General features: G+C 37.1%; 7 protein-coding genes across 12 annotated transcripts; 3 read left to right on the forward strand and 4 right to left on the reverse strand.

Annotated features, from left to right (window-relative positions):
• Positions 1–2,527: 2,527 nt before the first annotated feature.
• Positions 2,528–40,092, reverse strand: LOC128855496 (protein RUFY3). Of its 3 annotated transcripts, none has more exons than XM_054090448.1 (8): positions 39,597–40,087; positions 23,002–23,180; positions 22,675–22,929; positions 22,371–22,612; positions 22,035–22,180; positions 21,668–21,951; positions 11,436–11,533; positions 2,528–3,550 (listed from the first exon to the last, which is right to left on the reverse strand). In XM_054090448.1, the coding sequence occupies exons 1-8, from the start codon at positions 39,871–39,873 to the stop codon at positions 2,926–2,928; spliced, it is 2,106 nt and encodes a 701-aa protein (XP_053946423.1). In that variant the 5' UTR covers positions 39,874–40,087; the 3' UTR covers positions 2,528–2,925. The 3 variants fall into 3 exon arrangements, with proteins under 3 accessions (XP_053946423.1, XP_053946425.1, XP_053946424.1); XM_054090450.1 differs by lacking the exon at positions 39,597–40,087 and adding an exon at positions 32,145–32,981; XM_054090449.1 differs by lacking the exons at positions 2,528–3,550; positions 11,436–11,533 and adding an exon at positions 15,313–17,440 and having other exon boundaries at positions 39,597–40,092.
• On the forward strand, positions 23,419–26,077 carry LOC128855494 (uncharacterized). Of its 2 annotated transcripts, none has more exons than XM_054090444.1 (4): positions 23,419–24,001; positions 24,064–25,414; positions 25,478–25,866; positions 25,926–26,077. In XM_054090444.1, the coding sequence occupies exons 1-4, from the start codon at positions 23,597–23,599 to the stop codon at positions 26,007–26,009; spliced, it is 2,229 nt and encodes a 742-aa protein (XP_053946419.1). In that variant the 5' UTR covers positions 23,419–23,596; the 3' UTR covers positions 26,010–26,077. The 2 variants fall into 2 exon arrangements, with proteins under 2 accessions (XP_053946419.1, XP_053946420.1); XM_054090445.1 differs by having other exon boundaries at positions 25,478–25,861; positions 25,926–26,016.
• A 1,153-nt stretch (positions 40,093–41,245) lies between the features above and the next one.
• Positions 41,246–42,052, forward strand: LOC128855500 (28S ribosomal protein S24, mitochondrial). Its single transcript, XM_054090454.1, has 3 exons — positions 41,246–41,334; positions 41,389–41,596; positions 41,665–42,052. The coding sequence occupies exons 1-3, from the start codon at positions 41,317–41,319 to the stop codon at positions 41,952–41,954; spliced, it is 516 nt and encodes a 171-aa protein (XP_053946429.1). The 5' UTR covers positions 41,246–41,316; the 3' UTR covers positions 41,955–42,052.
• Positions 41,583–43,250, reverse strand: LOC128855499 (TBC1 domain family member 7). 2 transcript variants are annotated; one of them, XR_008453734.1, is made up of 4 exons: positions 42,504–43,250; positions 42,187–42,415; positions 41,973–42,125; positions 41,583–41,882 (listed from the first exon to the last, which is right to left on the reverse strand). XR_008453734.1 is itself a non-coding variant. In XM_054090453.1 (3 exons), exons 1-3 carry the CDS (start codon positions 43,055–43,057, stop codon positions 42,039–42,041), a joined length of 870 nt encoding a protein of 289 aa, XP_053946428.1. In that variant the 5' UTR covers positions 43,058–43,250; the 3' UTR covers positions 41,583–42,038. The 2 variants fall into 2 exon arrangements, 1 of the variants encoding a protein (XP_053946428.1); XM_054090453.1 differs by having other exon boundaries at positions 41,583–42,125.
• Positions 43,251–45,917: 2,667 nt separating this feature from the next.
• On the forward strand, positions 45,918–47,687 carry LOC128855498 (vesicular integral-membrane protein VIP36). Its single transcript, XM_054090452.1, has 5 exons — positions 45,918–46,146; positions 46,253–46,368; positions 46,443–46,640; positions 46,713–47,042; positions 47,118–47,687. Exons 1-5 carry the CDS (start codon positions 46,011–46,013, stop codon positions 47,322–47,324), a joined length of 987 nt encoding a protein of 328 aa, XP_053946427.1. The 5' UTR covers positions 45,918–46,010; the 3' UTR covers positions 47,325–47,687.
• A 242-nt stretch (positions 47,688–47,929) lies between these two features.
• LOC128855493 (adenomatous polyposis coli protein) lies at positions 47,930–93,113 on the reverse strand. 2 transcript variants are annotated; one of them, XM_054090442.1, is made up of 6 exons: positions 92,814–93,113; positions 59,527–63,636; positions 58,765–59,458; positions 58,483–58,639; positions 55,516–58,400; positions 47,930–53,448 (listed from the first exon to the last, which is right to left on the reverse strand). In XM_054090442.1, the coding sequence occupies exons 2-6, from the start codon at positions 63,521–63,523 to the stop codon at positions 51,846–51,848; spliced, it is 9,336 nt and encodes a 3,111-aa protein (XP_053946417.1). In that variant the 5' UTR covers positions 63,524–63,636; positions 92,814–93,113; the 3' UTR covers positions 47,930–51,845. The 2 variants fall into 2 exon arrangements, with proteins under 2 accessions (XP_053946417.1, XP_053946418.1); XM_054090443.1 differs by lacking the exon at positions 92,814–93,113 and adding an exon at positions 92,491–92,796.
• A 1,174-nt stretch (positions 93,114–94,287) lies between these two features.
• LOC128859871 (protein FAM50 homolog) lies at positions 94,288–95,544 on the reverse strand. Its single transcript, XM_054096998.1, has one exon. The coding sequence runs from the start codon at positions 95,418–95,420 to the stop codon at positions 94,338–94,340; it is 1,083 nt and encodes a 360-aa protein (XP_053952973.1). The 5' UTR covers positions 95,421–95,544; the 3' UTR covers positions 94,288–94,337.
• Positions 95,545–144,179: the final 48,635 nt, after the last annotated feature.

The following is a 144,179-nucleotide window of genomic DNA, read 5'->3' on the forward strand; positions in this document are numbered from 1 at the left end:
CTTTCTCTCAAACACTCCAAGCTCGCTTCATCGGATGTTGTCATCGCCCACGCTTCTGCGCCATACGTTAGGACGGACATGATGAGAGCCTTGTAGAGTGTTAGTTTTGTTCGTCGAGAGACGTTGGATTTACAGGCTGACATTGTTATCGGTGTTAATGCTTAAATATCTTAAACCAATTTTCTTAAATGGAATTGTGATAAAAATACCAAGGGGAGTAACATTTGACCAGCAGGTATAGTGGATGGCACCCATACAAGAGTTAGAGTGCTCATGACATGTAAATCGATTGCAGCGAAAAGTTGAGGATGCACAGCAAAACTACTGTGCTATAGTCAGACCTATGATTTCCTAGGAAGCAGTTGGCTGGGAGAGTCGCACGACGAAGCAAATAGTAATAAGCACACTGACAAGGTTACAACGACTTGCGCATAACAGGAGCCATACGTACATGCCCCACGGTAGCAATGGAGGTTCTTTTAAAACTCATACTCCTTCCACTACAATCCCAAGAGAGAGAAGGGCCATCCTAAGAGTAACCGAACCTACTATTGGCTCATGCGAAAATTTGATATTACTGCTGAACTAACTCCTGGGATCTCAATGATAACATAATGCTGCCGATGTTCAGTTTTATGAAACGTGTCAAGACTTATCTGGGCAACAGAAAGACTTGGGAAGCGTTATCTAACACCAACAAGATAAACCAGAACATGATAACGTGGTATATGGAAGGATCTCTAGCCGAGGAAGGTGAAGAGGCTGGTGTCTGTGGACCAGGGAAAATATACCCGAAAGCATTTCTTTTGATATTTGCGATACAAGTTTGAATGTTAGAAATCAACGACGAAAAATGAATTGACTTAGTGGAAAATTATTCGTGTTTTTATGACAAAATGCAAATGCTGTTATTAATTATACTTCAATATCAGCAATTTATGGTTAAGGCATACCTACTCAACAAATGCTACGGTTATGGTTACGGCTATGGCTTTATGACTACGACACCCCAAATTGCAGCTTTATCCAGTCCCAGCGCCTTTTGTGAATATCCGCCAACTCTTTATTACTGGCAACAAGTGTAGAATAAATTGTAATATTACACTTTTTTATTTCGCTTCTATTTCTTTAACAACAAACAGTTAAAACGTAAAATAGTTTAAACGTAAAAATAATAAAAATATCTCACTACCTTCAAGGCATACATTCTGTCAACGAAGTACTGGGAATTGTTCAGTAAAACGCAAAATAATTGCGCCTGCAAAATAAGCTCCATTCGAAGCAATACTCAAATATCAACGATTAGTGCAGTCATCAAAGCATCTTTTAAACGCGTTTGAAGAGATCTTCTTCAGCTACTTTAGCGAACTCTCCTTAATGGCATCTGTCGACTCACAGCGACGACCGCGGAGTTGCAATTTAAATTTTGGGAAAGGGAAAAAGTCACAGGGGGCTAAATCCGGTGATTACGGTGATTTGTCGAGTTTTTAGTCAAAAAAGTTTTCACAATATGAGCCATGTGAAACGGTGCGTTATCATGGTGCAAGATCCATGAGTTTCCTTTCCACAAACTGGACCGTTTCCTACAAACATTCTCTCTCAAACGCCGCATTACTACCAAATAATATTCTGTATTTATCGTAGAACCATTCGGAACGAATTCTGAGTGCACAACACCATGAATCAAAGAAAACGAGTAACATGACTTTCACTTTTGACCGACTTTGACGTGTTTTTTGGGTCTCGGCTCATGTGGATAGCGCCATTCAGCCGCCTGTTGACTGGTTTGCATGTCAAACTCATACCCTGTTATGATCACCTGTTATGATGCGATGGATAAACATTGGACCCGAATTCACTTGCTCAAGAATGTCTTCAGCCACCTTCTTCCGATGAATTTTTTTAAAGAAATTCAACTCTCTTGGAACGAGTCGAGTTTGCGAATTGATTCGTGAGACACGCTAAGGTCACAAGCTACCTCCCTCAAACTTAAATGATGGTTTCCCAGCACCCTTTCCTTGCATTTGTCGACGTTTTTATCCGTTGAAGACGTTGATGGGCGACCAGATCGGGGCATATCCTCCAAGACTTCTCAGCACTTTGCAAAAGCCTTATACCACTCGTAGACCCATGTTTTTGATAAAGCACACTCGCCATAGGCTTTCTGCAACATTTTCAACGATTCGGAACACGAAATTCCGTTCAAACCACAAAATTTACGACAAATTTTTCGTTCAATATTTTTATCCATAGAGAAAATTGCAGAGCACACCTACGATTGACTGATATAATTAAATGCCAAAAACAAGCTAATTGACAGATCACGCTCACACTCTGCGACACAATAGAGGACAGTTGTTCCATCATTCCGCAAAAAAAAAAATTAGACATATGAGTAACGCACGCTTTTTAATTTTTATGACAAATTGAATATGGATATTGGATGCACTCACAATAAATTAAAAATACAACACATTTTTTGTAATTTGTTTGTATAATTGTATGAAAAGTAATAAATATTTGAATACATACATAGGCATATCTGCTAGATATATTTTTTAAAATTTTAAAACATGAGCACTGCCGATTTTTCTATATAAAGAATCAAGGCGTTTAATACATATTTTGGCGACAGATATTCTAAATTGGACACATTTAAAAATATTTCATTTCTTTTTTTTTTGTTTAAATATCGTCCTGTTCACGGCAACCATTAATGCTCGGATTAATATTAGGATAGATAAGCATTAAGGCATTTTACATAAATACAAATTCAGTATGTACACTATACTATACATATACATATGTACATACATACAATACACATTTACATATTTAACACAATATTGTATGTACGTATACTTGTTCGGTCTCAGAGCTGCAGTACTAATGAAAATTTGAGAAAGCGCCATTTGATAGGCGTCGTCATTTCCTTGTCTCATAGCAGTGATCACAAACACGCACCGGTTTACCTAATTGTCCCTGATCCACGGGTAGCGCCAATGTGTGCTCAGAGCACGAATTGCAAAAAATCTCCCCACAACTGCGGCAGTGATGTTTCCGACGCGTCAAACTGAATTCCTTTTTGCATGCAGTACAATGCGTAGCTATAGAATCTGGTGCCCAGATACCAGCACTGGCCACCTCAGCGGGTAACTGTAACGATAGGTCTGATGAACGTAGTTTTTGCTGTCTTCTTTCGCGCTCCTCCAATTCGGACACCTTCAATTTGCTCACGCTTAGCTGTATGCCCAGTTCTTCGAGTGTTATTTGTGCCTCCGACCATTGCGTGCGCATTTTGTCAAGTTCTGTACGCAGTTTAGAATTCTGCTGCAAGTCATCGGTGAGCTCTTTAACACAAGTTTGCAAGTTACTAATTTTCTCCTTCAACTTTACTTCTTTCTCTTGTAATGAATTTCGCCATTCGCGTTCTATACGGGATTCAGCTTCGGCTCGAGCAGCTCGCTCTTCAGAGGCAGTCACCTGAATGGAGAGTGTTTGTGAAGTATTCCTGAGAGCTTCACCCAAATTAGTTTTATCATTATCCCATCTGGTTGTCAAGTGAGGTGAGTTTCATTTAATTAAAAAAAAAAGAAAGAGAAAATTTTTATTATTTTGTCGAGATTTTATAGCGAATTAGTACTTCGATTTCTGCTGGAATTATTGTTAAGATATATATTGATATTTATAAAGAAGTGTGAAATTATGAGGCTTGAGCGTAAATATATTTACATTAATTCAAATATATTTTAATTCAAAAATATCTTTTTAACAAACACATGCAAGTAGTTATGCTAGTGCTATTGGACATTTGAAATTTAAAGCATCAGCATTGAACTCAAAGTCGCGCGGACAAACCAAGACCAAGACCTCATATTGAATTGGAATAACAAATGACGGAATCAAAAAAAGATATACCCTGTTCATCTAGCCTACCTACAGATATGTATAACTAAGGGAATCGTGCTGGTTGATAATCGTTGAATTGCTACTAAAACCTTGGCACCTTTGGGCAAATGACTACTAGCCTGCATATAAGAAAAAAGGAAATTAAAGAGATTTTCACAAAGCCATTGACACATTGCCACACGAAATCTTTGGCGCAATCGATCCTCTCGATCTTCTGTAAGAGACAACCACTGGAAACATTGATGAGCTGTATAAATTTTTGAAAGAGACTGATTATAAACCTACTTTTAATTTAGAGACAGCCGAAGGCCTTTGTTGCTAGCTCTGCTAAGCAATTATTTGTTAAATAATTTATTATTCCACAAAAAATATAAAATAAAAAAAAACCAACTGTTGTTAAGATGACATACAAATGTAGGGTTCTTTATTTCTAGAAAAACATGAAGCTGTACATTCAATGGACGCTGGGCACTAACAACTGTCGAGCATGGAATCGCTCTACTGACTCAAACATATGATGACAGAGAAAATGAGAACAAAATTGTCTAATCAGAAGCTCTAGTTCGAAAACGGGTAACCAGCTAAAGAACAGAATACGAGAATGATTAATGCAGTACCTGGCCATTGAATTACGACTGATGGCATTTTTTCTGAAAACTTCAAATATCAGGAAAAATTTTCAATCTAATTTGGGCTTTTCCAAACAAAAAATAGTATTAAGGGGTTTTTAACCTATTCTTAGATGTTTTTAAGAATTTCCGGTCAATTGGCCTGCTACGATTAGAAAACGATCAGTTTTTTCTGCTTAAGGAAAAGTTAAGTGTGCGAGTACCAGTGCGAATTAATTCGATCTTGTAAGAAGAGCAAAAAAAACTAATTGAGATCATCTGAAAAGTGAAAGAATTGAATAGTGAATATTCATATACAGGGTGGCTGATGAAAGCCGCTACCAAAAAAAAATTGAATAACTTTTTTTTTTTAAGTTATCTGTTCCATTTTTGTTTTAATTTGCAGATTGATCTTTAAAATTTATTAAAATGGATAACTGGGACACGCAAACAAGAATTTGGATAGTCCGCCGCTATCACGCACTGGAGTCCGTAGTTTTGGTACAGAGAGAGTACAGGCGGATGTTTGGCGGCGATCCCCCGAGCAGATGGACCATAATGAGACTGGTGAATAATTTTGCTGAGCAAGGAACAGTCGCAAGAAGGCCTTATCATCGAAACCCACCAGTTCGGACGGAGGAAACGATCGCTGCTGTAGCTGCAGCTATACAAAGCAATCCAAGGGTTTCAACAAGAAGCTTATCTGCTCAACTTGGTGTCAGCCGACAGTCTTTGCAAACAATAATGCACAAAGATTTAGACTTATTTCCCTACAAAATTCAAATGGTTAACAAACTGAATGCAGCAGACTTGCCGATTCGCTTGGAATTTTGCCAGAAGATCCTGCAAATGGTGGAAGAAGACCAAAACATGTTAAACTGCCTTTTCATGTCTGACGAGGCCCATTTCGATTTAAACGGCAATGTGAACAAACAAAATTGTCGAATATGGAGTACTTCTAACCCACAGATACTCCACGAGACGGAATTGCATCCTCTTCGCGTGACAGTGTGGTGTGCGGTTTCTTCACGCTGTATTGTCGGGCCTTATTTTTTTGAAGAAAATGGTCACACCGTTACGGTTACTGGAGACCGTTATTTGAAAATGCTGAAAGAATTTTTCTATCCAGAACTACGCCGAAAGAGAATTCCTTTCACCTCTGTGTGGTTTCAACAAGATGGGGCAACGTCTCACATAGCCCAGACTGTTATGACAGAGTTGCGACGAAAATTTCCCAATAAACTGATTTCAAGAAACTGCGAATTTCGTTGGCCCCCCCAGGTCGCCTGACCTTACTGCACCTGACTTTTTCTTGTGGGGTTTATGTAAACAAGAAGTTTATAAAACAAAGCCAACAAATTTGGATGAACTAAAACAATCCATTCGGGCAACAATTGCGGCTATTCCTGTCGCAACTGTCAAAGCAGCAATGAATAACTTTTTACTAAGATGCCGCACTTGTGTCAACGAGCATGGGGGGCATTTAAATTCAATTATTTTTAAAACTAGTTAAGCTACATTTAATAAAATTTAATGACCTTCAACTTGAAAAAAAAAAATAAATGAATACCATACACTAAAAAAAAAGTTATTTGAGTTTCTTAATGTAGCAAAATTCATCAGCCACCCTGTATCTAAAATATAACAACAGTAAATACAAAACATACATATCTTTTGAATTTGTCACGTGGATTATCCTTTTTTTTTAATTTAACCAGTTTTTTTTAGAAAATGGGCCGAAAGACGTATTTGACATCGGGACAAAAGCATCAAATTGCAGTTCTTTTGAAAGCCAAGAACCTGAACTATGCAGACATAGCAAGAACCGTTGGAATATTCAAGGCGCCTGTGGTAAATGTTGTGGAAAAATACCAACAACGTTTTAGCGGTAACTTCAAACAATCGCCAAAATTTTCGCAGAGAACACATCACCTCAATCAGACAGGATCGCAAAATCGTCCAAACAGTTCTCGGGAACAGAAATGCTTCAAGTCGGATGATTTTAAGAGAGGTTCAGGAATCTGGAGTAAATATTTCGGAAAGAGCGTTACGACGACGCTTATACGAAAATGGACTTTTTTGCAGATGACCAGCAAAAAAAGCCAAAACTGATACTGTGTATGCGAAATCGGCGGAAACTTTGGGCATAACTTCACAGAGACTTCGAGGCGAAATTTTGGAAAAAAGTAAGTTTAAAAAAAAAAAATGTTTTTCCTTTGACAAATAGCAGTAAGAAGATGTGAATATTCACACTTTTTTGTGGTTTTGTTTTTTCTTACAGATCATCTTCAGCGATGAATGCCGATTGGAAGCGGTCACAAAAACAGCAAATCTTGTTCGCAGAAGAGCCGGAGAACGATGTTCTGAAGATTGTGTGCTTCCAAGGTTCAAACACCCCCAGGGTTATGGTTTCTGGCTGTATAACCTTAGAGGGGCCGCTACATTTTGTTGAGGGAACAATGCGCTCTGTCCAGTACGTGGACGTGCTGGAAAACTTTTTGCTGCCATCTTTAGAAACCCTGAAGTGTCCGAGAGACGAATACACCTTTGTGCAAGATGGAGCTTCATGTCACACATCCAGGATGAGCATGAATTGTCTGAGCTCAATGGAAATAATGGTTTTGCCATGGCCTGGCAATTCACCGGACTTTTACCCCATCGAAAATTGTTGGGCATACCTCAAATCGGCAGTATACCAGCGGAATAATACCACAATACAACAGCTTAAGGAAAACATCGAAGATGTGTGGTATAATGACCAAAATCTTAAGGCGAAGATAACACAGTGCGTAGCCAGCAAGGAGAGGGAGGAGCTACGAAATATTAGTTTAAAGAAAAATGTCAAGAAGCTTTTAATAAAAACAAACATGTAAACTTTTTTAAATGCTTTAAAACCATTTGCTTTTTATTCGCTCTCAAAGCCATAAATATGTAATATTTATCATCGGTCATAATTCAATGGCCAGGTACTGTAGAATTATTTAAAAGAGGTGCTCCTAGGAAAAACCTACGGGCAGTCGCTAAGGTAAATAGTAATCTTCTGCCACCAATAAAACTTGAGCTAAGTAATCGAACTAAGTAATCAAATCGCCTAAGGAAATACTTAAATTTATAGTAACAGACCAGTATTTAAGGTCAAAAGTGAAAAATTTCATTAAACTCGCAAAAATGGAGTTCGTCAAAAGTGACTTTATCCCCAAAACTCCCTACCTACTCAATATATGGTAAAATGGATCTTTCAAACATTCACATTGTTCACATGTACCGAAAGTTCGACCTATCAGTTTGACTGGGGTCTCCTTTTACTGGGTATGAACTTAAAATATAATATATCTTTCAACTTTCAACCAGGTTGGCCAATATTTTTGTCGTATAAAACTTGTTGGTAACTTCTAGATGAGCTAAATGACAAATCTCTTTGGGTATGGATGTTTAAAAACAATCAAATCGTTATCACTCGATGATAAACAGTTTTTTTCTAAGGTACCGGCAAATTTAAAGCACTTGAAATTAGTAACTTGAATGTGTTGTCGTAACCACTAAAACACAAAAGACCATGATGTCGAAGTGCAAACCTCGAATAAATCTAAATCTAACCAATAAAAGGCACTAAAGGAGAAAAACCTTTTTCTGAAATTACAAGTATAACCAACTTAAAAGTAGTTATAATATTTTGGAAGGAAGCTGGAACGTGAATAAGATCAGGGACTACTTCAAAAAATTCGGTCCAGACCAAACTGGAAAAATGATATTTCAAGGTGGGGTATACATCTCGGTCTCAAAGTCATGGTCTTCTTCTTCTTCTTAATTGGCGCGATAACCGCTTACGTGATTTTGGCTGAGTTTAACAAATCGCGCCACTTGTTTCTTTCTCGTGCTAACCGGGGCCAGTCAGACTCATCAGGTGAAGCCAATTCCTTCTCCACCTGATCTTTCCAGTGCAGAGGCCTTACTCTTCCTCTGCTACCACAAGCTGGTACCGCATCGAATACTTTCAGAGCCGGAGCGTTTGTATCCATTCGGACGACATGACCCAGCCAACGTAGCCGCTGGATCTTTATTCGATGCGCTATGTCTATGTCGTCGTCTAGCTCTTACAGCTCATCGTTCCATCGCCTGCGATATTCGTCGTGCGTAAATATACATTCTGTGAAAAAAATACTGGGAATTGTTCAATAAAACGCAAAATAATTGTTTAAACATAAACATTTATTTTGACGCCTTCAAAATAGGCTCCATTCGAAGCAATACGCATATGCCAACGATGAGTCCAATCATCAAAGCACCTTTTAAACGCGAATTCTCCTTAATGGCCTCTATCAACTCAAAGCGGCGTCCGCGGAGTGGCGATTTAAATTTTGGGAAAAGAAAAAAGTCAGAGGGGGCTAAGTCCGGTGGTTGTTCAAAGATATTTGTCGAGTTGCTGGTCAAAACAGTGTTCCCAATATGAGCCTGTGAGACGGTGCGTTATCATGGCGCAAGATCCATGAGTTTTCTTTCCACAAATTGGGTCGTTTCCTAGGCATACTCTCTCTCAAACGTCACACAACTTCCAAATAATATTCTTTATTTACCGTAGAATCATTTAGAATGAATTCCGAGAGCACAAAACCATTATAATCGAAAAAAACGAGTAGCATGACTTTCCCTTTTGACCTACTTTGACGTAGTTTTTTGGGTTTCGGCTCATGTGAATAGCCCCATTCAGCCGCTTGTTGACTGCTTTGCATGTCAAACTCATGCCCACGTCTCATCACCTGTTATGGTGCGATGGATAAACGTTGGACCCGAGTTCACTTGCTCAAGAATGTCTTCAGCCACCTTCTTCCGATGAATTTTTTGAAAGCAATTCAACTCTCTTGGAACGAGTCGAGCAGCAACGCGTCTCATGCCCAATTGATGGAGTAAAATGTTGCGAATTAATTCGTAAGACACGCTAAGGTCACGAGCAACCTCCCTCAAACTTAAATGATGGTTTTCCATCACCATTTCCTTGACTTTGTCGACGTTCTCATCCGTTGAAGACGTTGTTGGGCGACCAGATCGCTCAAACTCTGCAACACTATAGAGAACAGTTGTACCAACATTCCAGCAAAAAAAATTTAGACATATGTAACGCGCGCTTTTTAAATGAACAATTCGCGATATTTTTTTGACAGAATGTATTTAACATTGCTAAACAAAGGGCCTAGTTAGACGTGCAATCAGTTGGTAATCAGTTTATGAGTATAAACTCATTATTCTTCAATACAAATTCATTTTCCTAATCTCTAAATAAAAAATTGACACGTACACCTCTGTTAGGGGTTAGACCGAGCTTCTCCTCCTATTAGTGGCGTACGTCTTGATGTTGTTCCACAAATGGAGGGATTTACAGTTTTTAGCCGACTGCGAACGGCACATGGCTTTTTATAAGGCTTTTGGCAGAAATGCACTCGGGGATTTGCCATTGCGAGGGGCGACCGCTATTAGAAATTTGTGAACGAATGTTGAAAGTGTAGAAGGTATTTTCGCCATTAATTAGTATAGTAGGAAGATGAGTAGCTGAATTCCAACGCGGTCGTTCAAGCCTTGAAGACGATCAAAAACAGCAACAACACCAAAAATCGTAGAAGAAATACAGGATATCGTACTGGAAAATCATGTAGTCACTGATAGAGATTTAGCAGAAGCCCTAGGCATATCATTGGGCAAAGTAAACAATATTTCCACTGAAGTACTGGGTCTCAGAAAGCTGTGCGTACAAGGGGTCCTGCATTCGCTAATAATGGAACAAAAACACATTCGAATGCGACTTTCTCAACAACAATTAGAGCGTTTTCGAATGGATAAAGTGGATTTTATGCGTCAATTCATACTATGGATGAGACTTGAGTCTATCACACAAAATCAAAAGAAGAGGCTAACGAGTGGTGTGAACCTCGTTCTTCGGAAAAAATACCCAGTTTGCAAGGAAAAAAATTCTTTTTTATCAGGACAAAGCACCGTGTCACAAGAGCATTTTGACGTTCCCCCGACAGTCGGTTCTACGTTACCGGAACGGCCCGGATTTACTATATATTCGGCCAAGGACTGTCACTCCAGCAGCACTCCCCATACATGTATAGGGAATGTTTTTGCTGGTACAACAACAACAAAGCATTGTCAAAGACTAAAAGTCATGAATTAAATTCAAATTGTTGGACCCCTAGCGACTTCCATCTGTTTCCAGACCTAAAAAAATTCAAGCATGAAAAGCTTTTTAATCATATGATGGGGTCATAACAGCTGGGGAAGCGCATTTTCAGGTAGACTATACTGAATAATAAAGTGCATTTCAAACCAAAAAATTGTGTTTCTCTTATCGAACCGTAAAACTTATGGAACAACCTGGTACTCTACACTGTAAGTATTCTAAACACTGACCGGGAGGAGAATATGGTATTTTATATTCAGGCTCTTCATACTAATATTTGGTTCCAAAAATGATAAAAAGCAAAATTCCGTGGTAATGATGAAGTGGAGTCGGCTATTTGTGCCTACTAATTTTGAATAAAAAAGCTTTTTGAAAGACACACTTTTTGAGGGGGCTTAAAGAAAATATATCGAAACGGAGAAGTAATTTCATATTTAATTTCACACATCTCCTTTGCATACTGCGTACTTTTCCGGTACTCCTCCGGTACAGAACATAGGTGCTTCAAAGAAAAAAAAACGAAAATTCTGTTTAAACTAGCCACCTACTCTAATTATATTTCAACTGGTCTTGCGTTAATTCAATAAAATTTCATGATTGGTCCTTGCATGGCATGTTTTCTTTTTAATTCTGTCAACTTAAGTTAAAAAGTTATTAGATACGCTCGTAAGAAACCTCTTATTTTTGACGCTCACAATTTCACACTTACTACCAGTTATTTTTTTATCGATGAGAAAGCTTACTTTTTCTCCAGCTCTGCAATTGTGTTGACCATATCTTCCTTTTGATCCTCTAACTTTGTAAGTAATTCTGTTTTATGCTTGAGTGAAGCATCGCATTCCTAATCCATAAAAATGGTGGAAAGAAAAGAATGTGCATGGACTGTAGTTTCAGTTTGAAATAAATACGTTTTCTTTTTTATTTTTTAGATTATACATAAATATTACTTAAAATTATTTCATATATTTAGTTAATATTTATTTTGTATAATACAATAAAAGGTGTATTTTATGTACTTAATATAGAAAAACTCAGTTTTGCAAAATGAACAGCGCGAAATTCGTACAATTTTAGTAGCTTTAACAAAAAGTCATACGTATATTTATTCTAAAATACTGAGCCTGTAGACGATTTAGCTACACAAAATATTTCTTGTTCATATTTTTTATTTTTTATTTATTTATTTAATTTATTTTTATTTTATTACATACATTAATACGCAAACTAAATTTTTAATGAAATGTTTTAACAATCATCTCAAACAAAAAAAGAAAGAAATTCTGATTCAGAAGAACAAACACAGTAATAATCATAAAGTCATCACCAGTTCAAAAGTAGTCCAAATGTGGCTCTGGCAACCTATAGTATGTTCCTCACGCCACTCATTCCGACGTTCATCGGTTGAGTCAATGTTATCTACGTAAATGGCCCAGATTACTATCTGGCGAAGAACTTCAGTAGTATTTCCAAAAAATTTATGAGAAATCTTTCATGCTAAGTACAACAACAACTCATACCAGGACTTCCCACGACAGTCGATTAGACGTTACCGGAACAACCCGGATTTGTATCCGACCTAGGACTGTCACTCCAGCACCACTCTGGTACATGCTTATGCTGCTGTAATAACAACAACAACTATTACTTCCCGCAGAGTGTCAGTGCGCATGGAGCTTAGTGCCGCCATCCCGGTTTAGCCAAATTTCTTTTTTAACTTTAATAGCAAATTCCATAAAAGGTTTGCTGTACTATCAATTGTATGTCATCCCTAAGCCGTATGATATTTCTAAGGATATTTAGAGAGAGGAAATAGAGCTAGAAAATTAGGCAAATATGTATTAAAATTTATTGAGGAAGTTAGGCTCGGAGAAATACTCTGAATCCATGAAGTAGGCAAAATAGTATTTTCACAGTGTTAACTTCAGTCCTAATAACAGCAATAATAATAATAATAATACGGCAAAATTGTCTCTTCTTATCCACTCTAGAGCCCTCTATATTGTATGTACATTAGGGTGGCCATAATTTGTATGGAAAAAAAAATCATTTCTCATTTGGTGTACTACAACACTAGAAATGTAAAGTTATTAAAACAAAATACTAAATATGAAATTTTTAGCCTATAGCAGATGATATCCTGCCGCAAACTTGAAAAATGTATTTTAAGACAAATTTTTGAAAAAAATATTTTCGTAATTTTTAAGAAGCACTGGCCTTTTTCTCATTTTTTTATAATAGCTTAGACTAAACTCTGATAACCAAGCTGCGATTAAATCTCTTACTGTGATTGTCACTAATTCTTAACGAGATGGCGAAATATTTTCGTATCCATTCGATATGGGTGCCGAGGCATAGTGGCATGCAAGGGAATTATTGTAATGCAGACAAATTAGCGAGAACGGGCACTACGATTCGCCTCCCTCTTGGTATGAAGAATGTAGGTATACCCCACTCAACTTACAAACAGCTTTCAACGTACAAACTACAACCCCAACACAAGATGGGTTGATAGTCGGCCATGAAACGTTACAATAAGAATTTCGCCAAAATCGGACGTCAAACGCTTAAAACCGTTATTTAATCGGTCAAGGAAAAAGTCTCTATATTAGTTGCTTTGATCACAGGCCACTGTCTCCTAGGTCAACGTACAACATTTCGACTATTGCAGAAGCTGCAAGCATGAGGGGGAAGAAGAGTCTGTGAGACATCTTCTCTAGCACTGTCTTGCGTGGCATGCCACGGGGTTAAGATGCTTTGGCTCTTCGTTCTTGAATGATACTGATGACCATAAGGATATAAGTGTCAGCCAGATCAATGGGATTTGCATTTAAAACAAAATGGTTTAACGAGGAGTAGCAGATAAACTGCTGCTTCGATATCACAATGGATTCGACAAAGTTGATTTAAAGACAGACTAACTTACCTACCTAGACTAAGCTCAGTAATTTCAATCAGTATTTTCAGTACATTTCACTGATTCGCTTCGTCTTTTAATATACTTTAAAATCATCATTTACCTCACGATTCTGAGCATGAATAGGGATTTGAAAACGTGAAACTTGCAGTGTTGTTTGGAAAATAAAGAAAAGTCGTGAGAAATATTTTTATACTATAATATTTTACTTAAAAAAATACTAATTTGCAGAACTTCTGTTTACGATATATTTTTAAGAATTAAGCTCGGGGAAGTACCATCGATGGCATTCTGGTAATGACATTTTTTGAATTTAATCAGCTGAGTGAATTTAGCGGAAGTACCGTCTAATGGCAAAGCGAAAATTTACGCTGCTTACAATAAAAGAAAAAGCTGACATTCTGAACAAACTAAATGCGAGGATTTCCATTAATGCACCAGCTAAAAACTTCCACGTGCATAGATCACAACATCTCATACTAAAAAAAAAGAACACTCCTTAAAGAAGTTTGTTATGCGACCTGAATCCGGTCCAGATAAAAGGAAAACTCATAAGGTTTCAGAATTTCTGATTTTCCAAAAGAAAATGCGTTCTTCAATTTGTTTGCGAATCAAAGGGACACAAATTTACCAATAACAAGTGATATGCTAAAAGAGAAAGCCAAGTTATTGCATGCTAAAATTCAGGATAAGTCTGGAGGGCTCCACGCTAACCATGGTTGGATTGCAAATTTTCGAAAGAGGCACGAAATACGATGGCTAAACATTTTCGGAGAAAAACTATGAAATAAGAATGACTCGATAAACCAATTTTTGTGTAAATTTAACAAAACAATTATGGATTTAAGTTTGATAAAAGAACAAATATACAATGCCGATGAGTCTGACTTATTTTGGAAGCTCTCCCTCGATAAAACTCTTATGTGCTCAAATGAAGCTTTGACTCGGGGCATAGGATCAGTAAGGAGAGAATAAGTTTTGGTGCTTGTACAAATGCTGCTAGAAATCATAAAGGAAAAATAATGGTTATTAAGAAATGTAAATTGAAGTAACCCTAATTCCAAGTCAATGGCCGCTTTTTATGAAACTACTGCACGGTGCATGTTTCATACCATTTGTTTATGATAAAATATTATATTATTAAAATAAAAAAATTGGAAAAATCTCTTCGGATGTGTTTAGCTAAAGCTATGAAGATACCTTTTGAATACTTTTTAATATTCTGTTGGCGTTATATAGTAGGAATAAGCGTCGACCCATCGACATGGGATTAAGGTGACAAATGGAACGACATGAGATTAGGTTAAAAAATCGAATCCGCTATTGTCTACAAAGAAAATTAAAGTGCTTGGAAGACATTAGCTTTATTTGAAGAATGCTTTTACAGAATATTTAAGGTTTCTGTCAAAAATTGCTTAAATAAACGGTTAAAAGAGTTGCTTCGTACGCAAAATCTTCCGTAAAAGCACTTCTTGCTTCATTCCAAAGAAGGCGAGTTAAAAAGCTACGGCGGCCAAATATCGAAAATGTGTTTTCCTCCAAAATGTATGGCTGAAAAATGGATTCTTATTGCAACATCAATTCAGTCATTGTTTCAAAAACTGTTTGAAAAAGCATCCAATAATGCTTCGATTGGGCAGAGCAAAACAATGCTTGCTTTAACGATGTTGTGACGCTGCAGAGGCTCAGAAACAGGGTGGTACAAGCGAGTGTGTGCAAAACAAACCGAAATCGAAAATTTCTTTAATTTCAAATGAAGCTTATCGCTTTAAAGGGTATTTAATTAATACAATAAAATCAAATCAACATGGATTGCTATCAGTAAAAAAATCACTATTTAAATTTATATGGAAAAAAACCTCAGCACTTGCAAGAATCAAGTTTCTACTGTATTTCATATTCAGTATGTTTTTTGGGTAACTTAATATTTCTAGAGGTTGTACCGAATAATATCAACAATTTCGGAAATAGCGGTCACCCTAATGTACCTATTTTCATACTGTTAAGAGTTGAAAAAAGCGCACGTTCGAAAGTATTTTATCTGGAAAAAAAATGTCAAAGTTCAACGCGAGTTTTGAGCGGCTTCAAACTTCCACTTCGATGCACTAATTTGCATATCCAAAAGTTTGCTAAAGATTACATTGATTACAAATTTTAAAATTTTTATGACAATTTTTTGAAATTCGTTAAACTTTTGTGAATTTTGTACAAAGTTTGGAGCTTTATGAACTTTGAAGTTCACTGTTGTACAATGAACTATAAAAAATGTTCATTAAAAATTAGCACGATTTTTTTTTCCTTGTTCACTCCACTCGGGAGCATAGGTCCTCGACAAGACTCGGTCTTGCGTTGGTTTCGTTAATCTATTTTGTTTAATGGCAGGGTAGGTGATTAGCCTGCCGCTACCATTAGCACGAAATAGATTTTGAATATTGTAAAAAAACACACTGACTTAAATATGTGAGCACAAGTGTACATGCTTTTGCTCGTAAACTTTCAAGCAAAATTTAACTAAAACCGATTGGATTTGAAAAAAAGCTTAAATTCACTGGCTACAGCTTTCTCTAAATGCTAATATTATATGTATGTATGTATGTATGCAACTATGTATGTTTGTATGTATAAGTAAAGTATATGATTCCAACTTTCTTCTGATTGATTTTGTCTATAAGTAACTTTTCGGTTTGTCTATGCGCAGGTATTTTATTTATGTACTTTTTATTGTACTTTTGACTAGACCGCAAATATTCAAATGAGTCGCCGCCTTCAGATTCATTTGCATTACTTCAACATCCATATTTTCAACAATAATATATGTATGAATGTTTGTTTGTATGTACTTACACCCCTATTATATATATATATATTCTATACATTCTACATATATATATGTATATTTATATGTATATATTATTATTGTTGTAGGTTTTTAATTTCGCTTTTTAACACCTCCTAGATAGTAAAAAGGCCTTTAGTACTTTTATATATGAATATTAGTAATTACTGTTCACAGCTACATATACATACATATATAAATTGGAAAAGAGAATTTCTGCATATAGCACGTACATACATTAGTGTTGTTGTTTCTGTTTATTATCCAAGTGAAATATGTTAAAAATTTAGCTTTTCATTTCCATTAGCAAAGCTTTGTTTTAGACAGAATTTGTTCTGGGGCTTCAAGGCTTTGCGGCAGCTATGTGTATGTATGTATGTATGCATTACTGACATTCAAATCGATAAGAAAGCATTGAACTATGTATGTAGGTATGTTTTGAATTTCGAATTCGAAATGCATACGAAAACTAAAATAAATGCTTAAATTCAAATTGTAATTAATGCAATTAATTGAATGCAATCGTTTTAATTTTGCATTTGCTCTTGTGAGAGCATGTAATCACTTTTGCAGGTGTCCATCGGTTTATCCGGATACGATTTGCCCACTTCGGTGAATGATTTCGCTGAAGTTGGTGTTTTAAGTTCACCATCAGTCTCTAATTTTTCGGGTGCCACGGATGCCGATGGTGATTTGCGATAATTGTTAGGATTGAAAGGCGGTATGGCGTCGACTTTTAAATGTAAACGCTTTACTGGTGGTCCGATGTCCTGGCGGTGTTTTTTGGTGAGTGCTTCAAATTTTTGTAAATTTTGTTGACGTCGTGTACTGGGCGATTTGTCTCCTCCTCCACCTGTATGGCCAGCTAGCTGTTGTTGTTGCTCTAACTTATTTTCATATTTTTTCTCTAATGACTGCAAAATATTGCCAATTTGCGAAGCTTTGGTTTGTAGTCGTGACACCATTTCACCCTTTTGGGTTAGTTCGTCTTCACATTCCTGATTTGGTACAAATTTTTTGCAAGATTTAAAGAATTTATATATGTACATACATAAGGTAAAAGACGCTCGCAGCAATAGCTGTAGGTATTTTTCAGCATAACTTATAATTACATTAAAAATAAATATATTCAAAAAAAAGCAATAAATTATTAGGTATTAAGTTTCAATATATGGTGAACAGATAAAAGTTGCCACTCGAGTAGTTTCAACTAAAATGACAATATTACTTAAAATTAAATGAAATGAAAGGTCATAACAAAAAAAGTAGTCCCCCCTATAACACGTTGGATTAGTTTCGGATTTTAGCAGTATTCTCGTATAACTGATCCAAAATATCAATTTTTCTTGTGGAGAAAAACAATTTCTTTTTAACTTAGGTCTTGTTACCTTTTCACCTGTCATGGGTGAGAATTAAATATTTTATTTAAAATAAATACTTATAAAAATAAGATATCTTTACCATACATATGTATGTATAATTCATTTCATTTCATTTATTGTATAATCAATACGCTTACACTTCAAAAACTAGGAACGCAATGTAAATTTATTTGTGAACTCTACAAATAATTCACAGAACAGAAATATGTGGCAAATACAGCGTTATATGAGAAGATTACCGCATTGTAAAAGTACGGCGTTATAGGGGGGATATACCTATGCTGAGGGCCGGTAAAAACACTTTTTGATAGTGTGAATATACAGAGAGCGGAGTACCACATTAAAATTACAAAATCAATTATTTAATACAGGATTTCGGAAAAAAAAACATTTTTAGTAGTTCATTTGATAGAGTAAAATCTTATTAAACATGATTTAATTTTATTTTTTATTTCACCAAATTTAATGTATGTACAGTTGTACTCTCGATTAACGAACGCCACGCTTAACGAATATTTCCCATAACGAACAAAATTATATTAGAAAAAAAAATGTTTCGCTTAATTAACGAAGTTTCCTATAACAACTAACAAAAAAGAGGAAGTACTGAGAGCGATAACAATGATGAGATTATATCAAAGCTCAGCGAGGAGCTGGCTACCGAAGAGCTTATGGTTTTGCAATGTGATTTACAGCAAAAAGATGTGAAGACTTTATAGTACGAGGAAGCAACAGAAAGACAAAAACCGTCGAGTGTAATTAGAGAAATGCTGGAAGCATAGGAGTCAGTGGTATCTTGCATTAACCCTCGACGGAATAATGCGCGAACAAAAACTCTCTCTATCCCTACGAACGGAATAATCCATAATAATTTGTTTTTTTTTGTTAAAGTTTGGGGAAAATAAATAATTCTGGCAATGCTGTAACATTATTTTTCATTAGAACAAATAGTAAAAGTCTTTCCGAAGATATTTTGAGTGCATCGCGGATTTAAGAGGTGATACAAAAGGGATAAAAAACAGAGTGGCTAGTGGCTAAACGCGCAAAAAGATTTGTTCATCGCAAATTGAATGTGAATATCTGCAATATGAATGTCTTTCCAATTTCTATAGAGGTAATTTATCAACTAAAAATAATTAACCCAAAATTTCTCTAAATTCATTATATAGCGCCAGGAAGCAACTAAATTTTTCAAATTTAATACTACAAATTTTAGACAGAGGCAACAACATAAACTCTTCACGGAAAAAAAGTCAAAAATATATTTTTTTAATAAAATGTAGGTGTGGTGTTTTTTTATTTTTATTTCCATATACATACATACAATGGCGAGCATAATTGAGTGCACGATGATCTACGTTCCTGATTCAATAACTAAAGGTGACGTAAGATGCCTCTTGGAAAAGCTGATTTTAATTTCAGCGCAAATTCTAAAGAAAAATTACTCAAAGGCCAAAAATGGATGTTGAGTTTGTACATGTCCAAAAAGATAAAATGCGAAGAAAAGAATGGGTAAATTCGTGCACCACTTCATTAAAAACAGGCGAAAAAGTTTGTGAGTAACGAATTTTGAGATCAAGCCAGATCGGAAGAGGGCGAAGTTTACTAGTGATGCTCTTCCGATGCCCATCGAAATTTTGCATTGCAGGAATGAGCCCGAGACGAAACATCCTTCGGTTTACGCTTCTACGCAAACAGATCAAATCCTTTTTATTTAAAAAGTGTAGTATTATTTAAGCGAATTTTGATTTTAAAATCATGCACTGTTTGTTGTGTGTTTCACTTGGAAAAGGAATTGGCCTATCTTAAGTAACGACTTGTGAAACTGGATACATTTAAATCCAACGTCAGTCAAATACTTTCTGAGGGGCAGATTAAAAAGTTGGAGACTCTACCAAAATAATTCATTGGGCTTGGGACGAAAGGCACAGGTAATAACCAAAATTCGTACATGGATTAACATAGGTCTTCTGAGAATGGGAAGAAATATATTTTTTGTGGGAAACTTGTAGTTTTTAAGATCAAAGCTTTTGCGAAACGTACCGAAAGTTGTAGAAATTGTTAAAATAGGTGACAATTAATTGCATTGTCAATATGTATGGACACATGCACCGGAATGGTTAAGTTAAAAATATAAATAATTAAGTACCATTCATAAGATAGGTAGATGAAATGATTTAAGTGCCACTGTGGCACTCCCCAAGTAGCACTAAAGCGCCGTTGTTGTACCATTATGAGACCTCCAACAGCAATATCTACAGCTAGCTAGACCTGTTGATTGATTCATAAAATAACATAAAACTCTTCTATGATTTAAATCGACTTTTTTCAATTTTTGACTACCTTTCCAGAAAGAAGATAAACGTATGCCCCTTTTTACCCTTACTTCGAAATTGCATCAATGGATTGAGTAGCATCCAAAATCAGTTGTCAAACAAAAACTTGTATTGCCGAATCCAAGGCGCATCCATTAAAATTGGTGGCACCAACAATGTTTTGTACGTTTGATTGTCACGGCAAAGTACTGGAAAAGTAAGAAATACAAAATGAATTCATCTTGTTTCATCCTGTACAAACGTCCATGTGGCGTCTACCACCTTTGATTGAATCTGGATTTTCGTTTTTAATTTTATTTTTACAAAAATTTGTTTTTTTTTTTTAATATTGTTCATTCATTATACATCAAAATTTAGAAAAATAGCTTGCATGGGCTAAAAATTCAACAAATTTTCAGCATATATATTCCTTTTGCTATAGTAAAGTGCAAATTTTAAGCGATTAAAAAGTTAGGTTCATTAAAAAAAACTATTTGGTAAATTTTTTTATAAATACACGAATTTTTTTTTTATATAGAAAATGCGCAACGCAGACAAGGAAAAAAATGTATAGTATCAAAGGGATGTTTAGCCATTTTAAGCTTGTACTTTTTATACTAAAATTGTATGTTAAAGTTATAACAACTGCATACCAAAAAATGTTTCAAAAATTTTAACTAAAAACCGTGGAATTGGCATGACACATTTATGGAAGTTTTCTAATTTTTGTATGAAATTTAAAAATTGGATTTATATGGGTTTTGTTAGACAATAGAAACCACATTTTTATACAAAAAATATTCAACAAAATACTCAAAAATAAATAAAAAAGTAGTCAAAACTGTCAGTGAGATTAAAATTGAAATATTTTGGTGGCCCGGGACGCACTATTTTATTTTACACTTATTTATATGGGAATTATGGTTTTGCCTCGCGAACGTTTCGCATAACGTAGAAGATTCTAGAACGAACTGTGTTCGTTAACCGAGGGTATACTGTACTTACAAAATTTTCCATTTATTTAAATTATTTTGTTTGAATTCATTTTGAGTTAATTTAATTTTTAAATATATATGTATTAAAAACAATTAAATTAACTTAATACAATTTTATTTTATTTTATGAATAGTTTATATATTTAAAAATTAAAATTTAGTTTATATATTTAAAAAATTTATTTTAATTTTTCATTTTATTTCGTTTTATTATATTTTATCACACTTCATTTTTTATTATTTTATTTGACATAATTTTATTTTACTTCATTTCACTTAATGTATTTTTTTATTTATTTTATATATATTATATATTTTATTATTATTGTATTTTTAGTTTCTATTACATTTTTATTATTATTTTATTTTTAGTTTCTATTACATTTTTATTATTATTTATTACTACGTTGTTTTTAGTTTTTATTGTATTGTATTTTTAGTAATTGAGTGGGCAACTGTTGTCTGGTCACCTCAAAACACTTCGCAAAACCGTGCTATCTTTGTCGGTTTTCACCTGTCTCGTTCATACCCACCTGTAATTTACGATACATTTCCAAATTAATTTGTTTGATATCGTCCAATTGTCGACGCAGCGATACGATCGTATCCTGCTTTTCGTGTATATCCTTCTCAAGCAATTTCATTGCCATATCAGATTCAGCTTTGAGTGATATTTGTAGTTTCAATTCCTTGTCTAGCTCTAAATTTTTCTTTTTCTCTTCACTCAATTCGGCTGTTAGCGACTCAATCGTGGCTTTATTCGCTCTATCCGTCGATTTGTTTGGACTGGCCTCGACATTGGATATAGGAACATCTTCTGTATAAAATAAATATTTAGATTTATCAAGTTTCCAAGTGCAGCAAGGGAACGTATGGCAAGTAACATAGTTCTATACATACTAGAACTGGTCGCACTTTGACGAAGCGCCTGGTTCTCGGCTTGCAGGGCCAATAGGCTGTTACGCGCGATCGCAAGATCCTCCTTCATTAACGCATTTGTAGTGGTCAGAGTTTCGACTTTAGCTTGCAGATTACCTACAGTGGCACTAAAGACAAATATCGATTTAAAATTTCGTTTAAAAATCACACGATACACAATTCTGCAACATCTGGCTAATTGTTTGCAAGACATTTCGAATGCCCCAATTTTCACCGACTTTGCTTTAGATATTTAACAAGCTTTGGTGAAAAGCGCCAGCCAATATGTTGCTCATGACTTGATTGCAATTTACGTACTTTAGATGCCGATTGAGCTCTTCAATGTAGTTTTTCTGGTCCAAAACCGCAATCATATTGCCTTGACCGTTCGCCTCCAGTGACTGATTGATCTCCTCATCATTATCGGTACTACGCGAACTCGAACGCAGGTAAAGCGAAAAATCAATAACACCCTGCTGTGAGTCCAAATCTTCCTCCTTCACGCACAAATTACAATCAATCACATTTAGACCCACTAAGATTCCCATAATGACCACAATCTACGATAAGAGACGCAAAATAACATCAACTACGCATTTTTAAGACACTGCTTTTATCCCACCTCATCGCTCATCATCAGCGCATGTGACTCATAGTATTCGTAGAGCGAATCATCTCGATGCTCGATAAGCGCTTGCAGATAATCAGCTAATTTCTTTTGCATCAAAGCTATGCGCAACCAAGCTCGTGCGCGTCCTATATGTGTACGCACCGTGGGAAGATCTCGCACACTCGCTGTTATGTCCTGTGATTCAGGACAATAGTTTTCTACACTTTGAAGCAGGTCCCATAATTCTTTGCGTGGCCCCAGAAGACCCTAGAAAAATTGGTTAGAAATATGTAGTACGAATAGGAACACTCATTCCAACGGCGAATCATCTTTACACACCTTCTTTGGACGCAAACCATGACCTAACACGTGCTCTATTACAATGAAGAAGTGCTGCAGCGGTAGATGGTCAGAGTCCAACATACGTCCGAAACGCAACGATTGCTCCAATAACTCCTTCACCACGAGCTTACAAATATTTACCAAATTACTGCGTTCAATTTCGGCTGGATCGCGAGCTAAAAGTACACACCGACAAACATGCAATATTATTCACTGCAAAGCCAAGGCCGATTCAGAAGATTTGGATGCTAAATGTACTTATGTAATCAGCGTCGTCGAGAGCTGCATTCAAAACTGTACATACTTATATAATATATTCATCTATGCTGCATACATATGCAACTACAACCACATCCACACTTACTAGTATATTAAAGGTCATATAGCGGATTACCACGCGCATACATATAAAGTTTGCTTGCAACTCAAACCATTCAAATTCGAAAAGCATAATTAACTGAAAACTTTAAGAAGCATTAAGAAGAAATTTATAGTAAAAGCAATTTGATTGATCGCATGAGCTTTGACTTTGTAGCCAGCGTCAATCAGCAAGAAAGTATAATTTAGAAAAAAGATTATTTCACATGAAACAATGAAAATATGTGTATCTCTAGTGCTGTTGACGTTGCTTTGCCCAGGCGGTTGCCCGGTTTACGACTTCGACTTGAGTACTATCGAGCAACCCAGTCAGTTTGCGAATGGTCTAAAGCTGGCTGCCGATCTTAACTCCGAATTCAATCAGGGCATCATGAATTTTCACGTGCTTAACGATCAAAACCCGTTAAACGACGACAATACCTACACACTAACTTCACTTGCGTCCGACCTTGGCGCAAATCCAACGAGAAAGTTCAAAAGTTCACGTAAAATCGAAGATGAGAAACAAGCGGAAACGGAGTTGGATGATTTTGTCGGTTCGAATCTTTTTTCCAGTGTACGTAAAAAATGTTTTTCACCGGAAGATTTGAATTTGTTGTCCGCACGCAAGGATTTCGAGGCAAGTTTGTTCATTAAAAGTAAATGTTTGAAGGCAGCATTCAAATTTCTTTATCATTTTAGTATCTTGTGCCAAAAGATCTGCCGAAGTGCCTGCTTAATGATGAAATGATAAATATGTTACTGAATTACTTTTATAACGGCAATGAGCTGATACAAAAACTGCCCGAATCTACGAGAAGGGTGCTTGACAGGGCGTATTACGATATGCTCGGCGGTTACTTGCGTTCATATTTGCTACCAGTAGCCAAGTACTCTTTTTACGGTGGCAAAGCAAGTCTGAAGGTGGTCAGCAGTGTTGTAGATTTGTATCAACAATGCAAGTCCTTTCTGAACACGAACGGTAATGGCTGGAAAATGCCCATTTTACTTGAAGAATTGGAGAACATTCATGTGGATCCTCTACGGGGCTCGGACTGCGGTGGCGACGGCAATGCGGGTGGTAGTGGTGCAACTAGTTGCGCACGTCTTGAAATGTTGCCAAGCAATGACGGCGACGAAAATGTTATGCTGGTGGCGTTGCCAAAATTAGAAGCAGATTGTATTGAAAATGGTTTAAGTAATATATGGCTGCCATTTAGAAAACGACGCAACTATGATCTCAGATCAATGAAATCTTCTTACGTAATCATACGATTTTACGAAACGGTCGCACGTTGCTACCAATCACAGTCAATGCCTCAGGATACTTTCAATTCGAAGCTCATAGCTTGGATCAATGAGAATATAAAACCACATTTGTCCGACGAAGAATTCTACCCTGGTCTTGGCGGAGTACTTAGGATTGCTGAGAAATTAAGAAGAGGCAGAAAAGCAACGGATATTGAAAGTGACGACCACATGGAAGAACTTGTACGTGAGGAAAGTAGAAACGACGATGGGTTTTCCGACATAGAACTTGCACGAAAGGCATTGGAATATAAGATGCAAGAAAAAGCCAGGCAAACGTTGATTAATGGAAAACGTTGGTTTGAGAGAAATACCAACGACAATAGCAATAATCCCAATAGACAGCTGCAAAGTAGAAAAATATGCGAAAAACCAAAAACTCAAAAAAACCAGCAAGACCAGCAAGCGAAACCAAAAAAACCAAAGTGTAAAACGAAGGGTGGAAAACATGAACATGGTGAAGCTGGGTCGCTAATGAAATTATCTTCAGAACAACAGAAACATTATCTGAAATACCTGTGTTGTATTATTGGACTGATATTGCTCGTATTGTTGATCATTTTGCTTATCGCTATGCTAATGAGATATCGTAAGCGAAAAACGAAGAAAGAGCCCAAACAAAAACCACCAAAGAAAAAACGCAAATGTCCTGCATGGTGTAATTATTTGATTTGCAGAAAGAAACCACACGATGAGGAGATTGTTATCAAACCTGATACCAAATCGGTCATTGCGACACAACCACGTAGTTCCCACAAACGTAAAAAGTAAAATAAAACAGCTCTAATTAATCATTTCAACTTTCCAGACCGTCGCACGTCCACTTCAACGTCGTCACTGGCCTGCCAACCCGCTGCTAAATGCATTCCTTGCTCTAAGCGTGCCACTAAGGAATCGGAAAGTGCGCCCATTATCGAAACGACATCACTCGATTACTACTCCTCGTCCGAGCCCGAAAGTAAAGTACGCCAGAAGGCGAAAAAAGGCAAACAGAAAGTGGTTACGATAGATGAGAAAAAGAAGAAAAAAGCAGCATCACCGTCCCCAACGAAATCTAAGTCAGCTCCTGCCAAATCCAAATCGCCTCTGAAAAGCAGAATGGGCGGTGGAGCAGAGCATAAAACTTCGTCCGGTTCGGATAGCACCAGGCGTTTGGGTATTCAACGAACTGTCCCAACTGATAATAAGAAGAGTAGTGTATAGGAAGGTATCTTTTTCGAATAAGCCCATATTAAATATATATTTTTTGGTTACAGAATGAAATAGTGCGCTGCAAACGTACGGTTTCGAGGGATCACTCGAAAGGCTCACGTAGTTGGGAAACCATGTACGATACATAAAATTCAACATGACTTTACACCAAATGAGCTTTTATTTTTCTAAAGATTTATTGCATGACTTTCGCAAATTTAAGTAACTGTATCTATTTTTGCTTTTATTTATTAAATTATTTTTTACGAAATAAAATGGGGTTATTGCGTGTAGCCAAGATATGCGAAGGATAGAATGGTAAATATGAAGTGGCAAAGTTGAACGGGGAATCGATAAATTAAATTAAGTAGAACATGCAGAGCTTTCGGCAGGGGATATCTGAGTTAATGCGCGTTTTTGAAAATGCCTGCCTTATTTATTACGAGAGTTGCTTTTTATATTTCCGCCTTTGAAACACTACGTGTGATGAGCTGCAATTCGGTATTTTTATAGAAAAGTTTGGTATTTTGTACCATAAACTTACATAGAACGTTTTCACTTACGAGCCTTCCTTGTTCTTTTTTCAGTGAGTTCAAAAATTCATCTCGAACAAAAGATGGACTTAACTCGTGAACATTTTCGTGCGATGATATATTACGATTTTCAACGTGGATTATCGAGACAGAAGTGCATTCGACTGCGATGAAATTCGTCCGGGCCGTGAAGGCCGTCCAAAAACGGTTATAGTGCCAAAGGCAATCGATACTACAATTGCAAATATCACAAGATAGAGGCATCCTTGGGCATTAATGGCACCAGCATACTTTCAATATTGCGTGAACATTTGTGCGTTAAGAAGATTTGTTCTCGTTGGTTACCGCATAATTTTGCAACTGTCTAAAAAAGGACTCGCGTTGACTTGTGTGAAAAAATGTTGAAGAAATTCAGTCGCAGTGGTTCAAAGCACGTTCATGATATCATAACAGGTTACGAATCTTGGATTTATGCATATGTGCCGGAAACAAATCATCAATCGACAATATGAGTGTTACAAGACGAGCTTAATCAAACAAAATGTGTTAGCGGAAGAAGCACCTCAAAGCCTGTTTTTGGTAAAATCTGTCGCAACTGTACCACTAGTGAATTTTAGTATTTCATTCTTAGTGGTACGCAATCATTTGTTTGCCGCAGAATTAAGGAAAACCAACCGCTGAAGACGAATTATCCTTCATTAAAACAATGCGAGCTCTCACGTATCGGCTCACACAAGCGCGTTTTTGAGCACTCAAAAGTTCGGATTAATGGTCCACCCACCTTACAGCCCTAAAAATGACTGATTTTTGTTATCGAACATCAAAAATAAAATCCGAGGTTTATGTTTTTCCATTCCTGAAGAAGCTGTTGAATCCTTTGAACAGCTAGTTTTCCAGGTGTCCAATTCTTAGAGGCGAAAGTGCTTTGAAAATTGGTTCAAGTGAATGTAGAAGTGTATTGACTTCCAAGGAAAATATGTTTAAAAACAATAAAGCCAATTTCGTTACTATTTTACTATATTTTCATTATTGAGCACAAAATATAAAAGTCAATCCTTGTACGTGAGCCTACTGTACATCCCGAAAAAGTGTACAATACAGATTATTGAGCCAATGTTACCGATATTGGTGCGAGCATCAGGTGAATGAATCGCAACTTTTTCGGTTCACACATTAATACCCAGCGTCAATGTGCTAAATGGTTTCACTAAAAAGGTGCAACATGCCGTACAGTGAGTGAAATGATCATATTATTAAGATACACTTTTGACGTCCTCCTCTAAGGTCATGCGTCAACACAGATAAATCAGTTATGATTGAAGACTTAAAAGACAACATTGCTTTTAACAATAATATCCAATTGGATTGTCTAAACATTGACGTTTGTGATGTCCTTGCCACAGTACAAACTTGAGTTTTTATTGGCCACTTCATCGCAAGTACTTTTTCAACACTCAACAATAGATAATCACATTTCAATGAATGCTTTCAAGAGAGCACTTTTGCTACTTTGGAACATTGAATGCACTCTAGAAACGAGATAAGTTATGTTAAATGGATGCATAAACAAATCAACTATTAACTTATACACCTGTCGCTCTGCTAAATAATCTACAAACGGCAAGCTTACGTAGAATGACATCAGCCTCACGCAATTGAAACATCAAGGTACATATAGACATCATATGGTTCATACCCACACATATGTACAGACATTAATAAACACACCTACAAAGAAAATCTGAACAACGAGTTGAACAAATTTTTAGTTTAAAAATGGTGTTATTTCTGAAAAAATGGGCCAGTCTACAAATGTTTTGATTTTCGCGTGAAGTGAATGAATATGATTTTTAATGAACTATTAAGAAGCTGTGAAAAAAATACATACAAAGTGGGTCACAAACAAAATATGCGAAACAAAAGTAAATACATTCTGTTAAAAAAGTAACGGAAATTGATTTAAATGGACTAAAAAAATTCTAGGAAAAGTCACCAGACCTAATGAAAAATATTATTTACTGCTGATTTTTTAAAAACTTAAATTACACTTTCAGGTCTCAGTTTTCAGGCGATAGAAGATATGAAAGAGAATTCGTGCGGGAACTGAAGTCAGTTCCAGCAAGCAGATTTGAAAAATATTTTGATGATCGGATTATTCGTGTATATAAGTGACCTACTTTGAAGGTGATACAATATTATTAATGAATAAAAAATATTTGGTGCTTTATTAACCTATTCCTGGTACTTTTTTGACAGAGTTGCGCGGAAAAAGCAGTTAATAAGAAGTTGAATTCGAAAGTGATTAAATTCGAGAAATATGAAATATAATTAATTGATTGTATGCCAAAATTTGCACTTCTTTAGGCTTTTCCGTGAAAATCGGTGTCAAATATGATGAAGCTACGACGCCATTTGCAAAAATTACAAATCTTCCGATAGGAATGACTAATTTTGAGATTTATCTTTACCTATTCCTACGACGGCCGCCGTAGCCGTATTAATTGGTGCGTTAGGCATAGGGGTGGTCAATGCATAGGTTTGAGTTGCCGTACATAAAACACCAACAAGTTTTTTCTAATAGCGGCCGCCCCTCGACAGGCAATGGCAACCCTCCAAGTGTATTTATGCTATGAAATAATCTTCATAAAAAATATCTGCCGTTCGGTGTTGGCCTAAAACTGTAGGACCCTCCATTTGTAGAACAACATCGAGACACACGCCACAAATAGGAGGAGGAGCTCGGCCAAACACCCAAAAAAGATGTATTTCAATAAGTTAGGCTCAAAACCAATTATTTTCAATAAGTTAGGCTCAAAGCCGAAATTTAAATAGAGCACACCATTTTATATTGAATCCTAAAAGCTTTTTTGTAAAAATAAAAAAAGTGAATTTCGTGAGCTCATTAAACTCTGTGCGAAACAAGCGTTATGAACGTCAAAAAAAAATCTTGTTTAGCTTTATGGAGGAGGATCTATGTTCCAATGGAAGATAAAGGAAACGATGCTGATTATGGAGGACCTTCACCATCAATGAGAACCATCCATCCACTAATGTACTCACTTTCGGTGAGATTATCCCAGCAGAAGCTCCGCCGAACATTTTGGCTACCTTACTGAGGTCATGACAACAAAAATAATCGTTAAATTCACGCTTTTATATTAAATGAGCGGCAAGTGAAGGTGCGCAAACTTGAAAGGACTTATCGTATGGATCAGTGATATCAGTTTCCTATATAGTTTTAGATATGAGAAGGCTATCCACAAGATAAGTGCCTACATAAATGACAAGAAACATCATCGTCTAACAACTTCAAAGCAGTATCTGGCGTTGTTCAAATCACTAGCCGAACGAGTTTCTGGACATTTTCGTAACTGTGAAGGATTTCGTAACCATGATCGATTCATTACCACACAGCAGAGACGAATAAAAAATCTTCATTCGGTGGTAAGAAGAGATTAGCGATGAACCCAACGTTAATTTTAATACAGAATCAAGAAATTGCATCAGTTGAAGAGTATAAAAAAATTGGAGAAAGTGCAACGAGCTCATATGACACAACAATTTAAGTGTTCCTTATTTCAAATTGCAAAAATTATTGATCATATCGAAATCCCTTTTTAATATTTAACCAAAAAAACTTATTATAGACCTACGTTTTTTGATCTCTTCGTCAACTTGAATAAGATTTGTAAGGCGAAAAGGTTAAAGTAAGAAGTGTTTTCAAAAATAAAGACCTACAATTCCGCCCTCCTCAGGAGCTGGTATACTAAACAATTATAATTAAGTAATTCGGGGTGCACAATAGTTAAATCTGGTCGCAGTGCATAAAGGCCTTAGCCTAAGCCGAACAACCATTACCATTGTCAATATTTGCTGCTGCGAAGTAGTTAATGCAAACCCTGGTTAGTAATCTTAGCATCGCTCAGAAGCTAAAGATTCGCACAAAAATTTGTACGCAAAAATAATGGATTTCTTTTTCCCCAACTAATATTAAAAGTTTACTAGGTAAGAAAAATATTTTGCCCGACTCTGATAAATTTACAAATTTCCAGTGATCACTCTTACAATGGCTTTTAGAAAGGGTATATGTATAGATTTTTCGTGGCACTTCCCTGGCCTACGACTACATGAGCTCGATACGACAACACTTCGCAAAATCCTCATACAACAAAAACAATCTTCCATAACAGGTGTCACAACAAACTGCTCGAAAAATATTGGGTTGGCAACTAACTAATTGCGGATTTCAGTCATAGATGGCTTCAGTTGAATTTTTAGGTTTGCAGACGTAGTACAAATGTAAAACGCATTTTGTTATTTGATAGTTGGCAATTCAGCTGTCAATCAGTAAAAAAAAAAGTTTTTTGATCGGTAGCGTAGTTTTCGTTTGGCGTTCATTGAAAAATGGAAAATCAAAAGGAAAATTTTCATTATATGTTGCTTTTTTATTTCCCCAAAGGGAAAACCGCATCGTAGGCTCACAAAAGGTTATGTGCTCTTTATGGTGGCGAAGCCTTAAAAAACGGGAGAACCAATTTTGACAGGTTTGTCAAATTTCGTTCTGGTGATTTTTCACTCAAAGATGAAAAACGCTCTGGACGTCCAGTTGAGGTTGATGACGCCCTAATCAAAGCACTAATCAATTCTGATCGTCACAGTACAACATTGAAAATCACTTAAAACAACTTGGCTATGTTCAAAAACTCGATACATGGGCTCCTCAGAAACGCTGAAAGAAACGCATTTTACGCAACGCATTAACAGCTGCGATTTGGTAAAGAAACGTAATGAAAATTATCCATTTTTAAATCGACTGATAACTGGCGATGAAAAATTGGTTGATTACAACAATATCAAGCGGAAAAGATCGTGGAGTAGGCCAGGTGAACCAACTCAAACAACATCAAACGCTGATATTCATCAAAAGAAGGTTTTGTTATCAGTTTGGTGGGATTACAAAGGAATTGTCTACATTCAACTCTTACCACCCAACCAAACGATCAATTGTGATGTCTACATTGAACAACTAACGAAATTAAACAATTCAGTTGAAGAAAAGCGGCCCGAATTGACAAATCGAAAAGGTATAGTATTCCATCATGGCAATGCAAAGCCCCACACACATTTTTGGCTACTCGGCAAAAATTATTGGAGCTTGGTTGGGATGTTTTGCCACATCCTCCATATAGTTCTGCCCTTGCACCATCTGATAGCTTTTTGTTTCGATCTTTACAAACCTCCTTGAATGGTAAAAATTTCAATAATGAAGATGATGTCAAATCGTAGCTGATTCAGTTTTTTGCTAATAACAACCAGAAGTTTTATGAACGTGAGATTATGATGCTGCCTGAGAGATGGCAAAAGGTCATTGATCAAAATGGGCAATACATTACAGGTTAAAGTTACTTAGTTCCATGAAAAAATTGTCTGTGATTTTCTAAAAAAATCCGTAATTACTTAGTTACCAACCCAATAGAAGGAATGCGAATTTTAAATTGTTCTGGTAGTGTGTTTTTCTACAGGGTTGCTATCCTTCACACACATACATGTATTTGTAGATGAGTCCTTGAACTTATTAAAGCAAAATTTAAAATAAACTATAAATATGTATCTAAATAAAAAAAACAATACCGATTTCAAATGAGATTCAAAGAAGAAAAAAATCAAAATATGAGTCTATTATTTACATATGTATATGTGTGTGTAAGTGCGAAAATATAGCAATGGAAATTATTTGAAAAAGCAACCTACGGTGATTGGACCATTCACCAGTACCACCAACACCAAACACACCAATCAAGCCATTATCTGCATGTGCATGTCGTGCGGTAAGCAAGTGCGACGACAAACTGTTGTACACATGTTCGGGCGCATCGTTAAAACGACGGCCCAGCAAGTTACGGACTGTCAATATACCATTATCATCCAGCCCATTCGACATTCCCGAATAGCGTTTGTTTTTTTGGCCCAGCTGTGTGCCACGCTGTGCACCATAGCCCGTGGAGTTGGCCGTGCCGCCATTATGTTGCTGACCAATGTCAAGATCTTGCAGCTCCTTCAGGCACAGCCAATCGCCGTCGACGGATACGCGAAAGTTACAAAGATAAATGGTGTCCTGCACGCCGCCGGCTATTTCTTCGCTTGTGTTTGCATGTGACGCCTTTGGCAAAGTAATTGTCGTAGAGTTATTGTTTTGTTGTTGTTGTTGATGCTGATGCTGATGCTGCTTTTGGAGGGCACCTGATGTGGCGCTGTTCGTAACGTTGACTTGCTGTTGCATTTTGTAGGCCTTATTGGAGTTTTTCGACTGTGTCACTACCTTTGTGGTGGTAGTAGTAGTAGTCTGAGTGGTTTGTTGTTCAACGGTGTTATTGTTGTTCAACGTTAATTTCCTGGTTTCGTCGGCCAGGGAGCGCATGTTACGTGTATTGGATGCACATAAACTAATTGCTGTACGAAAGGCCACACGTTTGTAAGTCTGTCTGCTTGGATAGAAACAGTTAGCCCAAAGTTCAATTTGCTGATAAACGAATCAATAGCTTTGTTCCACTGATGCTCTTAGTCACGTAGTTGGAGTTTTGCAATGCGCCCGAGTCACTTTAAATGTAAAAAAAATAAAACGCATTATTATAGCACAGTAAGCGAAAATTATCTACTCTGGTGAAAAATCGAAGCACTACTCTCCACCCACCCTTCCACACATATTTACCTTCAACGCATGCACCGTCAAGTGCTTCAACTAAATTTATTTTTCAAATAATGCCTGCACGCACTTCTATTTTTTACCAACTTTTCTTATTATATCAGCTTGCAATTTTCACTTCACCACTCAAGTAGTAATTAGACGATTTGTAAAGTTATTATTTTTCCATGCAAATTTTGTGTCGTGCTTTGTCAAAAGGTTCACCGTAAAATATAGTATCTATTTTGCGACTGACTGGCTACTTCTCCGATGACTGTCTGCATTGAGCGTTCACTTCTCACAACTCAAAAGCATAGTAAATGTGTGAGTTGAGTCCTTTATGTCTCTCTGGTTGAAGTCGCACGTATCCGGTGGTGAGTTTGTTCGCTCGCAACTTGTATGTTTTCAAGTTTGCGTTATTGATTTTCCACCAATTGCTGTCACTTTGGCGCATGTAGAGACAGTTCTTAGCATTTTTTCTCCAAAATGTTGTTGGTGGCTAAAACACTTCATACCTCCATATTCATTCGGTTGTGTGGTGAATCAGTTGTTAAAAATCTGTTATTGCTCATTTTATATGCCGACACTCAATATTTTGATTTGTTTAGTGCTTTGCGATCCTGCTTAGCAATAATCGTTAATTTCTATTGCAAACGAAATTTCAGACTGGGGTTTAAGGTTCTTGGCATTTTTCGAATGCACTTAAGACTTCAGAATTATAAACAAACTGAAATTCTTATTTTTTATTCTCCGGTTACAAGGACGTTTTAGGATTTTAGGCAACTCATTGAAGAAAATGGCCGAGCTACTATTTCTTATTTGTCTTCTTATGTGGCTCTCCAAATCGACTGTTGGTTTGAATTAAGACCTTTGCCTAATTTCGTCTGTTAGTCGTATTTTTTTCCTTGTTCACTCCTCTCAGGAGCATAGGAGCATAGGGTATCGACAAGACATTTCTCTTGCGTTTGTTACGTTAATCTATTTAATTTCTGACACGGTAGGTGATTATTCGTATTAACCCTTAACAATTCAGAAGTATCTCGCAGACAACTTGAGTTTATTTACGTATACGACCCAAGGTATTTATTTCTACGAAAAACCATTTTATCCAACGTATTCCAAGGTTTTACACATTTAAACGTGAAAAAAAAATTTTTTTTAAATGAATAATTCAACCCGCTAACATTTTGTAATGAAAATAGAGCCGTCTATGACAGGTATGGTCATGTTCAGAGGAAGTCTGAATCCTATATGACAAAGTTCTAAACATCGTTACAGCGCCGCGAAAACCAAGACGACCCTAACATACATGAGCGAAGTAGATCGAGAGCCACATGAAGCGTGTGAATTTAAACACCGAGACGGGCCAAAATCCTAAAATTTGGCGATTACGAATTAGGAGAGCTTACCCCAAGTAAAACGTGGCAAAAGCAAGAAAAAGAATATTATGTAAAAAGATGATTACCAATACCTGTAAGTACAGTCGGTCTAATAAAAGTGTTACCGCCATAACTTGGAAACTATTTGACCAATTCGATTCAAACAAACTACATTTTATGGTCTTATTATACGCAATATATTCAAAAAAAGGTATAGTCAACGGCATTAGCTTAATGGCTTAACATCTTGTAGTCATACTTTGTGTCAATTTCTGCGCAACCTGTGGAGATAATCGGCTCCAAATCAGCCGAATTTGCCTTGATACCTATTTAAGCCTCCATATTTATTTTCCTTAGAATTTTTGCTTAACTATTGCCCAAACATTTTCAATAGGGTACTAACCCTAAGGTGACTGTAAAGGCCAGTCCAAAATTTCAATCCCATTTCGCTGTTTCCACTCTACACACCTGCAGCTTCTCCCGAAAATCTTCGTAGCTGACGTTAATGTAATTTTTCGGTAAATTTTGTTCATCAAAACTGCATTCAAACACAAATAAACGGCCAAATCCTTTTTCGGAGAAGCAGCCCCAAATATGAACCTTAACTGGATGCTCAACAGTTCGTGGAAGTTGTCGATTATCCGCAGTGCACCAGGACCGACGTATGCAAATCTGCACCCAAAAGAAATATTCATCCGTGAATATTACGATGCCCAGCTCCGTTCTCAAGTTACCTTAACCCACGCAAGTCTTTTTTCAATGTGTGATAATGCGAGCTGCGGCTTTTTCAATGAGCTCCAGAATTTGAATATACACGTTAACGTCCTCGAATCGTGTCTTTGGATACATTAGCACCACTTTTTCTTAAAACCGCTTCATCTTCAGGCGAATGTAAGCTCGGCTTTGTCTCAAATAACTGATCTTCTGATCTAACTTTGAAAAGATATTTGTTTTTTGGCTTCGTCCGGGGAAGTCGTCAACGTTTCTCACTTCGGCAAACCATTGCACCCATTTATTTATGAACGCATTCGACTTCTTCAAATATTTTGTTGCAGATGCACTTGACATTTTCGGACATTTAGGGTCTGGCCTCGGTAGTTTAGTGTAAGTGTACTAGCCTGCCATCCCAGAGGTTGTGGGTTCGAATCCGACACACGAAATTTAGCGAAGTTCTCAACCATCTGTGCGATCCTTCTGCCAGAAAAATGTGAGACACAGATGGCGCTCCAAGCAGTAAGAAGGCGTTGTTGCTAAGCAACGACAGGTGGGCATTCCCACTACTTAGGACTGGCGGCAATCACCTACCCAGTCAGAAATCAAAACCGATTAACGAAACAACGCAAGACTGAGTCTTGTCGAGGCCCTATGCTCCCGAGAGGAGTGAACAAGGAAAAGAAGGGTCCGTACATAGGAACACTGCTTTAAATCGTTTTTCATATGCGGAACCCAGTTTGAAAAAACAACGAACGCTTTTTAAATTTCTCACAAAACTAATTTTCTGCGAAAAAATTCTGTCGCGTTGTCTTTCATGGTAATTGAATTTCGGAAGATCACCCATACAAGAAAGGTGGGCATAATAATATAAGTGCTCGATTTTTTGATATTTTTAATACCATCCTGACTTAGGATAAGAGTAGCATACAGGTGTGTACTAAATTTAGAAGGCTGGGTGAATGGTCGATCAGACAGGCCGATTTTGATAAAATTTTGAGTGTGGTTTTGGGTTGGGTTGTCCGTAGATGGTTTAAGTGGCGCTCAAATTTTAATTCTAGCAGGCACTTGAGTTAATTTACTCTTATAACCCGTATTTATAGGCCAATTATATTCATATTTGGAATATGTTTTGACAATAGAAATAGAAATACTTCGGAAAGAAATGTACCGATAGATGGCACTGGTGTCGAGTTATAACGAGAATGCGTATTTATTGGCCGATTTGACTCATATTTGGAATGCGTTGGTAATTTTGCAGAAAGTATAATTTTCTCTAATTTTACAATACTTGGTGTGCGCATCAAACCATGCGGAATTGTCGCACTGATGTTCTCGCGTTGGAAAACCGTCAAGGGATTGACGGAAAACATTGTTCACCATTATTCCGAGCGCGGCTTGAAGTGAGTGACGACAAAAAAGCAGGATAAAGTGATCGTCCAACTTTTTAAGCGGGACGCTTCTTTGTGACTACGCCAAGCACGATCAGTTCTTGCTAAAAAGGGAATATATGTGAGTATCAACACCATCGAACGTCGGCTGAAGGAGGCGAACATATCCTACCATCCCACATCATCAAACCCACTGCTCTCAGAAATACACATTGAGAAACAACAAAACAAGAAAATGGTGTCACAGTATTGGACTGACCTTTCCATTCCCCAGAAGCCAACCCCATTAAAAATGTGTGGGGAACTATGAAAAGGCATCTTGCCGGAAGGCCAGTCCATGATTTAAAGCAGCTCGTGCGTCAAATTCGCAGAATCTAGTCCTGTTTGTGGACGAGCAAGGCAGAAAAGCTGGATCAAAGCATGAAGAAGGTGCCAGACTATACTCGACAACGATGGAGACTACACAGCTTATTGAGTAATTGCGACTCGAAGTTTTGTACATACTTTCATGTAAACAATTTTAAATATATAACTTTAATACTTCATGAATAATCGCGGTTCCTTTGTTCTGACACAGACTGTACATATACTAGGGGTATATACAACTGCATTCTCAAAATGTTTCTAATATTTTTATTAGAGTGAAAAATTTCGATGAAATTTGTTGAGTTTTTTATATTTACACAAATTTTGAAACTTGGATTTATATGATTTTTGTAAGAGAATTGCATGCATGTTTTCATAGTATAATAAGTTTGGTGCGCTTGGACAAGACTTTCACTCAGATCTTTTATACAAAAGTTTTACAGTATTGGAATAATGGCTCTACTTCAGAATATACTCGAATGTACTGTGATGCAGTTTTTTGTATGAAAATTTTTTTTCACATTGTCCAATTTATCAAACAATGTATTCATCGATAAAACCTTTTCATCGGTCAAATATTGATCAGTGTTTTCGATATGAGTTTGCTAAAGCTCAGCTTAAGCCATTCAGCTGAATCGTACTTCCTTTCACTTTCTGCTGATTTGAGTTTCTTCGTCCTGAGTTGACTGGTAGAGTAGCATTTTTCTGTTCCAGTTTTGCCCAACAAAAACACTACAAATTTCTGCTGAGATAGATCGAAGCAAAACAAGAAGTAAACACAAGATTTTCATTGCTCTAACTTTAAAAACTACCGAATTAATATAATTTTTGCAACCCCAAATATATCGGGATATCGTACACGAAATATTGCGGCAATAGGTAGCGCACAATATTCTTTATATTGACCTTATATGCGTATCCAGGTAATAGTATTTTTGGAGACATCACAAGAATGATTTGCATCCGATTTAAATTCCCACCTTCCTACTCTGATCAGCTTTAGTCTATACAGAAGCCAAACATCTGTTTAGAGGCGAGGAAAAGTAAGAATGAGAATCCCGGGAGGACATCCCAGAAATGGTTGTGCGTTGAGTTTGGAAGCCGCTAAATAAAAACTCTTTTTAATGAATAAAAGGGCAAATTCTCGGCGCATCTATCACTACCAGCCAGAAAACATAACACTTGACTCCAGCTTTCATTTTCCGAGCGTATTATTCAACGACGCGATGAAAAGAGAAGAAGGCCGCAATAGCCAATATGATGATGAAGTATCTACATATAAAGTTTGTGTAGAACTTAAAAAGTAGAGGGAAATCCTGCAATATGCGACAACTACTGCCCACCGTCAATGAACTGATTGGAGTATCAGCGTAGTAATTATTCCAGATACCCAGAAAACTTTAATACAATACCTGGGAAAATACTTAAGAACAGAGTATCAACACGCAATATCGCTTTGCAGATTTGAAGACTGCTTTTTGACGCAAATAAGTTTATATTGTTGCTATACCACTACCACCAATACCATTAAAATCGAAAAGAAACCACCTACGGAAAGAAAGCACCTATATTCAATTTGGAGCCAGTATTAATTCCTATAATACCAACGGAGAGACTCCCTCCCAACACGAGAAAGATGAATAAGTTTGAATAAAATCATTGCCAATAGAACCTTTTCACGGTTATCTTTTGATTGCTTGCTTGAAAGAATGAATTAACAAAAATGCGTCAAAAATTTAATGAAATGGCGACCATTGTTTCAACACATTGCTTCTTATAGTGATTGATGTAAATGTTGTAAACATGTCTTGCTTAAAAAAACCACTTAACTAACGAGATCCAGGACCACACACACTTGCGGACCCCAACAGTTTATAAACAGGCTTTAAACAGCATTCATCAGGCGTCTCTTACCACCTTCTTAAACTCCCGCCCCCCGAATGCAGTCATTAGAATCTAATCACCACACTTCGCAAACGACCTGCGTTATTTAGCCAAAAATTACTTTGTAACAGATAAAAATATCTAGAGTTGTTTTGAAAATGAACTTCTAAAATTAAAACAATTACGGCTATCGACTATTACAAAAATGTTTCAATCAATATGGTATTGTAGTCCTATGGAATTTATAGTATATGTAAATTAGATAGTCATTAAATAGTCATAAATTCATACACAATTTTAAACAAATGTCGCCGATTTCTAGTAAGTTTAAACACAAATTTTCCAGCCAAAGAAAAGCTCGTCATAACAAACCGTCTACTGTTCGGGGGCAGCATAAAAATGTAGGTCCTTACATTTGTGGATGCACATCAAGACGCACACCACAAATCGGAGGAACAGCTCGGCCGAACATCCGACAAATATGTGTGCGTCAATTATATACATATGTATGTATGTATATATGTATTAACATATTGATGTTATGGCTAAATTCTTTCATTTTCCGTAAAATGAATGCCCTATGGGGCATACAATCGCTTCCGGAAGCTTTCGTTTATATCACCTGTTGGATCTGATATATTATAGTTCATAAATATGTATGTATGTATGTATGTCTATTGGAATGCGCACATAAGTAGGTACATAAATACAAAAATGTTTGCCAATAAAATTGCAGAATGAAAATATGAAATAATAAATTATTATGAATAAATAAAAATCGTCAACTCACCGGGCTTCCGTTTTTTGGGCGTACAAGTTTGTGATGAAGCTGATGATGCCTCCGACGCTATTCCAGTTTGAACGTTACTTGTTCCCGTTACAACACCAGCTGCATTCGACACTATTGCACTAATTTGCGAGGAAATACTTTCCGAACGTCGGAAAGTATCTCGCAATCTGTTAAGGGACGACAATGAAGGAGAACCAGACAACAGATTACTGGACGCATTGCTGACGATCTCATCACTATCTGGACTTCGTAACAACAAATTACGGGAACTACTCATTTTCGTACAACACTCACTTTCCCACACAACACAACACTTGTTAAGCACCGCCAATTAAAACAACACAAGTATCGAAATGCTTTTTAAAAGTCAGACAATGAGAATTAAAATTAAATAAATGCTGTAAATGCCCAGACAAACACCTTCGACGCAAACAAAATGGTAAAGTAACCAAAACAATTTTTTTCGTTTGTTTTTGACAATTCAGTTATCACTGCAGTGGCTTTCAAAATGCTAATAGGAATGAAATAAAACAATCGGCAACGTACTAACAGATTTTTAAGAAAATGTATTTACTACAAATATTTATAAACATTACCATGGGCAGAGAACGCAAATGATCGAACAATTCACTACACTTTGGTAATATAATAGGTCTGTTCATGTAAAAATTATACAGTTACTTAATTTCTGAGAATCCCCTCTCAAAGAGAAAAATATTAAACAAGTACGTGATCGCAAAACCAGTGGCAATTTACAAGTTTTATGAGCAGCTGATTAAATTGTTGAAGGGAAAGATCAGAAAAAGAAAACAAATTTCAGTTAAGCTAATTAGAATTAAATTAATTAATTAACGTTCCCAAAACAGTCGGTTCTACGTTACCGAAACGACCCGGATTTATATCCGGCCAAAGACTGTCACTCCAGCAGCATTCCCGTATGTAAGTATGGGGAATGTTTATGCTGCAACAGAATTAAATTAAATAAATAAGCAAATAAAATGGAAAATACCGAGCTTGGCGGGGCGACCGCTATTAGAAAAAACTGTTTTCTTAATTTTGATCTTTCAACGAGATTCGAGCCTATATATGTATATTACCAAATTAAGTACTAACCAAGAAGTAGAAGCTTAATACACAAAAGATACCTTAAATGCTTCCGACTTATATTTCGGAAACTGCAGTAACGGTGACTGGAGACTGTGGTTCAGAAGCGCATACCTTTATACCATTTGCCAATTTTTATTTAACATATGACTTCAATTAAACTTTATAAATTTTATCTAAAATATATTTTCTTACATTATCGATTTTTATTTAAATTTAAAACTTTGACTCAATTCACAAATTTGAATTCGTTTTTATTTTTACATTGCGATCAGCTGTTTTTCTCACTTACAAATTCTTACAAGTAGAAATTTATGCAGTAAAAACTTGCAACTTTCCCTCAAAATAGAATGTCATTTTGCTCACTCACTTTCCCCTACTTTGCGAAATTTTTGGATACACGTACACGAAACTTGATAACTTGAGACAATAGTTACAAGTTGTTTGCTTCATGAACAGACCTAATATAAATATATGTAATATTCACATCACTCCACCTATGCTCTGTTATCGTTTATCGGTTTATTATAAAAGTCCCTGCCATTGTGACATTTCTTGTTACGACACGGAAAACAGCTGCTAGCACAATAACTATAATTATTTTGACGAGAAAAAGATGAGCTTGCTCAGAAAGGTATAATAATAATTTAAATCAAATTACACTTATTATAGCTTTCACCCAATACAGTGTACACAGCAACTTCTGGTGGACACAAATATTTGTGCACAGGCAATTGTCGCCACCAACGCAGCATTCCACACAAGTCCAGTATGCAGCCGCGTGCAAGCCGGTCGTTATCGAGTCACGACAAAACGTAACCGCCCTCTCACCTATGAAATGGCCAACCCACCCCATTACATTGCACATCGAAAGTCTTGGAATTCATGGAATACGTGTACGTATAAAAAATATTTATTAAAATTGCAATATACTAGTTTTATCAATATAACTTGCTCTCCACAGCAACGATGTTGGATGGACTACGCTCCTCACAGACAGCCATTGAGGATTTGTTTGTACGAAAATTCATGAACGGCACTTGGCATGCCCTTATTGTTTCCGAAGTGATTATCAAAAGACAGCACAACATGATAAGAATAGCAGCCATTGTCCGCCAAGCAATAAGCCCTCGCAAGATGTACTTTCTTATTGGTTACACCGAAGAACTCTTATCCTATTGGCTGCAATGTCCGGTCACATTAGAGTTGCAAACAGTCGCGGATAAAACAGATGTTATATTCAAGTATATTTAACTTGTTTATCCTAGTTACCTTATAGTTGGTGAAATAAGCAGACGAAGTAACCAAATAAAGCGCAGCCCTACCAAAATCCCTTTATCAGTGCACAGTAATCTCGTTGTGATTCTTATTACTCTGCCAAGTCTTAATGGCTTTGTTAACAATGGTAGCATCTTGATCTTTAACCTACGATTATTAATGGTGACGAATTTCCAACTGAGCATACGCACAACTTTCAATAGCAAACCTGTTCAATAAGTGTTTTTAAGTTAAGCACTGAGTTGCAATTCAGTACACGCTTTCTCAATGTTTTGACTAGCTCCAGGAATATGAAAACGACTATCTTCCTAGATCCTCCACAAATTTTGTCCCATACTTTCACTAACGCCGTATCCGTGATGACTCCAGCAAAACACGTCACATACCATTTTTCTAAAATTTCACTGGAGTTAAAAACGCCTAGTTTATCTAAATGGCTGCAAAACAGAAGCAGAATTATAATGAAAGTCAACTTGAATATATTTATAGATAATTTCCAAACGAATTTTTTAACCACAAACTTACTTGTTCAGTTCGATGTCTTCACGCTTCAGCAACGTCTGTGTCAGCTCTTTCAGCTTTGGGCACTCCTGTTCTATGCCCTTTGTACATGCAAAGAACTCTTTAGCTATCCAATATGTTTCCACATCGTTGTCAAATATCTGCAGTAGCACTTTCACAATTTCCATAAAATTGTTGTCATCTTCAGGTGGACCAATCAACGGATGTAGCAATCGACCATTTTCCAAAAGCCACATTGTTTGTAGTACTTTACTTTTAGGCGTAGTCTTCTCGATATATTGCATCATAGTTACTGCGCGGAGCAAGTCCTCGTAGACGGCAGTACGTTGTTCTAAGATATAATCCATGGAGTTTTTATGTAGAGGCAACACGCCGAGTATTATACTCCACAATAGGCCGCGCTGTGCAGTGGGCACAGTGTAACTTAAACAAAACTGTTTTAATTTAGAATGATTCCGTATATTGTCTTGGAGTAGTTTATTCAAAGATTTCTTTTCTTCTACAGAATAGCATCCTACTTTTTCATAGTAACTTGAGCGAAAATTTCGTTCGTCCATTATGGTCAACCTTCTGTTCTGGTTATATGACCAATGCACTAGTATGCGACGTAATGAAATTTATTCACTTCAGAAAATTGTCTAAAGTTTTATTCTACATTGTATTAATAACGCAAATTAGTGAACTTTCTCAGTCGCGAAGTTATGTGCACTATTTAAAAACCTTTCTTCAATAAACTATAGGAATAAAATGAGTAATCGATTTTTTAGTCATTAATATTTATATCGAGTAAACGATATGTCTATTATACAAGGTGTTCTTTAGGGTGCATGAGAACTTTAAGTGATAAAGTATCGATCAAACAATTTATGATGGCTGTTAAGTGACAATTCACACTAAATATGTTATTTTGTACGTTCCATTCAGTTGTGAGTTACAGGGTGTTAAGAATGGAGTTCAACAAAAAGAAAAACCGGTACATTTTACAAATTTTCTTTGATCAAGGTGAAAATGCAAGCCGCTGAAAATGTGAATGTTGTTGTAACAACTACTTACGAGCAATTTTGGTCTCGTCGATTCCGTTAAGGAATTTTTAATTTAAATAAAATGTCGCACAAATCACATAAATAATCGAAGTTTCCCGACATTTTAGTGGTCGCAAGCGGTAAGAGGTAAAGATATACTATAAAACGAGGAGGTAAAGATAGACTATAAAATGGTTTTAAGCCATATATGCAAAAAAAAGATAAAAATACTGAATTTTTTTCCCCCCAAACTAATATAAACACAGTTTGCTATTCTCGGCTGTCAAGTCATAGTTGTCCATATGGATATTTCGCATGCAGCTAATGGTGGTGACACTCACCAACTCACCAACAAGATAAAACAACTATCTGTGATACTACGGAACGGAACGATGGTGAGAATTCATTTAGAAGGGCTCTCATTAGTTTCATCCTGTCAGCTGATACCGGCATATGTTTACGTTGGTGAGTGTGAGCACCATAAAAAACACCCGAGATATGGTATGTCAGGATTATTGAATCAGATTCCGGAAATGAATCCACTTTATTAATTGCAACCTCGATAATTATCTGTCAACTGTTTTTTTTCGAAGTTAATATTTGGCAATTGATATTAAGTTTGGATAAGTATTATTAAGGTTACTGAAGAAAGCTAGTGATAATCCTTATTTTTTTTTTGCGGTTTTCTTCTTCTCGATAACTGGAGTTGCATACCAAAAAGATAATCTAGCATTTTTTCGTTGTTCTTATTGTAACAGAAATTATTCCATTTCCTATAAATGTTTGGGAAGCACTCCTGGAGATACAGTCCTTGACAGAATGCAGGTGAGGCCTTCCGAAAACCGCTACTTCGTTTTTCGCGATTTTGGCAACCGATGCGCGCTGCAGATAAGCAAATAAAAGGCAGAGAACGTGTTTATTTGCAAATATTCCGTAAATGATTTGGCAATGGATTTTTAAATTAAAGAAACTAGTAAAAATAAATTTTGAAAGCACCAATTATAAAAATATTTCCTCCAAATGCAGTGTTTTCCGATGATGTCGTGGCAAAAAAGTGTGTATGTGTGTATAATTTCTTATGCATGAACCGTGTTCATACAGGAAAAGTTTTGTTGCTTCAACTATGCGAATTCTCAGTCGGTGTTGCGCTTGTCGTTCATACAAGGAAACTCCGTTGGTTGCAATTGCTTTAGTTTTTACATTTACAGCCAACAACAACATTGAGAAGAATGAAAACTCAAAGCGAGTTGTACAAGTTACGAGTTGCTTCAACAAAAGTTGCTCTATGTAACGGCGTCTTGGCAGTTTCTATTTGTTCCGCTTACTCTTCCTTTTTGCAAGTAATTTTTATTCCTTTCGTTTGTTTATCTGCAGCATTGACGTCAGTGCGAGATCGAAAGGTGCAATCTTGTATTCTCCTCCTCCTATTTGTGGTGTGCGTCTGCCTTGATGTTGTTCCACAAATTGAGGGACCTACAGTTTTAAGCCGACTTCGAACGGTAGATATTTTTAAGAGGAGCTTTTTCATGGCGGGAATAGATTCGGAGGCTTGCCATTGCCTGCTGAGGGGCGACCGCTATTAGAAAAAAACTTTTTCTTTATTTTGGTCTCTTGTCGAGATTCGAACCTACGAACCTCTGAATTCCGAATGGTAGTCACGCACCAACTCATTTGGCTACAGCGGCCGACGATAATAATAACTGGATTTACTAAATTTATACTCATTTAAGTTTAACTTGGGTTCATAATTTTTGTATTAATATTATTTTTTACGTCTGATCATTATCGTTACGCGAAAACGTAAGAGGTGCCCAACTTTCTCAATTTAAACGTGTTCACTTAAATGAATGCTTTCATAGTCAACTGTCAAAGAGAAGTGAACGCCAACCGAAGCAACATTTTTTTTGTAGACGTGTCTTTAATTATTATGTGGATAAACAATTTTTTGAATTACGGATTGGTTTAATCAGAGTGGTATAACAGCAAATTAAGTACATATTCATAGGAGAACGGAAAAAGTTAACAGCCAGTCGTGACGTCACGCTCTCGAAGCCAGGTTTGTATACGGTCATATGTACATATTTAAATTTCACAGCGGACAAAAAATAACACTGCTGTGATTAAATGTGATTATTAACGGCATTTATTATAAGACCTAATCAGTAAGACTTCATCAAATGTGATTTTTATGACAGAAAGTGTTTTCAAGTCACGTCAAATCGCTAACACATCATTACGCGAGAATAAAAGAATAATTAAATGTAGGCAAAAAGAAAAACTACAAAGCGCTACGTACCAACTTTTTAAAAATTGGATTTGACAACGTCATCTGTGGTAATTGTATAGCTCAGGAAACCCTGTCAAGTGAAAATCAAACAGTACTATCGGCCGGCGCTTTCTCCAAGCGTTCTTCAAGATAAGCGCAAATATTTGACAGCTGAGTAATTAACGCAATTTTCTTGACGAATTCGTTATTGTATTACCAAAAATGATTGATTTGTGCCGGGAAAAGTGGGCTTGGTGGCTACTAATCCTCTTAATAGTACTGCTGGAAAAGGGCGATTGTTCTGCTAGTAGCAATGAGTATATGAAACGTGAGCATTCATTGATACGGCCGTTCCAGGGTGAGTTTTATGCTTCCAATTGCGATTAATTTAATCGACGCAATTGAAATGAAGAAAATTAAATAAGCAAAGGCTCACGCACTACTCGATGCTTTACATTTTACAGGCATTGGTATAAATTTACCATATTGGGATTTTCTTGGACACACAATGGTAACTAGCAACTACATAAGACTGACGCCAGATTTGCAATCGAAGAGCGGTGCACTTTGGAACTACTCGGTAAGTTTTGCATAAAAAAGAAAACGAAGCCAGGTTGCGAGGAACATATTAATGTGTGCTGTTTCATGCCATAGCCCGTTATGACACGCAACTGGGAGGTACATGTTACATTCAAGGTGCACGGAAGGGGAAATGAACTGTTCGGAGATGGATTTGCTATTTGGTATACCAAAGAACGTATGCAGGGAGGTCCCGTGTTTGGCAGCAAAGACTATTTCTCCGGTTTGGCGGTGATATTGGACACTTACAGCAATCAAAATGGACCACACAATGTAAGACTAACCCAAATAAATGAAAAAGATCAAATCATTGTCATATAAATTCTATTGTTATTCATGTAATAGCATCAACATCCCTACCTCAGTGCTATGATAAACAATGGCACATGGACATATGATCATGACCGGGATGGCACACATACACAACTTGCCGGTTGTGAGGTGCGTTTTCGTAATGTGGACTATGAGACACATGTGAGCATACGTTATGAAAATGACATACTCTCGATCTCCACGGATATGGAGAATAGAGGCGAGTGGAAGAGTTGTTTCGTGGTGAACGATGTTGAATTGCCAACGGGATACTTCCTCGGATTGTCGGCGACAACTGGAGATCTATCCGACAATCATGACATCGTTGGTGTAAAGTTTTACGATCTTGATATAAATGTGACGGTGGGTTTTGCCTTCTGCTACAACATTACGCCTTAGCTACATATTTTCAAGTTTTCCATTTATTTTGTCTTGCAGCCGGAAGAGATATCAGCACGTTCTAAAATTGTGCCACGTGCGAAAACCTACGAACCGCCACGTGAACACAAAGACGATCCCAAGCCGGGCATGTCAAATGTGAAAATATTCTTCATACTTTTATTCGGCATGTTGGTTGCAATCGCGGGCGCCATTTTTGCGATCTCATACTTTAAAGAGAAGAATTCAAGAAAACGCTTCTACTAAACATATACATTACACACTTACTTCCACTTCCACTGCACACGACAGACATCATAGACTTTTCCTTAGCAAAATATATCAAATACATACTGACATAATACAGAAACGACAAACAACATGAGCACACTCACACTTTTGTTGCAATGACACTAAATGCTAATTTATTGTGTATTTAATGTAAAATTTTGTCTATATACATACATATATTTTAATTTAGTACTGCTAGACAAATGCGGCATGAAAGTTGCTTCTAATGTAAAAGGGCGCATCTATGTAAGTCATTGCGTTCATTTGGTATTACAAGTTTTTCATACTGCACGGTATGAAGTTATTTTATCAACTAGATTTACATAGATTTTTTTTTATTCTAAACCATACAATTAGAAAGAAATATATAAAATAATTGTAAATAAAAAAAAAACGTAAAAGTAAAAAATCACATGCGATATTCAATAGTTGGTGAGAAGGTATGTATCTGTGTATGTAGCACGATAAGAAACCTCTACAAAGAAACGCTTTACGAATGGACCTTGGATAAAGTGTGCGTAATGCCAGGTAAGAAAAAACAAGCAAGCAGTTCTTTAATCGAATTTTCCGATTTTATTGTATGTATATATGTACATATGTTGCGTTTACCAGCATTAGAAATATTCCGCCTTTGGTTAGGTTAGGTTGGGTTCTTTTCTATGGAAATAAAACGCCGTTTTTAACATATTTTATTAAGCAGTTTTTATTACAGGTGTATGTGTATATGAAGGTATGTATGCAATTAGGTTTATATAGTAGATCTATGCTTGTACGCTTTTTTCCAACGATGTATTATCGAAATATTACTTCTAATTATGTATTTACGTAGGTGTTTTTATTTATTTATTGTAAGTATGTATGTAAGAATATTAATTGGAATCGAAGGAACATTCTTATTTCTGAAAATCTTTAATTTTTCTTTATTGTTTGCAATTTGTATTTAATAAATGTACGTGTTATTATTTTTAAGTCTTTATATTTTCAAACAAACTGCAACATATACATACAGGTATAGTAAAATTATAACTAACTTGCCGGTCGACTGACTAAAATCCAACTGGTTCGCTAATAATGAACGCGCAATGGCTGCGCAAATTCTTTGTAAATGGAAAACTGATGATTAGTACAAAGAAATAATAAATAAATAATACGGCAGTTAAACAGTTGGTTAATTTAACGGGCGCTTAATGCTTTGAAGCAACATACCAAACAAGACTGCCTGTGCATAGCTTGGAAACATTAAACACTTATAAATGGAGTAACATTTTGATTAACATTCATATTTTATACTTTTTGTTATTGGGTGAAACGCCGCAACAAATTAAGTAAATTCGCATTCTTTATATTCAAAAGAATCGAATTACTACAATGAAAGATTTGTGTTGGCTATATACTTTGTAATCATATTTTTAATGAGGAATTCTCAAATTGTTCTTACATTTTTTAAGTGCACTCGAACGCAACGCTCCAATTCGAATTTCATAGAAATATTTTAGAAAGATGCGTTCAAATGATGAAACTAAGATTCGTATTGTTTTTCTTTGCTGTTAACAATTACAATTACAGCTTACACTGAATAAAAAAAACAAAAATAATAAAAAAATTAAAATAATATAGAAAAAACAATGTTGGCGCGCAATCTTATAAATACGCCGCATTGTATACATACAAAAAACGCTTATAAGGAAAATATGAACGCACAACATTTGTGTAACTATGTAAGTATGTATGTAGGCCTTATGTTTTATAACACTTTAGAAACGCCCATATATGTAATTAAGTCTAAAAATTCAAGTCTTTAAAATTAGCGAAAAAAAATAGAAGACTACATTGCCTTAATGCTAAGCGTTGCTACGTTTTTATACATTTTATTTTTATTTATTAATTTTTGAGAAATTTAAATATTAATATTTGGTTTCGATGAGAAATTCGACTTATTTTCAATTTTTCATTTTTTAGTTTTAGTTTTTTATTATTTAGCACGCCATGTAGCAGCAAAGTATATATTTAAATATAAATGTATGTGCATACGTATGTATGAATTAACAACTAAACAGCCCAAACTGCAGCAATATTAAAATCTACTCGTTCACAACTGATCGGCTTCTGGTCATTTCAATATCTAAACGAGCATCAACTGCAGCTTTGAACGATATTTGAAAATAAGTACTCGTTGTTGTTGTAGCAGCATAAACATTCTCCATACATGAACGGGGAATGCTGCTGAAGCGACAGTCCTGGCCGGCTACAAATCCAGTTCGTTCCGGTTACGTAGAATCGGCTGTCGTGGCAATGCAGTACTTCGTTACCACAATATTACCATAATACCATAATATTTTCAAAAGTTTAACACAAAATTATTAAGTAGGTATCTCGTCCACTGTTGGAAATCTTAAGTTGCTTTTTTCAGAAGCCGGTCCAATTGCGAACCAGCATTTTGACTCAATATTTTAATTTATCTTTTCTGCAGCATAAATCTTACTAAAATCTGAATTGTTAAATAATAATAGTTCAAGGCTAATAAGGAAATATAAATATTGATAACCACCTGAGTGTGCACACCAAGCGTGAGGCGCAAAGAGTGCCGGTAAATATGAACGAGCCCAATTATTTGTTTTTAACATTAAAGTAGTCTATTTAAGTTGGTGCGCTGGAACTTTGCTGAGTGAATTCCCACAAGGTTTATATACAAATTCATAAAAAATAAAAGGGATTTAAAATGTTGTAGGCGGAGTATTTCATGGAAAACTCAGCTCATAAAGTATTTACATTATATTTCATATGTTTATGAATATCAACAAAACGCATTAATGTGGCTGCTGAAACCCAGATTAATTTTCGAAAGCTTCGAAGGATGCATTTTACTTCATCGTTGAAAGCTAAAAATAAATAACGTTTTTCTACAGCCAAATCAAGGCTATCATGATAAATGCAGGCGTGTGTTAAACTCATACTTAGAATTGCAATTCATCGTTCAAATGTCACTTTTGAAAGCAAACAAACCTTGAATAATTTCGCTGCGAGAGCCTAGAAGAATTGCAATTCATTCTTCGAATGTCACTTTTGAAAGCAAACAAACCTTGAATGTAATCGTTTTGAGAGCCTACAAGAATTGCATTGCCAAAATTATTTAAACTCAATTTATAACCTAAAAAACCACTTGAAAAATAGTGGTGCAAATTTTTGCGTACATTTCGCTTTTATGAAACTTGAAGATTTTCAATACAAAAACAAAAAGTAAACAAAAAACAACACACCCAGAGAGAATTCAACTCCAAAAAAAGCTATTATATAAGCAATTTTGATATTTGATAATGAAAATTGATATATTTATCTGAGCCCAAACATTCAACAAAGTCCCGGCTACCTGAAACTTACTATTTAAGACATTAAAGCTAAAATTGGCATAATGTTTATATGGAGTGGCACACCTAAACAAGCCAAATAGCTACCTTAAGCATAAATAAATTTTGTTGATAAGCACATAATAAATATTAACGTTATCGAATAAAGGCAGGAGACGCCTTTGCCACAATGGAAGCAACGAAATCACGCGTACGGTGATACGGTGAGCCACTGACTCAGTGGCTACTTATTCGTATTGATTATAAAAATTATTAAATAAACGATTCGACACAAACAACTTTTCGTGCTCGCACATAGACTAAACGACAGTTGACAAACAGTCAACACATTCTTTAATGCGGGGCATAATTACTAATATTGAAAAACAAGAATTAAAGCTGAACTAAAGATTTCATGTATTTTCCTTTTGCGTAGTGACGTAAGATTGATCGTTGAAAAAAAATTTAATTTTTTTTTCAAGTTGCAAGAGTATTGGTAATACCCTAATGCATTGATTTGGCTGAACAAATGTATCAAAATGCTTTACATTTATGACAAAAAAAAAAAAAAAAAAAAATCAGATACATATATGTATGTATGTATTTACATACGTACTATATATACTATATTTTTTATTTGATGTTCGCACGCGATTGCTTCTAAAAATGTCACGACTTCTTACCTTTCACTGTTTTTTCTAAACTATTTTGTAATTTGGCCTACAACTCGGTTAAAACCCTCAGAGTCTCCCCTCAGTTCTAAAGCATTTTGTGGACTTTTCTAAGTGCTTTTTCTTTAAGTGTTCATGAGTTTACTTGACTACATTGATTAAACACTAACTTAAAAATACTTAAATGCGCTTAAGTGCTTGAGTTTTGATTAACTGATTTGAATATTTCCAATAAAAGGTTCATGTTGTTGTCATCGTGACAGGTCAAGCAAATGGGTTCTAATGTTACCGATCCTTTTGTCGATGTTTCGCTCTACCCCATGCCAGTCAGCGCATTTATACCAAAAATTTACTATAACACTACATTTATACAGTCCACTTGCGCTTGATTTGGGCTACAACAATTCACAGACCTCTACTGAACTCAATTACCATGTAAAAGTGTGCTAATTTTTACGGCTAATGCAAGTTTACTTCGCTGCTTACTTTCTACCGCCGCGCGTCAGCCCACCACCGGCGTTTACAGCGATTTTCGTTGATACATTTTGTAGTACACCACCGACACCATTCGGCGTGTTATCGAACGTTGAGCTACGTGTCAACGTTTGCTTTTTTTGTTGTTGTTGCTGCTGAGCTGCTCGTTGCACCGCCGCTTTCTTGGGCGTATTTAGCGCGGGCGATGACTTCGTTTGCTGCGACTTCAATTTACTTACCACAGCCGGTGTGCCACGTGCCGCATTAGCGCGCGGCACTCTCTGCTGCTCCTGCTGCTTGCTCTTCGCATCATTCACACGCTTCCAAATATTGGCTATGCGACTTTGCGCTTGATTAATTTTCGCCGCTGCATTTTTTGTTGCTTGCACTGCCGCTGTTGCTACCGTGTCGCGACTGTTCAGGTTCGAATTGCTGCGTGTTGGCGGTGTTGTAGCCGATACGCGTTTGACGCGTGCGGCGCTGCTGGTCACGCGTATGGCCGCATTACTGTTGGAGCGCTGTGGCATGCCGGCGCTAGCTGTTGTCACTACTTTCCGGTGTTTTGGGGAGCTCGATTTCGCAGCTATTGGTATTTTGCGAGTGATGGCTGGCTGTGTGGACGTCGTTGTTGATTTCGAAGCGACCGCGGCGGTTGCACGCTTTGTTGGCAACTTCGAACTACGTTGCGGGCTACCGCCAGCTGTTGCTGTGGTTGGCGGTAATATCGCTTTGACATCTGATACAACGACAGGCACTTGACATGTCGTAATCGTAGGCTCCTCCTGCACGAATGTACCCTGACGGTCTAGTGAAGGTGGCGCAGCTCCCTGTTGAGTGGTTGTTGCTTGCGCACTAGCGCTTACTTGGGTCTGTACTTTTTTCGGCGCTGGCAACCGCGTACCAGCCATATCCGGCGCTACTACATTTGTATCGCGTTTACGGAGCATATGAAGTTGCGCTGTTTTAGTTGGCGTCAAACTTTTATTGGTAGCAATGCGCGTTTGGGGTGACATTGTACGTTGGTACTGTATGCTGTAGGGTGAAATGTAAATCGGTTTCTTGCGACCACGCACCGCCTTTGCCTGATCATTATTTGACACATCTTCGGCCGCAGCTGACTCAGTAGGTTTGGTAATACGCGCACGTGCTGGCGATTTAGCTAAGGAATGCTCTTCAGATTCACTATTGTCAGAAGCGTCTTCTTCGCTTTGGTTGTCGTAATTTTCAGCGATACCGTATGTTTCGTGTTGATCATGGCAGGATTCGGTCTCTGAGTTTTGATCGCATTCAATGCTAGTGCAGTCGCCGCCATCTGGAACGCCTCTCACTTCTGCTGCTTCTGCTTCTGGCGCGGTTTTTGATATATTAATAGGCATATTTATGAATTTGAACTTTTGTGTCATGGCGCGTAGCGAGCACATATTTTCCGAGGCGCAGTCGTCGGTGGATGTTAAAGAATATGGTCCGGCCGACTCATCTGCGTTGGCGTTGGCTTCATTAGCTTCCATATCATTACTTGCGATAGTGGTGGTTGTTTTTGTAGTTGAAGTATTGTAGACAATTGTTTGGGTGCGATAACGTTCGGCATCTGAGCGTCGGCGACTGGAAGATCTGAAAGCAAAATAAATAAACAAATATTAGAGGCTTACCATAGGCAACAGTTGATATGCAGAAATTAGAAAATGGAAAAGGGTTGAAAAATTGATCAGCTAAAATTGTTCAAAATATGACGTATATGAATACCTAAAATTATTCTTAAAATACCAGACACGACTTAGATCCAGGGAAGGAAAACTGACGGCTCTCTGTTATTATATACTATTAATTTAAAAAACTTGCATTCTCGTGGAGGGTACCTATTTTAGTAAGTAATATCCCCTGGAAGATCACACACACACACACACACACACACACACACACAAAGTTTGTTGTTGTTGTTGTTGTTGTTGTAGCAGCTTGGTAAACCCTGTCAGTGCGGTGTAGTTACCGGTCGTCTGCATCTAACTCATCTAATGGTAGACGTATGCCTTCATATGCTAGACATATATTGGGTATGTTGGGGTCGATTCCGGATAAGTAGGGATTTAACCTGCTACAGTATCCAGAACGCAATCGGGCCAAAGTTATGCGGGTCTCGCGAGGCAGCTGAAGCTTTTCGTCTGCAATAGATAGTGGTTGGACTCTTTAGATACATTCGGTAGCTTCTTAGGAGAAACTTCTTGCTGAGCATTTTGTGTTGCTCCTTGACTGGGAACATTGATGCCTCATCGTGTAGGTGTTGCAGGGGGGACATATGGAAGCACCCCGTAGCTGTCCTGATTGCAGTCTTTTGACATGTCTGTAGCTTTATCTACTGCGATTCACTTGTGCCAGACGATCAAACAATACCTTTTTGGCAGTTCCGCGGGGAGAGGTAAATAGTAGAGAACTTGTTTAGTACGTAGGTGTAGCTGGGAGGCTACAAGTTATGCATACTGATATGCCGGTACAGCAGTGCTCATGAGAGTTTGCTTTCCATGGGCGTCATTCTAGAAAAAAAGACGATCAGACAGATGCAGCATAATTCAGAACCGGCCGGCCAATTGCTTTAAATGTCGCCAGCCCCATTTCTTTGTCTTTGCCCCAAGTACTGCCGGCAATCGATTTGAGGACTTTGTTGCGGTTTTGGACCTTAGTAGCAATTGCGCTTGTGTGCGCAGAAAAGGAGAGCAAACTATCAATGGTGAGGTCCAAAATTTTGGAGTTGTTTACTGTCGGTATTGGTGTGTCATCGACTTTTACCTTTAGCTGCAGTTTGACCTCCTTCGTTCAAGTGGTCAAGAGGGTCGCCTTGGATTTAGTGGTGGAAAGTTGGAGATTTCTCACAGTGAAAAAGCGCGAAAGACTGGTGAGATAATCGTTTGTTTAGGAGCACAAGGAGACCGGTGAGGCTCCCTCTGGTGGTTGGCGGAGCTTCGATGTGTATAAGTTGAAAAGTAAGATGACTGACGAATTTCGACCGCTTAAATACTGCGCGGACCACCTTTTCAGTCTCGGCGGGAGGGTCGACTGTATAATATCATCTAGCAGCGTGGAGTGGCTGACTGTGTCAAAAGCCTTCTTCAGCTGCAGCGTTACTAAGACGCGGTTAATTTGGGTGTGGGATGATAGACTGTTCACTAGACAGGGCGGCAGCCCTTGGTCGGGAAAAACCCGAGTCATTCCGGTGACGTAGAACCGGCTGCCATGGGAATGGTTAACTTGGGTTTTTATGGCGGTGAGTGCTGTACACTCTTCGGACGGCGCACTAGACAGTGCCAGTTTCCTTGTGTTGGGCATTCGTTTGAATCGAGGAAGTCGAGTGATTTTCTTTGCCCATCATGACAACGCACCAGCTCACACTTCAGCAGTTATGATAGCAAAATTAATGGAAATAGTGTTCCAACTCGTTTCACATTCCGCCTCTTATCCAGACTATGACGAGTAATAAAAAAAAGTTAACCCCAAACCCACGACTTTTCAAATTACCCTCGTATATGTTTGTGTATCAACTACCTATTTGACTTCGTTAGGCTGTAATAACAGCTAATATACATACATGCGTACGTGGAAAGTTATATTACCAGATTTTATTAATAGTGATCTGCGTACTCCAAAATAAAATGAATTCCTTAAATATTTGTAAATATAATCACTCACCCAGCGCTGCTTACAGCCTCCGTCTCGATTATTTCGATCTGCAAAGTCTCGTCTGACATTTGTGTTTCCTCCAATTCTAATCGCTGGCGTTCTTCCTCACTTACTGCCACATTTGAGGATATAGTGAAGGTGCGGTAACGGTCCTTGGCTACTTTTCGCTTCTGTTTTGGCGTCAAAGTGCGTTTTTCGCCATTTGGCGGGATTGGTGATGCAGCTGATTTCTGTGGCGTAGATTCCGCTGAACTAAATTCGCAGTCGTCTGTTGGCAGTGGTGTACTGCCAGCGCCACTGTGAAACGAGTTTTCTTCGGCGTCCATGTCATGTGGCATTGTTTCGTAGCAACTTTGAAGCGTTATGGTGTTATCGTCATAATCACCACCCTCTACTTGACCGCCTGCTGCTGTCTCATAGTTTGAGGCTACTGATAGAGTGGTGGCCATACTGCACTCTGCATCCGCCACCTCCGATTGTATGCTTGCCACACTTATCATGGAGTCTAACAATTCATCCATCAATGATGGAGGCTTGATGTTCTCCAGTAAATTGCAGCTCGAATTAACGCTTTCGGCGCTGCCGCTCAGGTGTGCGGGTAGTTGGCCTAGCGCGCGTTTCGCCACTAAACCCTGTGGTAGTGATTTACGCGGAAATTTAGGCGAGCGCATGATCATTTGGGGACTCTGCGGGGTGCTACTGCTACGCCTTTGTAATACGCCAAGCGAATGGAAAGCGTTGGTCTGCGGTTCTTGATGGTAGTAGCCAGACATATTGAGTGATTCCATACCCGATGGCGGACGTATATTGTCCAAATCTAAGCTGTTGATGCTGAATGTTAAATCGACGCTGTCGTCATCGTCAGCACTAACGCTACCGCCATGTTGCAGATTCTCCGCTAGGGCGCGTGCTTCAATGGCGATGATGGTAGAATTTGTCATGGCTGCAGCAGCGGCAGCGGCTTGTGCTGCCGCGGCCACTGCGTTGCTGTTACTGCCATAGAACATATGATGGCCACCCAAAGAAAGCGCTGCTGATTGAACAGCACCACCCAACTGAAAATTAATGCCGCTACTGGTGGTCGACTCTTGAGTTTCATTGTAACAAATTATATCTATGCTGCGTCCATCGTTTACCAATGTATCCGTTTCGGTTTCCGTTTCCAATGAACTGGGTTGTGTGCCTGTGTCAGCGCGTTCGAGCATTAACAGTGAAGGTTGCGGTTGCTCCTCATTTATTGGAGTGATTTCAGCAAAGTCGTGCAAGTCTTTGTGATCTGCTTCTGTGGCTTGGTCTACGTCTTCGTCATCATCATCGTCGTTGTCATCGTAATTTAGTGATGCGACTATGGGTGCTGTAACGCTAACGCTGGGAAAAGAGACGTCGTCGTTAGGACAGGTGTCCTCATTCCAGGTGTTGTTGGAGTTCGAGGTGCCACCAATGGATATACTGGCGCCACCTGACGCCATGCGATGTTGTTCAGCGACACTACCCTCCGCCAAAACGCTTGTGGCGTTAGTGCGCAACTGTTCAGCAGATGAGACAAACTCCAGTGTCAGGCGCTCCACAGATTTTAGCATCAAATCAGGATCTTTGTGCTTTTGTGATGTTGTTAGTGGCGGTGAATTACGCGATTGTCGCATTTCTAGCGAGACAGTGGTCTCAATTATGAACGATTCATTCGAATCATCACTGGTCACAGTATTATCGAACGATGCCGATGGACTATTCAACTCTTCCTGTGCCGATGGCTGGTCGAAGTCAACCGGTTGATCCTCCTTATACCCAGTATCGCTCATTTTCTGGTCGGTTGCTGCGTTCACGTGATTTGGAAGACTTACGTCGCTGTGTGCTGTGATGGTGGTGTCCATCGCTGGACTTCTTGCTGCGTCTATGATGTCGACGTTGTTGATACCCTTCGTTTCCCAACAATTCACGCTGCTGCAAGAGTTGTTGGTGTCGGTGCACGTGTTGCTGTTGTTGCTGTTGCTGCTGCTGAAGGTGGTGGTGAAGTGACTGTTGTAGCCGGTGTTGTTCATCTTTGCTACGTCTGGAGCTGCTGTGCTGTGCACATTTGAGGATAAAGTAGCCGCGTGTGGGTGACACAGCACCTGTGCAGCCGCAGACGTAGCCAGCACGTTTTTTGACCCGGTCCCGGTGCTTTGACTGCCATCGCCACCAATAAATATGGGCATGGGTATTGAATGTGTGCCTTTGTCAGCAGCATATTTTGCTGCAACTGTTGCGCTGCCTACACTACTGCTGTGGCTGTGGCTGTTGCTGCCAATCTTTTTCGATATACCTGTGTTAATGCATTCTAAGAGCAGTTTTTCATCTTTGCGCTCCCGCTCGCGTAAATGGCGATTGACAGTAGTTGTTGTGGCTGTTAGAGCCGTGGACATGTTTGTTGGCAACGCCATTGGCTTAGGTTGTGCGTGCAATTGCAATGGTAAAGAGTCAAATTGTTTGAGATTCGGATTCGATTGAGTTGTGCCACTACCTCCACGGCGATTATTCAACATGTGTTGGCGGCGGTGATTGGCACCGTCGCGGGTAGGCTTATGCATTCCGGTTCGTATGCACAGCTCAAATAATGATTTGGCTTGATTATCATTGGAGTCACTCGAATCCACCGAACTATACGAGTCATTTCCATTTTGGTAGCGATGAGTTGTAATGGAAGTATTGCCAGCACCGACGGCGGACGTTTGCTGCTCCTGACGCAGGTAGTGTCGTGCTGTGGCGCTTGAGTTAAGAGAGGATGACGAGGTGGCCGCATTGATGGGAATGGGCTGTGAGGCGGACAGTGATGTGCGCTTGTTATTGTTGTTGGTTTTCGATGTGCTACTGAAACCAAGGTTTGATTTCGGTCTATTGCAGCCTGCGGCAATAGCCTGATTGACGCGAAAAGTGAAGAGAAAATCATTAGTATGACCTTTGGGAGTTTATATGTATGGATGTTAAGTGATTAATCACCTGACTTAACAAGTTCGTATCGTCTTCAGAGTCTATAGACAAGGAACTAAGTGAGTCGTCCTGCCATTTTTGTTCCATGCAAGCACCCTCTTCAGGCACCACTGCGACAGCTGCCTCGGACTCGGTATTCGCTGGCATGTTTGGTGCGTTTTCGACGCTAAGATAAGGAAAGGTTATTAAATAAATTAGAAAAAAGTGCAAAAGCAAATAACAAAGAGTAAATTTTTTGTATGGGAAGGGACTAGTTTTCTGCTTTTATAGACATTATCCTAAGTAACTTACCTTGGTTTGCTGCTCTTTAGTTGAACGGCGGGTCCCACCAAGCTGGAGCCCACGGTCAGATTTGACAAACCCGAAGCCACAGAAAAATTGCATGGCGAGTTTTCAACTAAAAATTTATTCGTTTCGTCTGCGACAGGCAAATAAGGCGGCAAGATATTACCACCGCGTCGCAGCATTGCTATTGGATCCGCCACCCGTGGTGACATCATCGCTCTATGTTGCACGCTTGTGCCACTTGTATGCGGCTTTGTCTGCGCAGTTGGCTTTTTCATGCCTACTTCTATGCATTGCTGCAACAAGTCGAACGATTGGCCTGTTGCACCACTCTCAGAGGCGTTCGATGACACGTCATCGGATAAAACAAGCGAGTGTCGGTTATCGGACTCTCCCATAGCCGTTGTCGGAGGCGGCTGTGGCACTTTCAATTCTTCCATATTGTTGCTGGAGCAAATGGAAATCGCTGACAAGTTGGTATTGCTGCCGACCTTTGAGAGCAATGCCGGCGTATCTTCCGTGTAGTAGTGCTTTGGCTCATCGGCTGTCAACTGAGAATCTGTGCCCTTCTGACCACTAGTTGTGTTCGCCATGGACTTCTTTGATGCCGCAGCTGTTATGGTTGTGCGATTCATGCCCATATTGATGCAATTGGCGAGCAATATGTCATCGATGTTGCTAACAGCCTCTTCTTCCTCGCCTTGAGTAGTGGTTATGGGGAAATTAAAAACATTTATTATAAAAAAAAAGTTAAAACTTTAAACAAACCTTCTGACACGATGGCTTGCTGGCCAATGTTATCACCCTCCACCGGTGGTTGTCTGGACGGCGGCAAGCTGATTTCATCATCCAAAATGCTCAGATTACTTAAACTGGTACGACAAGAGAATTGCGCTGGCGTATTCTCGACGTGGAACGTGCTTAGATCATCTTCGAAGACGCTGCACAGCGGCCGCTTAGTGTCTTCACCCACGGCAATGCCACCACGTAGCCCAATAGCAGCGCCACTAGTAGCAATACCGATTGCACTGCCGCGCGTGGGTGCCAACGGCGAAACGCTTGGCGGAAAGCCACCTATGCCACTTCCACCGCTGCTGTTAACGTGGCCGGAATTGCTGTTGCGACGCGGCGATTGCGGTAGGCTCTGTGTAGGTGAGTCGGGTATTTCCGAAGGTGAAATGACGCCGCTGGCTAAGCGACTGAAATCGCTAACGACTGAACTTTTATCATCGCAAACGCCAATCTCTTCTTCACCTTCCTCCACCAGCGAATCCATCGAGCTGTGACGCGAAAACATTAGGGGCGTCTCTTGTGCTGAATTAATGGCGGTAGCGTTGCCGCTGGTTTGTGCAGCGGGGGCAACACCTTGCGGCAAAGGTGTAGCGGCGGGGCGTGCAACAGGTTTGGCATTCTCTTTTGTTGAATTGGTCGTATTAGCTTTTATTTGAACCGCTTTGGCATCCTTAGTGTTCGATTGCTGTGTTGGTGGTGACTCATCCAAACTGCTGAGGGACTCGTAACGGCTAAAATAACCCGGTGTGCCCTCTTCACAATAGTTAATCGGCTTCTCGGGTGTGTAAGAGCCCGAACCGTATGCGATGTTTCCTTGTCCGCCTGTGTTGCTAGGCATCTGTTGTACTCTTTGGTATTTTTTAGGCTTTTCTGTGGTTTTCGAAGCCTCTACTTGTGAGCCAGCTTCTGATTTAATGACCGCTTGTCGTAAGTCTGTGACCGACGCGGCATTAGATATGACATAGGGTGTGTCTTCAGTTTGGTAGCATTTCACGGTATCCTCAAGTATCAGCAGTATTTCATTCCCATTACTAACCACGGCCTGACCGCAATTCGGCGGTGCAGAAGCTGGTAAGGTATCGGCTGGGGTAACTCTTGCGCTGCCACTGTTAATACGATCCGTCCGCACATTTGGTAACACGTCCAGATCCGACTCAATTTGGTGCTCGGCATACCGCAAACTGAAGTCAGTTGGCTGATCTAAGTCAGTCTCCTGATATGTGACGTTAGTGGTGCTGTTTCCTGCACCTTGCACCTCAGTTGTGCGCTCATCCGGGGTTTTGGCATCTTTTTCACAATATTTGGCCGAATAATCGATTGGCTGTTCAACCTCAGTGGCTTCCACATCATTTTCTAGCGAATAAGCGGCTGCTGCAGCTGCAGCAGTGTATGGCAACTTTTTGCGATTGGCGTCCGAAGCCGAATGAGAGCGCATTAAATTCTCGTAGGTGGTATCTGATTTCGCAGAGAAGACGGAGTCGCGGCTTTCGCTCTTCGTTAGCATAGCGGAGCGTGTGAGTCTCGCCGAAGTGCCTGGTGGCACCGTACCAGCTATGTAACGCTGCCGCTGCGCATGCATGACAACGCTCAAAGTGGTATGTTGGTGGAGTTGGCCATCTTCCTTTGTCACACCGGTATTACCGCTTATGTCTAGGTTGTCGCAGGTCTCGGCATGCTGCTTCCCGCCTAACTCTTGTTGCAAGGCTTTCTGCTTGCGCGCATTCAATGTAGGCAGTTTTCGCAAGCCCATTGAACGCGCAATTGGATCAAGTGGATTTTGACTCTGCACTGCCGGTCGAAAATTGAGTAGATTCTTGAGCGCCGAAGCACTACCCTCAGAGATCATGGCGTGCTTTGAGTGTATAAGCGAACGCAGCATTGGCACGGCCCCGTTATCCCATAGGAATTTCTGATCCTCCGGGCAACGTGCCGATAAATTCCACAAAGTGCCGCAAGAGTTGCTCACCACGGTTAAGCTTTCTGACTTAAGCTGCTGCAGTAGTATTGAGAGACAATTGCGCTCGCGCAGTATTTGGCGATAGTGTTCGCGCACAGCTATGTGACTAGAGACGTTACGGAGTATGCCGCCTGCATTTTCTATTATCTTCAACGTTTTGCTTGGTCCCTCGTAGGTCAACATGTCAACAAGGAAGGCGAGTGCACCATCCACAGCACAGAATTCCGCCTTGTTGGTGCTGCAATGTGCCGACAGGTTCCACAACGCAGACAATATTGCTTTGAGCGTGTTTTCACTTTTATTTTTCATTGCCGCACGCGCTAGTGCGGTCACTGTTCCGATTTCATTCAACACTGCCTTCATATTGCTGTCGGCGCGCCATGATAGATTGCGCAATACGCTAGCGGTTACCTGCAGCAAATCGTCCGGTGCCGAATCCAGCTGCGCCACCAATGCTTCCATGAAAATTTTCTGACTGCAAAGGTAAGCCTTGTTGTGTTCATCACCGAAAGTCAGATTTGTAAGCGCCATTAGAGCGTAACGTCGCAGCGAATTGCAGCACTGATCCTCCGGTTTTGGTCCGTGCACAGCGTGATCCAAATGCACCAAATTCGGTATTGCCTGTAGTGCACCCAGCTCGCACATAGCATGCCGGTGTTCCTCGTCGAAGCTCACCTTCATCAATGATGAAATAGCCGCCAACGGATGCCGTTCTGAGTCATCAGCAATTGCCTCGCCACCGCTCTGCAGCAGAGTTTTCAAAAAATTACAATAATCTAGTATCTGTTCGAGCAAACGTAGCACTTTCGTTTCACGTCGCGCGGTCTTCTCATCCAGATGGCTGTGCACGACGTTATGTAATGCCATAGTAGAGCATTTGCGTACACTATCATCGCCATCGGAATGCATCATCTGCACTAATAGCGGCACACAGCCGGCACGTCGTAGCGCGCTGCATGTTTCTGGCGTGCGCGACAATTCAAGAAATTTCTTAGACATTTCCGCCGGGTCATTGGAGCCCAACATCGAGAGTAGCGAATACACACACTCCACCTTCGGACCAAGACGGTCGACATCGACAATGTCATCAACCCCGAGCGCGCTCTTGTCGTCGCCGCCGCCACCTGTATGGGCCATTGGCAAGCTGCCATAAAGTCTGTCGAAGCTGCAACTACCGCTGCCACTGCTACTCGCCCAGGCGCCGCCTTTCGGTATGCTGCGCTGTAATGCCGGTGGTGGCGACGGCGTTTCGGCGCTATGTAGAAAACGCGACAATGTGTACGAAGAAGTTAAGTCCTTGCTGCGCTCACGTGAAGTACGCGAACTCGACATGCTGCCACTATTGTTACTGCCGCTACCACCGCCATAGCCACCACGATCCAAAGAACTTTTACGGCCACCACCACTGCTGTTGCTGCAGCTTTTCAACATTTGGCCTACACTAAGAGCGGACTGTTGCTCTTCTTGTCTTTCGAAATTACGGTCTAGACTGCGATGCTCGCGCCGTAGGTCGTGGTCAGCGATTGTCGCAAGTAGCATATAGTCTGGTGGTATGGGATTCTCGTCCAAAAAATGCTTTGGTTTTGTAAATGCGCTCTTACCAATACCACTTGGCAAATTCAATGTGTTGTCATCCTGTGTGAATTCCTTCTTTGTATAACCACTGGCTGCCAACTCGTAGTCGCTAATCTCGCCGTCACGTTCATACTTCTTATCCATCTTCAATTGCTCACCGCTACTAGTGCCCGCGGTTTTGGGATCGATTTTTGCGCCAAAAGTTAGCACGCGTTCAAAGTCGGCAATCATTTCGGGTGGTGGCATGGCATCGTCCAGAAAATGAGGCTTCTGTGTGGGCAGCACCTCATCTACATCCACGTCGACTGCAACATCCACATCGGTATCGTCAATGATACTGCTGGCATCATCGTCATCATCCAAATCTGGCGTAGCGTTCAGTTTCGGCTCGCGCTTATTGCCACGATGTGACGCAGACGGCGACGGCGACGGCGATAGCATTGTTAAGCAATTGCAGCCAAATTTCGTTAAAAAAAAATACACGCACACACGTCTGTAGCGTTGGCTGCACAGTTCAGCCTAATCTTCCATATTATCCAACGTTGCAACGGCAACTGTAAAACACACAGAAATATCTATAAGTAGACATTAGACATGTAAATGGCCAAAAATATATAAAAATAATGAGCTGTGATGCGGCTATTTTTAAATGAGTTCACACGTTAGTTTTTACATTTCTTTTGCAATTAGTTGTTTGTTTTTTATTCTTAGTCTCATTTCAATCGAATGGGCTCTAAGGCATACACATTTGCTCATACACTCCTCTACTGCTCTAACTAAGCTTGCGCATATCCATTAGCCAGCTATACACAGACGGCAAAAAGATAAGAAAAAATTGCTCAGCAACGTACAAGGTTGTTCAATAAGTTTTGCGGCTCGATAAAAAAAACACAATTTTATGGTGTAATATTCAGTATAGTCTCCCTGAACATTAATTCACTTGGGAAAATCTGGAAGGACTGCAAAATGCGCTTTCACAGCTGTTATGACCCCATCATTTGATTAAAAAGCTTTTCACGCATGACTTTTTTTGGGTTTGGGAACAGATGGAAGTGGCTATGGGCCAAATCTGGTGAATACGGTGGATGCCCCAACGAATCGAACTCTATTTCATTGCTTTTAGCCAATATCAAAATGCTTTGTTGTTGTTGTAGCAGCAAAAACATTTCCTATACATACATGATTGCTGCTAGAATGACAATCCTTGGCCGAATACATAGTAAATCCGGGACGTTCCGGTAACGTAGAACCGACTGTCGGGGGAATGTCAAAAATCTCTTGTGACCCGGTGCATTGACCTGATAAAAAAAAAAAAATTTTCTCTTGCAAACTGGGTCTTTTTTTACGAATTTTTTCCTTTAACCTGTCCAAAAAGTTAGAATAATAATCAGAATTTATTGTTTTGCTAGTTTGCAAGTAATCGACAAACAGGCTTCCTTTCGCATCCCAAAAAACACCCGCTTAACCGATTTCTGGACAAGAACTCCTTCCGGAACCGAAGAGCCACGCTCACACCATTCGTTAACTTCCTCTTTTGATTTAGGACCACGGTGATAGACTCAAGTCTAATCCATAGTGATGAATTGACGCACAAAATCCACTTTATCCCTTGAAAACGCTCTAAATGTTGCTGAGAAAGTCGTATTCGAATGTGTTGTTGTTCCATTGTTAGCGAATGCAGGACCCTTTGTACAACACAGCTTTCGGAAACCCGGTACTTCAGCCGAAATTTTGCTTACATTGGCCAATGATATGCCTAGGGCTTCTGCTAAATCTCTATCAGTGACTACATGATTTTCCGGTACGATATCCTGTATTTTTTCTAAGATTTCTGGTGTTGTTGCTGTTTTTGATCTCTTCAAGGCTTGAACGACCGCGTTTGAATTCAGCAACCCATCTTTTTACTCTACTAATTGATGGTGAAAAGTCCTTCTACACTTTCAACAGTCGTTCATAATTTTCCTTTGCTTTTAAACTTTCCAAAAATAAAAATTCAATCACTGCACGATACTTGATTTTTTCCACTGTCGAAAATAATGTGACACGTCGATACTAAATGGCTTGTTAACAAAGAACGAAGTGACAGATTGAAATGAAACTTTCCATGGTGAAAAGATTTTAAGATTTGTACTACCCAGCATACCGTTATTCAGCTCTGAGCGAATTTGACAGATAATATGTCGACGTCGTAGAATCCAAAGTTCCCCCTCCAATTTTTTTTTTTACCATACCTAAGCAAACCTTGGAAACTTCACATAAGTTCATATGAAGAGAATATAAAAAAAAAAAAAAAATTGCTGGCTAGTAGCACTGCCGTCTCTTATTACCCTAAAAACTTATTGCGCAACCTAGTAAATGACAGAGTAGAGCACAAGAACTACTTCAACTATGATACTTCGAGTGTCTGCTCGGCGGGAGTGTCGAGCTTCAGTTGTTGCTGTTGTTACGAGTACGTGTTAGAAATCTTCTTGGTATTCCCTCCTTGCTTTAGCTGTTAGAATAGGTTCACACGTACATACATATATAAACGTACATATGTCCACAATCTACTGTAAGCCTTTCCAAATTGAAACAACACAACATAAATCACTAATCTCTTCATCGCTCATGAATGTGTCATTGATGGCTCCTTCGGTACTCACACACCTATATACGAGTACTCGCATACCTATTTACGTGCCTTCTTCAGTTTATATCGCATTGGTGGGCTCAACAAGACAAAGACATTAAGCTATAAATAAATACAAATGTTATAGAATATTAACTATTAAATATTCTATGCCTCTGTGTAATTTTGACAGAGATCAATGATATATTCTTATGTACATATACCTAACCACGTACAGGGTGTTCTATCTAACTTTTGGAATTGGAATTAGCACATTTTTTGGACATTAACAGCTAAAATAATATTTATGATGTGTCGGAAATTTAGTTTATGGCTATACATTCTCGAAAAGGGCTGTTTTCTCCTTGAACAAAGTTTGGAAATAGTAAAATCTTAATTCAGTAGGTCTAAAATCTTATCGAGAGTTCATTTTTCCATAACGACGGCTATGTTAGCACATTCGCATCGGGAAACGAGAATTCTCGTTTACAAAAGAAAAACGTTGTCGTCGGGAAACGAGAATTCTCGTTTTGTGAGAAGTGTGTTTTCCTGGACTGTTATTATTATTAAAACATAAAACTAGAGTTTGCGGTACTATAAGAGAAAACAGAGGATTGCCGATAGATATGAAAACTGACATAAAAAAAGTGAAAAAAGGTAACATAGTGTTTCGCCGAAAAGGTGACTGTCTGTTGTTGATATTTAAAGATAAAAGAGACATAGGAATGATAAGCACAATTCATTCTGCTGAAGTAGATATCACCGACCGGAAAGCCTAATAAAAAAACCAAAGAGAATATTGTGAAACCACTATGCATCATAGAATACAACAAATCCATGAAAGGTGTTGATTGTGCAGATCATATTAGTCTATCATACGAAAAACAACCAAATGGACCAAAAAGGCAGCACTATATATTATATAATGAATATTGCACTATTTAAGAGCTTTGAAATATACAAAGCGATAAATATAAATAAAAAAATTGTGTATAAAAAATATTTATTAGCAGTTGCGAGGACCTGGTTAACTGAAAAAGTTGATGAAATGCAGCCCACAACATCACGAACTACTTGTCCAACTTCAACACCACCTGGTAGATTGTCAGGTGACATGAAAAAACACACCCTGGAGACAATAAAGCCAACAAAGAATAAAAAATATCCCACAAAAATATGTCTAGTATGTAAAACACATGGGGTTAGGAGCGAAACACGATATGTATGCAAATTCTGTGGAGTACATAAGAACTGTTTCTTGTTTTTAATTAGCAACTACTGGAAGCCGTTCTAGCCAATGGTCTTACACAATCACAACGACATTCGTGCTCTGATCTTTGCTTGCCACACGAGCGTATCGGTGTCGAAAAAATGGAGTCCCAGTACAAAAACGATTGGGAGGCCCTTCTTCAAAGAACAATATTACACAGCACTTAGGTGCATATATAAGGGGTCTTTCAAAAGTGATGCCTAGAGGTCAGTAGCGAATAATTCCTAGGTGGTATCCTTTTTTTCGATGCCGGAACTTTATGACGGTGGCCGCCGTAGTCGAATGAGTTCGTGCATGACTAATATACCATTCGGGAGTGCGTAGGTTCGAATCTCCGTGCATGAAACAGCAAAATGATAGAAAAAGTTTTTTCTAATAGCGGTCGCTCCTCTCTTCATAAAAAACCATTGGCCGGTCGGAGTCGGCTAAAAACTGTAGGTCTCTCCATTTGTGGAACAACATCAAGACGCACACCACAAATAGGGGGAGGAGCTCGGCCAAACATCTAGCAGAAGTGCATGTGCCAATTTTTTATTTGGAGACAAGGTAGGAAAATTAAGTTGTATTGAAGAATAAATATATAAAACTCGTAAACTGATTATCAACTTTTTGATTGCACGTCTAACTAGGCCCCTTGTATAGCAATGTTAAATACACTATGTCAAAAAAAAAATATGGATTTGTTCATTTAAAAAACTTGCATTACACATATGTCTACATTTTTTCTGCTGGAATGTTGGCCCATTCTGTCCTCTTTAGTGTTGCAGACTTTGAGCGTGATCTGACAATTAGCTTGTTTGTGGCATTTAATTATATCAGTCAACCGCAGGTATGCTCTGCGATTTTCTCTATGGATAAAAAAGAACAAAGATAAAATCGACCAAAGAATTTGTCTTAAATTTTGTGTTTCGAACAAGATTTCGTGTACCGAATCGTTGAAAATGTTGAAGAAAGCCTATGGCGAGTGTGCTTTATCAAAAACACGGGTCGACGAGTGATATAAGGCTCTTGCCGAGGGCCGAGAAGTCGTGGACGTCTCAAATGGATGTACACGTCGACAAAGTCAAGGAAATGGTGCTGGAAAACCATCATTTAAGTTTGAGGGAGGTAGCTCGTGATCTTAGCGTGTCTATCGAATCAATTCGCAACATTTTACACCATCAATGGAGCATGAGACGCGTGGCTGCTCGACTCGTTCCAAGAGAGTTGAATTTCTTTCAAAAAATTCATCGGAAGAAGACATGCTTGAGCAAGTGAATTCGGATCCGACGTTTATCCAGCGCATCATAATAGGTGACGAGACGTGGGTATATGAGTTTGACATGCAAACTAGTCAACAGGCGGCTGAATGGCGCTATCCACATGAGCCGAAACACGAAAAAACACGTCAAAGTCGGTCATAAGAGAAAGTCGTTTTCTTTAATTATTCTGGCGTTTTGCACTCGGAATTCGTTCCAAATGGTTCTACGATAAATAAAGAATATTATTTGGAAGTTATGCGAAGTTTCAGAGAGGATATGCGTAGAAAACGGTCCAATTTGTGGAAAGAAACTTCGTGGATCTTGCACCATGATAACTTACCATCTCACAAGGCTCTTATTGTTAATAGTTTTTTTACCAAAAACTCGACAAATATCATCGAACAACCACCGTATTCGTCAGATTTAGCCCCCTATGACTTTTCCCTTTTCCCCAAAACTTAAATTGCCACACCGCGGACGCCGCTTTGAGCCGAAAGATGCCATTAAGGAGAATTTGCTGAAGGAGCTGAAGAAGATCTCTTCAAACACGTTTAAAAGGTGCTTTAATGATTGGACTAATCGCTGGCATATGAATACTGCTTCGAATGAGGCCTATTTTCAAGGTGACAAAATAAATTTTGATGATTAAACAATTAATTTGGGGTTTTATTAAACAATTCCAGGTACTTTTTTGACAGAATGTATATTTACGCACAAACTCAAACTCTAAACGAAATCTCAAAATTCTAATTACTACTTCAGTGTCCGCATTTCAATGTTCGAAATTACATATCGAAAAAAAAAAAAAAAACTTTGTAATAAAATAGTTTGTAACTGGACTGCTGTTAATTACAATTCCCTAAGGTATATAATTCAGAATGTATATGTATATATATATACCACTAAACGAAAGTACAAAGTTTATAGCATAAAGAAAAACAGAAAGTTGAAAAACTTTAAGGCCACAATAAACTAAATGAATTTCTTAATAAAACAAGCTAGAAATCCCTTAAACCAGCTCATATTGCACCAAAATGACGTTTGATGTCGGTAATTAACTTTTCGTCACTGTTGTAAAAATATAAAAAATACAAAAGAATTTGCTTGACATAAATTCCTGCCTTTTGTTGTTGTTAGTAAATAATTATAAATGCTTTCCACTTATTATAATGAAGAAACGTCAATGGTTTCTTCATTTTAGCGAAGAATTTGAACTAGATTTTTTGCGACCATTATCTGATCACGTCAATCTGAATGGCTTACAGTGTCGAGTGCTGCGATTATTGAAATACATACACATGTAGATATGTGTATGTATGCATGTATAGGAATATATTAATTTCTCTGTTAATATGTGAGGAATAATTTTTTGAGTGACTGTGCCACTCATCGTCACTCGAAAATAAAACTAAGCATAAGTAGACATATTTTACTTTTAAAACGCATATTAATTTACTTGGCATAGCACACTCGTATAATTATTACAGATGAGTGGGGAAATTTCGTAGGCTGTGCAGAAGGAGATCTACACACAAGCGGATACTTACATCACTGATCAACAAAACTAAAGTAATTTTTTTGTGATAGAGTGAAGAATTTCGAGTTGTATTGTTACCTACTGGTTGTTACCTACTGGTGAACTGAGTTTGTTCTTCAAGAGAAGTGCGTTTAGGCCAATCTATGCTTCTGAGTAGAAATGTGGGTGAGCAGCTTGGTGATCAAATCTTAAAATTCGTTAAGACTTTGTATTTTATGAAGTTATAGGATTTTCGTGTTAGGGGTGCATATGGCCAAAATAAGTCAAGTGTACTCGCCTAAAAGCTTCATGGCCTCGATTTTGATAAGATTTAGTAAAGCAGCATAAATTACGCCCAAGGAGGGAGGAAATATTGAGTGTTTGAGTTTGAGGGTTAAAAATTTGGATTTTTTTGTGCATGTCTTTTTCCGCTGAATTGCAAGTCAAATAATTGTACAAAAAAATGTTTTCCATGGGATTTTACCGCATTTTTTGGTGTAAAATTAGACAAAATATAAAATTATATTAGATAAAATTTATGATAAAAACAAGGAAAAAAAAAATTAGTTCGATAAAATTTTATAATTAAATTTTGTTCTTTAACGTAGAAAACAAACTAGGAAAAAAAATTGAATTCAATAAAATTTTATAATTAAATTTTGTTCTTAAACGTAGAATAAAATTTAATTATGAAATTTTTTCGAAGTAATTTTTTTTTTTCTTTTTTGTTTTTATCATAAATTTTTTCTACGTTCAAGAACAAAATCTAATTATGAAATTTTATCGAATTAAAAAATTGTTTACGTTATGTTGTAAATTTTTTTTGAGGTTTCACTTGAAATTTTCTGCCCCTTATACAAGGTGGCACAAAATTAATCACCTTAGCGGAAGATTTATAATTTTTGCAAATGGCGTTGTGCATCAATTGTGTTTGACAATTGTGAATTAGACAGCTGTAGTATACAAACCGACAAGCCGAGATCAACATAAAGATTTTCAACACTTAAAATAACAATTTTTTTATTCATTAAAAAGGTTATTAATAAAATTGAAAGATTAATTTTGTGCCACCTTGTATTTACAACAACAAAATCACATTTTTTAATTATCATGCCACCTTGAGTGCATATACTCGTATGAACATCGAAAAAAAACTTTATTTCAACTTTCTAATATATATTTTTAAATTTTTCGATATAAGCAGATAACTTTGTCGCTACGACGTTTCTCAACGTTGCATTGTTATATTAATACTAGTGAACACCCAACAGCGTCGCTGCGCTGCCTTCTCTCCCAATCTTAACGCTTTAGAACTCCTAACATACCGAAATGAGGAAAATTATCTTGTAACTTAATAAAATTGACAGAGCTTATAAAAACAAGTACGTTTCTGTACATCTTAAGCCGAAAGCCCTGGCAGCTAGTGTTTAATTAATTATAATTTTTATTTTAACTATCATTTTAATTGTTATTCATTTAAATAAATTAATTAATGTTTATTAACCAAATAAGCAGTGCTGTTATAGTGAGAAATGTTATCGACTGTCTGTTAACATTTCACGACAACATGCAGTACAACATTTCTTATACGAGTAACAGTCAGCAGAGAAAAACAGTGTTTAAAGGAGCAGATACACAATAGCAAGAAATTGAGAAAACGGCTCTCAGCATGACTTAAACGTTAGTCAAACTTTTGCCGAAACATTGCAACTTATGCTAATGATTTCTTATCCCGTGGCAGAGCTTATGAGTGAAAAACGCGGATGAAAACGGTTTATGATTGAGTGCCGACAATGGTGGCCAAATAAATTTGTGCGCCTGAATACATCAAAGGTCAATCAAAATTTTCAATGAAATACATTGGCTCGAAATTGAGGAAATTTGCAAAAATTCGGGAAATTTTCATCAAAATTTAAAAGTTTTTATTTAGAATTTTTGAAAAAAAAAAAAAAAAAATTAGTATGCAATTTAATTTTGGTATAGTAAAGTGCAAGTTTCATGTGGGTTTAATATCGTACTGATTTTTGAAACTTTTTTTTTCGATCGCGGGCTTGTGGATTTTTTTCATTTAACGCCTACTCCAAATTTTTTATATTGAAAAAAAAAAACTCAACACCGTCAGCAGAAAAAATTGTCAAAAATTAAAGAGATTTTTGAACCACTTGAAACTTGCACTTTATTTTAGTATAAAAAAATATATTAGCTTACTTAAAATTTGCTCATAGTTTGAAATGTTGACCAGAATTCAATGTTCAATAAAACTGCATACCCGAGACCGCAATTCTGAGTAAAAAGCTTGAAATTTTTCACGCTGACAGTATATGAATCAAATTTGATACGCTTTTCCGTTTTATTTTTATTAGATACACCAAAATTGACCAATGTCCGTCAAAAAAAAAAAATAATAATAATAATAAATAAAAACTTATTTTAGTTCTTTGGAGTCCTTTTGTCCCCATGCTGATATTTGTATTTTTGGTCTGAATAAGAAAACATATATCATCAATGTTTTACTTTCATATAAAACAAATAAATATTTTACAAATATCCAAATTTTGAAACTTTTTTCTTAATATTTCCCATTTTTCAACTTTTTATTACATTTGTTGTTTTTATATGTTGGCACTTTATCCATTTTTAGCCCGGGAAAAAGTTCGGCCATGAAGAAGAAGACACTTACTATGCAACACGCTGCAGATTTCGCTCCCTTTTACACATTTTTTGAGTACGGGATTGATTTTCGGGCTGCTGTGAAACTTCGTGGGCTTCCACGTTACACTTTAGGAATGCACTTCCCTTCGTTGGTGAACATTTCTCGACGAAATACACCAAGCAGGCGATTCAGAAAACATTGAAGGAGCAAATCGATTTTAAAAGGATGTGAATAGATAGAAGGATAGATTTTAAGAGCAACTGGTCCTAAGTGGTTCTAGACCCTTAATAGTCACAACTAATTTACCAATTAATTTAATCTTTTCGGATTTTGAATATTTTTTTAATATCATGAATTATAAATTTTATAACCATAAAACTTTCAAAAAACGTAAATGCCTGTAATTTTTACCTCCTTCATAGGAAGTATAATAATAAGTAATTGATTTTCTGCAGAAAAACATATATTTTTTGTCGGTAGTTGCAAATCACTGGAGACTAGTGTAATTCAATTATTTTTAGTTATATTGATATTTTACGATGCCATCACAAATGCACTGAAAAATATGTTTAGGCGCCCACTCGCATTACAAAATTTACATTGAAAACGTCTACGCAGTTGCTAGAAGACTAGGCAAGTATTTACATACATACATTTTGTGCTTTCTGAGTTTTTCGAAATCTCCGCATTAAATTGGAACAAAATTACATTCGAGTGAAAGAAGTAAAAAGCGCAGATATCGGATAATAAATAATAAACTGTCGGATTGTAAAATTTCACTTATCACACTTGGCACATTATTTATTCTTCGACAAATTTTATTTATTCTTTATGTTTTTTCACAACTCAATGCAATGTAGCAGACGGACACAATGAATTGTTGCAAGAAAAATTTAATCGTCTCAAGTGATTGGAATTGTGGCGCACGCCGTTGCCAAAGCCGATGCTGTGTTTCTTTTTACTGCCACACGCCGAGTGCAGCAGTAGCGCGTTTTTGCTGCTACCGTTAAACGCAAGCACACATACACACACACACATATATATATTATATATATACAGGGTATTTCGAGTTCTCATGGTGAAAAGATTTTTAGAGGTATGCTTTTGAACAGACCGTTACTCGGCTCTGGGCGAATTTGACACACTCAGTTGATGGGCTGACGTCACTTGAGATGTGTTTACTGAAAAAACTGAGATTGTATTGTAGATATACCAAAAGAATCAACCAATGACACTTCGTTGCTATCTGCACGATTGATTGCACGAGTGTGTGAATATGTGGGAAATGATCGTGGAGAATTCGGCCGCCGAATCTCCGAAGTGACGTGGTAGCCTAATTTCCCCCTCAAAATTTTCTTTTCACCACAGTTAAGGGCGGAATTCCGTGTAAAATTTTCAAAAAAATCGATTTCGATATTTCGAAAGTATAGTATCTTAAGAATATACTGTGAAATTTTCATGCGGAAATTTCTAATATAATATTATAGCTTCTATAGCCCATTAACTATGTAGAGAGCGGTCCGCGCGCTCCTGTACCGCAAAATTTAAACTCATTTATCTCGAAACTGTATTTTTAAAAACTGCTCGTGTTGTCACTCAACAAGTTATCGGACGCTTTGTTTGAAGTTTGGTGAGGCCTTTCTGTACATTACTGTCGGAAGGATAAACCTGAACATTTGTCACAGTTTGATGGGGTATTTTTTGACAGACGTAATTAGAAAATCAACAAATCTCTAAATGAGCTGAAATTCACTCGAGAACTGTATAAAGAATTAAAATCCACTATGAAAAATGTGTATTTAGTTGTGAACATTTCAAGTTTAGTAAAGAAACATTTTTGCATTCTCTTCTTCTTCTTCTTAATTGGCGCTATAACCGCTTACGCGATTTTGGCCGAGTTTAGCAAAGCGCGCCAGTCGTTTCTTTCTTGTGCTAACCGGCACCAGTTGGACACACCAAGTGAAGCCAAGTCCTTCTCCACCTGATCTTTCCAACGCAGAGGAGGCCGCCCCCTTCCTCTGCTACCACCAGCTGGTACTGCATCGAATACTTTCAAAGCCGGAGCGTTTGTATCCATTCGAACGACATGACCCAGCCAACGTAGCCGCTGGATCTTTATTCGCTGCGCTATGTCTATGTCGTCGTAAAGCTCATACAGCTCATCGTTCCATCGTCTGCGATATTCGCCATTGCCAACGTGCAAAGGTCCAAAAATCTTACGCAGAATCTTTCTCTCGAACACTCCAAGCGTCGCTTCATCGGATGTTGTCATCGTCCACGCTTCTGCGCCATACGTTAGGACGGGCATGATGAGAGTCTTGTAGAGTGTTAGTTTTGTTCGTCGAGAGAGGACTTTACTGCTCAGTTGCCTACTTAGTCCAAAGTAGCACTTGTTGGCAAGAGAGATTCTACGTTGAATTTGCATTTTTGCATTAAGGCCTGCTTAAACAGGTGCGGTACGGTATAGGGTGGTATAATCCCGTATGATATGTGATATCAGCTACCATGGCGGCCTGTGAGCGCATTCAAGCAGAAACGGTACTACTGGCGCGGTACAAAGCTATATCGCAGCCTGTCTAGTTGACAGGTATAAACAGTTATATCGGGCAGAGTTGCAATTTAGCGCTAGAGTTCTACCACAAGAGTTCCCAACGAGATGCCAACTTCATAATGCCCCTCTTATAGAAGCTCGCTTCCCTATTGTCAAAAAACTCGGAGAGCCAATTTTCACAGGACTCTCTTGTGGACAACTTCCGACTACCAAGCTCGTTCGCCATGGACAGAAATAGGTGGTAATCACTTGGTGTGAAATCCGGACTATACGGTGGATGCAAAAGAACCTCCCATCCGAGCTCCCGGAGCTTCTGGCGCGTCACCAAAGATGTGTGTGGCCTGGCGTTGTCCTGATGGAAGACAATTCGGCCTCTGTTGATCAAAGATGGCCTCTTCTGCATGAATGCTGCATTCAAGCGGTCCAGTTGTTGGCAGTACAGGTCCGAATTGAGCGTTTGGCCATAGGGGAGCAGCTCATAGTGGATGATTCCCTGCCAATCCCACCAAACACACAGAAGAACCTTCCTGGCCGTCAATCCAGGCTTGGTCACCGTCTGGGCAGCTTCACAGCTTTTCGACCACGACCGTTTGCGCTTCACGTTGTCGTAAGTGACCTCATGCCCTGCTCTTGGCCGATGCTACGGCTGCTACTATGCCGGTCTCTTTCGATCAATTCAGCGATTTTATCGCAATTTTCGACGACAGGCCTTTCGGACCGTGGCGCATCTTCGATCACCTCTGCACCAGAACGAAAACGTTGAAACCATCGTTGTGCGGTGGAAATGGAAACTGTATCGGGTCCATAAACTGCACAAATTTTATTGGCAGCATGAGATGCATTTTTGCCTTTATCGTAGTAGTACTGCAAAATATGCCGTATTTTCTCTTTATTTTGCTCCATGTTTGCGACGCTATAACGCATGAACGACTAAAAGCAAACAACAATTAATCAAACACGTGTTAGTACGTGAAAAGAGCTTTCCAAAACGCTCTAGCGTGAACCGATGCGACGAATACAACTAGAACTACGCGCTTGCAAAGACAAGCTTGCGGAAATACCGCAAGACTTTTTTGACAACCTTATATTAATGAAATATTCTTTGGTGTTGCTTCTCAGTCATCAGGCTTCTATTCTGTTCAAATTTATTTCGCGAACCCATTTTCTTTTTCTAAACCTGTACTGCACCACGCCTGATTCAATAGACCTTTACTATGGAAACTAACGGTAATGGTAATGAGTGCAAGTTATAATATAAAAACGCCAGTGCAGCGTCGTCCTAGGTGTTCAATTTGAAATATCCCTGCCGTTGCGCAAATCATTGATGATCAAGAGGTGGAAAATGTAACGCTAGCCGTCAACGAATTGTAATACCAGGATATCTTAACAATGTTTGTTCAACTTATTGTTGATGGTATGGATATTGCCGATACGTGGTTTCAACAAGACGATACGACTTGCCACACATCCAACGAAAATACAAGTCTGTTGAAAAATTAATTCCCAGGATGAATAATTGCGCTATGTGTTGAAGCTATTTGGATTATTTTCTGTGGGTTCATCTGAAAAAAATAGAGTTTATATAAAATAAATCAGAAAGAATTATTCTTCTTTTATGGAGCGATAACCGTTTACGCGATTTTGGCCGAGTTTAACAAAGCGCGCTAGTTATTTTTTCTTCATGCTAAACGGGGCCACACTTCAGGTGAAGCCAATTCGTTCTCTACCTGATCTTTCCAACGCAGACGCGGCGTTCCGCTTCCTTTGCTACCACCAGCTGGTACCGCATCGAATATTTTCAGAGCCGGGCGTTTGTATCCATTCGGACGACATGACCCAGTCAAGGTAGCCGCTGGATATTTATTCGTTGCACTATGTCTATATCGTCATAATGCTTGTACAGCTCATTGTTTCATCGCCTTCGATACTTGCCGTCGCCAATGTGCAAGGGTCTAGAAATCTTCCGCGATGATGTCAATAAAAATCGGCAAACGCCAAAAATTGTACGCTCTTATAAAAAATTGTGGCTGAGCGGTTAAGTTCCGCGACTCGCACGATCTTTTCCAGCATCAGGTTAAAGAAGTTACACGACAACGAGTCATCCTGTCTGAAACCTCGTTTGGTATCAAACGGCTCCGAGAAGTCCTTCTAAATTTTGATGGCGCTGCTGGTATTGAGCAACGTCATTTTGCATAGCCGTATTAGTTTTGTGGAGGCATAATGGCAAATCCTCTTCGTGCTGACGAATGCAGCTTTAAAATCGGTTCTTGCCGTATTGCGAATATGTTTTCGTCAAGGGTCTTTTCCAAGACTTGGCGTATTGTGAATGTCTGGTCTGAGGCTCTATACTTAAACTACAAAGCTTCACAAATAAATGCCTTCGGATAATATGTAAAGTTTTTTTGGCCGAACACTATCCGAAATACGGACTTATTATGGCAGATCACCGAGCAAAATCTAATCCAAAAGGTGATAAGTGGTCATAAATGGCGATGGATCGGGCACACTCTCAGAAAGGACAGGGAAAGCATTTGCAGAACAGCATTGGAATGGACCCCTAAAGTACACAGACGACCCGGTTAACCAAACGTGGGATATCGTAAAGAGAACAGCGGTTAACAGAATAAGATTTAAATGTTTTGTTGAAGCCCTATGTTCCCAAGTGGTATAATAATGGAATAAAAAAAACTTAAACCAGATAGCACGCGGTGAGAAATTGGCGAGATAAATCCGTAATTATGTCTAAATGCCATCGAATATTTTACTACAAAAAAAAAAAATTAAAATAAAGCATTGACATCGTTAAGCGTGCGCGCGGGAAACATTTGGCGAAATATCTTTTAACTTACAGACTCTCCGCTATATAGGTATTTCGAACAAACTAGGTGTTTACTTAGGCTTTAAAAAACAAGCTCGAACTCGAAAGACCCTGTATATGCATACATTAACACATACTTAACGAAAGAAGTGCTGCGCAACGAAGCGATTTACTTTAGCACTATTTGGCAGTGGCTTGCCGCCCAATGCCCCACTATTTGTACCTACAATACATATGCATTTATGTTGGTGTTATCGAGGTGCGATAATTTGCCGCGCATGCTCATTGTGTGTGCTTTTGTTGCGCACTAACCAGAGCTGCAGCACTTTTTAATGCTTTAGTGGAAACGGCAACCTATGCAACACCAGAATGAATCTGCAACTACAAAAAGCAAAACAAAACAAAAATAAAAAAATAAAAAACACAAAAAAAACAACAACTACCACTACGCAGTTGCTTTTATTGTTGTTGCTGTGCGCGATTGCTATGAATGAACCTACCACAAGTTGAGAAATTAACTTATATGCCATATTATAACTGATATTCAGTCGAGCAGCAGTAATGCATAGTATCAATATCAGCAGGCAACAACAAGCGCCACAAACATGCATATACACATACGCATGCATATATTCATGAATGTGTTGCTTCACGACGCTCTCCAGCAATGTGAATGTATAGCAGTAATAACAACATTGCCTGCAATTGAAACAATAATCGTCGCCGTCACTATTAGAAAGTCGCTCTGATGAAGGAGTTTCCAGTGCATGACTGGTGGCGTCGTCGTTGACGTTTGGTTTGGCAGCCACTTCCGACAGCAGCAAACAATTGGCTTGGAGGCGACGATGAGCCAAAGCCACAATTGTAGAAACGACAAGACATAATAACTAATATTTATACTATAAATAAAATAAATTAACCAGAAGCACGAAAAACACGAATACGAAATGCACTTTGCATTGGCATTTGCAAGAAACAAATTCGATTGTTACATTTACTCAAGCCACTTTGTGTCGCGTTTGTTGGTGGTGTTTTATGCCGGCCAGCGGGAATTTTCATAATAATTGGCTGCAATTGTCGTCTTCCACTGCATGCACCTGCGGCTTGTAATTACCATTACAGCGGCTGAAACAGATATGCGCAAACAGTGAGCGCCAAAGTGTACGGAAAAGTTGCTCAATAGTGTTCTTTTCTTTCCTTTTTTCCTCAGTCAATCAGGAATAAGGTGGTGTAGATATGCGCTATTCCTAGCCATATTTCTTTGGTACAACATTTTGGCTATTGGCAGAATTATTTTGAATTGAAAATCAAGTTTATGAGTTGGATAAATATGTTGCATACAATAAGGCGCAATTAAAAAAAAAATTTGTTAAATGTAATGTAAAAATTTATTTATATCTGCGATGCTTGCGGATACGAGGCTGCGCAATATTTGATATCGGATGTCGATACATAGGGTTTTCCAATAACAGGTGTTATTTTGAATAGCCCGCTATTTCGGTAGATTCCACTTTTGTTGCTGTCATTTTTTGATGTTTGACAAGTAGAAACTACGCCATTAATAAAAATGGAACGATACTCGCTTAAGGGGGAAGTCTACTGTGACAAGGGAAAAAACAGGCTTATTTTCCGGATTTTATTTCTAACAAAATATTGCTCGTACATAAAATCTATTTAAACTCTTATCTTTATTATATATTTAAGTTTTTGAAAAAAAAATTTTAAGTCAAAATATTCAAAATGGCCGCTGTGGCACTTCTGCAAGCGCAGGTCCGCTTTTCTTAGGTGCCTAAACGGTGTACATGAAATCTTACGTTTCGGTGATCTAAAACAAAAAAACAAAATATTGTTATCATATACATAGTATTGACTCTCGTCTGACGTAGGATTATGTCGATAAAAAATTTTGGCGTTGAAAAAAAAATTCTTGAAATTTTTTTCTTTTTTTTTGCCTAAAATTGATGTTACTATTGTTTATAACAATTTAACAAATAACCATGATTCAATTATTAAAGGTTTGCTCACTAGTGACATTCGATTTTTGACACTCCCTTACAAAAGGTTGTATTTAAAAATGTGAATAAAGTGGAACAAATTAAACCCTTTTTGGTAAAAATGGTAGCAAAACAGTATTTTCTTGCTTAAATGGAAATAAACTGCGAACGCTTTAAAAAATTAATTTTAATTAATATTTGAATGTAAATAACGGTACAAACAGAAGTTATAAGCGGAAATTGCGTCAAATATTAAAACAAGAAATTATTTCACTTAATCCAAGATTTTATTTTGTGAATTTATTATTAAATTTAAAAGCGATCGCGAAGTTGCGAAGCTTCGCCAATATGAAACTGTTTTGTTAAAAATAAATAAATAATTGGTACGTACAATTATGTTAGGTTGGACGAAATCCTTCTCCTATTTGAAACGCGTGCCTTGATGTTGTTCCACAAATGGAAGGACCTACAGTTTTAAGACGGTTCTGGCAGATGGTTTAAGTAAGTATAAGTAGCTTTTTCATTCTGGTACTGTGCTCTACTAAGCCTCCTCTGGACATTTCATTCATTCATGGTAAGGTGGGCTATTTGGAAACAAGCTCCGTCAATCCTAACTTTTTATAGTGAAGTATGCAATGCTATCGGTCGCGTCGGGACTATCCAATTATTCTCCCTGTCGTAATTCTTTGGGAAATGCTAGCAAAACATGAATTCCTTCTAAATCAACACATCACAAGAAATAAAGCTTTGTAAATTCTCCACTCATCGATCTTGGATTATGTCAAATAGTCTATCATGTCCTAACTTAAGCGGTATGTATTCCATGTCATACTACCATAGTCCTGAACATACCGATAAAAACTCTTGAGTGAGTGGCTGCTCGTAAGCAGACCATTTTGAAAATGAAATGCTTTTTCTACAAATTTTACTTTTCCTCCACTTTCTTTCAAAATTTCTAGAGCTAGCAACCCAATGTCTTGCTAAGGGAGCCGATTTGTCAAGAGAGAACGAGAAAGTTGCTTACTGAGCAAACCTTTTATCATTGAATCATGACAAATAACGATATCAAAAAAATCCTATGTCAGACGAGAGACACTATTACAGAGAATATTTAATTAAATTTTTAAGCTGATTCATTTATCAGAACTCGAGATATCGTGTACACCGTATACAAAAACTTAGTTTCGAGAAAAATGCGTTTAAAGTTTCAGTATAGCAGGTACGCGCTTTGGAGCGCTTCGGGAAAAGGTCGAAATTTCAACGAAGAAAAATTTAGCCAGCTGTAACACATATTGTACCTTATTTAAGAGGGTTCAAAGTATTTTTTAAGCTAATAAAAAAAAATCGATTTTTTGAAAAATTCACAGTAGACTTCCCCCTTAAACAACGCATTGAAATTATTAAAATGCACTATAAAAATGGTGAAAATTTTGCAGAGACGGTTCGTAAGACTCGCACATTTTTGGGTCATCGCGAAGCACCTTGTCGGACCGCATAAAGAATTTGGTGGAAAAATTCGAGCTCGGGACAAGTTAATGATGTGAAGAATAAAACCCGTGCACGCCGCTCAAGAACAGCCGAAAATATTGCTGTCGTAGCCGAAAGTGTTGAAGAAAACCCAGGTTTGTCCATTCCTCGTCGTTCTTTGGAATTAGGCATTCCACAAACGTCATTACACCGCATTTTGTATAAAGATTTGAGTCTTAAGGCTTATAAAGTCCCGTTAACTCAAGAACTCAAGCCGGCCGACCATCAACAGCGTCGTGTCTTTGTTGATTGGTCCGTTGAAATGCATGAAAATGATCCAGATTTCCATCGAAAAATCTTCTTGAGTGATGAGGCCCATTTCCACCTCGGTGGCTTCGTCAATAAGCAAAATTGTCGGATTTTAGGTTCAGAAAATCAAGAACTATTGTTGAAACGCCTCTATATCTTCAAAGTGTGACTGTTTGGTGCGGTTTACGATCAGGCGGAGTCATTGGACCTTACTTTTTCGAAAATGAAGCTCAGGCAACAGTTACGCTGAATGGATTGCGCTATCGAGAGATGGTTAACGATTTTTTATGGCCGGAATTGTATGGTATTGATCTGGACAACGTTTATTTTCAACAAGACGGCGCTACGTGCCACACAAGCAACGAAACCATTGATCTTTTACGGGAATAACACCTCTTATTGGAAAACCCTATATTTCAGATATCGTGTATTAACATTTCTCATCGCAATCTACCATCTGCTTCAAAAATATGTCAAATTCGCAACGTTTCAGCCAAGAATTGTAATTGTCAATTCGTTTCAAAAGTTTTTTTTTTTTGCGTCAAATGGTGTGACTCTCATTCATCGAACTTGGAATAGATGTTAACATTCCGGTTCGACTCCATGACATTTGTGATCTTAGCGATATTTTCGACGATTGGCCTTCCGTTAGCACGATGGTCGGTTCTACATAACCGGAACGACCCGGATTTATATCCGGAAAACGACTGTCACTTGAGCAGTATATCCAATATATGTATGAGGATTGTTTTTGCCACTAAAATAACAACAGAAATAACGATTGGCCTCCAGAGCGGAATTATTGTCGACCACCGTAGCCGAATGTTTTCGTGTTTGACTATCATTCGGAAGTGTACAGGTTAGAAGCCGCGGGTGCAAAACACCAATTGAGCGGTCGCCCCTCGGCAGACTGCAGGCCCCTCCATTTGTGGAAAATATCAAGCGGTACACCACAAATAGGTAGAGGAACTCGGCCAAATTCCCAAAACGGGTGTAAGCACCAATTACATGTATATTTATGTTGCATTCCATTCTGTATTAGACTCATAAACTGCACTAAATTTTCTTAGTTACGTTCACTGACTTTTCATCCTGATCGCAGTGGTACTGAAGAATTTATCGATTTTTTTAGTTTTTGACTTTTATTTTGGTACGCTGCACAACGAACTTGCAAAGAATATTTTTTAGAGCATAATGCCACCTTTAAATCGCTTTATAGTATCAGATGTTGACATCTAATACAAGCTCTCGCCTCATGAAGGCCATAATCGGAGATCAGGCACCACTCGTCGTACATAAATAGGTAAGATCCGTGTGATGCAGTCACAAATAGGTTTAGAACTTGAAACAGTCTAAGTTCTTACAACCAAAGAATACTTGGAGAAGGTCGATGTTGCGCGACTTAATAGATGCCGACAACACATCGGATGGCGCAAAAGTAACAGCCCAGAAGCATGTACAATGGAAGAGTCTTGTCGAGGCCCTATGCTCCCGAGAGAAATGAATAAGGAAAAAAAAAAATTCTAGTCAGGGTCCTGTAGCCAGCTTATGACCAAAATGTGTAGAAGCTCAGAACGTTATTTAACAACCCCATTCCTTGTGGTTCGATCTTGCTGAAAGAGTAAGTCCAACCGTGTTATTAGTTGACCGCGATGACAAACTTAATGAAACATCAAATTAGGCAGCTGAACTCAAGAATTTACTCTGTTTATTAAATGTATTCATATAAATTTAGTCTATAATATAATAATACAAGTTTCTTACAGACTATAGGCAATTAAAAAGTTTATTACTAAAAGCACTAAAAATGAATTACAAAAACTTAGGAAAGTAAGAGAGTTCAAAGTATTAACAAATTCATTTTTTTCTACTTAAGAGTTATGCTTCAACTTATATTCCTTTATTATTATGCAGCTTACTGTTAACTCAAATAGATGATTTTTGTTTACATAGATGATAACCAGAGCTGTCTGTATTTTTATGAAAAAAGGGTCATTATCCAGTTCCGTGATTTATGTTTGGTTTTATCTAACTAATTTATTGCTAAAAATAAGCGTAACAGCAATTTTCTATATGCAAACTCTACCACACGAAACTCAACTAAGCATCTCTCTTGTGTTTTTTAGTTATGGCTATGGCGCCTAAAAGTACCTGGCATGAATGTATACATTTTTTTACTACTGTTAATATAACATTTTCTGTTAAGCCAGCAAAGGGGAGTTAAATCCGTTATGAAAATTAATTGTTCGAGCATTGATTCAACAACATTTGTAGTAGCATAAACATTCCGCGTACATAGACGAGGAATACTACTGAAGTGATAGTCCTTGGTCGGATATAAATCCGGGTCGCTCCAGACTGTCTTGGAAATTGAATTGTTTTGGTTCAGTAAAAAAAGGTTTTAAGACTGTTACAAAACAAAAGAAACAATAACTTCAAATTGTGAAATAGTTATAGTTATTAGTATCTATTTATTATTAATTTATTTACAATAAATATTATAACGCACGAGCAATTAAGACTATCGGCACAGGAGGCACCTCCTCGATTACGCAAACGGGATCCAGGAAAAAACAGACCGACAATTACTGGATCGGATAGTGTACAGACAGACAATTAATGACATTCATCGGGAGACTCTTACCATCTTCTTAAGCTCCCGACCCCCGAATGCCGTCATCGGAGTCTAACCACCACCCATTGCAGACGAAGAGCTCTAACTTCCCCGAGAGTCCCGCGTAACCTTGGCACAATTACGTTCTGGATACTGTAGCAGGTTAAACTCCTACCTATCCAGAATTGACCTCAACATACTAAACATGTGTCCGACGTGTGAAGGCACCCCGCACGACACTAACCACCTTTTCACATGCCCCATCAAATCCACTCATCTAATACTCGTACCCCTCTCCCTCTGGACCCAACCCAGCAAGTTTCCTAGGCCTACCGTTAGATGAGCTAGACGAAGAAGACCGGTTACTGCTACAACAACAACAACAACTATCGGCTCTGAAAGATTGCTTGAGTTTTGGCCGAAACAGGCCAATGAATATGGGCAGCGGACAAGGTGTATATAAATTATTATAAATAATTTGGCTACTTTTTTAGTTTGAGCGAATTTTTGTTTTTGTGCAATATTCCTTTTGTTATTGTTAACTTCGCCTTTGTTGTTGTTGCTGTTGTTGTAACAGCATACTACCTTTGCCTTTCGTTTTGCATTCTGTACTATAATTTTCCGCGCAATTATTTTAGTTACTGCACAAGCGGAAAAATTTATATTTTTATTATACATTTTTATATTATTTTACATTTTCATTTCTCTATTTTATTCATAATTTTTTTGTAGATAAACAAAAGTCACAAAATAGACATGCGCTGGCTCACAGCTATCCATAGAAATGCATTTTTAATATGTACATACATACATACACACAAAAAGGTGCATTGGGCTTTAGATGCATGTGAAAAGTAATAAATAAGTAGATTTATTGTATATATTCAACCTGTCGCTGCACTCCACGCGCTGAATACGCCGCTGACGATGCGGCAATTTTGGTTTGTTCAAGAGTAAAATAGTTGAACTGACTCGTCCTCTTCATCATATATACAAACACACAAACATACATATGCATGAGGGTCTGCACTATAAAGCGCAACGGAACTCATCGAGTGGGCGACGCAAAGGGAGCACCTCATATTCACAGCATTTAAGTGCGAGTTTAAATATACATACATCTGTACATCTACACACATGCATACACACATAAATACATATCTACCAAATAAATTACATTTGTACATTAATGCAACGATTTGGAAATATTTCTCTAACATAGAAATGTTAGCCTTGACATTCATGCATACAGCATTTCCGCTGCATACGCTGATAGCTGAATGCTTTCAATGCATTCGTATTTGTGGGTATGTTTCGGCTGTTGGGGAGACGAGTTGTATTAGAAATTTAAAAGTAGAACAAATTTAGAAAATACCGGAAATGCGTCTTTTGCATATTTTGGTTGGTCATTTATAATTTTTTGGAGATATTTAAGTTAGAAATTATTCGAATAAAAATATTTTACAGAGAAATATTTAATTGCCATTAAAAATACTAAAAACTCCTATTTTTTTTTTTTTTTTTTTTTTTTTTTTTTTTTTTTTTACAGAGTGATTCATGTAACTTTTGGAACTCGCACCATCAATCGTATTGATTTTGACACCTAAAATATTATCAGTGATGTGTCAGAAAATTTGTTTATGGTTACACTTTTACAAACAAATTTTGGGAACATTGAAATCGAGTAATCAACGGAAACGGTGATGTTAGTTGATTGCTTAGAAACTGCGATTTGACTGCATTCGACTATTTTTTGTGTGGTGCCGTCAAGGATAAATGTTTTGCCAACTACCCAGCGATGATTTGAGAGTTGAGCATGAAATCAAAATTGCCATTAGTCAGATAAGAGCCAAAATTCGCGACAACGTGCTAAAAAATAGGATTGACAAAATGGACTACTTTGAATGAAATTGTGCTCTATGTTTAAAGGCAAGGTTTGCTATTTTAAAATAAAAAATAGTAGAAAAATATTCTCACTTATTTTATTTATAGGCGAAGTACGAATATATTTTTTTCTTTCTAAGAAACCAAAGAGGAATTGTTTGAACCTTGTGAAAATGTAATTCGCACAGTATCATAAAAGTCACTAATAAAATTAAGATAAGTATTTATTTAAAAAGCTTTTACTATTGACACTTTTACTCTAGTAACGCCACATTCAACTTCTTGCTTCTTCTACATATGCATGTAGGTGATAAATAGGGTGCCTGAGAAAGAGACTTCCATGTAAAAGTATGAAACATTCCCAAAACAATGAATACATAAAAAGCAATAATAATAAAAATAAAAAAAACTACAGAATACGCCCGATAGAAAATATAGTTTTGAAAAGCTTTGTAGAGTCGCTAATTAGCCATCTGCTTGCCTTGGTTTTTTTAGCAGATATATATTTATGCATGTTTGATCCTAATGCCAAGAAAATAATTATTTATTTGGTACTTCGACGATGAGGTCTAAGAGCCAAAGTGCTTGCCAAAAATCCCAAGTACGCATGTACATATGCACATACATACATTTTTACACGCATTTTAGGCGGTTTGATGTCATTATTGGTACACTTTATGCATACATATATTCTAATACTAGCAAACCCGGCCCCCTTCGCTGGGCACAATAGAATAGATATGGTTTAGAACAGAAAATATATGGTTTTCATATTATTTATTTCTTTATTCTTTATTCAAGCGCTTTGGCATAAACAATATTTTTTGTTTTTCTATTTGTTTTTGAGTAAATATAAAATATAAATTGAAAATCAGGAAAAAAGAAGATTGTTTTTAAATTTCAAATCAACGCAAATGAATAAACAATCGTCTTTTTTCCTGATCATCCATGAATTTTTCGTTTCAATTTATATGTTTTATTAAGCATTGGAGCTTTTTTAACCATTATCCATTTATATTTTTCAAAAAAAAAAAAAACCAAAAAAATTGTTTTTTCCACGAACACATAATTTCATTCGGATTTCACATTAAATTCTCAAATTTCGTAAGAAATTATTCACTGTTCCAAAATCCACTCCAAAAAAATTCACAAACAATTTTTACATGTTGCACTTACGTTTTTTCCTTATGGCATCCAAATCAGAAAGAAATATTGACACATTGTAACTCACACTGTCAATTTGACAGTTCAGTTCCGCCCCAAGCGTTACAAAGGTAAACGACATTATGGCTGGCTCAAAAGAACGCTGTACCCGTTGACACTGCTCCGAATTACAACCAAACTTTACGAAAGCCATTTTCAATACTTACTTAACAATGTGCATAAGTTTGGTTTAATTCGGTGCAAAGACACGGCGGGTCCACGTTTTGGCATATATTTCGAGACCCTAGTCATCAATAGGTATGAAAATTACCCCGTATTAAAGCACTTATCAACAGCTTCCATTTGATACCCATATTGTACATACACATCCGAAGGTTACCCGGGTCAACGTTTTGACCTATATCTCGAGACCCTATCTACCAATAGGTATCCAAACTATACGGAAACCATCTTCAATACCTCCTTAACAATGTGTGTAAGTTTGGTTTAATTCGGTGCAAAGACACGGCGGGTCCACGTTTTGGCATATATTTCGAGACCCTAGTCATCAATAGGTATGAAAATTACCCCGTATTAAAGCACTTATCAACAGCTTTCATTTGATACCCATATTGTACATACACAACCAAAGGTTACCCGGGTCCACGTTTTGACCTATATCTCGAGACCCCAGTCACGGAGCGGCATGAAAAATACTCTGTATTAAAGCATTCACCTACAGCTTCAATTTGATATCCATATTGTACAAACACATTCTAGGGTCCACGTTTTGGTCTCTATCTCGAGACCCTAGTCACGGAGCGGCATGAAAAATACTCTGAACTAAAGCATTCACCAACAGCTTCCATTTGATACCCATATTGTACATACACATCCGAAGGTTACCCGGGTCCACGTTTTGACCTATATCTCGAGCCCTATCCACCAATAGGTATCCAAACTATACGGAAACCATCCTCAACACCTTCTTAACAATATGTGTAAGTTTGGTTTAATTCGGTGCAGACACGGCCGGTTAGCGAACACACACAAAAAGTTGACTTTATTTTATATATAAGATTTTTTTCAGTTTGTGTCCGAAAAATCCAAATATCTTACGGAACCCTATTTTTTTCCAAAATAAAATGTAATCCATGTTACTCCTGGATAATGTAGTTTTCGAATGGTGAAAGAATTTTTAAAATCGGTCCAGTAGTTTTTGAGCCTATTCGTTACAAACAAACAAACAAACAAAGTTTTCCTCTTTATAATATTATATATATATATATATATGTATAGATTTTAGGGGTGCACAGCAACTATCAACCAAATAATATACATACAGAGGAGCAATGACCTCATTTCAAAGCACGCAAAGTAGCTTTGAAATAAATGGAGTAGGTACTTTATATTAGGAGAGAGCAAAATGACATTTCATTTAGAGGGGAAGTAGCAAGTTTTTATTGGGTAAATTTCTACTTGTAAGAATTTGCAACTGAAAAAAACAGCTGATCGCAAAGTAAAAATAAACATAAATTATTTTATTTATTACAATTAATTATAATTTAAAGATTATAATAATTGAAAGTACTAGCTGCCAGGACTATCGGCTTTGTTACAAAATGATTTAAAGTTAGATTAAACTGTGAAACCCGAATTAAGATTTGTGAATTAAGTCAAAGTTCTAGATTTTAATAAAAATGTTGATTAAAATGGAGAATGTAAGTAAATATATTTTAGATAGAATTTATAAAGTTTATTTGAAGCTATATTTTAAATAGGAATCGGCCAATGATGCAGAGCTATCTACTTCTGAACCACAGCCTCCAGTCAACGTAGCTGCAGTTTCGATATACAAATCGAAAGCATTGAAGGTATCTTTTGTGTTTTATGCTTGTACTTCTTGGCTATTAACTAATTTGGCAACATAGACGGAAGCAAGGAAAATGTGAACAAAGCTGTGATTGCCACAAAAAAACAATTGCTAATGGAATTTTCTTCATCTGACAGCGAGGATGAAGTGGAACAAATTATTGTGGACAAAATAAAATCATGTTTGCCTAATCTCGTTATATTGCATTTTATTTGTTTTAATACGAGGTAGCTCAACTGAGAAAATTTTCACGGCGTGAACTGAGTGTTACTTTGCCGAGAGATACAACCGAAGTTCCACGCATATTTTACGGCAATGCAAATTATATTGGTTTTGACAGCCATTTCACCTGAAACGCGCACTCAGTACTATATTTAACAGTCTAGACAGACGGCGACGTTAATCGGGACTATTGACACAATTAATTCAGATCAAAATTGTAGTGTGACAGGCGATTGTTACGCGAATTAGTCACCACTTTAGTCACTTTATTGGATAGTTTTGTCAGTAAAAAATGGACCGCAGGCAACAAATATGTGTATTAAAGAAATCTTAAATCCAAAATATCAAAACAAATAATGCAATTTCGAACGTGTTAGTGCAAACTAGCATTGCATTAAGTCTTTCTTGATCTTCTCTTTAGAAATTGCATTATTCTTTTCATTATTTTCATTCACAATAGATGTTAACTGAACTTTTTCGGCAATGTAGCCATCGAAAATTCCCCTAATCCGCTTAAATTATGAGTATAAAGTCTAGTTTTTAATCCGCATTAGTTGCACTTGACTCCTGAGATAATTCCGAATTAATACGTTAATACCGCTTACCGCCACCGTCTGCCTAGGCTATAAGCGTGAAATGCACTACTAAGCGGTTGTACAACCAGATAAAAATTCCCATTTGATTACTGACAAGCTTGACAAGCCGTTTGACGCTTGTTTGAAAAACAATTAGAATTTTTGGATTTTTTGACCTCCATGTAAACTTCAACATCAAATCAAACCGTTTGTGTAGTGTATGGTAAAATTGTTTTGTTCGGAACAAAATTTCCATAGAGTTGAAATAAAGGGCGTAGCTATTTAAAAAAGCTCCTCACAAAAATAATCTGCCATTCGGAGTTAGCTTAAATTGTGGCACAACATCAAGACGCACACACAAATTCGAGGAGGAGCTCGGCCAAATACCCAAAAAGGGTGTACGCGCCAATTATACATATATACATATATAAGATGATGGGGTACATTAAATCTTATTCGTTCTAAAAAATGCGGAAAATCAAATGCACTTATGATGATTTTATAAGTTATTTAAGTTTTATGAGAAATAATACAAGGATAATGAGGCACAGGTTCCCCAAAATGCACAGAATGAAGAAGGTTAATAGCATTCAAAGGGCATTTAATTGCCGAAAATTGCTTTAAATTAATATATATGCGCAAAATATTACTGTCGCTGCACAGTCGCATCTCTTACCGGAAATAAGCCAAAATATTGTGTTTGAAGGAGTCATACTTTTGTAGTGTATGGGGAAATGAAAAAGTAGGCTTTAAGGAGGTCTGACAAGCCGCTGGTGTAGTAAACTTCGTGCTTTATCGTGCTTCACTCCATTCACATTAACCAGTCATAGCCTGGCGCCCTGCCTCTCTTATCATATTATTAACAAAAACAAAAAAAAAGAGTCAAATCCATGAATAAACGCAGAAGTTATTATATGTATTATACGAATTCAACACGCCTAGTGGCTTACGCGTACGAAAATGGCAATTGTCGCCAATTAAATTACTTAGCTTCTAAGCGACACTTGTGCGAAATGAATTTACAAAAGCACTGTGCTTCGCGCCAAAACTGTACACAAGTGCAAATAAGTTAAAAAAAACTATTGAATATTTGCATAGGAGTAAATATGTATGTATGTATATATGCACGTTCCAAATAAATATAAGTAGTAGAAGCAACAATGCCAGCGTGCTCTTTCGAGTTTGCCTGTTTTCATGAAAGCCTCCTCATGTGGGTATGACTCAGCCAATCATTTAATTATTGAGAGAGAATATAGTACGTCCATAAGTGAAGGCACAAAAATATTTACTGGTCTGTGCAATATACAAGTATTGAAGTGAGAGTAATTGTACATACATACAAAAATGGTAGGAACATTCATATAGGTGGATTGTTCTTGTAACACATACCAGTGCCGATGATCCTTGGTCGGCGAAGTGGATTCGCGCCGAGCAGGTACATAATGTAAAACCGATCGAACAACATGATCTGTATATTATGTATTTCATAATCAAATAATTTTCTACACATATATATGTACTTATGTCTATGTATAATTATGAATATGCATATGTAGGTACCCAGGTATGTAAATAAAATACATTTATATGCAAAGAAGCAGATCGACATCGGGAATAAAAGTACTAGCACTAACAACAATAAAGTAACCTTCAATAAGGTGTAATGTTGCCTCGTATTTTCAACCGGTGTTCATCAGCAATCGCTGAACCAACAAAAAGAATAGCTACATACGCACATATGTACATACATAATTCGAACGGCTGGAAGAAGTGAACTGCACAAAAGTTACTTACAAAACTTACAAAGTTAGCGGAATTCGGCGATAGCAGACGCGGTTCATATACAAGTTATGTAAAAATAAATAAATAATAAAAAAAACCTCAATTACTGCAGCTGAACTGAGCGGTACTTCGGTGGAAGAAATCAACGAGTTCATTAAACATGGTACAGCTTATTTAATTTTTAGCTTTATTTATAATTATATAAAGTAAAAAGTAAAAGGGAAAAATGAAAACTTAAAAAGTAACAGTGAAAAAGAAAAAGTTTTTCAAATCAACAATTTACGTAGGTTTGTGCTTACATATATACGTATGCACTATATATACGAGTATGTAAATATGTAAACAGGCAAATTCAGCCGTACAAAATATTGTAAAAACAGTAAAATGTGCATCAAGCAACACAATCAAGTTCGTTTCGAATGAACGATTTTGTCCACACCGATGAGGGGCAGCAACTCTTGGCCATCGCGGAAAAAATAAAGATGACTTTTATGTTGAAGGCAGCTAATAAAAGCAGTATATAAGTATATAAATACATACATACATACATATATGTATGTATATACAGTAGATCTGTTGGTATAAAATGTACTAGGCTCAATATTTGGATAAACTATAACTGGATATATGTACAAGAGTTCTTTTGTTTTATAAGCCACGGGCGTACACATGTTTCTATGCACATACATATATGTATCATTACCATTTTAGACTTTATTAAATGGAAGTATTTACTTGATTAATTCCAATTAATTGATTTACAAAAGTACGCGTTGTTATTCTATGAAAAAGCAATTGAACTTCGCTTGCTTTAATAAATTGCTTCTAATTTTTGCCATACATGGATTATTGTTATATTACTTTTTAACCATCAGTTTGTGTACTCACAGAATCCCTTTTTCCCCATCCATGCATACATACATAATCTGTGTCCTGCTAGCGAAGGCGTCAAATCAGTAGGGTGGGGAAGAAGTGACGTTTTCGTATTGATTTTTCACATTTAACTACTTCACCACTGGTGTGCCGTTTACTTTGAGATTTTATACAACATCCAGTTACGATCAATTTTCATAAAATTTTCTCTCACAAAGTATTTCTTTTCAATCTCAATGTAAGTTAATATATTCCGATTCATTAAATTTATTCTATTCACGCACCGTACAACACTAATATATGTGAAAAGATGTGCAAATACTTCTCATCCCACATACCTTCTTCCCTTTTCTTTGAGTATTCTTCTTGAAAAAATTCTGGGAGTCGTCGCTTCAATTTCACTGCATCAGCGCCCACACCACTATAACCACAAATAAGTCGCAACTGTGGCGAGAATGCGTAATTTGCGGACGTTATTACCTTACTCAGGTGCTGAGTAATTTTCTTATCAATTGCACTGATAACTTCTGTTAATATTTATTGTGAATTATTACACACTATAATTAAAATAGCACTAAACGCGAAAAACACAAACATCTACTTTGCCAGACGAAATTTTATGGCACACTGAAGAATCAGCACTCGGTAGTGATGCCATCAGAATGCCATTTACCATGTACTAGTCAGCGCTGCCACATGAGTGGATTTGATTTGGTAATTCTAAATGAATTTCGTCACATTTTGTTTTCGATTAATTATAATTCATAATTTAAGTTGTAAGTGAACATGAAAGTTCTAATTATATGTAATTGAAATAAACATTGGTGCATTAATTGAAACTTTTTTCTATACAATTTCCCTTTACATGATGACCAATATGCAATTTCCGGCTCCTCAGTTTCACAGCTAACTTAACTTTGTGCCGAACGTTTAACTTATAAATTAAATTATTACATTTTTATATTGAGTTAACGAAAAGGAAATTTTTTACTGTAACATCATAAAACAATGCGCAAATGTTTTTCGGGAATGCAGGTGAAACGACAGTACTTAATTGTATGCAACTCTGGGCCGTTTCGGAAATGTATAACCGACCGTTGGGGGAACAACAAAAAGAATGGCGAAACATTTAAGTATAAGAAATAGTTTTTTAATTTAGTTTTATTTATACTACGCATTTATACGTGAAAATTATAATGGGCTTTAAAAGTGATGCTCGAAGTAATAATGCAAAAGGATTTATTGCTCTCAATGTTTGAAATATTTTTCTATTCACATTTCGCGAAAGCGTGGCTGGGCGAAGCAATTGATTGCACTGTGTTGATATATTCGAAACGCTCATGTAGCTCGTCGTTGTATCGGCTACGCCAGATAGCAATATGATATGGACCACATCTCGTTAATAAAAATGTTTGCGTGCAAAAAATCATTTTTTAGAACATTTCTCTACATTATTCCAAAATTGATGAGGTCTAATAAAACTTCCTCTCATATACGCATTGATTCTAATACTAGAAATATAAATTTTACATTTGTGAACATATAATTTAATTACATGTTATAAAACACCAATTAATACTCCGTAGCAAGCACACATTACAAGAACGATCGAACACAAAACTGCGCCTTCCCAAGAGCGGCATAAATAAACATTTTCTACATTCTCTACATCGTGTGCTTATGAATTTAACTGGTAGAAAATCGAACCCTCTGTTACCATATTCCAAGTTTTGAATATCTTTCTCTATCAGTCACTTTCGACATTCTGCAGGTAATTGATTGCATAAAAAAAAAAACAAAGACACGTGTATCTGTATTTAATTTTGAGGTATTTTACTCAATAACTGCATAAATAATACAATTCATGTTTTTTTGCTTTTATCCTTAATGGTATATTTATCGTAGGTCTTTGTGGGATCGTACGGCTCCCAACGGCTTGCTGGAAAAATATGCTTATTGCGTTCATACCAAGAGCGTAGTAGCACTTTGCCCGCATGTGACTCCTCCTTTTCTACCGTTGCATCGCTAATCATACGCACGTCATCGTGTACGTCAAATTGGAAGAGAGGCCCACTTTTACCACGCGCCTTTGTAACAATGAAGTCATAAAAGGAATAGTGATGAGGCAGTATTAAATCTTCCTTTACATACATCAATTGGTCTGCCATTACCGTTTTCAGTTCATTGAACTCTTTGCGCAGCAACTCAAGACAACGCTGCAGAAATTGATAAATAGAATTGCCTTTCTTCATTATAACACTTCGTCTATGGCCTGAACCATCCCAATAACTGAAAGTGATGGTTATTTCTTGATCTTTTAATGCGGCTTGTTGCATTACCCATTCTTGACGCAACTGTTCCCGTAGGCGATTCTCTTGCTCTTCACGGTCACGGTCAGGCAGAAAAGATGTATCTACTTCTGGGTTTTTGAAGATTTTCTTTTTCTTGGGAAGGGAACTTTCATCGCTGAGGTCTGTCCATTTCTTTTTTGGTGGCGATTCCTCTTTCTTTACTATATCACTTAAACCCGGACCATCCGTTTCCTTTGTCTCCACTTCATCTTCGTCATCGTCATTAAAGCTAAACGAGAGTGCTTGTATTTGGCGCTTCTGTTTGTTCTTCTCTGCTTGTATAGCCTCAAGTGCACGTTGCTTTTCACGCTCTTTTTCATCTTTTTTCTGTGCTAATTTTTTTTCACGCTCCCTGACAATATCCTCTTGCTTGGCCTTCATCTCATCCAACGTGACCAGACCAATGGTCGAACTTTTAAGTTGTTGCTCCACGGCGTCATAATGTGCAGCGAATTTGTTTTCGATCTTATCTAGCTTCAGCTCCTCCTCGATTTTCTTCTTGCGAAACTCAATCTCCTGCTGGGCGATCTCACGCTTTTTCATCAATTGCGCGGCGCGGCCTGCTTCACTTGCAGCTCCCTTGTAGTGCGCCATTTCCGAAAGATGGTACTATTAATTATATTTCAACTTGTATTTTATTTCTGGAAAACTTTATCCTCGACAATATTTCCAACGCTCAGCTGCTTTATTGACAAAATATTCTCTAGAAACTGACAGTTGTTTGGTGCGCCTGTTGTGACTGCGTGGTGCTTCTTCTTTTTTGTGCGGTGGAGCTGCCACTAAAAAAATATATATAAAACAGATTTTTTTTCTTAGGATCACTAAACATAAATACCGGTTTGAAATTTGGTGAACCAAAACTTCCCTAAAGTTAATAATTGAAGGAAATATATTAATGTAGATGGAACTCCACAATAGTCCCTTCAGTTTTAACGCCGCTTATGCGACAAAAGAAAAATTAGTGCAGTTATATGAAAACACCTGTGTACATAAGCAAAGTTAAAAAAACCCTTGTGTCTGAAAATAGTGCAGTGAAAATAGTGACGCGCAAGTTGTAAATCTCACAAGGTTTTAAATACCTTTACATATACGTAGATTATCAACTTTTTCGTACTTAACACCCAATCCGTAATTAAAAAACAAGACTACCCATAAACGATTTCTCTCCCGAAATCTAGGATTATAAAATAATCCAAAATTATTACTATACTTTTTTACATACAACCCTGTGATTTCTGTGTTATAGATAATTATTTTTACGAATGTAAAGAGAAATGTCGAAGTAAAAACTAAAAAAATAGATGCCAGCAAAGAAAACAGGTTTTTAGACATAATTCTAAAAAAATGTTTGTTAAATATTATACGCTTCGCCCTTTTATTTTATTATTATAAAATATATTATTGAATTTCGCATGTGTAATCCTGCCATAATTTTTTGAAAACTCAGTAAACGTCGCATACGGATCTCCTCCAACTGTTTATTATTAGCAGCCAAGCTATTCCTTCTCCTTGTCTTTTCTTCATATCGTTAATAATAATTAAATAACCAAAAACTCCAAAATATTCTACCAAAGCAATTTCTATGAAGAAAAACCTTTTAAAGAAGTATTGACAGCTGATTGACATGTATGTATGTAATCTGCCATATGTGAACGGGTGGATGAATTTTATGGATTTATTGTTAATTACTATATGGGTGAACGTACTTTTAAACGGCTGCTGAAACAGTGTCTTGATGAAGAATAATGATTCGAATTCGGCGGTTGGTTTTCCTAAATTCTTCCAAAATTTCTGGCAAACAAATGGTTGTGTGCCACTCAGAATTGACTGTTCTACGAATGCTTGTAAGCATGCTAAAGGGAAACGGAAATTATGAGTTTTCAAGCCAAATAGAAGAACACTTTCCACTTGTGGCCATCCGTAGACAAATCGGCAATATGATATAAACTTGGTAAGTTACACGGGCGGCTCATATCTAATTTGATTTTTATATTCAATTTTATGACCCCCTTCTTTGACAAATGTCAACGAAACCGTAATCACCCGCCTTCCGTTGGTCTGTTGTAAAAAAAAGCCAAAAATGCATTAAAAAATGGAATTTAAATAGATATCCAAAAATATTTTCACTAATTCTCTGAACCCAGACTGTTACATTCAGCTCAGCTTAAGATGGACTGCGGAACCAACTAGACAGAGATAGGTCCAAACCTCCTTTTTCGGCGCACCTCACTTCTAAACCTGGAAGTTTTCAGTCTTTTTAATCTGCCTGACCACCAATGTTCCTCTACCTCTCAGGTCTAAGTCTACTTCGCCATTTTCCCTGATCTGCTGTACAGAAGCTTTTCGAAATCACGTGAAATATCTTGAGATTGGGGAGCTATTCGGCATTAATACGATATCAGGAATGTATAGCCGCGTTAAAGTTTTATTTTTGTCGGTTGTTGTTGTTGCAGCAGCATAAACATTCCCCACACATGTACAGGTCGTTTCGGTAATGTAGAACCGATTGCCGTGGGAACGAAATTGGTGGATACTTAAGAGGTGGCTGTTGTTGTTGTTATAGCAGCAATGCAAGCCCTGTCAGTGTAGTGTATATCACCGGTCGTCTTCGTCTAACTCATCTAAAGGTACGCCCAGGAAACATGCTGTTTTGTTAGATGAGTGGATTAACCTGCTACAATATCCAGAACGTAATTGTGTCAGTGTTACGCGGGTCTCACGGGGAAGCTGGAGCTTTTCGTGTGCAATCGGTGATGGTTGGACTCCTATTACGGCATTCGGTGGTCGGGAGCTTAAGAAGGTGGTGATGGTCTCCCGATGAATGTCGTTTATTGTCCGTCTAAACACTGTCTGGTCCAGTAGATGTCTGTTCGTTTTCAAATTAAATGACCAGAATGGTAAATTCTGAGGGTTTTACTACCTTGTGTTAGCCAAAAGTGTTCGATGAAATGCAGCAGAGCAAGGCCATCGAAAGTTAATTTTTCGCGATAAGAAAGAGAGGTTGTTGTTGTAGAACCGACTGCCAGTGAGTATTTAAGAGAAAAACACAAAGCCATCAATCCTTTTGGGAAATGCATAAAATCCATTATTAAAATTTGAAATACCCAGAAATTAGAAGAAGCTTTCAACCGCATTCCAACCTGCTGGCAGCACTTTCAAAGCTTGCTGCAAAAAAGCTCAAATGCCAGCAATACAATAACGAACAAAAATTCCTTCGGGCAGTCAACGACGGGACATTCAATCGAAAATACAATTGACCGGAAAGTTCGAAATCGTCCTAGCCGCGATTTAAATAAAATAAGAGTGAAGAAATTCAACAAATCATTCATTCATTCATATACTCAAAAGTATAGAAGCATCGGGTTTTTTCTTAGTTGTGGAAGAAGAAGAGATAAGGTTAAATGGGAGCCGTAGTCGGTAGTGGAGTCGTCGGTAGTTGGCAAAGGAAAAACAAAAAAGTGCCAGGAGTGGTTACAGCGAAAGCACTTAACAAGTTATTTCAAAAGTGCCAGTAAAATAATAGTAAATGAAAGCCAAAAATTAATTGAAGTTCAAAAAAGCGCCAAGCCAACGAAATGCCTTTGAAGCTATGCGATGGAGGCGGTTAAAGCATAATTAAGTGTTGACATAGTGAGAAGTGAGCAAAGTGAAATTGAGAATCTTATTTGAATCGGAACGGAATCGACAAAAGTTAGCGGCAACGGCAAAAGGATCGATGTTTATCGTGGAAGTAAAGTAAGTGCAAGGACATTAGGACAGAGTTGTACCGCCAATGTGTGGATGTGTGTGCGTGCGTGTGTTATTGAGTGTGTGTGTATGAGTATAGGCATTTGAAAGTGTTAAGAGTTCATTGACGGAAACGGAAATGGCAAATTGAAATGCCAACTTCGTCAAAGCAAATAGAACAAGAAAGGGTTAAATGCCTCGCTACAGATCCCATTAACCATTACCACTTATGAATTAATTATGTTTTACCATTATTACACACGTCTATCTCTGTGTGCGTGTCTTGAGCACTTATTTTTAGCTGACGAATGCGTGTGTATGTATGCATGTAATTATGGATACGTGTACGCATGTATGTTTGTTTTGTAAGCATATTCCATATAAGGTGCATACCGACATTTTTAAATGGAATCCGTCGGAATTTTAAAACCGTCGTTCTTGCTATTTACTGCCTGCTGTGAGACGTACTGTGAATTTGGCTGGGAGTGAAGGTCGAGTACGAATGATGCAAATAAACACGGAGTGTGTGGGAGTGAGACGGGTACGTTGGGTCGTTGGGTAAGTGGCTTTGGTTAAGAAATGTTTATTGCTGTCATGGAGCGTGAAATGCGAATGGAGTTATGGGTCTGCAGAATATGTTAGTGTGCACTAGCATCTTTAAATATATGTATGTATGTATATGTATGCATGCAAATGTATGCTTTCATAGATACCTTTTTTTGAATTGTGGAAGACATGGTGTGGCATACCCTAAGGCGCACTTAATTTTTTTAAATTGACAAAAATAGAAAATTTAACTGTCCTTTTTAGGGTCTATCTATTTTTCAAATAAAAAATAAGAAAAATAAAAAAAGAGCAATTGACAGCTTTTGGTTGACTGCCTTTGGTTGGCCATTTGAGAATCAAATGCTGGACAAAATTCAATAATAGAATTTTTTTATGAAAAACTCTATTCGAAGCGATCCAGTTTAAGTTCATTCGAACTCGAGCTTTACATGCCCGGTGGCCGCTGTAGCCAAATGAGTTGGTGCGTGACTACCATTCGGTAGTGCGTAGGTTCGAATTTCCGTGCATGAACATCAAATAATAGAAATTTTTTTTTTTTTTAATAGCGGTCGACCTTCGGCAGGTAAATGTAAACTTCCGGGTGTATTTCTGCCATGAGAAAGCTGCTCATAAAAGACCATTTGCCGTTCAGAGTCAGCTTAAAGTTGTAGGTCCCTCCATATGTGGAACAACATCAAGAGGCACACAACAGTTTCAGGCCGACTTCGAACGGCAGATATTTTTATGAGGAGCTTTTTCATGGCTGAAATACAGTCGGATGTTTGCCATTGCCTGCCGAGGGGCGACCGCTATTAGAGAAATCTTTTATTAATTATTAATTTTGGTTTCACCGAGATTCGAACGAACGTTCTCTCTGTGAATTCCGAATGGTAATCACGCACCAACCCATTCGGCTACGGCGAATTGGGATTTATTGATTTATTAACCTCAGACTTATAATTTTTTCCAGCTATGTACATTAAATGTGTGATATTTGGGAAGTGCCGACGTTTGTTCTCAATAAAAGTTGCGAGCTTTTTACTTCACCTACTCTATCGGACATTACTCCGGGAGGGCCCGTAACGGCATCCATAAAATATCAATTCTATTACCCACGTCTGGGTCCACCGTATTCGTAGCCAGCTTTCATGCTACCGGCTCGTCTTCTTGTGCCTCTTAACTGCTCTTTTTTGTACTGCGTCCTCAATGTGTCTCTTTACCACGTTTCAGCTGTCCTCGCGTTCGAACATTTTGCTGATTATGTTGCTCGGCGCGATGTCGCCAATCTGCTTACCCAGAGCATCTCTTTTCGCGAGCCAAATGTCACAACTAAAAAACGTGTGTTCAGTGTCATCGCTCGGTGCTTCGCAGTATATACACTTGTGTTCGCTTACCTTGCCCATGCGGTATAGGTATCTCCGGAAATATTCGTGGCTTGAGAGGAACTGAGTTAAGAAATAATTAATTTCCCTGAAGTTCCTTTACAGTGAATTAGATGGATTGGCCACATCATAAGAATGCCCAACGAAAGAATCCAAAAAAGGGTGTTTACTTTGCGTCCAATTGGAGGAAGAAAGAGAGGCCGACCAAGAAAGAGATGGCTTGATGACGTCGAAGCAGACTTAAAGGCGATGAACGTTCGTTATTGAAGAAATGAGGCAAGAGACAGACTAAATTGTTGGAGGAGGATTGTTGATGAAGCTATGGTCCACCACAGACTAAGCTAAGAGAGAACTTCCCAGTTGCTTTGGGCTCATTTACCTATTGATGGAATGAGTTTCGCCATCCATCCGCAACTCGATTCAGTGTTCCATCAACCTAGCCACAGTAGCAAGATCTCCGTTCCACGACGCTAGTGATGACTAGTTTCTTCTTGAAGCCCCACGTATCACGGGTAGCTCCTCGCTGATCACAAACACAGCAGTGCCAATGACAGTGTGGTAGGTTGAGACAATTCTGAGTGCCACTGTTAGTTGCACAGCCTCTAGTGCGTTGCACTTGGCTTTGCAGTTTAGCACATCTTCTCACACTTCGCTGTTGTACAGGAGAATTGAGATTGTGACCGCCATGATTAGCCTTCTTTTGCTCTGTGTTTGCCCACTGACGTTTGCCTTTAATCTGCTTAACATTCCAGTGCAATCTGGAAATGGTTTTAAGACCCTAAACTATTGTTTAATCTTCCCATGCACGCGAATTGGCCTGTAGGACCGAAAAATTCATGAGGCTGTAATACTATGAGTTTCAAATAAAACTAAATTTATTCTATAAGATTTAGATTTTTATGGTTTAACATAATCCTGTCTCATAATAAATATAATTTTAGTGATATTTCAATAAATAACATTGATTAAGAAGGCTTTCGAATTTTCGATCGCACACACCCCGTACAGGTATATGCGATACTGTTTTAGGCGTGTATGTGAAAGGTTTTTGTCCAAAATCCCAGAGTTATATTACCCCTTAAATGCTATGCATGCGTTTCTTTAAACACCCACTTAATATACGCAAGTGCAGTTCTTAGTATATTACTAATTATCGCTAATTAAAGTACCAATCAATTCATGCTGTGCCAGTCTGAAGCCATGAGCTCATGCATGCCAGCATATACTTTAATGTATGAGTTCCCCGTAAACCAAAATCGTTGAGTTATTCATTGAAATAAATAACCTGGCGGTCCTCGTAGACGATTGGCTGACTACCATGCGGCGAGTTCGAAGCCGACTGTGGACACGAAACAGAAAATTATAGAAATCAGTCTTTTTTTAATATCGGTTGTCCTGTTGCACTCAATTGGAAACCGTCGAGTGCTTTTCTGCCACGATTGGATAGATTATTTAATCTTCCCTATTTGTATGCAAACATTCTACTTCATGAGCTGCTATTTGATGGAAAAAGTTTTATTAGTTCGAGAATGACTAAAATGATACCAGTTGATAATATTTTTTATTTTATTTAATTTTATAAAAGCTTACACAAAAAAAACAAAATGTGTTGAAGGCCAGCAACACGCGTTGTTGGTATTTCCAAGCGGTCCCCCATCCAAGTACTAACCGCGCTCGATGGCGCTTAATTTCGTTGATCTTGCGATAACCGATGTTCTCGTATTGTCGTTGACATTTGGAAAATAGTCGATTAGAATATATATATTTTTGAACAAATAATTTTTCCCAGTTAATATAAGTGTTATACCCAAAGCATCTACGATTCATAGGCTTTCATGGCGCATTCATTAAAGGTGGTGGTACTAGACCAACAAAAATATTGTGTACGTTTGATTGTCAAAGAAAGTACTGGCAATGTAGAAATCAAAGAATGAGTTCGCCTTGCTTCATTCTGAGCTCGCAGCCACATGGACACGGCGAAAGAAAAAAAAAAAAAACCAGCTGATTTACCGATACCACCTTTAATAGATTCGTCTTGTAGGCTTTTGAATGGTGTAAAAAATGTTAGAATCGGAGCATAAGTCTTTCAGGGATGCTCTTTCGAAGGAATTTTATACGTATTTATATGTACTTATGTAGAGTGTATATGATCTACATATGTAGTGATTGTCAGGAGGGCTACCAAATGACATTTAGTTTTTATTTTACAAATGTTATTTATCGCATTCAAATTTTGCCTGTCAAGCAGTAGCTAAGAATTATGGTGCACTTGAGCTGCTTCATTTACATATTCCAATATTGATTTTGTACTTCACCACACAAACTTCATGTATGTTTTTTGTGTGCTACCAGTTTGCTTTGCTTTTAGTTAAACACGTAAAGCTTAAATATTTCTACAATTTGTCTCGCACCGCCAATGGAATGCCTAAAAGTCATTACACTTTTTTGGAACATGTCCTTTTTTGTCCTTGAGAAAGAATTCCAAATAATTGGTAAATAGTATTTTTTATGAATTCATATAATTACCCAGTTTATCTAGCATATTTCATTAAATAAACAAAAAATGTGATAAATTCACTATTATCCTTCTTCCAAGTTCTGAAATTGGTATTTTCTTAATCACTGTTTCAAGGGTATTTTAATACTCAGCAATTTTTCATAGCGGGCGATAGGCAGCTTCTACTCGAATGGTAATTTAAGAGCATTTGCGATTTTGGCCCTTAAACGGAATGCGTCGGAGAGTTTCCATTAATGGTTTATATACAGTTAGAATCAAAAGATCGATTTTTTTATTTTATTTTCTTAACTTACATATGTACCTTTAAGAATACACACAGATAATTTAATATCGTTTCGGTGAATATTTTCGAAGATATACGCAAATTTAAAAAGACGTTTCAAAGTGCTTGAAAGTACATTTCAAACTTTAAACGCGTTTTACTCAAAATGGTGTCTTCAAAGTCAGTAAACAACATCACTCGAAAACGGCTAACCGGATTACTCTCAAACGAGAAACGAGCGTTTTAAATATATTTTTTAGTAATTAATCGAAGATTTTTTCTCACCGATACATTTTTTTTGTTAACAATTTAAGACCGAAATGTTAGTTAAAAATCGATTTTTTTTGAAAAACCGTCATTTTGTCAAAACAATTTATTTTGCTTATTCCTTCGATTAATTAGTAGATTTAACATTAATTTAACGAGGATGCAGTTCAGAGATATAGTGGTCATCGCAAAACGTCTTTTTTGAGAGGAGCTCCCGGCTGTAGCTTCTTTCCAAATAAATACTTTTACTAATACTAAGTCTTAAAATACAATTAAAAGATAACGTAATATGTGTACAAATTTTTAGATCAATAAATTTAAAAGTTTTCTCAGAAAAAATTCTGGAAAACTCGCTTTTTTCGGCCTTCTAACTGTATATAACAACTTAAATTGGTCCAAAGTGCTTGAATACGAAAACAAGTGGCAGGATGGAGTAAAGTAGTGCCACTGGCATTGCTTTCCAAGAAGTACCACTACACTCCATAGACGATGTGCATAGATATACCATACAAAGTGGCATTCCTCCGAAACTGTGAAATGAAGGGTATACTTCTTATCTACTTCTTATCGCAAAATTAGTCATCAATCTTTTTTTTAATACCTTCTCTACTAAATAAACAAAACTGATTTTGAGTGATGGCAATCTTTATTTTGACCTTTACGTGCTCCATTGCTTGTCTGTTTGTATACTGCAGATGTCGAGTTCACAAGTGTCAAATATGATTGACGTACGACGCAATTTATAAAAATTGTAAATTTTCCGATAGGGTGACTTTGCGCCACATTGTACAATATATTAAGAGTAAAATCTTCTGATATTATTTATTACATATTTACCAATTTATAAATGAAATATCATTATAAATAATTTCCCTAAAATCCAATCCCATTATTTCTCAAAAATGTTCCTCACGTTACGAATAAGGATGCTTCCAATATCAACTTTGCCGAAGACGGTGCTTGTCCTGAGTTTAATACTTTTTTAAGGAGTGTTAAAGTTTTTAAACGTTAAGCGAAAGTGCGATTAGTTTACTAGAAATTATGAATAAGGAAACTTTAAATATATAGGGTTATTCAATAGGTGCGCTTCAACTTTTTTCCGATAGGGAGGGCGAACGACGCAATATTTTTTATTTTTCGCTTGTCATTTGTAAACTTCATTAGTATACATTTCACCATGGAACGCTACACACTTGAATAACGATTGCAAATTGTGCAAATTTTTTATGAAAATTTATAAATTTTCCAAAAAATCATCTTCAGTGATGAAGCTCACTTTTGGCTCAATGGCTTTGTCAACAAGCAAAATATGCGTTACTGGGCAGAAAGCAATCCACACGTGATTCATGAGGCACCGTTGCATCCCGAAAAAATCACTGTTTGGTGCGGTTTAAATGCCGGCGGCGTAATTGGCCCATTTTTTTTCGTTGACGAGAACGATCGCCACGTTACTGTGAATGGAAATCGATACCGCGACATTATAAACAGTTATTGTTGGCCGCAATTGAATGGTATGGACTTAGACGACATGTGGTTTCAACAGGACGGGGCCACAAGCCACACAGCACACGCTACAATTGATTTGTTGAAGAGTAAGTTCGATGAGCGCATTATTTCCAGAAATGGACCGGTCGAATTGCCGCCGCGCTCGTGTGATTTGACGCCTCTAGACTATTTTCTTTGCGGTTATGTGAAGTCATTGGTCTACAGTAACAAGCCGGCGACGATTTGTGAGCTCAGAGCCAATATTGAATGCGAAATTGCTGGAATTTCGGCCGATTTATGCAAAAGAGTGGTCGAAAACTGGGTTCAACGATTGGACTTCGTAAAACGTGCACGCGGTGGTCATGCAAAAGAAATCGAACTTCATACTTAAATGTATATGTTCAAACTCGATAATAAAAAAAAAATAGTTAAAAAAGTCAAACCGTTTGTGTTTTTTTCAAAAAAGTTCAAAAGTTGAAGCGCTCTTACTGAAAAACCCTATATTTGGAATCTGAGTTAGCAAAAAAACTCGACTTCGTCGATATTATAAGAGCTTTTGCCTCAGCTAAAGCAAGAAAAGCAAAATTCCAAGCATCGTGGCAGTCATTTTCAAATATTTGTAAGGCTCACAAAATGAATAAAAAATTTTAACTTTATTCACAGACTTTTAACTTTAACTTTATTTCAGATCTGCTGAAGAGTTTTCTAAAATTCATTTTAATCAATATTTCATAATTAATTCTATCAAAAATTTTATCAATAAGTTTTTCAATGTTTAAATGTTATATCACTATAACATAATATACATTTTGATTTTACAACCAAATTCACCTTACTTTTTGCCCACAGGTAAAAAAAGAAAATATTAATCCTGGCAATCCTAATAAGGATAATGGAAAACTTTTATCAAATTATTGCATTGTCATCGGTCCTTGATAGGTGTGCAAAATTCCAAGTCGATCCGATTTTTAGAAGACAGTGAAAATTAAGCTCAAAGATTCCGTTACATACATACATACATACATACAACCCAAGCTAATAAAAGTATGTTAAAAATGTTCGCCGGTAAGAAATTTCGCTCGAATGAGCCAAAAGATAAATCGTTTTACAAAAGTGGTATTGAAAAGTTAGAGCGGCACTGGAACGATTGCATTGTTATTGATGGAAATTACGTCGAAGAGTAAAGCTAAAGATAGAGAGGCAGATCTATATGTGTCTGCAGCCACAGCCCCCAACCACTTAAAGGGTAGTCGAGTACTGTAAATCCAGGCTGAATTATGCCGGTAGACGTGTGCATCGCGGGTAATGAGATCTTTGACTCTGAGGCCAACATTTTTGGCCGGAGCCCGTTCTGCCACTCCCTTCTGCAGCCATCAAAGCCACGGTTAGCAAATGGGTTACTCTAACCCACAAGCGAGCTTAGCAGGCTGAGAGAGGCTGCAGATGGACAAAACTGATGTTACCTGTCATATCCGACCGAATATCGCAGTTACTCCTGTCACTAAGCAGAGAGGACTGTAGGTCGAGTAGATTTAAAGAAAATTGAAAAAACAATCCGAATGCAGTACAATGGATTTAATTGTGTCTGAGTGCTGTACTTTCTCGTCTGTCCGGACAAAAAAAAAAGGTAATTTTGAATAAAAACAAAACACGTTTGTTAGGCCCAGGACTTTTCAGCGCATAAGTTTATCGCAGTATAAGACAGGGAAGGCCATACATGTTTTTCCACCCTTGGTTGCCATCTTCTTGATATGTATGTAGATCTATCGGAATGACGTGTGTCAGTGCATTAAGAGCCTCCATAGGACATGATCTGATTAAACACACCGTCCTTGCACAAGCTGATCTTTTGCCAAGTAATTTGATATTGTAATCTCTCCCTAGAGCTTTCCACCAAATTACCGACCCATACGATAAAATTGATCGTATAACCGCCTTATACAGCCGTAAAGAATACTTAGGTTGCATACCCCATCTTCTTCGAAGGATACATAGTAATTTCTGCTTTCCTTACCCGTTTTTGAATGTTCAGTTTCCATCTAAGTTTGGAGCCCAGAACTACCCCTAAGTTACAAAAAGTTACTCTAGTTTAAAATTATTCAAACTTCCGTTATTTGAAGGTCATTTCTTACCTAAAATTTAATAGTGTACATATGTGTGTGTGCATGTTCATGTATATGTATATGTAAGTATTAAACAATACAAGTGTAATAAAAGCACACAGGTACAACCTTTGAAAATTAAAATCATAAAACAAAAGCATAAAAAATGCATCAAATTTTAAATGACGCCACAGCCAATAAAGCCATTTGTGAGTTATGGCCACAAGGCGTAGGTGGAGTATTACAAAACAGCGGATATGAAGTAGCGTAAGTGGAAAACGTCAGTTGTAATGCTAAAATGACATGTAACAACAACAATAGTTGCAACCGCGGTGACTGGGTCAACAACGATGACTCTAAAGGGCGAATGCAATCAGAAACGAAATATGAAAATCAAGAAAAAAAAGGAGGAAAGTGAAAACTACAACAAATTGTGTTGGCCAGAAGCAGGACATACTGTGGATGAGTGATCCAATGAAAAATGCCACAGCCCTGAACTTTAACGGTGCACTTTCAACTCGATGCACAGCTAAAGACTGAACATAGGCACATACATACATACATACACACTATGTACGAGTATATGGTGCAAAGGGCGAACACTGGAGTTGGCCACTAGAGTTGGCATTTATGTGCATTCTGGGAGATATTTTTTTATGAGGAGCTTTTTTATGGCAGAAATACACTTGCATGAAAATGCGGCACGGAAATTCTCTCTTCTCTTTACCCTACATGTAACTGATGCAACATGCATTAGTGTATGCACGACAAATATAAGTATTGGCTCTTTTTAAACTAGTTAGAATGTAGTTAGTTTGGGTTAGGTTAGGTTGTAGAGGTTATCTACTATGGAACATACTCAGGTTCATAGCCCATTCTAATGACGCATGGGGAACTTGTCCTTATCTCTCCTAAAGCCAGTGTGAAGTTTTCAAAAATTTTAGGAAATCCTTGATTTCCACAATACTAAGATCTTCCAACTCATTAAAAAATTGTCTATGTAAAGTGGTGAACCTACGTTTGGATGGAGCGGGACAATGGCAAAGAATGCGTGAGATCGTACCTTCCTCATTTAGACAGCTACTGCAGAAGTCATGTGTCTGCGCGTGTTAACCTATTAAGCAGTGTCCCTTTATAACGGAAATCAGTGGGGTAAATCTATGCTTATTTTGGCTTAGCAGAGTTTCTATGCGTTTAGCATTAAGAGTCGGCAACCATTGCCGCGCGATTCTACAGGTGAGTTCGTTTACCATCTTTCATTATCTGCGCTTAAAATTTTCTCAAGAATAGAAAATTTGCAAGCGTGTAAGGATATACCAAGTCATTATCTGTGTACTTTTCAGTAAACTTGGTGCCAAGTTTCGCTAGTTCATCGGCCCTGCAGTTGGCCTTAACGGCGCAATGGCCAGGAACCCATGTTACCACCCATTAATCAGCCTCCTCGTTAAGAGATGTGGGGCATTTCATGGTTAGCTCAGAGGTTGTCAACTGCTTTGGTAGAGATTTATCACCGCCTGGCTGTCAGTGAAAAAGGAGCTATCATTTCCAGGTATCGCATCACACTGAAAGACCAATTGTATTCCTTTCATGGATTTAGAGTATTTCTCTGAACCCAAGTTCCTCAACTTTCGACCTTAAGACCAATGCAATTTGATTGACTTACTACTCAACATGTTTTATCTGACCTAATTGCGACCTTCCAGACTTGATTTTGAGGAGCGTAAACATCAAATTTACATTTTTGTTCTATGATGTTGAAGAAATTTTGCACCGTAATGTTAAAGGAATATTTACCCACTTGCATTAAGATACAAAAATTTTAACACACAGAGATTTACTAAGCACGTAAGGTATTAGCCCTGAAATACAATATAAGTAAATAAACAACAAATATAGAAAGAAGTTTCAAGTCAGCGTAAAAGAAAATCTCATCAGGAAGGAAAAAAACAAAAAAACAAGCAGCGACTAAGCAGATGTATTTCAAAATTCAAAGTTTGTTTTACTAACGCATTCTCTTGCACTACTTACCGTGGCGCCTGTTTGCATACACCAAATATGGTACGTGATTGCATTTACTATATCTTTACTCTCAATAGAGCTGGTTGAGTGACGAAAGATAGATAGAGAGAAATACCGTTATGTTATGGACTACGTGTCGTATGCTTCATTTGTAATAATTTTTAACGCTCGAAGCTGAATTTAATAAAACTCAGTTTTTCCCATTTTCATTTAATAACTCAAAGACGCTAAAAGTAAAAGTGTAGGTATTTTCGCGTATCTACTGCAGATTTTACGTCTATCTGTGATCATCAAAGTTATTTATAAATGGAGAATATCTTTCATCGCGGCACATTACATTTATTTCCTTTTTTTATACTACTACTACTACAATAAGCGTATCAAACGAGAGGTATGCGAAAACTTCATTCAAGTAGTGCTTTTGAGCTGACTTGTCAATTTGCTATTAATATAACGAATTTCATACACAAATTTTATTAACAAATTTTAATTAAATCTTTCAAAAGTTAAAGTGCGGTATCGGAACTCGTTTATCAGTTGAATAATTTCATAAATACTTTTGAGCAGTGTTGCCAACTACTTTTTAATAGAATATTATATTTTATTAAAAAATTGTAGCTAAATCTTTCAAGGATTAAAACATTCGGCATTTGTTTATCAAGTGAATAGCTTAAGTAATACTCATGATTAGGGTTGCCAACTACATTTTAATAGAATAAATTATATGAATCTATTTTATTAACAAATTTTAGTTAAATCTTTCAAGAATTAAAGAATTCGGAACTTGTTTATCAAGTGAATAATTTGAGAAATACTTTTGAGCAGGATTGTCAACTACTTTTTAATATATTATAATACATTTTATGTATCAATTTTACTAAAAAATTTTAATTAAGCCTTTCAAAAATTAAAGTGCGACATTGTAATTTGTTTATCAAGTGAATAGTTTGAGTAATACTCTTGAGCAGGGTTGCCAACTAATTTTTAATAGAATAAATTATATTAATCTATTTTATTAACAAATTTTAGTTAAATCTTTCAAGAATTAAAGAATTCGGAATTTGTTTATCAAGTGAATAATTTGAGAAATACTTTTGAGCAGGATTGTCAACTACTTTTTAATATAATACATTTAATGTATCAATTTTAATAACAAATTTTAATTAAATCTTTCAAACCTGTGGCATTGGAATTTGATTATCAAGTGAATAGTTTGAGTAATACTCTTGAGCAGGATTGCCAACTACTTTTTAATAGGATAAATTATATGAATCTATTTCATTAACAAATTTTAGTTAAATCTTTCGTGAATTAAAGAATAAAGAATATTTGAATCTATTTTATTAACAAATTTTAGTTAAACATTTCAAGAATTAAAGAATTCGGAATTTGTTTATCAAGTGAATAGCTTCAGTAATACTCTTGATTAGGGTTGCCAACTACATTTTAATAGAATAAACTATATGAATCTATTTTATTAACAAATTTTAATTAAATATTTCGAAAAAAAGTGCCACACGAAAATTAAAAAAAAATAAATCTGTCCAAGTATGCCCTTATATAGAGTTTCCACAGTTTATCTGCATTGGTTATGCTTCATTTGTTGACATTTTATGACGAGTTTTTTAAAAACAAGCTGACGATTCAACAGTTCATTTAAATGCATATTAAAAATTCCAATATTTCCGAATCAAATTTAAAATTAAGGATATACTGTGAAATTTTCATGCGGAAATTCCCAATGTTATAGCTTCTACAGCCCATTAACTACAGGTGGGCCATGTAAAATTTGCGTTTTGAATTAGCTATAAAAAAAACTAATCAATATTTGTTCAAACTTTTTTTATATTTTGAAGATTTAACATTGTCATTTATGAATGAAAAATAATATCGTTCAAATGACTGCCACGACTGGCTTTACAGTAGGTCATTCGATCAACCCAATTTTTAAGCACATTTTCGATTGTTTGAACTCCAATTTCATGAATGGCAACTTCGATTTCACGTTTTAAAGCATCAGTTGTCTCTGGATGCTTCGCATAGCATTTGCCCTTAACAGCTCCCCACAAAAAATAGTCCAACGGGCTTAAATCACAGCTCCGAGGCGGCCAATTGATATCGGAATTTCGGCTGATTATTCGGTTTTCAAAAACGGTAGCCAAAAGTTCGAGTGTAACTTTGGCAGTGTGACAAGTTGCACCGTCCTGTTGAAACCAAATGTCGTCCATGTCATCCTCTTCAATTTTTGGAAACAACTCGTTGAGCATGTCATGGTAACGCCCGCCATTTACTGTAACCGCGGCTCCACGCTCATTTTCGAAAAAAAGGGCCCAATGATGCCGCCTAACCAAAAACCAGATTCACCACTTTGAAAATAGGTTTTCAATATTTCCCAATTTTGTTCAAGCGTATAGCGCACCATTTCGTAAATGTCAAACCTTTAAGCAAATTATGAACACATTTGACATGTCATTTATGTTACCATTCTCAAAAAAATAGGTGATTCAAAAAGCAAACGCTATATGGCCCACCCTGTAGGTAGAGAGCGCTCCGCGCGCTCCTGTACCTCAAACTTTAAACTCGTTTTTCTCGAAACTACTTTTTTCGGCCTGGTGTTGTCAAAAAAAAAAAACAAAACTATTCAACCGATTCAAATGATTCAGATTGTGGAGCAACTTTTTTTTGATTGCACTTTGGGTCACGTGATTTTTTATATACCAATTTTTGTAAAGAAAAATTAAAATAAATGTTTTTATACAGTTTAAGTACGAATAAACAATGTATAATATTTTTTTATATTTATTTCTACTGTTATCCCTTCTAGTTTTTTCTTTTAGCGCATTTTAGGCGCTGCTGTACCTTTAGAAAATTAATTAAACTTTTCTCATTGCGTCCAGATGACCAGTTGGCAAATGGAGTGTTAAAGTTGCCCTCGTTGTAGTATAGGAATTCAACGACAAATAAACCAGCATAGAATGAGAAATAAAATAATTTGTAATGCAAAAGCGATTGCCTTTGCGTGAAGTGTGAAGGCGTGTTGGACTACGCTAATAAATTTCTTTGTCTTCGCATTTATTTATTCCCTGTTGTTGCATTCCTTCTATCACTGACTATAGAAACTGACTATATATTAAATTACCAATCCGTGCGTAATTAACTGTACAAACGAGATTTAGCTTTTGTGCTAGTAAAAAACACCATCACAACTTTCAGCTTGGCTCCACCCATTCAACGGCCAAGGTTGCACGGTAGAGCACCAAATTCATGATTCCAAATCGATATTCTGTATTACCGTATTTTTTGCTCATTACCTTTGTATGTATTTTTGGTTGCTCAGGTGGAATGCTAAACGAGCGTTGGAGCTGTAAATGTAATTAAATTGCTGCCACAAAGTGGCAGACTACCTATGTATGCGTGTGTGTGTGGGATTGTAGAGCAGTGTCAAAGTTGTAAAAGTGCCAGAATACTAACAAACCTTCACAAAATACAAATCAATAGAAAATGTGTTGAAAATTTACGTACCATGAATTGGTGCTAAAATTAGTTTGCGCACATTTATTGGTGTGAATGTAAAATGTGGATCATTTTGTGGTTTTTTTTTTGAATGAAAATTTTTTAGTTCAATACTCATTCAATATTACTTTGCGAACAAATTAAACTTTGTAGCGAATTGAATTCGTTGAGCTACTCGCAGAGCTATAAATACACACACACATACAGACCAGTGTGGGTTTGGCAACCGCTTATGCAAATAGCAGTCGTAGGATTTTAGCGTTGAGGTTAAAGCTTAAACTAATTTTTTTTAAGTTTTTAAAGGGATTAAAGTAGGGTTGGGTAATCGCAAGCCCACCGTTTAAAAAAACTGAATTAGAGATCTCGGAAAACTTGATTTAAAAAATATATTTTACTTATTGATTTCTGCTTAAAGAGTTAGATGAAAAATTATATATATTTACATACGAGTATGTAGGGTTCCTTTCCATTGCCCCCATTCGCTTAATTATTTGAATTTTCGACAAAAAATTATCGAAACGAATTTCATTTTTTTTTGAGTTGTGCTGCCTTTTTATTTTACTAATATTAGTGAAATTGGGGAAAAATGGGGAAAAAATGAAATGGGGGAAAAATTAATTGTTATTTTTATTATTTATCATTATTTTTGCGGTAGATGACTGTAGTGATCGATACCTCGTACAAATCGAAAACAATTTGAAGTTTATTTTCATTGACAAGGTGACATTTCACAGTAAAAAAAATATTTTAATTTTTTGTTTGTTTCATTCAGTTGTGAGTTATAGGGTATTAACAATGGAAGGCAACATTGAGAAAATTCGGTATATTTTATAGTTTTTTTTGAGAAAGGCGATACTGCAAGCCAGGCCGCTGAAATTGTGAATGGTGTTTATGGGGCCGATGCTGTAACAGCTAATTCGTGCAGTTTGGGTTTCGTCGTTATGTTCAGCATTTTTGCTGTTAAAGAAAATTTCGATAAAATCACAGAAATAATCGAAGTTGACCGACATGTTAGTAGTCGTATGCGGGCGACGTTGTCTGTTTGGTAACAGTCCCTTCGTTTATGAACATCTGTAGGAAAGTGCAGAAAACTCTGGATACGATTGAAAGTTGGTGCTGTGTGAATGGCTATCGGCAAACCCTACCAAGACTGGTATTGTCCTCTTCACCAGAAGGAGGAACCTTAATGGACTCGTTCTGCCTAAGCTAAAAAGAGTCACAATCCAGCTATCCAAAGAAATTAAATATCTTGGGAGTAATCCTCGTTAGTAAACTCCTTTGGAAGTCACACGTTGAAACAAAGATATCCAAAGCACTGACAGCCTTCTGGCACAGTGATAGTTTCATAGCGACAGCAAAGCTGCGCTCATGGCCTTATACACCTGTTCAACCACTTCAAGGGTAGTTGAGTACTGTAAATCCAGGTTAAACTATGTCGGCAGGCATAATATCCTGATGTTAACATGGGTCCCGGGACATATGGGTATCGCGAGTAACAATATCTCTGACTCTTTAGCTAGAATGGGCTCTGAGCCCAACTTCCTTGGCCCGGAGCCTGTTCTGCCATTCCCTTCTGCAGCCATCAAAGCCACGGTTAGCAAATGGGTTACTCTAACCCACAAGTCAGCTTATCAGGCTGATAGAGGCTGCAGATGGACAAAACTGATGTTACCTGTCATGTACGAACGATTGTCGCAGTTCCTCCTGTCACTAAGCAGAGAGAACTGTAGTAGGAGGCTGGTTGGACTGATGACGGGCTACTTTGTATGTGCAAAGGTGAGCATCTCAGACAGTGCACTCTGCCCAGTATGTGGAGAGGAAGAAGAAACGGCGGACCACTTTTTGTGCATCTGCCCAGCCTTCGCTTTAATCAGGCACTGATGTGCTAAGAAGCGACCACCTTTGCTTTTTCTTCGGAGGTCGAGTAGATTTAAAGAAAATGAAAAAGGGAACCCCAGTGCCGTACAATGGACTTAACTGCTAGTCTGTCCCGACAAAACAAAAAAAAAAAACAAAAACATAGTAGTCGTAGCTTCGCCCAGGAGCTAAAGATCGGCCATAAAATAGCTTTAAACCAATTGCGCAAAAATTTTACGCAAAAATAATGGATTTCTTATTTCCCAAACCATATACTAATGATTCGATGCCACTTCTCTACAGCAGTGAAATTCCTTGTGGGCCAGGAATAAGAGGAGGCAGAGCGGCTAACGATGTTCGAGCCCCATGCTATGTATATTAGCTAAGATAGCCATATTCCGAGTTAGAAACTAAATCGGACTATAAATACGTGTTTTATGCATAACTTGACGCCAGCGCCATCTAACGGATCCAAACATCTGCCAAGTAGCTCAAATTCATAAAACTTATCAAGCATGGGCACAACAAGTCACCAAAATTTAATCGCATTTAGGCGAAATAAATAAATTTGCTTATTTTATGTACAAGGTGGCGCATACCTGGCGCGCAAGGTGGTGAATACCTTTTAACCTACTAAAAAATGAAGCAATGATTTTGAGTGATGGAAATCTTTATTTTGATCTTTACGCGCTCCATTACTGGTCTCTTTGCATACTGCAGCTGCCTAGTTCACAAGTGTCAAAATTGATTAACGCACGCTATTTGCAAAAATTAGAAATCTTCCGATATGATGATTAATTTTGCGCCACCCTGTACATACGATAAACGTTCAGTAATTCCTTCTAAACATATCGAAAAACAAATTAATTTAGAATTTTTTTTCTATTTGTCAATATAGTTTTCCAACATTTTTTTAGCTTCTACAATTCTTTCAACTTGTGGGAGTTGTATAAACTAAAACAATAGTTCCATGATTTGTCCACTGAAACTTCACAGGTGTTGATGTAATGGCATCTTTGAATTTTTCAACTGAGGATGTTGGTTTTGGTTTCCTCGCTCAATCTATGCAGTAATGAAGTTAGTTATTGCTCTATCATTTTTAATAGATGACCATAACTGCGCCAGCCGATTTCGTCGATTTCACCGTCTTCGCCTACTTCGGAGCTCGTTCATCTTCAACTCTCGGTTTTGACTGTACCTTTGCCTGCGATATAGAGTAATCTATGTATATGTGTTTGATCCATAGTTAAATAAGTAGGTATTGACGCAGAAACTCATTAGGACTTCGACGAAAAAGCGACGAAAGTCGACCACATGATTGTGTTTATTCTTTACTAAAAGCAAATGGCCACCCGAATTTGTCGAAATTTATTTATATTCGCATGCCAAAGGGTCCCTCAACTATTTTGTGCACTTTCCACTGAGCGTCACGAAAGTGGTTCATCTTTTTTGGATGTGCGACTACTTTTAAACTCATTTAGCCGAGGTGAGCACAGAACCAGATGTGACATAAACTTCATTCAGTTACGTTTGGATCTCTTTCGGTGTGAGGTTTTTCAACTACAGGGTTAACGATATGAAGTGTTACCTATTCAAAACACCATAACTTTTTTGTGGGAAATTAGTTTTTATTGATTTCAAAGACAAAATTGTTCAAAAATGATTACAATTTTAACATATATTCACTTTAGATCGATACGACCACCTTTTGCCTTGACTATAGCCTTCAAACGGTCAAAAAATGAGTTGCATGCTGCACGAATGTGATCTTGAGGTATTTTAGCCCATTCTCGTATAATCGCTTTTTTCAGCGCATCCATACTGGCATATTTTTTAGTCCTCACCTCTCCAAAATGGACCATATGGAATAGTCCATCGGATTTGCGTCTGGCGAATTCGAAAGCCATTGTGTGGACGAAATGAAGTGTGGACCATGATTTTTTTAACCATTCTTGCTTCACACGAGCTTTATGAGACGGGGCCGAGTCCTTTTGGAACGTCTATGGTCTACGACCGAAATGTTTGCGTGTCCACGGCTCTAAAGTAGCTTCTAAAACATTTTCCCTATAATAAGCCGCATTCACTTTGACACCAGGCTCGATAAAAACGATTGGAGAGCGTCCATCAGCGGTCACTGCGGCCCAAACCATTACCTGCGATGGGACATTGCTTCGATTGGCCATACGTAGGCTCAAATTCTCGTATGAGTGTTCGGTCAAGTAAGCACGATCGTTTTGAGTGTTTATGAACTGCTCAATTGGGAAATTTTTTTTATCAGAAAACACAATGTTAGGAAATTCGCCACGTTCGTGCAAGCGCAACAACTCCTTTGCTCTTTTGCACCGACCTTTTTTTGGCTGGGGTGAAAAATCGTGTGCTTTTTGGAACTTGTAAGCCTTGACTTTGAGCTCATTTTTTAATATGTATGCGTCGAATGCTGTCTTGCGATATTTTCAGTTCTTTGGCCATTTTTCTTCCACTTCGACGTGGATTTCGTTCACGTCGAGCCTTCACTTTCCGAACCATTTCTGGCGTTGTTGCTGTTTTTTGGTCTACCTCCATAGCGTTTTGCAATGCTACCAGTATCATAGTAACATTTTATAGTGCGATACACAAACATTTTATTCACTTTGAGGTGACTGAGCTCACGAACAATGGCTGGTTGTGATTTTCCAGCCAAATATAACGCAATCATACTATTACGTTTAAATTCCATCACAGAAAAAAAAAATTCAACAAAACTGAGACGCAAATGCTTTTGATGCCTTATAAACAATATATTGAACTGTCATTAGAACAATTTTGACGTTGATGTCATTAGCTGTTTTACAGATACAAGCAGTGTGAAGTTGGTAACACTTCATATCGTTCACAATGTATAAATGTTTAATCACCACCCGAAGCTTACCTTTTTGCATGTTTCTAAATGAGTAAAAGTTTCTTGATTCAATCGTTAAGAAAAACAAAATTATGAATCGATGTAATTGAAACTTTGACAGCTACATATCTAATAAGTAATGATGCCTACTAAAAACTAACCGTTATCGATGCATTGAGCACCATCTCTTCGACTTTCTAGGGACTTATTGCACGATTCTCGTTTTATATGCACATATCTGTATTTGTGATGCTTATCAATTTATTTTAGTTAACCTCAACCACATTTAAGTAAATTAACAATAAATTATTTTCATTACAACTTTTCTGCTACATTCTAAGTAAACTAAACACATTTCATTGAAGGAAACGGTAAGAAGAGTATAAATATATGCACACGTGCCTACTGATACATACATATACATATAGCAACGCACCAAATATAATATTTATGTATGTATATATCCCAGTACGTAGCTGGTGGTAAAATAGTGGCATTACACCTTTCAGAGAAGGTATGAATAACAATAAGATATAATGGACAATTAGGGAAAGTTGTTTTTATGGCAGATAATACTTTTGTACACACATTGATATATACGTATACTTAAGCTCATATGAATGTAGGAACCCCGTAGTTAAACCTACTAGCTCGGAACTATTTCAGGACCAGTTTGCTTCTGAGCTGAAGTTGTTTGTTTTCTATCTTTTTTCAAAGCTAACAACTGATGCCTCTGGGTCAACATTATGCCAGTTAGCGAGCTAGTTGGTAAAATTTATACACTTACATATGTACTTTTGTTAAACAATTTTTTTTTTAATTTAAGCGGTTTCACTTTGAGGCTAAAAAATTTAGATTTATCAAAGAAAAATTTAGTATTTCATAGAACTTTTTATTAAGAAAGGTATTCGGGACACAGAGAAGTCTTTAAGTTGCTGTCGGAGCAGTATCCACTGTTTTTGGCACCTAAAGATGACCTGATACCCACAGTTTCATTAAGAAGGAAATTTGATGTCAGATTTCCATTGCGTGAGCAATGGAGCAATCCAGAATGCATGCAGGGAGGTTTGACGGATATTTTCTTTACCGATGGGTCCAAGAATGAAATAGGGACTGGAGCCGGATGGTACTTAAACGATAGTAATAAGTATCACTATGCTATGAGGGGAATGGCAACTGTTTTCCAAACACAAGTTTTTGCCATCCTGAAAGTAGCCGAATAGATAATCGAGAGGAGATGGAGCGGGAAACAGATTGGAGTTTTCAGTGACAGTCAGGCTGCATTGAAGGCCCTGGAGAACGCGAAGCAAACCTCAAAGATTGTTTAAGAATGTAAGAAGAAGCTTAATTCTGTCGCAAGACAAAACAGGCTTGAACTTATATGGGTTCCGGGACACTCCGGTGTTCAAGGAAACGAAATTGCCGACGAATTGGCCAACCGTGGATCAGCGGTGCCTCCACAGGGGCCAGAGCCAATAATCGGAATCAGTTCCGCAGGAATCAAGAATTGGATCAGCGATTATGTAGGCAATCTACATAAAGAGCAATGGTCCGGTCTAGAAGGCTGCAGAATTGTAAAATGTTTTGTGACAAGTCCGAACAGAAAACTGTCAAACTTTCTACTAAAACTTAGAAGGAAAGACATTCGGTTGATGGTCGGTATCATTACAGGACACAACCCATGGGGTCAGCATTGGAATCATCGAGGACCCAGTGTGCCTGCCGTGCTTGGAGGAGGCGGATAGCACTGAGCACTTTCTCTGTGAGTGTCCTGCCTTTGCTAGAGCAAGGCTACGAGTATTGAGTTTCGATGTCATGAGAATGAGTAATATTCGTTCTGTAAAACTGGAGGATATTTACAGATTTGCCAAAGAATCTAGAAAATTCTCACAGCACTAACTATCTTTATGTCTGTCTCTATTCTTTCCTATCTCTTTCTCTGATACTTTTCTCCTTCCCTCCTTGACTATCTACTCCCTTTCCAGAACTTTAAATACAGGCTCTTTAGCCTGAGTGTTTTAGGAGCCACCAAATCTCCTGGTGCTCCTTGGCTCGACCTTTTCAAATTTCAAGCCGTTTCACCGTTCCGGGCGCGTGTCGGCATATAGCCGCCCAAATTAGTTCGTAGATGCAAGGCTCGCAACGTCTGTCGTTCTGAGCGATAAGATACGCATAGGCATAGTAAAAGAGTCACGTTTTCATTCAAAGACCTTAGGGGTCATTAGCGATGAAGTCTTATCTTCCTTATAATGTAAACTTACGATGTGAGACGGCGGTAGAGTCAGAACGAATTTCAGTTCTTCAATTCAGTCTCTCAGTGCCACTGCCAGAGGAACCAGCCTGCTTTTTATATGTTTTATATTTTATCCTAAGCACGATGGCTAAGCGATCTAGAGATGATACGTTAGATAGTGACAGTTCTGACGAATATTATTGTACTTTGAATCTGATACGACGGAAGATGACAGCATTACTTCGTCAAGTGGAAGTGAAATCCGTGCAACAAGGAATCCACTCAGGCATTTCAACATTAGCAGTGATAGCAGTTTCTTTATCAAGGTATTTATTTTCTTTACTGCGCACTCCAATACCTCTCGTTCTCAGCGACATCCCCGGAAAGCGGCTCCGTCTCCAAAAGGTTAAGATGTTTTACCAGAATTGCACACATATAAAATTAACGCCTACATCCTTTGTTGAGTTTTTGGCCGAGTTCCTACTTAAATTTATAGTGTGCGCCCTGATGTTGTTCCACAAATGTGGAGATCAACAGTTTTATGCCGCCTTCTAATGGTAGATGTCTTTTTTTTTGAGGCATTTTTTTATAGCAGACGGGTTAAAAAAGTAAATAAAAATATGTTTCAAAATTTTATTAATTAGTCGACTTAGCACAATTTTATTGTTTTTGAATACACATTACATGGGAATTAAATTTAATATTTCTTCAAATGCTCAGTTATCTCTACATAGGATTATGATTGAATGCACGTACACGCTTTGAAGTAATGATTATTTGGGTTTTAGGCAGTCATTGCGCGAATGTTTGGCTCTATTACCGTTTATATTCTTCTTATCCTCTTTGCGGTTATCTGAACGTTTGAAGTAATGGAATAATAATTGCTTTGCATGCAACTCTAATCTATTACTTCGTAACTGTCAACGGTCATACGACGCTAAAAACAACAATTCTTGTCCGATCATGGAAATTAAGCAGCATCGGGCGCGGTTAGTACTTGGATGGGGGACCGCGTGGGAATACCAGCACCGCGTCTTGTTGGCTTCCCACACATTTTGCTCATGCTATGTAAGCTTTTATAAAATAAAATAAAAATATAGAAAAATAAAATAAAATAAAAAAGAAATAAAAACCTTTTGCAACTGCTATAATTCTAGTAAACTTCGAACTAATACAACTTCTTCCCTCAAATAACAGTAGATGAACTAGAATGTTTGCAGAGTAGTTTGCATTTTCACTGCAGGGAACATGTGTAATGCATATGTATGTACGCGTTCGTTCAATATCAAATCGAACAAAGCCCTTCAGAGTAACATAAGCGCGTTACTGTCAAAGAAGTGATATTTTTTGTTTGTTTTTGGTTGCTATACAGAAGTGTATGTGTATGCCATAGATATACTCATGTTATGAAAGAAAAATAGAAAAAATAAACCGAAATCAAGAAAAAGCAGCTACTTCGCTCACAAAAGTAAATGAAATACAATAGAGAGACAACTGAAAGCCATACCATGAAACTGTGGTTACTAACAGCTTTTTGGTTGGAGGTGTTTTTTTCTTTTATTTGTTTTTTGTTAAACCCGGGCGGAACGTTTCACCAAGGGAAGCCGTTTGCGTATGAGTAACTTTTCCAAGAAGTTATTAGTGTGTGGCTGCCCTTCGGTGTGCTTGTTACTTTGCTACTTTTGACGAATCGCTGCAAGAGTAGAAATATATTTATACATGAGTTTCCTGTGAGTGCCAAAGTAGATTACAAGTCAAAAACATGAAATTAGTTGTAATAGTAAATATGTAAGTGTAGGGGCGATCGATCGGAGCGCTGCATACAGAAAAATGTCAAAAAGTAACATTAGAAGTACGTCAGGAACTACTGACTCGTTTCAAACGCCTACGCAGTAAAACAATCCACTTACACTTATGATTACACTGGATTTTCGATTTTGAAACTGTTATTGCTATTTTTTCAAGTTTTTGTTGCTGGTTATAATTAAAGAATGTTTGTTTGTACTAAGTGAAAGTCAAGTGAACTGTTACTAGAAATCAATTTGCTGTACACGAGTTGCTTGTACATATGTATGTATATACAAAAATATATACACACAAATAACACAGTGCGTCAAAAATTCAACATTTTACTTATTAACCATGGGAAATACGATATCTTCACAGAAATTGTAGAAATACAAGTAAATAAAAAATAAAATAAAAATTAAAAAATCAAATAAAAAAAAAATAAAAAAATAAATAAAAAAAATAAAATAATGTAAAATAAAATAAAATAAAATAAAATAAAATAAAATAAAATAAAATAAAATAAAATAAAATAAAATAAAATAAAATAAAATAAAATAAAGTAAAATAAAATAAAATATGCAACGCTTGGTACGACATATATGATTCCAAAATGTGATGAAGTCAACGACCCTTCAAAATTCAGGCCCATCACCTGTCTGCCAGTTATTTACAAAATACTTACGTCGCACGTAGGTAGATTTTGCATAATTAGGCGGCCAAAAAGATTTTTTCAATAGAATACATTTTAAATGAAAAGAATAATTAAATATAAGTATTTTCTGTTAAAATACATTAATTTACGACATTTACTTTTATTGGTAGGTACAAAAAATTTTTTTTAATGTACTTTACTAAAATGGTACAAAATTAAAGTTTTGGCTACTATCAAATAGGTCATTTATTTACAATAGGTTTACTTGAAATATAATATTGCAAGAGCTGACTTAATCTTTTAGATTTATAGAGCTTATAAAATAAAGAATAAAAACACTTAACATATTATATTACATCGCTTATTATCAAATTCAAAGTTACATAAATAATTAACACGAAAACTTATTTTAAATGAAAGATGTTTCTTCTGCTTCCGAGTCCGAGTCGTGCTGCTCACCACTATTATTTGGCTTAGCTGGAATAAGCATATTTATAGTTTCTTTTAAAAATGATTTTTCTGATTTTTTCTTAATCGATTTCATGCAGCTTAAGAGTGGGTCTGAAGTTAATAACAGTCTTTGATAGATGTCGCGATTGCACTCTTCTCTTGAAAACTTCCTAGCAAAATTTTGTCGGTACGACCGGAAATGTTTGTTGCGCGCTTCTGCTGCTTCTTCGGATAGCTGTCCTATTGGTTACTGTATGATCCATTAGACTTTGAAGGTCCGTTTCCGCGCAGGTAGCTGTAATTTTCATAGCCGTTTCAGGTGGATAGCATTCTTTTTTAGCTCTTAATAAAAGATCATAACAGGGATAATGACCTTTGTTTGTTGCCCTTACTATTTCGTATTGTCGCCTTGTGAGATCAGCCTCAACAAACATTTTGAGAGCTTCAAAGGGGGTGAGTGGAGGAATTGTCTCATTACTCTTAGAGTATGACTTTATGTATTTGCTAGCCCGTGTAGGTGAATAAGTTATGTCCTTAAGAACTTTAGAGGCATTTCTTTTTCCCTCAGTTTGTAAAATCACTAGCGCAGCATGAACAATCACCTCAGGATTTACCAAACTACGTATTTCCTTAGTTTTCCTTCTCTTGCTTCGATCACTCGATTCAGAAAACGATGTACATGGACGACCTTGGCGATAAGATGAATCCATTGGTATTTCAAAAGTCCCTTCTAACCATGAATGATTATTTTTAAGGAATACTTCTTTAGTTTTTCCTACTCCTCACCATCTTTGTTTCATTTGTGATTTAAAATAGGAATATTTATGCTTTAAAGCTTTTTTACAATTTTCAGAAACTTTACAACACTCGAGAAGGTAATTTTCCAAAAAATCTAATTTTTTATCCAAGGTAGGTAAGTTTTGACCTTGCATCAGGTCAAATAAATATCTTCGCGTCACTACTTTCACACTAGAGGCGCTTGATGAACCTACGACAAAGAAAAACTTACTTTAAAAATAATGTGCTAATAACATAATTTTTTTAAGGTATTTCCTTTAAGTCTTTGATTAACTAGTTTTTGTTAATAGGCGGGAGTTGGCGGCTAATTATAACTTTATATAATTGTTTAAACTATGCACAAATTATGAAATTAAAGAATATTACAGGGACGAACAGGGAAAATAGTGATAAACCCCTTTAAAATATTTAATTTAAAAAAATCTAACTCAAAAAACGTGATCTTTTATAAAGATTCTAATATATACAAAACAATCTTAAAATTGGTGACTACTACATAACAAATGAAGATACATACCTGGATTATTGATATCCATCACAATCACTGTGAAAATAAATTTGCAAAAATAAATATTGACTTTGTAAAAATGTATCACGGAAAACGCCGAGAATTATATATGCACACTGTGAATGACAATTGAAATCCGACTACCTGTAATTCGGCGCGTGCGCTATTCTGAGAGCTGAAATTAATGGGGTGGGTTTCTAAGAAGTGTCAGGTAACAATGTGCATCAATAGTTTGTTCTTAAGTTGATTTATTTTTTTTAACTTTTGGCCGCCTAATTATGCAATGTCTACGTCTGTGCGTCGTGCATAACTAACATCTTTTATGAGCATATCGAAACACATAATCTGATTGCAGAAGAGCAGAAAGGATGTATACGTGCATCACAAGGTTGTAAAGAGCAACTGATTATAGATCAAGTTGTCCTTGGGCAATCTAAACAGAAGAACAGAAACCTCTATGCAGCTTATTGACTGGATGAAAGCATTCGATTCGGTTCCACACTCCTGGCTTATTGAAGTACTTCGTATTTATAACTTCAATTCCAATATCATACTCTTTCTAGAAAAAGTTATGCAACGCTGGAGGACAAGAATAAAAATACCTGGCCCGGAAAGCTCTCAATACACAACCGAAATAAACATTCGAAGTGGCATCTTCCAAGGTGACTCGTTGAGTCCGCTCTGGTTTGTTCTCAGCATGAACCCCTTAAGTCACATCCTGAATAAGACGGGACATGGGTTTGTATTAAAATACGGACAGTCTGGAAGATTCCGACTGAGCCATCTTTTTTACGTAGATGATTTGAAACTCTACGCCAGCAATTCCAAACATCTAGATAAGCTTTTGAGATGTGTCGAAACCTTCTCCAATGACATTAAAATGCCTATTGGACTTGATAAATGCCGAAAGATCACAATAGCTAAAGGTAAAGTGGTTTCTCGACATGTAACTGCGGAAAGTAGCGGACTCGACATAACAGAAATGGAGCCGGGAGAGGTTTACAAGTATCTTGGAGTTATGCAAAGCAGCAGCATAAATACGATGCAAATGAGAAAAAATCTGATAGCAGAATTTAAAAGGCGCCTTCACGCTGTCTGTAAAACCCAACTTAATGGGAAAAACCAAATCCACGCTATTAATTCATTTGTCGTCCCGGTGGTATCGTATAGCTTCGGAATTGTAAAATGGTCATCTACTGAAATAGAAAATCTACAACGAATAATATGTACAATTATGACTAAATACAAGTCACGTCACCCAAAAAGCTCTGTCGTTCGAATGATGCTACCTAGAAAAGCGGGAGGCAGAGGACAGATTGATGTTGGAGCACTGCATGACAAACTTATCTTGAGCATAAGAGCATATTTCCAACATAAGAGCTCCCAATCCGATCTGCACAAGGCTGCAAGTGCTGCGGATGATAATTATACCCCACTTCGGATGAATCAACCCTACGAAATCAGGAACACAACCACAATAGATGAAAAAATCCAAAGACGGTCTGAAATGGCTGTCCACGGCGTATATCGAAAAGACTTGCTGAGCCCACATGTCGACCAAAAATTGTCGCACTTATGGCTTACCAACAGGTCGATATTTGCCGAAACGGAGGGTACCATTTTCGCCATACAAGATGGTGTGATTCCAACGAGAAATTACATTAAATACGTAATGCGAGATCCAAATGCCGCTGCAGACAGATGTCGAAGGTGCAATAGTCGAAGTGAGACATTAGACCACGTGCTAGCGGGATGCACCACACTGGCAAACTCTATGTACCTGAAGTGACATAATGACATCGCGAAAATAATCCATCTAAAACTGACGCAGATGTACAACTTCAATCCAAGCAAAATACTTCAGATACACCCCAGAACCTGTTCAAGAAGACTCCAACTACCTTCTATATTACGACCGAACAATTTTAACAAATGCCACAATAGACCACAATAGGCCAGATATTTTCCTTATTGATAAATCTCAAGCGACTGGTTATATAGTTGATATTGCTGTTCGTCTAAACAGAAACATGCAAAAAACATATGCAGAAAAAATATCCAAATATTCTGACTTAGGCATTGATGTCAAACGCCAGTGGAAGCTAAGGAAGGTGCACATACTATATTACCAATTATCATCTCAGCCCACGGACTAGTGCATAAAAACTTAGCAGACAATGTCAAAACTCTTCAACTCCCAGAATATTTAATTTTCGACATGCAGAAAGCAGCTTTACTCAATTCTTGCCATATAGTCCGAAACTTTTTACAGTAAACGTTTTTCTTGTTAGTAAATTTGTTAACTATTTTGTAAAATATTTATATATATATTTAATTGTAATATTTTGTACCTGTTATAAATTATTGGCTTGCAGCTAAGCTGTCGCCAATTAATGTAAAACACTTCTTTTTTGGGATGCAATAAAAAAAAAACAATAAAATAAAAAATAAAATAAAATAAAATAAAATAAAATAAAATAAAATAAAATAAAATAAAATAAAATAAAATAAAATAAAATAAAATAAAATAAAATAAAATAAAATAAAATAAAATAAAGTAAATTAAAATAAATCTAATAATAAATAATTAAGCTCAAATTAAATAAAATAAAAGTAAATTGAAAACATAAATTTTCAAAAATATTTTTAAATTTGTTTTACATTTTTATTTCATTTGAGGCCATTTTAATATAGTTTTACATCACATGTTTTTTTTCAGATTTATAATAATTAATAATTTGTAATAATAAATTTTTGAGTTTTCAACCGGAATTTTTGAGACTTTTGAAGAAAAAATAGAGTTAAAAAAAATAAAAAGTAATTTGATAAACTAAAAATGCAAACTTACTACAACTGAGCTCCAGTATCGGGTAGATAACGGTTTTTGGATATGTCAAAAGTACTGACATACATCAAATTATGGACTCTTTCTGAGCTCATCCGCGCCTTTCAACATGGCTCTATTGTAGAATGTGTTGACCTTCATTTGAGGTTATCTGTACATATTTTACATATATCGGGTGTTTTTTTACCTGCATGAGAACTATCGATCTCGACAACTATGGATTGATAGTTCAGAATGACAAACAGAGTTGCCATTTCAGCTCAGTAATGTTTGGCAAGTCATCATGAATCGTTTAACGCTTCCAGAACAACGCTTTCAAGTTATGGAAATTTACCTTGAAAAAAGAAAAAAAAAATAAATCTGTTTGCGAAGTTCATAGAGGGAGCACTGGCTTGCCCTCATCGGCACTTATTTCTTTCGAAATGAGTAAGGAGCTGTCGTTATGGTAAACGGCAAGTGCTATCGAGCCATGCGGACTGAATTTTTATTTCCAAAAATTAATCACCTAAACATCAACGACATTTGGTTCCAAGAAGGCGGCGCAACTTGCCATACAGCGCGCTTAACAAACGATTTATTATAGAAATGAATACTACAAATATACGTGAAAAAGTATTCTTTAAAATAATGAAATCAATGCTTTTCGTAAGAAATTAAATATGGGTATCAAACAAGAGATATTTTAAAAGATTTTATTGCAAAATTACTTTGCGGGTAGCCACCTTTTTTGTTATAACTAATTTGAATGAAATACGCACTCAAATAGTTGAAGATATAAAGACCGAATACAATAAAAAATCATCTAAGAGTATATTTAGCTTTAATTTTATCGGGATTGTGACCCAAGTTCAATACGAAAAATGAAATTAGGGCTTAAAGTTCATCATTCTAATATGAGATCCCTACTAAAGGTGTTTAGAAATTAAATCTCTTCGCGAACATAGAAAATCTTCTACAAAGAATTGAGCACTGAATTTGTTCCAGAGCCAGCCATTCGAATTTATAACCGGCCAAGGACTGTCACTTCAGCAACATTCCCCGTACAGGTATGGAAAATGTTTATGCTACTAAAACAACAACAAAAACGTCTAACTACAACTAACCAACAGAGTTTTTAAATTCCCTAAATATTTCTGCACAGATCCCATCATCGGTCTCATTTAAAGAGCGGTAAGCCTGATGGATGCTTCCAAAAAGTATAAGCCTACCTAATATGTGTAACGGCACAAAGCTATTCATAAAAGAATTAAGAAATCATTTTCACAGTACCTGCAGCAGGACAACTAGTCCGTATTTCCCATATTCCTATGATACCAACTGACTTTCTTTTAACCTTTAAGCGGTTGGAGTTCCCAGTGAAAGTCTCATTCGCCCTTAGTATAAGCCAGTCAGAGGGGTAAACATTTCTCATTATTTGAGACAGCAATGCTTTCACATGAGCAATTATGTGCTGACATGTGTTGAATGGGATTTTCCCAAAAAAAAAAAAAAAAATATGTATTATTTGATTACCTGCATTCTGGGTGTTGAAATCGCCAAATAAATTTGATTGATTGATTGAAATTGATTTTATGTCTGAGTTTTGCTTTCAACATTTCTAAGAATTATCAAAAATCCGATTTTTAGAGCCTCAAATCTCTCTTATGACGTACCTGATCAGTAAATGCAAAATAATGGTAAAATTTTGTTTTATATATTATTTCTCAAATTATAAAGGGTTTTCCAGTAAGAGGTGTTATTTTAATAACAGATCAATGGTTTCGTTGCTTGTTCATTTCACCATATCTTTTGCTCCAGCTTCATTTTCGAAAAAATAAGGTCCAATGACTCCGCCGGACCATAAATCGTACCAAACAGTCACACGTTGAGGATGAGAGGCTTTTCAACAATAACTTTTGGATTTTCTGAGCCCCAGATCCGACAATTTTACTTGCCACCGAGGTGGAAATGGATCTCATTACACTTTGTTGATGATCGGCCGGCTTGAGTTCTTGCGTTAACTGGACTTTATAAGCCTTAAGACCTAAATTTTTATGCAAAATACGGTGTAATGACGTTTGTGGAACGCCTAATTCCAAAGAACGACGAGGAATGAACAAACCTGGGTTTGGTTCAACACTTTCGGCTACAACGGCAATATTTTCGGCTGTTCTTGAGCGACGTGCACGGGTTTTATTCTTTACATCACTAACTTGTCCCGAGCTCGAATTTTTCCACCAATTTCTGTATTGCGGTCCGACAAGATGCTTCACGATGACCCAAAAATGTTCGAATTTTACGAACCGTCTCTACCAAATTTTCATCATTTTTATAGTGAATTTTAATATATTAATAAGCGAGTATCGTTGAATTTTTATTAATGGCGTAGTTTCTACTTGTCAAATATCAAAAAATGACAGTTTCAGAAGTGACATCTACCGAAAAAGTGGGCTATTCAAAATAACACCTGTTATTGGAAACCCTTTATAAATTATTATGCTGGTTGAAGAAGAACAAAGGCAAGGCCAGCTGCAGTTTTAAAACGAACCGAGTTTCAATGGAAGTCCATTGGATTGTCAAGGAAATTGTTAGTTCAGAAGTCTTCTTTTTATTTAAATAAATAAATTTTTAAATAATTTTGCAATGCGTTATTTAATAGCCAACTTTTATTGTAGCGCAAAGAGTTAGCCTTTGGAGAGACGAACAATATTGTGATTCTTATCGAATTTCCACCATAAAAAATCCTTTCGCTTGCAATGAAATCCATAGGAAATGCAACTCTTACGTACTATATTATCAAAATTGACGACTTCTAGCGCTGAATTTTGATAATTTTTTTCGAACGGTGTTGAAAAAAGAGGTTGCAAAAATGTGTAGATGCGTAAGACTACCAGCAATCAAAAATTGTCAAAAATCAATAATATATTTTAGTCACTTGAAACTTACACTATATTTTACCAAAATTCAATAGGCTGTAAAACCACACACCTGAAGTTTTCTAAAAATTCTAATTAAAAAGTGTGAAGTTTTAATGAATATTTGTTGATTTTTTTCTAAATTTGTGCAAAGTTTCAAACTTAGTTACATTTATATGATTTTTGCTGGAGAATTAAGTACGTTTTCATAGAAAAATTATTAAAATAAAACACGCAAGAAATGAATTGTCAAAACTCGTTAATCAGCGCTAGTGGTATAGTCGCTTAAAGCAGTGTCCACACGTACACATATACGTATATATACACATTTCATATGTATTATGTCCTTACACATGGGTGAGGGTGTGTGTGCAATACTTGTTTGTATTCAATAATTTGCAGCCATTCCAGTTTCATGCAATACCTCTCGACTTTTAGAAATCCACTATATAATTTCCTAAAAATCTTTCTATTGAAATGAAAATGCCAACACCCACGAAATTCTATTTGAAAATTTCTGAAAATGCTCGAAAAGCGGCAAATGGCAAAATGGTAAAATTAAAGCCAATTGTAATGAAGGTCAATTTGCCATTCACTTTCTGACTCATAATTGTGCCACAAAGTAAACGGACAGTTGACTGCGCGCTCGTGGCTACTTCAGTTCATACGCAGGCATTAGTGTTAATGAGACTGGCGAAGTTGTGCTTGCATGTGGGCACACATACATGTACACTTATGTACCACACATACATAAGTAAGTGGAATAAAAGGGCATATACGACCGTTAATTTATTAACCTTTAAATGCTCAAATTTGTCTATTTTAACAAAATAAATAAATTTGGTATTTTCTTCAATTCTTAATTGGGTTTTGCCATTTTATATTGAATGACACAGGCGTTTATACAGATAATTTGCAAATTTGCAAATTTGCAGAATTTGCTATCGTAAATGAATGAATGAAAATTATTTACTAAACATTTTTTCGTGTTGTCAATTTATTCATTTTAGTATGGTTTTTTGAAAAAATTAATAAATTTACAATACATATCTTGCGGAGGAGAGAGCGTCCAGGAGCAAAATTAAATGCGATTTTTTATCTCTCCTTAAATCGTTTAGTGTTAGCGAAAATTCCAAGCTTTATTTGAGTTTAAGTAAAAGAAAATCAAAAATTACGTAAATCGAAAAAAATTAGAAAAGAACTGTAATAAAATTTAAAAATAATTAAATAATAAATTAAAAAATTAAAAAAAAGTAATTAAAAAATTTGAATTAATTTTATTTAATTTTTCCCAAAATTTAAAAAAATTTTTATATCAATTAATTTTATTTAATTTTTTAATTTTTTTAATATAAAATTTCATAATAAAATTCAAGCTTTCATTTGAGTATAATGAAAAGAAAATTAAAAATTATTTAAAAAAAATATTATTTAAAATCTAAAATTTTAAAACAAAAATTTCAAAATTATTAAAATAAAATAAAGAAAAAATTTAAAAAAGCAAAAGAAGTTAAAAAAAAAAATTAAAAAAGAAAACAAAATAAAAAAAAATAAAAAAATTTAAAAAATAAATGTACAAACAAAAGTACAAACGAGTTTACAAACAGAGTGCGTTCAAAGCAATATTAAATCTGATAAATTTATCTCCCCTTCTTCTTCTTTCGTTTATCTGCTGTGTGTTTCTCCGGCATTATTAATATATTAGGTGCGCAACTAAGTTCTCGCGGTTTTTTGATGAAAATACAACTTTATTCTGAAAAAATGGTTACAAGTGAATAATTGAAAGTATTGCCCATCGCTGGCTACTTTTTCCCATCTTTCTGGTAGATCTCGTATACTGTCGCGGTAAAACTGTTAATCTTTCGAGGCTATCCACGGATCAAGCCATTTTTTGATGTCTTCATATGAATGGAACTGCTGGTCAGCTAGACCATGTGCCATCGATCGGAACAGGTGATAAATGGACGGCGCTTTATCAGGAGAATATGGCCTGTGGGGTAGGATTTCTCATTTCAATGTTTCCAGGTAAGTTTTAATGGGTTTGGCAACGCGAGGGCGAGCGTTGTCATGCTGTAGAATCACTTTTTCATGCCTATCCGCGTATTGCGGCCTCTTCTCGCGCAGTGCTCAGCTCAATCGCATCAACTGAAGTCAATATCGGTCCCCAGTGATGGTTTCGGTGGGTTTTAACAGTTCATAATAAATAACACCAACTTGGTCCCACGGATGGACGGTCATCAACATTAAAATCACCGTCTTGAAAGCGACGGAACCAATCTCGGCACGTTGTTTCACTTAAAGTAGCATCTCCATAAATTTTTTGTAGCTCTCGATGTCTCGATTCGCTGCAGCCGCCGTTTTTTTTCGAATGAAAGAGGAAAATCAACACTTTCCGCAAATGACGATTATTCGGCACAAAATCAGATATTTTCACAAAATCAAAAGTTTATGATACCAAAACTAAATCACTATTGTGTCGAAGCAGTTTGTTTACCATATCTCTAAGCTTGGTTTATGAGGTTTAGGTTATGTTAGAATCGAGTAGCACACACTGCTGGCGGCATCTATTGACAAACAGCGGGAACTTAGTTGCGCACCTAATAAAATTTTAAGCTCCAGGGCTTAAAATGCCTGGGAGCCCCACTGTTTAAGGGTCTGGAGGACGTCTCAAAAGCGGATCTCCCAGCTCTGTTTAGATTCGCCAAAAGCGTTTATTTTAAAGGGAGTAAGTATAATTAAAAGAAAATCAGAAACTACGTAAATTGAAAAAAATTAAAAAAAAAAATTTAAAAACAGAAATTTTAGAAGAATAGAACAAAAAAAAAATAATAAAAACAGTAAAAATTTTACATATAACAAAAAATAAATTTAAAAAAATTTCCTTTACCAAAAACATTGGTTTAAAATTCATTGTTTAAAATTCTACTTACACTTTTTTATCGGAAAATATTGGAAACTCCTACAGAAAACATTTAGTTTGTTTCTTTTATACCACCAATTATTTAACTTACGATTCAAAGAAAAATTACTTAAACATTTTGAGTTGCTAGTAGTCGAATGGATTGGTGTGTGACTACCATTCAGAATTCAAAGAGAACGTAGGTTCCAATTTCCGTGAAACAGCAAAATTAAGAAAAAAAAAAAATCTAATAATGGTCGTCCCTTAGCAGGCAATCGTAAACCTCCGAGTGGATTTCTGCCATGAAAAATCTCCTCATAAAAAATAATTTGGCGTTCGGAGACGGCTTAACTCAAGATGCACGCCACAAATAGGAGGAGTAGCTCTGCCAAACACGCAAAAGGGCGTAAGCGCAATTTATATGTAAACATATATGTATATCTCGATCACCACTCAATATTTCCTCCGCCCTCCCTTTTTCAAAATATATGCTACGGTATAGTAGAGCATCTTCAACAAACACAATCAGATTAGAAGCGATGAAATTTCGAGGCGGGTAAACTAGTTTTGTTTCCCATGTATGTTTGACATTGAAATATATTCATGGGAATATAACATATTTCTAATTAAAAAATGGAGAGTAAAAATTATCAAATTAAGTAAACCAAAACTTTGCACATTTTGTGAGGTGTAAACAAATCAGCACACTATTTATGAAAACCAAACGCGCATCACAGCGCACATATCGGCCATATATGCCACACTACACTACATTACACTAAGCATTTGATAAAATAATAATCAGGTAGCAAAATCATATAAAGCTCATACAGCAACCAAACTGTTCCCCCAACGAGTGATTAGTTGAGGGTTAAGTTTTGCTTTGGGTTACTCATACGCCGTGACGTTGCTTACACCTGTGCATGCCTGCTTCTATAAATACATACGTGTGCGTACAGCGTTCCCACGGCTTCAGCAAATATTTGAATACTTTTTCGTCATGCATACATGAAGTACGAGACGTGTGTGACTGATTTGCAGCAATTTTAGACCACAGGCGAGAGTGAATGACATTGTGTGCACGTATGAGTAATTAAGTAAGTCATGCGTAGCCAAGAATTGTAATTTCGAAATATATAATTAATCATTTGATTAGTGCAGGGGAATTCTTATTAACGCTTAATTAAGCGTAAAATTATAGTAAATGGTTTTCAAACATTATTTTATGCCCTAAGGTGTTGGCCTAAAAATATTTTAATTATACTTTTGCAAAGGCGTAATTATGGTATAATATTTGACTTTATAGGCTAACTATTACTTACTAGCTATATAACCAGCCATTTGCATATTTATAATTTCCTTTCTAATCAACTAAGTGTATTTGAGTTTGGCAATACCAGCTTTTACAATAATTTCATTTGCATAAAAATAAAATACAAACCTCCGAGTGTATTTCTGCCACGGAAAAGCTCCTCATAAAAACCTTTTGCCGTTCGGAGTCGGTTTTAACTGTAGATCCCCCTTATTTGTAGAACAACGTCAAGACGCACGCCACAATTAGGAAGAGGAGCTCGGAAAACACTTAACAGAAGTGTGCGCGCCAATTATTTATTTATTTATAAGGGCCGTGTGCAAAGTTAAAGCGAATGTAGAAAGATTTGAATTGACATTCACCTGGGGACAAAGTAAGTAATTGACGTATTTTTAAGTAAATAAGTATTTGACGTATGTAACTTTAGTCCAAAGCCTAGAGGTTTTGAGCCATCAAGCAAAGTACAATTTTTAAAAATTTTATCGTCTCATTCGATTTGGCTCACTCACAACTAAATTTTGCGAAAATTTGTGAAAAAATATAAATTTGTCTTTAATGTTTTTATTGCTAATCAAAATGTTTTACCTCAAGAACAATGCACTTTTGCATAAAACCAGTCTTCCAAATATTCATTTTACATATGACTAATTCTTCTAATGTCCACTGAGCACATGAACTCATCCCTAACCTTGTTACGTAGTTACAACGAAGACACGGAGACGTGGATTACTTCCTCTCCTTCCACACCGACTTTCCCGCAAAGTGCAGAATTGAGCATGAAACAATGCCCCAGAGGAGGTTGACTCAGACGTATCGAGGACAATTACAGCCGCTTGAGTTAACGACTCACGGCATATCATACGCAAACGAGACGGTAATGCACATGACATTATCGCATCCAAGTTGTATGGGCTATCGCGTACATTATCAATCCAGGGTTTCCCTACTGTCTCTAGGATCTCGATATATGCCGGAGAGCTCACTCGACCATAACAGTGGCCGGAAACTTCGTGTGCATGCCAACAGGAACCTCTGTCAATCTGAGATTTATTTGAAGGTGTTTTCATCGGATAGCTCGCTGCTCTCGGCTTGCTCCCACATAAATTGTCCTTAGCGCATAACGTAGGATTTATACTGGATATCTTCATGGACAACTCGACAGATCAGATCCTCAGGGACATTAAGCTCCCTCATAAGGGTCCTCATTGATTCTGAAGGGTCTTCGTCAGTTATCGCTTGTACTTGATGAATAAATTCTGCAGATCGGACAGTGTCAGAACGATCCTCGTGTTGCTTGCGTTTTGCAACAGATTCTGCATCGAGTGTCTGATGCTCCCAATTCATGGCGAACCTAATAAACGGGCGTACTTAAGAAAATTAATTGTCGCGTAGACCTGTTTTGGGTGTTGGCCGAGCTCCTCCTGCTATTTGTGGCGTGTGTCTTGATGTTGTTCCACAAATGGAGGGACCTACAGTTTCAAGCCGACTCGAATGTTCTCTCTGAATTCCGAATGGTAGTGACGCGCCAACCCTTTCGGCTCCGGCGGCCGCCGTAATAATAAGATATTTAATGATATTTAGTGAAGTGATAATCACGCATCAATCCTTATGCTTGCCGCCGGATCCTACTAGGCTAGGTTCCATACTCAGGCTCATATTCCATTATGGTGCCGCGTGAGGGGCTTCCTCTTATCTCTCCTAAAAGCAGTGTGAACTTTTCAAACATTTTAGATGATCGCTGAATTCCAAAGGGCTGAAGTCTTCAAACTCATTAAAAATTGTCTATCTAAAGTGGCGAATCTACGAGTGGATAGAGCAAGACGGTGGCAAAGAAAGTGCGAGGTCGTCTCTTCTGCAGAAGTCATGTGTCTGCTCGCCCATCCCCTGGGTGTATCTGTCTATTAGGCAGTGCCTCATTATAACGTAAATCAGTGGAGGAACTCTGCGCGTTTTGCATTGAGTCTACTACTGTAGATGCTAAATGCGCTACCTGTTAGGTTTCAGTGTCACCTATGGGGGACGCAAGTTTAAAATAATTATATTTGAAGGTGATTCTAGAGCAATAATGACGCAGTCTGCACCTTCCAAATTTCTTTGTCTAAAATAAATCCAAAATATCCAATATCAAATTTCAATCGAAAAAATAGTACTAAAATTTTTTGAAAGAGTATTTTCTGTTGAGTTAAAAAAATGTAAAAGTAATATTTTTAATATTTAATAGTTTTTAACTTATTCAATTTATTATTGTACTTAAAAACAAGTTCTGAAATTTGTTTACATATTAAAATTTTTCCCACAAAAGTAGCTGCACCAGGAATTTAACTGAAAATTATATCTTTCAACTTAACTCGCTTTGTGAATTAGAGAATTAAATTAAGTAGTCATTATATGCCGGTAGTCATTGGGCCGGTGCAACAACTTAAGTTCTTAGAATTTAACCATTTCCTTGTTTGTGTTGATGTATCTAAAGTATTTTGATATATAAGTTAAATCTCCAATCAAACTATTTTCGTAAAATATTTTCATGCGCGGTAAATTTCTGTGCTCTAATTTGCTTACCAGCAATTCCAGTGGTTTTGTTGAGTTTCTAAACAAATTTTTGTGGTTTCTTGTGCATTTTGTAAAAGTGGACTGTGGCGATGTTACTCATACGCACTGGCATTCGGCAGCATAGAAAATGCGTCAGCAGTAATGGAAATGTTACATGTTGACGTCATCTTTCTATATTATAAAAAAAAATGTAGCATATTTGGAAAATGAAAAGAATATATTAGTAAACAAATTACTACAAATATGGTAGAGAGTAACAGAACGTAATAAGACCAGTTCTTAAAACCCAGTTTGTCTGTTTGAATATGGTAACCTACAGATTAACCGAATTTGTTTGGATCTTCATTGATGCGTAGTGGAATTTTTTAAGTGACATAAAGGCCACTTTATTATATAAAATATATGAAAAAATATTACACTCCAGGTAAATAGCAATATTTTCCCAAAAAACTTGGCCTGCCTAACGTTACTCTGGTTGAAATAAATATTTCGAAAATTATATATTTAGTCTATTCTAGTTCAATTTAGGAACATATTTGTGCCACAAGTTTAACTATCGAGAAGCTTAGGTCGAAGATATTTCGAAAGTTCATATTTTTGGCCAATATTACTTCATTATAACAAGCCCTGGTGTGACGATTTTGCTGAAGTAGGTATGTAGTCCATACTGGTCTAAAAATTTTATTCATTTTTATTTTTTAAAATTACCTTTTCAATGATTGGGTGACTTGAAACGATCACAAATATAAGTAAAATTGTTAATAAAGGGTGATCAATTTAGAGCTATCGGATTTGAATTGAATTTGAATTGATTTGAGGTTGAAAAAAAAACAACGAAAATTCAAATTGATTGAGTAATCTTAATTATTTTTTTGTTTAGAACCATTCATGACATTTATTTTTTTAAAATAATCCCTTTCAAATGTTGGCCGTAACTACGCCGTAATTCGGCAATCCGTAAACACCTATTTTGAATGACTAACACATGGGTTGAAAAGTTCCGGGCCTAACCAAGAATACGCGTTGTTTTGGCTTTATTCATCAACGTCATTTCCATCACGAATAACGCAATCATTTCAGCGTCGCTCTAACCTTTCAGTAACACTTTTGTAGAACGATTTATATTTTGCCTTAGTTTTACCGATAACCTTTTTATTCGAGCGAGCATGTTTTTTAGGTCTGCGAAGTCAGCCAGTATTTGCTGGGAGCCTAATCTGGCGAATGCAGTGGATGTGGGAGCAATTCGTTGTTCAATTTATGTATAGTAGTCTTGCCATTGTTTTGATTGACTTGTTTTTGGTCAACAGATGAAGCAAAACAGTGAGCAAACGCGGCACCCATTTTGAACAGAGCTTTCGCATAGTTAAATGCTCGGGAAATATAAAGCCTAAACATTCTTTTATTATCTTTACGATGTGAGCTAACTCACGTAACTTCACTTTTCGATCATTCATGTGGACTTATTTGATGATTTTTGCTGTACCACCTCATTTGGACGTCCGCTGCTTTGCGCATCGTCGGTGTCTCTAAGACCACGTTCCAAGTCAGTCAGACACAAACCATAGTTTTTTTTGTTATTTTTGATGGAGCGGAGTCCAAATAACACTTTTCAAGCCATTGACTCGCTTGAACGGTATTTTTTCCCATCAAAAAGTAGTGTAAAATTAAAACAAATTTCTTTTTTTTGAAAATAACAAAAGTAGCGTCACTCTCAGCACAATAACTCACCAACTGATGAATAGAATGGATGATAGGAATAAGTCTATTTATATAAATGTAATCATATTACTATAAATAAAATGAAATTATAGTGAGTTATATTTCCAAACAGTAACATCGGTCAATAAGTCCCGGGCCTGACCTCTAGATGACGCCCCTAATAGCATATCGAGTTTGCTATTTAATAGTTCTAATCTCTAAAGGTATGCTGCCGAAATTTCTAGACATTCGGTTTATTATTTACCAAGTTACAGTGTACTAAGCGACGCTACTTTTGCTATTTTTAAAAACAATGAATTCAAAGCAAATTCGTGTGCTGATTTATCATTGTTTTCTTATGAAAAAAAAATACCAAAGCAATGACTCGATAAATGTTACTCGGACTCTGCTCCATTAAAAACAACCATCAAATGATGGTATGCTGACTTTAAACGTGGCCGTACAGACGCCGATGATGCTGAACGTCCTGGTCGTCCAAATGAGGCAGTCACTCCCGAAAATATTGAAAAAAACCTGCAAAATCATCATGGGCAATCACAAAGTGAAGTCAAAAGAGGTAGCTGACATCCTAAAGGCAGTGCGTTCACTCTTTTGCACGAACATTTGTGTATGAAAAAGCTGTTGTCGAAATTGGTGCCGCGTTTGCTCACGCCGGAACAAAAACAACAACGAATTGATGATTCAAATCGCTGTTTGGACATTTTCAAGCGGGATAAGTCTGAGTTTTTGCATCGATATGTGACAATGGATGAAACATGAATCCACCACTACACATCAGAGTCGAAACGGCAGTCATCTGAGTGGACTGGACCTGGTGAAGATCGTCCAAAGCGACCAAAGACGCAACAGTCAGCTAGAAAGGTTATGGCGTCGGTATTTTGGGATTCGCATGGTATAATTTTCATTAATTATTTGGAAATAGGCAAAACAAAATAAATTCTGATTATTACTGTGAATTATTGGAACAATTGAAGGAGAAAATCGTAGAAAAACGGACCCATATGAAGAAGAAAAAAATCCTTTTTCACCAAGACAATGCACTGTGTCACAAATCGATGAAAACGATGGTCAAATTGAACGAAATACGTTTCGAACTGCCCCAGCGACTACTGGCTCAAGAATAAATGCTCCGCAGAATGAAATTTCAGTCAAATGAGGAAGTTATCGCTAAATCTGAAGCGTATTTTGAGGCCATAGATAAATCGTTCTATAAAACAGGCATAGAATAGTTACAAACTCTTTGGAATAGTTGTATCATCGCTAAAGGAGACTACATTGATGAATAGCATGTATCAGCGGCGCTCTTTGAACTATACTTTCTGATGCTCTGAATACTATTTGCTTCTTACCTTCGCTAAATTTGGTTGGTAAACAGTATGCAGCTAACACTGCTGATCGGCTTTCTGCAACTAATGAAAGGCGCGATTTAGGGGGGAAAATTTTCAGCATTCATTATATACTCATTCTGATGACCTTAGGGATATATGCATGTGAGTGTCAGAAAGATCAATGGGTTTACATTTTAAACAAAATAGTTTAACGAGCTACTGTGGTATCACAATAGATCGGTCTAAGTGTTGGTTCAAAGACCGACTGCCACTTCCAACTACTTACCTACCTACAAGTATATATCCATTGAATGACTCATTTTCAGAAATGCGAATGAACTGTGGACTTTTAAATTGAATTATCTTGGCTTTGATTGTATTTGTGATGATGTATAAAAAGGACTATGCTATAGATTACGAACAACTAATTTCGTAGATTTATTCAGTATTTGCTCACCAAAAAAAAATATTTGCATTTGCAACGTAAAAGCTTTCAAAACTCAAACACTCATGCCGAGGAAGAGCTGATTTGCTTCCATTTTCATTAGAAGCAGACCAAACTTTAAATGGAAAAACCAATTCCTGGTTGTGAACAAACAAAAAATTTTAACAGCTGCAACGCATTTTGTAACAGAGTCAGTTTTATTATAACTATTATGACTTTGAATCAACTAAATAAAGCGGTTTTCATTAAAACACTCGCACTATGAAATTAAGTAGCCAAAAAAAAAAAAAACAGTTTAGTGAGAATGCCGCAATTTTTTTCATTTTTTAATTTATTTCACATTCGATGACATTAACTTTGGCGTATCATATAGTTTTAGGCAAATAGATACTGAAGTTCGCAAGCTAGAAGACCACTTTTGAATTACTCATTGCAGAAATGGGGCTTAATATCATAAAGAACGCGAGTTATGTTGGCCTTAACGTCGCTCGACCTTTCTGTAGGCCTTATAAGCAGACAAATCACAAGCGATTGCCTACTTGAAGGGATTAGGGGTAGTTAAAGGCCCGGAAAAATTATGATTTTCAATCATTTTTTTTTGTGTAGAGCCCGTTTCTCCAGAAATCCCTTGCGGTGATCATCACAAGCCCTTGGAGATTCATATAAAATCAATCGGACAAAAGAAATTAGTTTTATTAATAGTTAATCTTGTGCCTGATCGAAGCTTTTTTTCAAAATTAATAATATGGCGGCCTCAGGAAATATTTTTCAGATTTTCGGGGAAAAACCGTCAATTAATTGTTTAAAAAATATCGAAATTTTTGAAAAAAAAAATCCTTTGATCAGGCACGAGTTTTTTATGTTTTTCAAATGCAGCATACATTTTATAGAAATTTACTAAGCGGTTTTTAAGTTACAGTTATCACCAGTTCAAAAAACATAGTTTTGAGAAAAACGCATCTAAAAATTTGCTATCGATATCCGGAGCGCCCGAGCGCCCTTTGTTAATTGTTGAATAACTCGAAAAGTATTTGTCGGATTCATTTCAATATTATATTTTAAGAAAATGCAAAAAAATCCAATGTTTTGAAAAGTCTAAAATTCTGGCCACCCTTAACCCCTTAAGTCACATGCTTTGTCAGTGGGTTTTAATCTTTGTGGTCAGTGAGTGGATTGCCCACCGATTTGTTAACTTTATAGAACGTCTGCGAGTACCGTCAATTGAGTGAAAATTTTACAGTTCCAGTTTAGCTCTACTAAGATGGCCGCCCTACACTGCCACAGCTGGAGTGCGCCTATTAAAAAACCTTTTGTAATTTAAATAGAAATTCAAAGAGAATAAAATCAAGCAAACAAACCACAAAAACTTTCTTCGTTCTAATTATGTAAATCATTACATTTTTCTTTTTTTTCAGCATTTGATATTCGACTTCTGCCAATTTTTTTACTACAATATATTAAATGTGTCTGAATATTTGCCGATAGCAATGAAATACGTCCGGTTATTTGATATCCTTTCTCCGCTGCTTGCTTTACCATTTACTTTTACCATTTTACGGGCTGATATTTACCTTATGTCTGTTGGTATTAAGATGGTACTTATTTGAATATACACTCACACTCGTACATATGAATATACATAATATTTTCTATAAGCACATATGTGTGTATGAAATGGTATTTTATAAAAATATTTTATTTCAAATTGATTGTTTAGCTTTACTATGCTTGCGATTCACTTGCGAACGTTGGCTGGAGAAAAGTTGGGTGCGAAAGAGCGAAAAGGAGTGAGAGTAGCAAAAGGCGAGCGTTGTAGGCGATATAAGAAATAGTGTCAGAGCAGTTGCCTCTACAAAGCTCAAAGCTAACAAGGAACTGGATATCACTGCAAAATAAGTAATAAATAATCTTCCTCAACTAGGTCAGTCAATATATTACGAGCCTGGCGCTTGTATTACGCCACACGAAAAAATTATACGAAAACTTAAATTTCTTATCTTTTTATTATCAGTTTAGGACTAAGAGTTCTTGTTTTTTATATTTGAACTTTTAATGATAAATGTTTCACAAATGTCCAGAAATAAGCGCACATTCCACGAAACTTAAATTAATTATGAAGAAAAGTAAAATCCACGCAACAAAAAAAGTATAAGACCAATGTTGTTATATTTAAAATAAAGAAATAAAGTTCTTGGGGCTAGTTTGTTATTTTGAGCTTAAGCAGAGGGAACTGTAGGCGGTTAGTTGGATTGATGATGGGCCACTTTGTATGTGCAAAGCTCATGGAAAAGGTGGGCATCTCAAACATTGCACTCTGCCCAGCATGTGGATAGGAGGATGAGACGGCGAACCACTTTCTTTGCGACCGCCGAGCCTTCGCTCGAATCAGGCGTGAGGTCTCTGGCACTGATGTGCCACCTTGGCTCCTTGGCACCGCAAAATCTACTCCGATTTCTTCGGAGGTCGGGTAGATGTAAAGAAAATTAAAAAGGGAACCCGAGTGCAGTACAATGGACTTAATTGTGTCCTGGTCTGTCCCGACAAAAAAAAATAATAATTTGTGTTGCATCCTCCTTTGATTATAACTTCTTGAGGTTGTCGAGGCATCGATTTGATTAAGTTTTTTATAATATTTTGATAAATTTTTGAGAATTCGACATTAATCGCACTGTCTTCCATTTTTGAAAACCGGTTGAAAAATTATTGCCCATGTATTTTCGATTGGGTTAAGATCAGGGCTGCAGGTAGGTCATTCTAAAACTGGTATTTTTCTCTCTGCTAAAAATTCTTTTGTTGTTTCGGAAGCGCGAACGGCTGCGTTGTCGTGCTAGAAAATCCACTCCCCATCGAAACTATCATCACAAAAAAAGTAATAAGAACTTCGTCTCGAAGTTCTATATCCTTGACACCATTCAGTTTCGTGATTATCTAGGAGTAATCTTGGATAAGAAACTGACTTAGAATACACAAGCTTCGTTGAAGGCGGATCGCGCATTAAGGATTTCTCAACAATGCCGTAAAGCCTTTGGCAAAACCTGGGGTCGAAACCTGCTGTGGTCTCGTGGATATACACAGCATTTATCAGACCAATCATCACTTATGGCTCTGTAGTTCACACTTCGGGACTGCAAAGAAGTGTATGTTTATGCATTACGGGTATCATGAGTACAACCTCCGGCGATGCTCTAAATATCTTGCTTGATTTGCTCCCTTAGATCTTAAGATAGAGCAGAAAGCAATAAAAGCAATGTGTGGACTCCATAAAGACGCAACTTCGGGACACAGGGAAGAGTTATCTGAGCAATATCCACTATTTATGGCACCTAAGGACGACCTTATACCCACAGTTCAATTTGGAAGGAAAATTGGAGGATATTTTCTTTACCGATAGGTCCAAGAATGAAATATCTTCTAGAACCGGATGGTACTTAAACGAAAGTAATAAGTATAATTACACTATGGAAGGAATGGCAACTGTTTTCCAAACGGTAATTTTTGCCATGCTGAAAGTAGCAGAATATATAATTGTGAGAAAATGGAGCGGGACAGTCAGACTGCACTAAATGCTCTGGAAAACGCAAAAGATTGTTCAAGAATGTAAGAAGAAGCTCCAGCATACTGCGGTGTTCAAGGGAATGATATTGCCGATGAATTGGCCAACTGTGGATTAGCGGTTATTCCACAGGGACCAGAGCCAATAATCGGAATCAGTTCTACAGGAATTATGATTGGGATCAACGATTATGTCAGGGGACCATGAAACCGGTTTCACAACGAAATGAAAGGATTTAGGTTTCCTTGAGAGCTTTTGGTCTATTCCTGGAAAGATGCGGTTCGCGTCAATTCAGCGAGCACTGCGTTACTCCTGGCTACGGGTAAATTGGTGGCGCTCGAGGGAACTTCTGAGGCTAACAAAGTCGAGGATCTCCGTTAAGTATCCATATGGTGAGACTTGTGATTGCTTCAAGTCCTTTCTGCAGAAACTTATTAAACGATGAGCTGCAACCACTTCAGCATCTTTTTTACAGCTGCCCGGTTCTGGTCAGACTAAGATTCAGACATCTGAGCTCGCAGTTTTTTGCTATGCCTTTGAAAATATCAGGTTTAAAGATCACACACCTTGTGGGTTTCATCAGCAGCTTAAAGGGGTAAATACACATGTAATTAGCCACCGTTGGACGTCATCTTCTAATCCAAAGCCCCGTCGATGATCGTTCTAGTCTTTTCGGTGCGTTGATATTTAGGGAAATTAGTAATTAGTCAAGTTTGTGGACAAGGTGTCTGAGACAGGACTTGGAGAATCGAGTTCAAGCATGCACGTCCCATTAAGTTTCCGGCTTTTGCTAGTTGAGGAGCGAATTAGAGCAGCTACTA

Source organism: Anastrepha ludens, chromosome 2 (genome assembly GCF_028408465.1).
Source record: "Anastrepha ludens isolate Willacy chromosome 2, idAnaLude1.1, whole genome shotgun sequence".
NCBI lineage: Eukaryota > Metazoa > Arthropoda > Insecta > Diptera > Tephritidae > Anastrepha > Anastrepha ludens.

Coding starts and splice junctions, on each gene's coding strand:
- LOC128855494 (XM_054090444.1), top strand. CDS start 23,597: ATGAAAATATGTGTATCTCTAGTGCTGTTGACGTTGCTTTGCCCAGGC. Junction 24,002..24,063: donor CCGCACGCAAGGATTTCGAG/GCAAGTTTGTTC, acceptor TTATCATTTTAG/TATCTTGTGCCAAAAGATCT. Junction 25,867..25,925: donor CTGATAATAAGAAGAGTAGT/GTATAGGAAGGT, acceptor TTTTGGTTACAG/AATGAAATAGTGCGCTGCAA.
- LOC128855496 (XM_054090450.1), bottom strand. CDS start 32,811: ATGCGCTCCCTGGCCGACGAAACCAGGAAATTAACGTTGAACAACAAT. Junction 22,181..22,370: donor GAGCTCAATCGGCATCTAAA/GTACGTAAATTG, acceptor ATTTGTCTTTAG/TGCCACTGTAGGTAATCTGC. Junction 11,534..21,667: donor AAATGTATCGTAAATTACAG/GTGGGTATGAAC, acceptor TTTATGGATTAG/GAATGCGATGCTTCACTCAA.
- LOC128855500 (XM_054090454.1), top strand. Junction 41,597..41,664: donor TTGGAATTCATGGAATACGT/GTACGTATAAAA, acceptor TGCTCTCCACAG/CAACGATGTTGGATGGACTA.
- LOC128855499 (XM_054090453.1), bottom strand. CDS start 43,057: ATGGACGAACGAAATTTTCGCTCAAGTTACTATGAAAAAGTAGGATGC. Junction 42,416..42,503: donor GAAGACATCGAACTGAACAA/GTAAGTTTGTGG, acceptor TCTGTTTTGCAG/CCATTTAGATAAACTAGGCG. Junction 42,126..42,186: donor TAAAAACACTTATTGAACAG/GTTTGCTATTGA, acceptor TAATAATCGTAG/GTTAAAGATCAAGATGCTAC.
- LOC128855498 (XM_054090452.1), top strand. CDS start 46,011: ATGATTGATTTGTGCCGGGAAAAGTGGGCTTGGTGGCTACTAATCCTC. Junction 46,147..46,252: donor ATTGATACGGCCGTTCCAGG/GTGAGTTTTATG, acceptor TACATTTTACAG/GCATTGGTATAAATTTACCA. Junction 47,043..47,117: donor ATCTTGATATAAATGTGACG/GTGGGTTTTGCC, acceptor TTTGTCTTGCAG/CCGGAAGAGATATCAGCACG.
- LOC128855493 (XM_054090442.1), bottom strand. CDS start 63,523: ATGCTATCGCCGTCGCCGTCGCCGTCTGCGTCACATCGTGGCAATAAG. Junction 58,401..58,482: donor ATACGAACTTGTTAAGTCAG/GTGATTAATCAC, acceptor CGCGTCAATCAG/GCTATTGCCGCAGGCTGCAA. Junction 53,449..55,515: donor GAGGCTGTAAGCAGCGCTGG/GTGAGTGATTAT, acceptor TTTTGCTTTCAG/ATCTTCCAGTCGCCGACGCT.
- LOC128859871 (XM_054096998.1), bottom strand. CDS start 95,420: ATGGCGCACTACAAGGGAGCTGCAAGTGAAGCAGGCCGCGCCGCGCAA.